The sequence below is a fragment of the Mesoplodon bidens genome, assembly GCF_964165515.1.
Source record: "Mesoplodon bidens genome assembly, chromosome: 1".
Lineage (NCBI taxonomy): Eukaryota > Metazoa > Chordata > Mammalia > Artiodactyla > Ziphiidae > Mesoplodon > Mesoplodon bidens.
The window spans coordinates 183,593,311-183,713,015 of NC_138176.1; the positions used below are offsets into that span (position 1 = coordinate 183,593,311).

The 119,705-nt window shown below is 39.7% G+C and overlaps 2 protein-coding genes across 2 annotated transcripts; one reads left to right on the top strand and one right to left on the bottom strand.

Annotated features, from left to right (window-relative positions):
• The first annotated feature begins 9,854 nt into the window (after positions 1-9,854).
• Positions 9,855-14,596, top strand: STBD1 (starch binding domain 1). The gene is made up of 2 exons (XM_081245145.1): positions 9,855-10,065; positions 12,486-14,596. The coding sequence occupies exons 1-2, from the start codon at positions 9,858-9,860 to the stop codon at positions 13,343-13,345; spliced, it is 1,068 nt and encodes a 355-aa protein (XP_081101271.1). The 5' UTR covers positions 9,855-9,857; the 3' UTR covers positions 13,346-14,596.
• A 1,332-nt stretch (positions 14,597-15,928) lies between these two features.
• Positions 15,929-89,797, bottom strand: CCDC158 (coiled-coil domain containing 158; the record flags this gene model as incomplete). The annotated part of the gene is given in 14 exon segments (XM_081257954.1): positions 15,929-16,094; positions 18,568-18,608; positions 18,611-18,629; positions 25,843-25,902; positions 28,078-28,235; positions 49,369-49,494; positions 50,285-50,377; positions 67,832-67,944; positions 70,247-70,399; positions 72,201-72,387; positions 78,541-79,023; positions 79,696-79,913; positions 81,656-81,773; positions 89,786-89,797. Coding segments are annotated over 14 exon segments (1,947 nt in total).
• Positions 89,798-119,705: the final 29,908 nt, after the last annotated feature.

The window sequence follows — 119,705 nt, forward strand, 5'->3', positions numbered from 1 at the left end:
GTTCTTCAGGGCCACCCTTGAGTTGGGCTACAGTGTTGTGGCAGTCCACTTGTGGCTGCTGCCATCATATAGTGGAGGTTGTCTGTTTCATCACCTGGACGTAGAGAACGTCCCCAGGTCAGTTGTGTAGGCTGAGGAAGATGGCAGTGCGGTAGGAGCGGGCACACCATGCAATTTGTTCTGTCTTCAATTCCTGGTCAAGCCCAGTCCTAAATAGAAAACTTTCACTTGATTACGAGAAGCAAAATAATTTGGTAGTTACGTGTGTGGACCTTGGAGCAGGAGGGCCTGGATTCGAACCAAGCTCTGCTACTTATTTGCTATATGACTATGGGGCAAGTTGCTTATCCTCTCTCTGCTTCAGTTTTCTCATCTAAAGTAATAAGGATCGTAGCAATAATAGCAGTACTATCTATCTCCCAGAATTGTGGTGGGGCTTAAAGGGAATGTTACCAGTAAAGTGATTAGAACATAGCCTGGCACTGTGCACACACACTAAATGTTAGCCGACTTTATGGCTTAGTGGATCAGATGACCTTGGTTGACGATGGGCACCAGTCGCTTGGTTACCTAAGGTCTCAGGATCAGGCTGCCGTATTAACTGGTGCCAAGCAACAAACGGAGATGGGTTTCTCTAAAGTAGAACAGTTACACGCCACAGAGCTCCTGGCTCAGCTGCAAAGCCCTGGGGGCCTGTGCTCCGATTCACCTTTCTGGACACGCCAAAGCTCCATTCAGCAGCTCTCTGTGCCACAGGTGCTTCGAGCACACTGGATTCACTGGATCAGAGGGCAGAGATTTCTGGACCAGCTGAAAGCCTTCTCTTGCTTCAGGCTGCCCTCAAAGCCGGCAACCTCTCAGATTACTAAAGAAATGAGCTGAAACAGCACCTCTAAATCTGGCTCCAAAATCCAAAGAGAAGTGCAAGTAGCACATCATTATATTTTATTTCCAGATATAATAGATGTAAATAACCTCAAGGGCACAGATACGAACAAGAAGGTGTTAAAAGCCAGGAAGAGATGAGGTCTTGAGTTTTGTTCCCTTTGGTTTTAATACAATTTATTTTAATTGTAAGTCTATTTAAGTTTTCATAATGACTGTGTTTACCAACCAACTTGCTAAATTCCTGAAAATTTAACAGTTGGCTTTTGTGAGCTAGGATAAACTGCCTCTAGCACACGGGTAGCATTCAAGGCAGTGAGAGGTGTTAGGGGTGAAGAATAAAGAGAGTTGGCTACCCCAGCCTCCTGCCAGCCTATTTCCACAGAGGTCATTACAGAGTCTTCGCGCAAAGTGGGAAAATCCTCACCACAGAGGGAGTTAGGGAGAATTTCTCTGACAAGGAAGGCTGCAGCAGTTTGGGTCTCCCAGGGAGCAAATGGCAAAAGGGCCTTAGATATTTGAGAGTTTTACTGGGAGCAGCCCAGTAAAAGCAGCCCAGTGGGAGCAGCCGAACATAGGGAGAGCTTTTAGATTCTGATGTGTGTGTGATCCCTGCGGAAGGACAGAGGGAGGAAAAGAAGATTTGGTCTTGAACTGCAGCACAGTTCAAATGAAGGTTTGGCCAGGCCAATGGGGAGACCTCAAGTCAAGGTCACCAAGAGGAGGAGTCGCACGTTTTGCTAAAATGGGCCTGTCTTGGCACTTCGGCATGCTCTGTCGTTGGCTGGGAGCAGCCCAGGGGAGTATGGCCTCAGCGAGAGGCCAAAGATCCAGAGGGGGAGCAGCTGGGTCCATCAGTCATTTGTGGGCCTTGCAACAGGAGATCTGAGCAGCATATTTTCATAGGGTTGGGAGTTTAGGGAACTTGAAGCCAGCTGAACATTCCCCTATGTTCACAGTTCAGCATTCAGGGTCTCGCTCTTTCCCAATCTATACTCTGCCTTCACCTACGAGATCTTACAAAGCTGTGAATTCAAATGATATTTTAATTCAGCAAATTAAAGGATCGTTTTTTTTTTTCTTTTTCTTTCTCAGTTCAATAGCTGCAAGACATGAGATTACTTTAGACAATCCCAAGGACTTCCTACTTTGGGAGGTTTGTGTTTGTTTAAAAAAAGGTCCACAAATTATTTGATACACCTGTCTTCAAAATGCAGTGTCTAACCCCTTTTCCCTTGGATGTGGGCTGTACCTAGACTTGAGTTTAAGGAACAGAATGTGGAAGAAGTGATGAGGTGTCATTCTGAAACTAAATCATGAAAGACATTGTGGCCTCCTCCTTGTTCTCACTTGAATCACTTGGGAGAGACTAGCTGCTGTGTTGTGAGGACACTCAAGCTGTCTATGGAAAGGCTCACATGGCAAGGAACTGAAGCCTTCTGCAAATAGCCATGTGAAAAGCCATCTTGGAAGTGAATCCTTCAGCCCCCATTAAGCCTTCGGATGAGATTGCAACCACTGCTGACATCCTGACTGCAACCATATGACAGATCCTGAGCCAGAACCACTCAGAGAAGATGCTTCTGAATTCCTAACCCATAAAAATGACTCTAATGTTTGTTGTTTTAAACCATTAAATTTACTGATTATTTGTTATGCAGCAATAGATAACTAATTGATTTTTGTGCCTGGAAGTGGGATGCTATAACAAGAATGTAAAACGTGAAAGGGAGCAGGATTAAGAAGTGGGTTGAAACTGGAAGAACTTTGAAGAAACTGTTGGCAGAAGTCTCATAGACTGTGAAGAGGCTGTGGGTGAAGACTTGCAGGAAAATGAGGTAAATGCAATCGGAAATTGCGAGAAGTGGTCTCTTTGTTATGTAATAGCAGGAAGTTTATCCATACTGTCACCTGAAGTAACATGGAAAGTAGAAAAACCACCTAATGAACTGGTGATGTAACTAAGGAGATTTTTATACAGAGTGTTGAAGGTACCACCTGGTTTCTTGCTGCTTATAGTAAAATGCAAGAGGAGATCGATAAGCCAAAGGGACAGTTTAACCAAAAGCAACCAGGACTTGATGGTTTTGTAAACTCCTAGCCTCTCAGATGACAAATGATGTTTAAATTAGGAAATGATTTGTAACAAAGATCAAATCCAAAAGGACATATAAAAGGACATGCCAGGAAAACATGGTCTAAAGATGAATCCAAGGATGTAATTGTTAAATCCCTTGTTAAGGCCTCAGAAAGTTCAAAGATGATGCTTCAGAGTACATTCAGGCGGACAAAAATTCTACTGAAATTTTTAAAAGTGTGCCTCACAGTTTTAGTCAAACAATAGAGCGTCTAAGAAAGGGGAGGATGTTGTTCTTCAGCATATTCTCAAGGTAGAGAAGGGCTTATCTTCAAAATATTTGTGGGAAATTCCCTGGCGGTCCAGTGGTTACGACTCTGTGCTTCCACTGCCCGGGGCCCAGGTTCGATCCCTGGCTGGGGAGCTAAGATCCCGTAAGCTGCGGCCCCAAATAAAAGAGATTTGTGGTTTTGGCTCTTGAATAATGATGTGGACTGTCTAAGATTCACAGGAGACCTGCAAAGTTTTATGAAGAACTATAGTTCAATAAACACTGCCAGCTTGGACTAAAATGGGGGTTGTCTAGAAAGGGGCTAAGTGTATTTTGCATATGAGAGCAAACTGTTACTGAAGTGAATGTAGGTCAGAATTCTTTCTCAACCTCCCCCTCCAAAGTCATGCCTGCACCACTCCTGCACCAACAGGCCAGCAGAGCTGCTGCAGATTATTCTCAGTTCTGGCACCTCACTGATAGCCGTTATACTGCACATCATTCATCATGTTATCTTCTTTGATTACTCATTAATGGTGTGTTTCCCTCCCTAGAGTATAAGCTCATGAGGGCAGGGAATGTATAGGTTTTGCCTAGTGTCCTGCAGAGTGCCTAGAGTCCTACATAGTTGGGGCTCAAACTATGCATTTATTGAATGAATGGATGAATATCAGGAATGGTGAAGCACCAAAACATAAGAGGCAAATTTCCGGAAAAAAAATTTTTTTAAGAATTGACAGTTATCTTCTTGGGAGAGAGTGAGGTAGACTAGAAAAGGACATACCTAAGCAAAACTATGATGAGGGCAAAGTTTGAGGTGACCATTATCCCCTGTTTCTTGTCTTCTTCCTCTTTTCAGTATTATTCTTTAACTGCTTCCCGATCCCACCCACCTACCCAACCATGGCACTGTAAGTATTGGTAACTGTTAAAATGTGTCAAAAAGAAAGTTGATGTGTCGCCAATACCTTAGAGTGGATTTGCTTGATATTTTAAAATCTAGAGGGAGAACGAACCAAAGGAATGAATTTCTAAAGGACAAATTTCCTACAGTGGCTTCTGCCTCAGAGGGGTGGCGAGGGAAGCAGGGCTTCTCCAGTCCTCCACACCAGAATGTACAGTGCCACCTGCTCTGCTCGCATAGAAAGTAGGTTCTATGTTTTTGCTCAGGCTGCAGGAAAAAAAATGGGCTAAGTCATGAAAGAATACAACAGACCAAAGTAATTTCTTACATGGTCAGTCACCAATAAAAAAAAATTAAAACAAGGTATCAATTTTTGTCTATCAAACTGGCAAAGATTTTTTTTAAGACAAAACTAATATTGGCAAAAATGCTAAGAAAAAGGTGCATATATTCAACTTGTGAAAGTGGGAAAAGATACAGACTTTTTTTTTTTTTTTTTTTTTGCGGTACGCGGGCCTCTCACTGTTGTGGCCTCTCCCGTTGCGGAGCACAGGCTCCGGACGCGCAGGCTCAGCGGCCATGGCTCACGGGCCCAGCCGCTCCGCGGCATGTGGGATCTTCCCGGACCAGGGCACGAACCCGTGTCCCCTGCATCGGCAGGCGGAATCTCAACCACTGCGCCACCAGGGAAGCTCAGATACAGATTTTTTGAAGGGCAATTTGGCTATCCAAAGCCTCATAAAAAAAAAAAAAAAAACAGAATAAATAAGCAACTTTGTGTGTGTGTGTGTGCGTGTGTGTACATATGTACATATGTATATAGCCTTTGACACAACAATTCAATTTCTGGGAATTTTGAGTGAGTAGAGGGCCAGGGATGCTGCTAAACATCCCATAATGCACAGGCACCCCTTCACAATAAAGAATAATCCTGTCTAAAACATCAATAGTGCTGAGGTTGAAAAAGTCGGCCCTATAGCATGTGATCCAAGAGAAGGCAAGGAGGAAGCACAATGCCTTTTATAACCTAGTCTTGGAAATCACACATCACCACTTCTGCCATATTCTATTCATTAGAAGTAAGTGGCTAAGTACAGCCCACCTTCAAGAAGAGAACTGAACTCCTCCAAATTTCCTTCGAAGGGAAGAATTTCAAATAATTTGTGGCCATAGTATAAGACCAGCGCAGTCTGTCTTTTAGCCACAAATTATTTATGTTGCTCTCATATGCCAAATACACTTATCCCCTTTCTAGACAACCCCCATTTTAGTCCAAGCTGGCAGTGTTTATTGCACTATAGTTCTTCAAAAAACTTTGCAGGTCTCCTGTGAATCTTAGACGGTCCACATCATTATTCAAGAGCCAAACCCACAAATCTCTCTCTGTTTTTTTTTTTTTTTTGGCCACACTGTACAACTTGCGAGATATTAGTTTCTTACCTTTTAGTCGCCAATATGTATTTAAGATTTAATTACATTGCTGTGTGTAGATCAAATTCATCACCGTAACAATTTCATAGCATTTCATCGGCATCCACCATATTTTACTTATTATTTGCCTACAGTGTGCAGCCAGGTGGCCTTGAACTTACGGTTATCCCAAATAACACTATGTGCCCCCTTACAGTCTTGTGCAATCTCTTGGCCATACATGTTCAGGAGGGGGATTGCTGGGTCATGGGGTATACGCATACTTAATTTCACAAAATTCTTCCAGATTGTTCTCCAGATTGTTTGTACCGGTTTACTCTCCCATCAGCAGCATTGCACCTCTCTAATATTTGCCTTTCCGGTGGATGTAAAATGGTGTAACATCCTTGTTTTAATTTGCATTTATCTAACTACCAGTGAATCTGAGCATTTTTGCATCTTTTGCTAGTCATTCATTTATTCAACCAAAAATTACCCTGAGTGCCTATTATGTTCCAGGCACTGGGGAGAAGCATCCCTTGTTCATTTTATACTGGATCTCGTGTCAGGTTTTGTGGGGTTTTTTGGATCAGTTTGTATGAGTTCATCCTATCTCTACATATTAGTGCCTTGTTAGTTTTAACAACACGAAAATCTGCTCCCCATCTGGATCTACCTGCTAACTTTGTCTATAGCAGCCTCACTGACGAGATAGCCTTATTTTGATGAAGTCAAGACATTTTTTGGCCTCTTACATTATGCAATATCACAATGAGAGTCTCTTGGATTTTGTTCTATTAGCAGTAGTTTGACCATTTACATTCAGGACTTTATTCTATCCGGCGTCCACCATTTTACGTGGTACAAAGTAGTCATCTAACTTTATTCTTCTCTACGTGGTGAACTGGTTCTCCTGACACAGATTTTCCTTTGCTCTAAAGGTTTCATCATTCAGTGTAAGAGATCTCAGCCTGGAGTCTATTCTGGAACTAAGATGAGTCAGAGGTTTGCACTTAGAAAATGTCCCTATGAAACATGAAACTGGGCAGCTCCAATGTGACTGCTTTGCAGAAGGTTTGACTTGTGGTTAACATTACGTGGAGTAGCAGAAGCCAGCGGCTTGACAGCAACAGACAGGTGCTGGTGGTGAGTACATTTCCCTAATGAGGTGAGGGCTTGCAGAGAGAGGAATTACAAACCCAGAGCAAGGCTGACATTCACCGTAAATGTTAGAATACTACCAGAGGGATACGCTGGTATCACACATCCAGATTTGCACACTCACTTCTAAAATGTATGCTTTGAAATTTGGACATGGTTTAAAAGCATTAGGATTCAATGTAGCTAGAGTTTCCAGCAGGAGTCCTGGGAGGTCAGAACACTGGGTTGAAATCCCAGCTTGGTCACTCACCAGCTGTATGACCTTGGGCAGATTACTCCTCTCAGGAATTTAACATGAGATAATCCTCATAAAGCACTTAGCTTAGGGCCAGTATATATTAGGTATTCAATGGACAAAGACAATAAAAAGGCCTATTACATAACAAACTTTGTATTCTGGGGAATACAAAGAATAAACAAACTCTGGCCCTCAAGGGATTTATGATCTAATATGGGGATGAGATAAACGACAAAAATAATTATACCATAAGAGAAAACCTTGTATTTTGCTCTAATAGAGTTACAGTACGTAATCAGAGTTCAAAGAAAAGAATGGCATATCAATTTGAGGGCTGGGGGCTAAGAGTGGGATTGGGGGCTAGGGAAAAGTTCATGGAAGGAAGTGGGTTTTGGGAAACGTCTAAGCCAATGAGAGGAGGCTCCCGCGGGAGAGTCCCTATTTGGCTGGAGTTCAGGTGAACGATAAGAGAAAGGCCTGGAGAGGTTGTTGGGGTGTGTCAGGGAGACCTTGAAGGCTAAATGGGGTTGGATTTAGTCTGGTAGACAGAGGAGACGCCCTACCCGGGCTGTGCTTTAGGAGGATTAAATCAGGAGTGGTTGCAGACTGGATCACAGCCAGAGGGGAGGGAGGTGCGGGAGGATGGTAAGGTCTGGACAGGTGAGGGGGGTGTGAACGGAGGCGCGGGCACTGGGAAAGGCAGGAAGGGGATGCAACCGGCCTGTGATGGAAGGACCCACAGGGCTTCCCAAGGCAACTTCTTCCCCCAGCGGCCATTTCCTTCCTACCTGCTCTGCTTTCCTTAAAAACTCACCTGGGCTTCCCTGGTGGTGCAGTGGTTGAGAGTCCGCCTGCCGATGCAGGGGACACGGGTTCGTGCCCCGGTCCGAGAAGACCCCACATGCCGCGGAGCGGCTGGGCCCGTGAGCCATGGCCGCTGAGCCTGCGCGTCTGGCGCCTGCGCGTCCGGAGCCTGTGCTCCACAACGGGAGAGGCCACAACAGTGAGAGGCCCGGGTACCGCAAAAAAAAAAAAAAAAGCTCACCTGGATTTCCTTTCTCTCACTCAGCTGATAGCTAACCTCACTCACGGGCCCCTGTGTATCTCAAAATGTTTCTTTTGTACCTTCTTTTCCTTTTCCACGCCTGTTTCCTCCTCTCCGTTCCTCCGAGGCCACCCCTTCCGCTGGTGTTCTTGACTTCCTCCTTCACGCAGAATCCCCGTCCAGGATTTCGCGTCCTCCTCACATCTTCCTCTAGGTCTCGGCTGGCTCTCTCCTGCGACGAACTGAACAAACGTGCCCACGTGTCTCTGGGTCTGAAAGAGCTTCCCTTAGGCCTTGTTCCCTTCTCAAGCGACACTTCGATTCCTCTCCTCCCCTTGGCCTCCAAGTTTCTCTGGAGTGGGCTCCCTCCACGTCGGCCTTCGTCACAGCCTTCACCACGTTCACCCCTCGGCCTTCCGAAGCGAGCTCCCATCCCACAAACACTGCAGAGTCACCAAGGACTCCCACTGTTTTCTGTACCTGACTTTGCAAACAAGGCTCGAGCCCGGGGCACGTTGGAACAATTTGTTTTACCAGAGGAGCCATTTTAGTAATCATTCCAGCTGTGGTCTTAGCAGTTGGATGTGGGAGCGTGTAGGTCAAGGAAAAGGCTCACCCTGCAGATACAAACATGGGAACCGTTAGCTTGAAGTTGGTGTGTAAAGCCATCAGATCAGCAGAGGAGTGAATTTAGAAAGAAATGTGTATAATTCTTAGTTCCCAGGTTGTTGTTGCTGTTTTGTGAGGATCAAATTAAATGCATACATTAAACACCTGGCACACCGACAGCACTTAACAAAGACGGTTGCAATTTTTTTTCTTTTCTTTCTTTTTTTTTTTTTTTTGCGGTACGCGGGCTTCTCACTGCTGTGGCCCCTCCCGTTGCGGAGCACAGGCTCCGGACGCACAGGCTCAGCGGCCATGGCTCACGGGCCCAGCCGCTCCGCGGCATGTGGGATCTTCCCGGACCGGGTTACGAACCCGCGTCCCCTGCATAGGCAGGCGGACTCTCAACCACTGCGCCACCAGGGAAGCCCGCAATTTTTTTTTATTAATAACCCATCCGGAGGAGCTTGCGTCTGCACAACATCCAGTCCAGAGGAGGGCGCGCACTTTTCGACAACCACGCACCCTCAGCAATGACTGGAGGCGGTTAAGGTGATTGGCATTTACAGATGGATGGATCTCAGTCCAGTCCTTTCCTTTTACAGGCGGGGAGGCGGAGGCTTGGGGACGTTAAGCACAGCTAACTGGCGGAGGAAAGGAGCTTCCAACGCGCCCGCTGTATGGGTCTACCCACCCGGCCCAGCTGCCTCTCCCGCCCCGCCTCCGCTCTCGCCGCAACCTCGCGTGTCGCGGATGCACATCGGCCTCTTCTGCGTCTAAGTGCCAGAAGCTCGGGCCGCACTGCTACTGAGTGTCTGTGGGGAGGAGGCGCCGAGGTGGCCGGCGCTGTCCCAGGCGGGGCTGGACCTGAGCTGCAGCCGGAGCAGGAAAAGAAGGCGGCGGGTTTGCGCACGAGAGCCGTGCGCCCTTGGACTCTTCACGCGCGCGGGACGCACTTGGAACCCTGCGCCGGGTGCTCCCCGCCGCCGGCGACTGGCGGGGTCGAGAAGGGAAAATGTTGGAGAAGGAGGGCGCTCGCGTGTCCGCCTTGCCGGAACCTGGGGCTGCAGCCCCGGGGCGGGGAGTGGGGCGGGGCTGGGAAAGTTGAGTTTTGGTCGCGGAGGGCTGGGCCCCGCGCGGGAGAGCCCGCCACCGGGGACCGTAAAAGGCTGCAGCGGGCTGGGTAGGTGTGGTTCTGCCTGCGTGACCCGAGCCCCCGTCTCGGTCGCCGTCGTCTCCCGCAGCTGCAGCCTCTCAGTCATGGGCGCCGTCTGGTCCGCCCTGCTGGTCGGAGGGGGTCTGGCCGGAGCGCTTTTCGTTTGGCTGCTGCGGGACACGGGAAAGGAGGAGGATGCGGAGCAGGGGAAGGACGCCTCTCCAGGGGAGGCTGCGGCTCCGGGAGACGATCAGGGTGGTGGCGGCGAACTGAGCCCTGGACCTTCTGGGCGGGAGCTGGTCACCAAACCAGGTATTCTTCCTCCCTGTGTCTCGAGGGCATATCTGCCGGTGGGCTCGGAAGTTACCCGCGGGAGGGGGCAGGGGGCGGAAATCCACCTGGAGGTTTCCCGAGGGCTAGCTTCTCCTAACCCGGGCAGGACCCTCCCCGCGGCTCGCGTTTTCCCCGGCTGGTGCGCAAGCGCCGGGTGGGGTTCTCGCCCTACACCGAGGCCCTGGGGATGCCCAGGCGGTTTGTCCCAGGTCCGCGCCCCGCTGAGTCGCTGCCCTCGGCGACCGCCCCTGAGGACCTGCCCCTGCTCCTCCAGCGGGGATGGGCTCCTCCGCTTGGCGGAGCTTGGTGCAGTGCGGGCGGCTGCAGCGGCGGCGCCCCTTCCGGGCCTTCGGAAAGGGGTGTTTAGGGTCCGGAGATCCCACGACCCTCTCCAATTTCTGTCCGAGCAGGGACACTGTCTCGGTCCCAATCCCATAGCCTCATGTCCTCCCATCCCTCACCCCATGGAAGAGCCGTGTCTGGGAACACCGGCGCAGCGAGCAGCCCCCCATATCTGGACGCTTCTGTCGGGGAGGCAAAGTTCAGCTTGGACTCTGGCCCTGAAGGCTTCGGCTGAAGCCCTGAGGCTGCTCGATGGCCGCCCATTTCGGAGCTGTCGGCCCTCCCCCACACTCACCCGAACAGTGCACGTTTGTCTGAAACCCCAGGGAAGAGACACTTAATTCTACCCCGACGAGTACAATTGACATCTAGGTTTCCATCTCTATATTTTAGACCCTGTGTACCAGGCAAAGTTAAGAGCACTGGCAGAGAACCTTACCTTCCAACGCCCTCCCTTGGCAAGCTGCCCATACCTGGACTCCAGCCTAGTGGTGAAAATAACATCTGTAAACTTTAGTGGAGTGGCGTTCATGTGTAGCCACTTGAAAATCTGCCCCTGTGCCTCTCCTGCAGAGAGCTCATTTATCTTCTTTTCCTGAAAGCCTAACTCATGTTTCAGGTCGAAAGACTGGGGATTCAGAGTAATATTTGTTTACGTCTCACTTCCAACACCACCATTAAAAAGAGACAAAATTAAACAAGACCACCTTCTTCCCACCGCCCCCCCCGCCCCCCCCCGCCAATCCCCATATGCTGATTGTTTGGTTTTGGGGAATAACATCTTGTAGGGCAGTGGTCCCCGACCTTTTTGACACCAGGGACAGGTTTCGTGGAAGACAATTTTTCCACGGAAGGGGGCGGAGTGGGAGGGTGGTGCAGGCGGTAATGCGAGCGATGGGGAGCGGCAGAGGCAGCTTCGCTTGCTCCCCGCCTCTCACCTACTGCTGTGCCGCGGGTTCCTAACAGGCAGAGGACTGACCGCTACCTACCGGTCTGGCCCGGGGGTTGGGGACCCCAGTTGTAGGGAGCTATTTGGACTATCAATGAGGTAGCCAAGAAGGAAACTGAGTCTTTAGGGAGCTTGGATTGTGTAGTCTTAAGAAAAAAATATTTTTATTTATTTATTTGTAATTTATTTATTTATTTTTGGCTGTGTTGGGTCTTCGTTGCTTCGCGCGGGCTTTCTCTAGTTGTGGCGAGTGGGGGCTACTCTTCACTGCTGTGCGCGGGCTTCTCATTGCGGTGGCTTCTCTTGTTGCAGAGCACCGGCTCAGTAGTTGTGGCGCACGGGTTTAGTTGCTCCGCGGCATGTGGGATCTTCCCGGACCAGGGATCGAATCCGTGTCCCCTGCGTTGGCAGGCAGGTTCTTAACCACTGTGCCACCAGGGAAGTCCCAAGAAACTATGTTTTTAAAGTATGCAGTGGGAGGGGATATGTGTTTTGTCGAAGAGGTTCCTAATGCACATGGGGTGTGCAAGGCGAATCCAGCCCCCCTCCTCACCCTCACCCCCAACTCTTGCCCAGCCATGCACTGCTGTCCTTTGTATTCTCCCACAGTGACAGCTGCTGCTGACCTGCCCGCATCTGTGAGAGCCAATCCCTGACCTGCACGCAGTTCCTGGGAGTACAAGTGTACTCATCTGGTTTGCAGGGTAACAGTGCAGCTCTTCGTCACACAGGCTGGACAGTTTTTGATGATGGCAGCCAAACAACTTGACTTGGTTGCATGCCAGTACGGCCTGGACTGTAGAGATCCAGGATCATGTCAGGGTTACACTTCTGCCTCTACAGCTTGCCACCTCATTTACACTCTTGTGCTGGTATACTGACACTCCTGGATGTGCCTTTTATTACTGGGTATGCCTGTATATTCTTAGAGCACAGTTGGGAACACACCAGGTAATTAAGTACTTGATTTTAATAGAGACAAATTTTGTGAACTGCAGATAGATTAGTAGCAAAGTCTTTAAAAACTAAGACTATTTTCTCAGCCTAACTGAACTTTTTTCTCACATGAACTGCACAACACTATTACACTTTTCCTTTTGTTTTTCAGAGCATCTTCAAGAAAGCAATGGATGTTTGGTTTCTACGACTAAAGGCCCTGGTGACCTGCAGGAAGCAGCATGGAGACTGCAGAGTCCTTCTGGAGAAGGCAGTAACCATGACAATTCAAGAGCACATGTTCCTTCTGGACAATTTCCAGACACACAATCTCTAGCTACCTCTGAAACTGGTAACTCTAGAAGTTACTCTGACGTTTCAAGAAACGAAAGCCTTGGATCTCCTATAGGAGAATGGGGATTCCAAAAAGGCCAAGAGAAAACTGCTAAAGCAGCTCCATGTCTGGCAGAGAAGTTGCCTTCTAGCAACCTGCTCCTGGACAGAGCGCAAGAAGTGAGCCTTGCACAGTTGGACAGTCGGGCCCCGGCTGACCACGTGGACTGGGAGATGGTGTCCCGGCACTCATCTTGGGGCGACGTTGGTTTGGGTGGCAGTCTTGAGTCTCCAGTGCTAAGCTCTAAGCAGGGAAAGGACTATGACAGAAGCACTCTTGTGGAAGCAAGAGGTCAGGAAGTGGATGTGAAACCAAAAAGGGTAGGAGCAGTGTCTTCAGAGGCTCATCAGGTTAGTGTCAGCTTCCAGGTCCATTATATCACACGCGCTGGTGTGCAATGCCTTGCAGTAACTGGAGACCATGAGAGTCTTGGGAGATGGAACACTTACATCCCACTCCAGTGTAGCAAGGATGGGCTCTGGTCTCGTTCTGTGCCCCTGCCAGCAGACACAGTGGTGGAATGGAAGTTCGTGGTAGTAGAGAATGGGAAAGTTACCCGTTGGGAAGAATGCAGCAATAGATTCTTAGAGACTGGCCATGAGGATAAAGTGGTTCACAAGTGGTGGGGGATTCACTGACTCAGTTTGCAAAGTATCGAAGAGGCTATTGCAGAACATGGAAGAGGATAAGGTTGTGGATAATTTAAATAATTTAAAATAAAGGAAGTGAAACTTCCAGTCTAGCCATCAGAGTTGTTTCAGATTTGCTAGTGGCTTTTGTCTAATGTGTAGATAATGCTTCCATTGAGCATGGACTTTTTTTCCTGTGGCACTGATGGATGGATTTATGCTGATCCATCATTACTTTAGGGCTTGGTGGTCTTGAGGAGGGCTTGGCTAAACTTCAGATGTGCACTGCTCACGGAGCACAGAAACTAACCAGCTGCAGAGGGTTCAGGCTTGAGCCTTTGGGTGATTCTTGAAGCAGGGGAGTAAAACACCCCTTATTCAAAAGGAGATTTTGCACTGGTACAGCTGGAAAAATGCTCTCTTTAATCATACACACTTTATATTTAAAAATCGTTAACATCGGGCTTCCCTGGTGGCGCAGTGGTTGAGAGTCTGCCTGCCGATGCAGGGGACACGGGTTCGTGCCCCGGTCCGGGAAGATCCCACATGCCGCAGAGGGGCTGGGCCCGTGAGCCATGGCCGCTGAGCCTGCGCGTCCGGAGCCTGTGCTCCACAATGGGAGAGGCCACAACAGTGAGAGGCCCGCGTACCACAAAAAACACACACACACACACACACACACACAAAACAAAACAAACAAACAAAAATCGTTAACATCATATGGAACTGTGATTAGAAAATATCTGGTCACTAGATGTGATTAGCCAGGATATAAGGTAATGCATTAAGCCTTCCCAATGTTTTTTGCTTGATTTTACTTGCCATGTATGGTTTGAAGGGAGCAAGTCTGTTTTTGTCTTAATGATCAACAGCTGGTGTACAAACAAGGGGCCTAATCAGAGCCTGTTAGCAGGAGCAGCCCAAGAGGAAAGAACAGGAATGGGGATAGGAGGGTATAGGCTGAGCAAGGTGGCCTGAATGACACCTCTTAGAGAGCTGGGAGCTACAGCCCCCGCCGGACTGCAGGGTTGGACACGCCTGTCATTTCCTCGTGGCCCCTCGTCTCACAGCAGCTCTGGGCTGACAGATGGACTGCCCCATAGCAATCATTTCACCCTCTTCCCTCTCCCTTCATGCCAGTAGCTAACAAAATTATAACAGGAGAGTGATACGGAAGTACATCTTTGCTCTGGGAAGAAATAAACATTTAAACTTTGCCATTATAACTGAAAAAAATAATAAAACCTGAGTTTTAACATCTTTATTAAATGTCTGAATTATTTGTATAAATCTTAGTACCATAATAGCTTAGATGTAAAATAAAATACTAGTATTTTCTCCACTAATGACACAGAAAAAAAAGCAAACATCAAGAGGCACAGAGTCTGTTCTCCCTTTAGAGAAAAAGTTTTAGAATATTTCTTTTAAAACTTTACCTTTGTTTGGAGGGATATTATACATGCCTGTACTTGAAAATTAATTCTATATTAAAACAACTTTTAATAAGTGTAACATCTATTGGCAAAACAACGTTTAATCCTGGTTATAGATGGTCTTTGCTGAAAAGAGCCTAAACCCAACTGAAAATACTGTTAGAGAGTGCTATAAGAACTGTTTTTGGCTCATAGCACTTTTGTGTTAAATTCACATATATTTTCTACAGACTTCACAATGAATTTTATATTGTACCAGTGAGGTCTTCAGAAGGCATTCACCATTACTGTACAGAATGCCCAAGCATTTCTATTAGGTCAAACTAAAGGTAAAACGATTTACAGTCAAAATCTGTTTAGAGTTCTATCATTAGCCATTTTATCATTACCTGATGAAATAAAAATCTTTCAGTAAAGCCAACTGACTTAAGAGATAACATGTAATACTAAACTTTATATTTTTAAAACATTTAAAACTGGATGTGCTTAGAGGGCGAAGCATAAGGGCTGTGGTGGTAACTTAGGCCCTACTTAGCGTGTCATCTGCACTGGTTACCCTGAGCGCCACCCGCTGTCACAGACCCCAGCATGTAAGAAGGCTGCAACGACAGCAGCTTACTTCTCCCTCACTAAACAGCAGCGGGTGCTCCTGGCGGGAGGGCGGCTTTCCTTGCAGTTCATCACCCAGGCTCCTGTCCTGTGGCTCCTCCATCCCCTAGGAACTCACTGTCCTCTGTAAGCAGCCTGTGGAAGGGGAAATAAAGTAAGGAAAGACCCCACTAAAACTTTGGGCCAGAAAGCACCACAAACTGCTGTGTCCACGTGCCATTAGTGAGAACTGGGCAGGTGTTCCCAGGTAGGGAGAGGGGAAGTGGGGCTGGGAAACAGAGTCTCTAGTTGGGCAGCAGTTTCTCAGTGACAGCTGTACTATGGAATGGGAGTACAGGCTTTCTTGGACAGGTTGGCTTCGGTGGACACTGTTTCTGTTGTCTTTGGCGCAATGTAAACATTTTTGTATCTGTTCTTCTGCTCTCCTTTTATTTGGTTCACATCCTGTAGTATCATACATATATTTGGTCTTTGTTCCTGGCACAGAGCTCCTCAAACCCTGGGAATTTCCTGAGAGATAGGAGTATCTTGTTATTCATAATGAGGCCCTTTAGATCACGCCTGAGCTTCTGCTAGTGAGGTGACTTCTATAGATGGGGCCCCTAGATAGCCTCAGGCTGGGGCTGGTCACCGGAAAGACCAAGTGATCGGAGGCTTGCAACTTCCAGTGCCACACTCTGATCTCCAGGATGGGGAGCGGGGCTGGAGAAGAAGCTCTATAACGTCTCAAATGGTGAGATTTAATGCGCTTCTGGGTTAGCGAACACAAGGTGCTGGGAGCCCTGAGAGGGCATGGAAGCTCCACACCTCCACCCCATACCTTGCTCTGTGCATCTCTTCCATTTGGCTGTTCCTGAGTTATAGCCTTTATAATAAACTGTAATAGTAAGTAAAGCACTTTCCTGAATTCCATGATCAGTTCTAGAAAATTATTGAAACTTTAGAGGGGGATGTGGGAACCCCCAATTTATAGCCAGTCAAAAAGTATAGGTGGCCCGGGACTTGTGACTGGTGCCTGAAGTAGGGGCAGTCTTGTGGGACTGAGCCCTTAAATCTATAGAATCTGACACTAACCCCAGGTAGTGTCAGAATGGAACTGACTCATAGACACCCAGTTGGTATCCACAGAGAATTGGTTATTGGCGCTGGAAAACACTCCACATACAAACCCCACTAATTTGTTAAACTCTAATTAAGGCAGACTGAATCCATTCAATCTGCAGAAGTTACCCACTGGCTGAAGAATAACAAACTTTTTCTTTCTTGCTTCCTAGTTATTAATATGTAAAAAGAAACTTTTCTAAAAGTTTTGATTACGGGCCACAATGTTTAGTTATGTGATTACATTCACTGATATTGACAGAACAAACAGGGAGTTCAGGGTCACAGAAGGAATCCTGGTCAGTACCTTGGAGTTTGTCCTCCCATTCTGGGCATCACACCCCATCTTTCAATTTCATGTGAAAGAAGCATTTTAAGCTGAAAAAAAAAAGACTATTGCCTTAGCACCACTAAAGATAACAAAAAAACATGTGATTATTCCAACACACTGGTATTAGCACAAAATAACACCTATTAGGTACTTTTGCATCTAGCTAGTACTGCTTTTAAGTTTTACTGAGAGAGCACTCAAGACTAGTTTATTTCAAAATAGAGTTTACAGGACAGAGTATCTTTTATTAAATTTTCACATAAAAAGAAAAAAGTACACAGGGCACTAATTATAAGTAACACCACAATTAATTGGGCATCATCTCTGTAAAGAATGGCAAAGAACAGAACCTCTTAAAAGAAAGGCAAGTGATGTATCCTTTTAGTAACTTTTTTTCCTGATCTTTCACTCTGTGTATCCTCTTTTCTTGATTTCTGATCATTGAAGACATTGCTGAAAATGTTGATAAAGCAAAGTTAGAAAAGCAACATTACTCAGGCTTTAAATTCTATTATGCACTTCTTAAAAGGTCAGCTTGCTACCACAGAATAGATACATCCTGAGCTCAGTAAGTTCTCAAAAATTGCAAAGTAGCATATTTTTTAAAAGACTGAAATTATGCAACAGAGCTAAGGGTAAATCTTGGCTCTTTCAGGTGCTTTAAATGAACATGATAGAGAATTCCCTGGTGGTCCAGTGGTTAGGACTCTGCTCTTTCACTGCTGAGGGTATGGGTTCAATCCCTCGTCAGGGAACTAAGATCTCACAAGCTGTGCAGCACAGCCAATAAATAAACGAACATGATAATTATTGTTATAGAAGTAATACATACTAATTGTAAATAATTTGAACACCTCAGAAGGGTACAAAGAGGGGTAAAGGTCATTGTTTGTTTTTGTTCCCTCAATCTGTTGAACCTCCCCATCCCAGGTCATCACTATAAACCTGTCAGTGACTATCTTCACATGTACACACACACGCACACGCGCACACGCACACACACACACACACACACAGAGTTTTCTTCTTTACACAAATGGAAATATGTGGTATAAATTGTTCTGTAGCTTGCTTTTATTCACTTAACAAAATATCAACATCTTTCCAGTTCAGCTCATGATTTGTTATGACTGCACAGTATTCCATTGTGTGGATGCACCATGTTAGTAAATAAATTTTTAAAAGTTGTTTCTTATTTTTGTTTATGAACATGCTATAGAAAATACTTCAGACTTTTGTATGTACAATTTTTCCTTGTAGAATAAATTGCTAGAAGTAGAGTTTCTGGGTAAAAGAATACATGCACTTTAAATTTTGATAAATGTTCCCAAAATTCTCTCCAAAATATCTATTGCAGAATTTCCAAGACATACTCCATCCAGACAATGCATCCAATAAAAAGCATTTGTCTAAAAAAACTTTTTACAAGTTTTTTTAAACAAATACAACATGTTTTCCAGTTGGATTATTACATGGTAGGATTACTCAGATAAAGTCCGAAATATAAGTCAAAGTGTGAATAAAAATGGGGCCAATAAGATAATGCATCTTCCTTAAAAAAGTCAGTCAATAAATAGACCCTATGACTAAAAGCAACTTGAGGACAGAGCCCATATCTGTCTTCTTCACTGTTACATCCTAAGGGCCTAGCACAGAGTGTGGCACATCATGGGAAGTTAATGATCTTCTGAATTAATGAATGAACAGTAGTAAAGGGGACATTTTGAAAGTCAGGGGCTGGAGAGATAGATTCTTACCTGCTAAGAGTTTCATCTGATTTGCTGCCTTCAGTGGATTCCCCCTTAATGAGTTGTTGCTTCTGTTGGCAGAGGGTGGAAGAAGTTAAAGACTACGTGATGTTATTTTAACTTAGTGATCAAACAAAATTGTTCCTCTAGATACTGCTTTTAGACAAATGCAGAGTCAAAAGAGGACATTGGGGCACTGGCTCTTCCCAGTGGAGAGAACAGTATGGAGAAAAGCTTGAAGACAGAAGGAAATGAACCCCTTTTGGGAATCAGGGGTAGTCTGTTTTGGTTAGAGCACAATACAGGAGGAAAGCAGGGTGGTGACGAGTTAGGGAGATTCTTCGGTGTCAGCCTGAGAACCATGTACTGAATGCAGCAGGCAGTGAGGATCTACTGAAGATCTACAGGCAATGGCTTCTGTGTCTGACATGAGTAACAAATTAATATGAGCTTTTTTTCCTTTTTGGCTAAAGTCAGTTCTCAGAAGTTGTCTTTGTTTAGGGGTTATGGACTTCATTTCTTTATGCTCTTTTTATGATTTCATTTGAACATTCAGCTATTCAATTATTAATAAAAATAGAACTGTTTTCAGTAAGGTTCTTATAATCCTATATTGAGGTTGTTGTAAATTCTTTTCAGACTACCTTTCTCTCAAAAGTTATGTAAGCTATTGTAAATACATGTAAATATAGAAAAAGTATTCCGATTTTGGAATGGCATACCATATAAATATCTTCAACTGGATAAACAGCAGTAAAATGTAAAATAAGCAAAAAAAATAAAAATGGTGGGGCTTCCCTGGTGGCACAGCGGTTAAGAATCCGCCTGCCAATGCAGGGGACATGGGTTTGAGCCCTGGTCTGGGAAGATCCCACATGCCGCGGAGCAACTAAGCCTGTGCGCCACAACTACTGAGCCTGGGCTCTAGAGCCTGCAAGCCACAACTACTGAGCCCACGTGCCACAACTACTGAAGCCCGGGCACCTAGAGCCCGTGCTCCGAAACAAAGAGAAGCCACTGTAGTGAGAAGCCCACGCACCGCAATGAAGAGTAGCCCCCGCTCACCGCAACTAGAGAAAGCCTGTGTGCAGCAACAAAGACCCAACATAGCCAAAAATAAAATAAATAAGTAAATTTTTTAAATGCCTATTGTCTCTTTGGCGGGGCTAATGACAGACTCTGGAGGGCTCACACCAAGGAGTACTTCCCAGAACTTCTGCTGCCAGTGTCCTTGTACCCACCGTGAGCCACAGCCACCCCCTGCCTCTGCAGGAGACCCTCCAACTCTAGCAGCTGAACACACACGTCGACTGAAGGAAACTCACAACCTAAAAGTTGCGAGTTAAGCTGTACTCCGGGCTCTTACTGAGGACTCTAGCACAGGCGGCAGCAGCTCAGATATCCCTGAGGAGCTTCTCTGAAGAGGATGTGCAAGAGCAGCTGTGGGTTATAACTGGGAGGAGTCATCTTTGCATTTTTCATTGTTGCTTTCCGTGTGGAGGAGAGGCTCTTGGTGCTCCAGCCAGGTGTCAGGGCTGTGCCACTGAGGTGGGAGAGCCAAGTTCAGGACACTGGTCCACAAGAGACCTCCCAGCTACACGTAATATCAAATGGTGAAAATCTCCCAGAGATCTCCATCTCAACACCAGCACCCAGCTCCACTCAACGACCAGCAAATTACAGTGCAGGACACCCTATGCCAAACAACTAGCAAGACAGGAACACAGCCCCATCCATTAGCACAGAGGCTGCCTAAAATTATAATAAGGCCACAGACACCCCAAAACACACCACCAGACGTGGACCTGCCCACCAGAAAGACAAGAGTCAGCTTCATCCATCAGAACACAGGCACCAGTCCCCTCCAACAGGAAGCCTACAGAACCCACTGAACCAACCTTAGCCACTGGGGACAGACACCAAAAACAACGGAAACTAAGAACCTGCAGTCTGTGAAAAGGAGACCCCAAACACAGTAAGCTAAGCAAAATGAGAAGACAGAGAACCACACAGCAGATGAAGGAGCAAGGCAAAAACCCACAAGACCTAACAAATGAAGAGGAAATAGGCAATCTACCTGAAAAAGAATTCAGAATAATGATAGTAAAGATGATCCAAGATCTTGGAAATAGAATGGAGAAAATACAAGAAACGTTTAACAAGGACCTAGAAGAACTAAAGAGCAAAGAAACAGTGATGAACAACACAATAAATGAAGTTAAGAATTCTCTAGAAGGGATCAATAGCAGAATAACTGAGGCAGAAGAACGGATAAGTAACCTGGAAGATAAAATAGTGGAAATAACTACTGCAGAGCAGAATAGAGAAAAAAGAATGAAAAGAATTGAGCACAGTCTCAGAGACCTCTGGGACAATATTAAATGCACCAACATTCGAATTGTAGGGGTTCCAGAAGAAGAAGAGAAAAAGAAAGGGACTGAGAAAATATTTGAAGAGATTAGAGTTGAAAACTTCCCTAATATGGGAAAGGAAATAGTAAATCAAGTCCAGGAAGCACAGAGAGTCCATTACAGGATAAATCCAAGGAGAAACACGCCAAGACACATATTAATCAAACTATCAAAAATTAAATACAAAGAACAAATATTAAAGGCAGCAAGGGAAAAACAACAAATAACACATAAGGGAATCCCCATAAGGTTAACAGCTGATCTTTGAGCAGAAACTCTGCAAGCCAGAAGGGAGTGGCAGGACATATTTAAAGTAATTAAGGAGAAAAACCTACAACCAAGATAACTCTACCCTGCAAGGATCTCATTCAGATTTGATGGAGAAATTAAAAGCTTTACAGACAAGCAAAAGCTAAGAGAATTCAACACCACCAAACCAGCTTTACAACAAATGCTAAAGGAACTTCTCTAGGCAGGAAACACAAGAGATGGAAAAGACCTACAATAATAAATCCAAACCAATTAAGAAAATGGTAATAGGAACATACATATCGATAATTACCTTAAATGTAAATGGATTAAATGCTCCCACCAAAAGACACAGGCTTGCTGAATGGATACAAAAACAAGACCCGTTTATATGCTGTCTACAAGAGACCCACTTCAGACCTAGAGACACATACAGACTGAAACTAAGGGCATGGAAAAAGATATTCCATGCAAATGGAAACCAAAAGAAAGCTGGAGTAGCAATTCTCATATCAGACAAAATAGACTTTAAAACAAAGACTATTACAAGAGACAAAGAAGGACACTACATAATGATCAAGGGATCAATCCAAGAAGAAGATATAACAATTGTAAATATTTATGCACCCAACATAGGAGCACCTCAATACATAAGGAAAATACTAATAGCCAAAAAAGGGGAAATTGACAGTAACACAATCATAGCAGGGGACTTTAACACCCCACTTTCACCAATGCACAGATCATCCAAAATGAAAATAAATAAATAAGGAAACACAAGCTTTCAATGATACATTAAACAAGATGGACTTAACTGATACTTATAGGACATTCCATCCAAAAACAGAAGAATACACATTCTTCTCAAGTGCTCATGGAACATACTCCAGGATAGATCATATCTTGGGTCACAAATCAAGCCTTGGTAAATTTAAGGAAATTGAAATCGCATCAAGTATCTTTTCCAACCACAATGCTATGAGACTAGATATCAATTACAGGAAAAAATATGTAAGAAATACAAACACATGGAGGCTAAACAACACAGTACTTAATAACCAAGAGATCACTGAGGAAATAAAAAAATACCTAGAAACAAATGACAATGAAAACACAATGACCCAAAACCTATGGGATGCAGCAAAAGCAGTTCTAAGAGGGAGGTTTATAGCAATACAATCCTACCTTAAGAAACAAGAAACATCTCAAATAAACAACCTAACCTTACACCTAAAGCAATAGAGAAAGAAGAACAAAAACCCCACAAAGTTAGCAGAAGTATAAAGATCAGATCAGAAATAAATGAAAAAGAAATGAAGGAAACAATAGCAAAGATCAATAAAACTAAAAGCTGGTTTTTTGAGAAGATAAACAAAATTGATAAACCATTAGCCAGACTTCTCAAGAAAAAAAGGGAGAAGACTCAAATCAATAGAATTAGAAATGAAAAAAGAGAAGTAACAGCTGACACTGCAGAGATACAAAGGATAATGAGAGATTACTACAAGCAACTATATGTCAATAAAATGGACAACCTAGAAGAAATGGACAAATTCTTAGAAATGCACAACCTTCCGAGGCTGAACCGGGAAGACTTAAAAAATATGAACAGACCAATCACAAGCACTGAAAATGAAACTGTGATTAAAAATCTTCCAACAAACAAAAGCCCAGGACCAGATGGCTTCACAGGCGAATTCTATCAAACATTTAGAGAAGAGCTAACATCTATCCTTCTCAAACTCTTCCAAAATATAGCAGAGGGAGGAACACTCCCAAACTCATTCTATGAGGCCACCATCACTCTGATACCAAAACCAGACAAAGATGTCACAAAGAAAGAAAACTACAGGCCAATATCACTGATGAACATAGATGCAAAAATCCTCAACAAAATACTAGCAAACAGAATCCAACAACACATTAAAAGGATCATACACTATGGTCAAGTGGGGTTTATTCCAGGAATGCAAGGATTCTTCAATATATGCAAATCAATTAACGTGATACACCATATTAAGAAATTGAAGGAGAAAAACCATATGATCATCTCAATAGATGCAGAGAAAGCTTTTGACAAAATTCGACACCCATTTATGATAAAAAACCCTCTAGAAAGTAGGCATAGAGGGAACTTTCCTCAACATAATAAAGGCCATATATGACAAACCCACAGCCAACATTGTCCTCAAAGGTGAAAAACTGAAACCATTTCTACTAAGATCAGGAACAAGACAAGGTTGCCCACTCTCACCACTCTTATTCAACATAGTTTTGGAAGTTTTACCCACAGCAATCAAAGAAGAAAAAGAAATAAAAGGAATCCAAATTGGAAAAGAAGAAGTAAAACTGTCACTGTTTGCAGATGACATGATACTATACATAGAGAATCCTAAAGATGCTACCAGAAAACTACTAGAGCTAATCAATGAATTTGGTATAGTAGCAGGATACAAAATTAATGCACAGAAACCTCTTGCATTCCTAAACACTAATGATGAAAAATCTGAAAGTAAAATTAAGAAAACACTCCAATTTACCATTGTATCAAAAAGGATAAAATATCTAGGAATAAACCTACCTAAGGAAACAAAAGACCTGTATGCAGAAAATTATAAGACACTGATGAAAGAAATTAAAGATGATACAAATAGATGGAGAGATATACCATGTTCTTGGATTGGAAGAATCAACATTGTGAAAATGACTATACTACCCAAAGCAATCTACAGATTCAACGCAATCCCTAACAAACTACCACTGGCATTTTTCACAGAACTAGAACAAAATATTTCAAAATTTGTATGGAAACACAGAAGACCCCGAATAGCCAAAGCAATCTTGAGAAAGAAAAACGAAGCTGGAGGAATCAGGCTCCCTGACTTCAGACTCTACTACAAAGCTACAGTAATCAAGACACTATGGTACTGGCACAAAAACAGAAATAGAGATCAATGGAACAGGATAGAAAGCCCAGAGACAAACCCACGCACATATGGTCACCTTATCTTTGATAAAGGAGGCAAGAATATACAGTGGAGAAAAGACAGCCTCTTCAATAAGTGGTGCTGGGAAAACTGGACAGCTACATGTAAAAGAATGAAATTAGAACATTCCCTAACACCATACACAAAAATAAACTGAAAATGGATTAAAGAGCTAAATGTAAGGTCAGACACCATCAAACTCTTAGAGGAAAACATAGGCAGAACACTCTATGACATAAATCACAGCAAGGTCCTTTTTGACCCACCTCCCAGAGAAATGGAAATAAAAACATAAATAAACAAATGGGACCTAATGAAACTTCAAAGCTTTTGCACAGCCAAGGAAACCATAAACTAGATGAAAAGACAACCTTCAGAATGGGAGAAAATATTTTCAAATGAAGCAACTGACAAAGGATTAATCTCCAAAACATACAAGCAACTCATGCAGCTCAATATCAAAAAAACAAACAACCGGATCCAAAAATGGGCAGAAGACCTAAATAGACATTTCTCCACAGAAGATATACAGATTGCCAACAAACACATGAAAGAATGCTCAACATCATTAATCATTAGACAAATGCAAATCAAAACTACAATGAGATATCATCTCACACCAGTCAGAATGGCCATCGTCAAAAAATCTACAAACAATAAATGCTGGAGAGCATGTGGAGAAAAGGGAACCCTCTTGCACTGTTAGTGGGAATATAAATTGATACAGCCACTATGGGGAACAGTATGGAGGTTCCTTAAAAAACTAAAAGTAGAACTACCATACGACCCAGCAATCCCACTACTGTGCACATACCCTGAGAAAACCATAATTCAAAAAGAGTCATGTACCAAATGTTCATTGCAGCTCTATTTACAATAGTCACGACATGGAAGCAACCTAGGTGTTGCACATATATACAATGGAATATTACTCAGCCATAAAAAGGAACAAAACTGAGTTATTTGTAGTGAGGTGGATGGACCTAGAGATGTCATACAGTGAAGCCAGTCAGAAAGAGAAAAACAAATACCATATGCTAACACATATATATGGAATCTAAAAAAAAAAAAAGAAAAAAATTGGCCAGAATAACCTAGGGGCAAGATGGGAATAAAGATGCAGACCTACTAGAGAATGGACTTGAGCATACGGGGAGGGGGTAGGGTAAGCTGGGACAACGTGAGGGAGTGGCATGGACATATATACACTACCAAACATAAAATAGATAGCTAGTGGGAAGCAGCCACATAGCAGAGGGAGATCAGCTCGGTGCTTTGTGACCACCTAGAGGGGTGGGATATGGAGGGTGGGAGGGAGGGAGGGAGATGCAAGAGGGAAGAGATATGGGGACATATGTATATGTATAACTGATTCACTTTGTTATAAAGCAGAAACTAACACACCATTGTAAAGCAATTATCCTCTAATAAAGATGTTTTAAAAAATGCCTATTAAGTTGATTCCTAGAAAGTAAATTACTTTAGTACATTGCACCGAAATCCTTTTTGGTTTCAGTTAAACACTATCACAACTTTCCATCAGTTCTCATGTAAACTGTCCAGACTTCCCAAATTACCTGGTCATATGTAAAATTCCTGGACAATTGATTAGATTCAGAATCTCAGATTCCTCTCACCTATGGCATATCTCTAATCTCAGGCTTGATTCAGTAATGCAATCTCTTATTCTATCATCTCTGTATAGATAAATGTAACTCTCAGTTAATTATACAAAGAATAATTTCTAGATTCCACGTGTTTTTAGAATAATCCATTGCTTCTACGTATTTAACTCTTCTTTAAGGCACAACAGTAGAATTTAGGCCTCCAAGCAAATTTTGCTAAGTGCTACCCCTGGAATTTGTCAACTTAGAAATGTTTTTGTTCCTGAACCCTTAAAAGCTTGAGGCTGAGTTCCGGCTTTGGTGACAAAGCCTCAAATGACAAGGTCATTTGTAGGATTACAGCAAATTAACATAAACTCTCTAACAGCAGGGGCTAAATATATTCATGTTGAATACATTTCAATGCAGTCAAGCCCATCATTAGTGGTTGAAGTGATGGAAGTTTGATCAGGGAAGTCATGGTAATCTTGTGGAATGATTAGTGCTGGAAGCCAGGGGCTCTAATGTTTACTTCTGACTTTGTCTCTTTGCCTCATAGGAGGAGGCAACTTAATCTGTCTAAATGTAATCTTCTGTCAAATGAGCTTAATAATGCTGCCCTGGCTAAGAAGGCATATTACAGAGTTATGACAAAAATGAAAGTACTCTGCTCTTCACAACAGCCAAGACACGGAAATAACCTAAATGTCCCTCGACAGATGAATGGATAAAGAAGATGTGGTGTACACATACAATGGAATACTACTCAGCCATAAAAAAGAACAAAATAATGCCATTTGTAGCAACATGGATGCAACTAGAGATTATCAGACTAAGTGAAGCTAGTCAGAAAGAGAAAGACAAATACCATATGATATCACCTATATGTGGAATCTAACATATGACACAAATGAACCTATCTATGAAACAGACAGAATCACGGACATAGAGAACAGACTGGTGGTTGCCAAGGGGGGAGGGAGTGTGGGGGAGGGATGGAGGGGGAGGTTGGGGTTAGCAGATGTAAGCTTTTATATACAGAATGGATAAACAACAAGGTCCTACTGTATAGCACAGAGAACTATATTCAATACCCCATGATAAACCATAGTGGAAAGGAATATTAAAAAAAAGAATGTATATATGTGTATAACTGAATCACTTTGCTATACAGCAGAAATTAACAACATTGTAAATCAACTACACTTCGATAAAAAAAACTGAGAAAAAATAAAATGCTTGAGAACATTTTAAAAAAATGAAAGTGTCCTGCACATAGAAGTATTCTTGGATGGAGTGACAATAGAATGTTTCTAACATGTGATTCAGAGAATGCAATGTTATGCTAGGTAACTGGACTGTTATTAATATTTGACTACTACTATGAATAATATTATTAATAAAAAATAGACAAATCCAAATAATATTTTGCTACCTCAGGTTAATAAACACTAACTGAACATCTTAAGAAAATGGAGATTGTTTATATATAAGTATTATTTTGAGATATTTGCCATATAACCAGAAAACAAAATTACAATGGGTTATTATAATACTAACAACATATAATTAGTATTATAATGCTAAGAATATAGTATATACCATATTAAAATGCTCTAAGTTAATTTAATAATAGCACACATTAAACATTTAAAACACTATTTGAAAAGAGTATGAAGATCTCATTGATTTCTGCAGGTACATGCAGGGAGTGGCTGGTGGACTGGTTGAATCCTTTTTTGGATCCGACTTTTATTAATTTAAGTCATTGGCATGAATGCCTAGAGAACCAAGGCTTTCCAATTAGCTTATACCTGGAGAGTTATGCAGTTCTCAGGGTTTGAGTTTTAGCTTCACCATGTGTGGTTGTAGGTAAGTCAACCTTTTGGAACTTGTGTTTTTCTCATTTTTAAAATGGGAGAAATAAATCCTGCTCTGTCTTGTCTCAAGCAGACAGTTGTTATGACAATCAAATAAGATTATGGATGTGAAATCTGTTGGGAACTATAAATTACTGTATGAATGTAACTTTGGGTAACACGTTGCCTTGACTAATTTCTGAGTAGAAAATCTATTGCTATTATTTTCTCTTGATGTCAAGGTGTTTTACTTTTGCTGACTCATCCACTTTTGTTTTCCCTGGTAATGTCCAGACACCCCTCAAAGTTACTGAAACTTCAACCCCCCAGAAGTTGTCCCACATAGACAACGTGATCGCCACCCACTGATGAGAGAAGCCTCCCCACTCTCAAGTACACTCAGTCCTACACAGCCACATAGGAGACCGCCAGAGATGGTGCTCTCCCGTCTTCCTCGCTCTTGCCCAGGGGCACGGGTGGCTCCCCGTTGATCATGCTTCTCAACTCCTGGATAAGCTGTTTCAAGTCCCTCGTTGTATATTCCTTTGTGTTAGGTTTCGTACAGTGTTGAATTAAAACAACTTACAAGACAAGGACACTTTGTTTTTTTCAGATTCGAATGCCATTTCCCACTATAAAATTAATTCAACTGGTAAACAGAAATTATGGAGGAGAAAGAAGAGGAAATAAAAAACCTGTAATCTTACTACTCAGGGATAATCAATACTATTCAATCAATAATCCACACAGTGCTATATCTAATCTATAAATGTGTGTATACCTATTTATACATATATGTAGACACAGGATCAAACTATACACATCTATTTTTAAATCTTTTTTATTTTTTAACTTTAACAATGTGGTATGTACATCTTACCATGCCATTAAATAGTTACAACTACATCCAGGCAAAAGAATTCCAATACTTTTGTTAAGGGCTGAACTAATTTTATAAAGCTACAGAACTTTACAAGCAAGGAACTCTCTAGCGATGAGTCAATCTACCCCCAACACTTTACTGATGAGGAAAGAGACATCCAGTATTTTCAAACTGTGTTAGTTGGAGAATAATATAAAAAAGATTTTCAAATAGATAGTATTCCTCAATGAATATTTATAATATAAGAAAAAGTACAGAGGTTCCCAATTGGCCCAAAAAGAGAGGAAACCTAACGATAGTCAGAAGTTGCCCTGGTGAGCAGGTGGACTTAGTTGGAGGATGTTCATGGCTAGAGAGGCATCAAGCATCATCAAACTATTGTAGCCAGAAGTGTCTGCCCCAAGGCAGAGTTACACCTGCCACACGGATTGGTTGCTGAAGGATGAACACTGCAAAATTTTTGTTCTTTGGGCATTACTTTTCTAGGGTCCATGTCAACCAAGTGTTGATGTTACTGGTATAACCCTCACATTCCCTTCCCCTTCCTACCAGCACTGATAAACCACATAAAATATCCAGATGAAGATGTCAAGAGTTCTAACTGAATTTGTGGTAATTATGATCTTTCCAGTTTACTGATGGTCACCTTACCTAGAAATTACCATGATGGGTTCAGAATTTCATAAATTAGACTCCATCAAATTATGAAATTTGATTTCATTAACTTAAAATATATGAAGATGTGAACCATTTTTAATAGACTTTATTTTTTAGAGCAGTTTTAGGTTCACAGCAAAAATGAGTATTAGGTACAGAGATTTCCCATATACCTGCTGATCGCACACATGCTGAACAAGTTTCCTAATCATAAATAAAAGCATTTGTCTCTAAGCAGATCCAATTTCACCAAACACTGGCTTTGTTCCTGTCCTAGCCCTGGTGGACATCATATCTAATGTAGAATAAAACTTCAAAAACCTTATCCTACTGCAATATTCAGTCACTTTAGTTCTAACCTTGAAATCTCAATATAACACCTGGACCTTCATATCTTCTGCCCACTGGAAAGTTTACTTAATAAGCTTTGTCAGGCTTCCCTGGTGGCGCAGTGGTTGAGAATCTGCCTGCTAATGCAGGGGACACGGGTTCGAGCCCTGGTCTGGGAGGATCCCACATGCCGCGGAGCAACTAGGCCTGTGAGCCACAACTACTGAGCCTGCGCGTCTGGAGCCTGTGCTCCACAACAAGAGAGACCGCGATAGTGAGAGGCCCGCGCACCGCGATGAAGAGTGGCCCCCGCTTGCCACAACTAGAGAAAGCTCTCGCACAGAAACGAAGACCCAACACAGCAAAAATAATTTAATTAATTAATAAACTCCTACCCCCAACATCTTAAAAAAAAAAGCTTTGTCATTAAAAATTTTAAGCCCTTGACATTTATTATAACTTATCAGTATAATAACGTACAAACATGTAAATATGCTTCCTTCCCCACCCCCAGGATCATGACACTCATGTTCTTTGAGAGTAACTGGTGCTTTACAAAACATACAAGGTTGAAAAGTATTCAATTAATATTAACATTTACTTAACAATTAATCAATCAGCCCTATGATATTCTCTTATTGTGATTTCATCCTAATACTCTTTAAGACTTTTAAAATTTGTGTTGTTCCTCCAATTAAAATATAAGTTTCATAGAGGCAAGGACTGGTTCAACCATCTCCATCTTTATATACTGCATTTCAAATAACCCATACTTTGCTTGTATATAAAATCACAAAAATATAAAGTTGGAAGGGTCTTTAAGATCATTTAATTCTAGTCCAATCTCCAGTCAGAAGTGATGATGAATTTTCTCTACGGCATTCCAGCAATATACTTATCTGGCATTTACTTGATCACCAAAAACCAAGGAAGGCAGTTTAATTTTCATATAGATTTAATCCTTTGCAAGAAAGGCTTAAATTGAATCTCCTCCATACAACTTCCATCCCTGGTCATAGTTTTATCTCCTAGTGTTATGAGGGAACAATCTAACACGATAACCTTTTAGAAATGGATACTTATTTTATCATGCCAACCTCCCCTCCCCCACCTATACTTTCTAACACACTCCCCAGGCTAGATCTTCTCAATTCATCTACTCTTTTAAGTAGTAGCATGGGCTCATGATTTCTCACCACCTTGGTTGTGCTTCTTCTTGACAGACTCTGGTTAATCAATGATTCTCTTAAATGTTCATGCCCAGAAATGAAATAGAGAAATCAAGGAGAATCTGACCAGAGCAGAAGGGAGGAGAAATGTCTCCTTCCTTGATCTAGGCACTATCCTTAAAACCTTTTTTGGCCGCAACATAATACTGCTGACTCAGACTGAGCAGGCAGTCAGCTGAGGCTCCCCAAGTCTTTTCCACACGTTACTGATAATACACATCTTCCATGTCGTGTACTTTGCATTTCTGTGTATTTAGTACCAAGTTCAAGACTATATCTATCCCAGTCAAACCTTCTCTCATTGATGTGGCTCATCATTTCAACTGTCAAGATAAATTAATAGAGGTACCATTTATCAAATGGTTACCATGTACCAAGTACTCAATATATTATCTCATTTAAACTTTAATCTTCAAACCACCCAATAAGGTAGAAATCATCACTTCCATTTTAGAAATGGGAAAACTGAGGCACAGAGAGGTTAAACAACTTGCTCAAAATCACACAAGGGGTAAATGGCACAACTGGGATAAAAAACATCATCTGTTTGTCTTCAAAGTCCATGATCTGCCCAATGTGATACACTGACTAATTCTCACTGGATATATTCATTAGGAAATGTTATCAATATGTAATGAGCTGTCCAAATTTAGGATCATAAAATCACAAAATTGTAGAATATGGGCAAGTATTAAATCATATAGTTGAACACCTGAGCTCACCATACTTACAGTCTGGTTATTACTAAAAGTAATTCACAAATCACATGAAGGCAACTACTCTACAAACTCAGAGGCATTAAACAAGAATTGATTTATCAGTCAAATGTACCCTGGGAATCTTTAAAACTACTAAAGAGATAGTAACACAAATGCCAGTACCACTTCCTAACCCATTCTGGAGGTGATAGGGAATAGAGAGGCAGTGTGGTACCAGTGGAAGACAGCACAGGCTTTTAAATCATGGCCACTACCATTCTCTGGCTATGTGATGTAGAACAAGTTACTTTTCACACTCCAACAGACTTTGCAGGATATCTGTTATGTGCCAGACACTCTGTTAGGAACTAATGTAAAATGACAAATATAACTGGTCCTTGCTTGCAGAGACCATGGGAGGCAAATGCATAAACAGATCATTTCATTATAAAAAGGGAAATGTTTCTTTTAATCTCCATCTCCTAATCTGTAAAAATGAGGAAAATAACTCTTACTTTATAAGGATGGCATAAGGAATGAGAAGCACTTAATGTATACATAGGAAGTATTCAGTAAAGGCTGGTTTCCACTTCCTTCTCCCCTTAGCATAAAAACACATGAAGTATTTTAGATGCTTCATATTTACTGATCTAGAATGACCAGGAAGGTAATAAGACTTAAAGTATTATAATGTGTTAGTACTAGGATAGAGCCACTAAGAAGATGTCATCAGGGTTCACTGTGCATTCCAATTACTTATGCTCTCCTTGATATAAGTAGAGACATTAGCTTTCTTTTCTTTTTTCTTCGCTCCCTTCCTTTATAAACCAATATCCTGTTGTTAGACAGTTATATTATTTCCATTTTTTGCTATTACAAATAATGCTTCAGTGAATATCTTTTTTTTTTTTTTTTTTTTTTTTTTGTGGTATGCGGGCCTCTCACTGTTGTGGCCTCTCCCGTTGCGGAGCACAGGCTCTGGAAGCGCAGGCTCAGCGGCCATGGCTCACGTTCAGTGAATATCTTAATGCATTTACCTTTGTGCCTATCTCTGATTATTTTATCAAGATCAATTTCTAGAGATGATATTACTGAATCAAAGGGCATTTTAGGACTTCTGATAACTATTATCTAGAAAAGTCATAACAGTCCAATCCAATATGTAAGGAGCTTAGAAGTCAACACTTCTTTCCTCACAACAAGAAAAAAACTTAACAAACTGATAATCATCAACTCTCCTTACATCCATCAGAGAACTGAGGACACAGGCCAAACTGCTGCTCTCAAAACTGGAGGCAAATATACAGAATTATAACTTACTGGAGCAGAAGTCCAGGAGCAGAGATCCTCCACTGAAGCCAGTAAAGGGTAGAAAAACTTAAATTGATGAATTGCTAGAGGCTCAGTGTGAACAAGCTTATGAATTAAAAACTCCAAGTTAGGGCCACCACATTTTTGTAAGCTTTACCTCCAAGAGCCCCATCAGTTCTCAGAATGAAGACTGGAGAAAAATCCCCTCGTGTTTCCCAACAGGAGTAAGGGAAAAGTAACTATCTTGAAATATGCTCAGAGCCTTCTGTTTTTCTTAACAAATGCAGCCCTCAAGGGACACTTGATATCAAACCAGAGGTGAAACACCTTGGGTTTTACTAGAGCCTGACCAACCTGGGGGAAGGGAAATACCCAACTCAACTCCCCCTAGCCTTCCTGTCTTACCTAAAGATGATAGTGGTGGTGGGGTAACAAAACTGAGAACTTGGAAGGGTCCCACCCAAGGGGCATAGGCTCACTAAAAGACAGACCTAATAATAGGACTATACAGTGTTCCCCACACACACACCTTACCACGACATCAATAAGCCTTCTGTATAATAATGAGACTACAACATAAATAACTGCATGTCAAAGGCCTTAAGAGAAAGTCTCTAGGGAAACCCAGACAAGAGGGGAAACAAAAACAAGGACACCTGAGAAAATTTTAGCCTCTGACACCTATAGCTACAGCAAGCAGCAAACACAGCCCAACTTCTAGCGAAAAAACACAAAACCACACACTAAAGGTCTGTTTATCTCAGTTCTTTTTATCCAGTACATCATGTCCAGCTTTCAACAAAAAAGTGCAAGGCATACTAAAAGACAAAAAAACACAGTTTGAACAGACAGAGCAAGCATCAGAACCAGACTCAAATATGGCAGATATTTCAGAATTATCAGACTAGGAATTTAAAATAACTATGATTAATATACTAAAGGTTCTAATGGAAAAAGTGGATGACTTGTAAGAACAGATGGGTAATGTAAGCAGAAAGATTAAAATTCTGAGATAGAATCAGAAGGAAATGCTAGAAAGAGAAAACATTGTAAAGAAATGAAAAAGGCCTTTGTTGGACTTATCAGTAGGCTGGACATGCCCAATAAAAGAAACAATGAGCTTCAAGATATGCCAATGGAAACTTCTAAAGCTGAAATACAAAGAGAAAAAAGCATGAAAAACATAGAACAGAAAACAGGACTCTGGGACAACTATAAATGTGTAACATCCATAATGGGGATACCAGAAGGAGAAGAAAGAGAGAAAGAAACAGAAGAAATATTTGAAGTGATAATAGTTGAGAATTTTCCAAGATTACTGACAGATATCAAGCCACAGACCCAGGAAGCTAAGAGAACACGCCAAGCAGTATAAACACCAAAAAAAAAAAAAAAAAAAATCTATGCATAAGTATATTTGAACTGCAGAAAAAAAAAAAAACATTTTAAAGAAGCCAGAAGAAATAAACACCTTACCTATAGAGTAGCAAGGATAAAAATTACATCAGACTTCTCTTCAAACCATGTATGCATGCGAAAAGAGAGTTGAGTGAAATATTGAAAGTATTGAGAGAAAACACCTACCAACCTAGAATTATGAACCCTGCAAAATTATCCTTCAAAAGTGAAGGAGAAATAACAACTTTCTCAAACAAAAATTGAGGGAATTTGTTGCCAGTAGACTTGCTTTGCAAGAAATGTTAAAAGTTCTTTAGAGAGAAGGAAAATTATAAGGTCAGAAGCCCAGAACTACATAAAGAAAGGAAGAGTATTAAAGGAGGAATAAGTGAAAGTAAAGTATAAAACTTTTTTTTAATTGCTCTAAGAGAAGTTTGTTCAAACAATAATAGCAATAATGTATTCAATTAGGGATGTACATCATATATATTAATAAAATATATAACATAATATACATTACGATATGTATTACTAATATATGCTTATGTATATGTATATGTATGCTTATGTATATGTATGCTTATGTATAAGTGAAATGAATGACAACAATGATACAAAGGGCAGGAGAGAGGAATTAGTACTATTTTGTTGTTAGCAGGTACTTGCGCTACCCATGACACAGTATAGTGTTATATGAAAGTGAACCTGGATTATCTGTAAATGTATATTGCAAACTCTAGGACAACCACTAAAAAAAGCAGAAAAAAACCCATAATTGATGTGCAAAAGGAGAGAAAAATAAAATCTTACAAAATGCTCAATTTAAAAAAAAAAGCAGGAAAAGAGTGAAAGACAAAAATAGGAAAGAAAACAAAGGCAATGACAAAAAACAGTAACAAATATGATACATATTAATCCAGCTATATAAATAATCACTTTAAATGTTAATGGTCTAAATATACCAATTAAAAAACAGAGATTGTCAGCGTGCATCAAAAAAAAATAAGACCTTTATTGTCTACAATAAACCCACTTCAAATATAAAAGCACATATAGATTAAGAGTAAAGAGATGATGGACTTCCCTGGTGGTGCACTGGTTAAGAATCCGCCTGCCAATGCAGGGGACACAGGTTTGAGCCCTGGTCTGGGAAGATCCCACATGCCGCGGAGAAACTAAGCCAGTGCACCACAACTACTGAGCCTGTGCTCTAGAGCCCTCGAGACATAAATACTGAGCCCGCATGCCACAACTACTGAAGCCCATGTGCCAAGAGCCCATGCTCTGCAACAAGAGAAGCCACCTCAATGAGAAGCCCATGAGCCGCAAAAAAGAGTAGCCACCACTTGCCGCAACTAGAGAAAGCCCGCATACAGCAATGAAGACCCAAAGCAGCCAAAAATAAAAAATAAATAACAAAAAAAAGTAAAGAGATGAAGAAAGTTACACCATGCTAACACTAACTTTAAAAAATCAGGGGACTTCTCTGGCAGTCCAGTAATTGGGACTTCACCTTCCAGTGCAGGGGGTGTGGGTTTGATCCCTGGTCAGGGAGCTAAGATCTCACATGCCTTGTGGTCAAAAAACCAAAAAAACATAAAAAACAAGCAATATTGTAACAAATTTTTAAAAGACTTTAAAAATGGTCCTCATTAAAAAAAAAAAAGTTGGAGTAGCATTAATTTCAGACAGAGCAGACTTTAGAGCAAGGAAAATGATCAGGGATAAAGAAGGGCATTACATAATGATAAACAGGTCAATTTTCTTAGAAGGTATAACAATCCTTAATCTGTATGCACCTAACAGTGGAACATCAAAATATGTGAGGCAAAACCTGACAGAACTGCATGGAGAAATAGATGAATTCACAATTAGTTGGAGACTTTAATAACCTTCTTTCAAAAATGGAAACATTCAGCAGGCAGAAATTCAGTAAGGATAGAGTTGAACTTAACAACACCATCAATCAACTGGATATAATTGATACCTAAAGACAAATTCATCTAAAAACAGCAGAATACATATTCTTCCCAAATTTACATGGAACATTCACCAAGATATGAATTTGGGGCCATAAAACACGCCTTAACAATTATTAAAGAATAAAAATCATACAGTGTCTACTCTAGGAACACAACAGAACTGAACTTGAAATCAGTAACAGAAGGACAGCTGGAAAATCCCCAAATAATTGAAGATTAAACAGCACAGTCCTAAATAACACATGTGTCAAAGAAGGTATATCAAGAAAAATTTTAAAATAGTTTGAATGAAATGAAAATGAAAATAAAACTTACCAAAATGTGTGTGATATAGCAAAAGTGGGGCTTAGAGGGAAATTTATAGCACTGAATGCACATATTAGAAAAAAAGGAAGATCTAAAAACCAATAATCTAAGCTTCTTTGGGAATTTAGGGAAAAAAGAGCAAATTAGATCCAAAGCAAGCAAAGAAAATACAAATAAAATTTAAAGCCGAAATCAATGGAACTAAAAACAGGAAACCAATAGATATAATCAATGACCCAAAAGCAGGTTCTTAAACCTGCTTTTTATTTATTTATTTATTTTTATTTATTTATTTATTTATTTGCGGTATGCGGGCCTCTCACTGTTGTGGCCTCTCGCATTGCGGAGCACAGGCTCCGGACGCATAGGCTCAGCGGCCATGGCTCACAGGCCTAGCCACTCCGCGGCATGTGGGATCTTCCCAGACCGGGGCATGAACCCGTGTCCCCTGCAACGGCAGGCGGACTCTCAACCACTGCGCCACCAGGGAAGCCCAAACCTGCTTTTTATTAACGATCAATAAAATTAGTAAGTCTCTAGCCAGGCTAACTAAGAAAAAAAGAGAGGATACAAAAATTTCTATCAGAAAGAGGTGACATCACCACAGATCCCATGGACATTAAAAGCATAATAAAGGAATATTATGAACAACTCTGTACCCACAAATTTGATAACCTAGATGAAATGGACCAATTCCCTGAAAGACATAATCTGTCAGAACTTACATAAGAAGAAATAGATAATCTGAATAGGCTTATATCTATTAAAGAAATTAAATCAATAATTAATAACCTTTCAAAACAGAAAGCACCAGGCCTAAATGGGTTTACTGCTGAACTCTAACAAACATTTAAGGAAAAGATTATACCAACTCTCTACAATCTCTTCCAGAAAATAGATGTAGACAGAATATTTCCTAAGTCATTCTATGAGACCAGCATTACCCTGATACCAAAACCAAAAACACTAGACGAAAAGAAAACTATAGACTAATATCTCTCATGAACATAGATATAAAAATATTCAACAAAATATTACTAAGTATAATACAACGATCTATTTTAAGAACTACAACCCACAATCAAGTGGGAATTATCCCAGTTATATAAAGCTAGTTCAACATTCAAAAGTCAATGAATATAATCTATCACCATCAACAGGCTAAAGAGGAAAAATCGCATGATTAAATTAATAGATGCAGAAAGTGTATCTGACAAAATCCAACATCCACCCATGATAAAAACTCTCAGCAAAAGGCTATTTACAACCAACCCATAGCCAACATAATATTCAACAGTGAAAAGCTGAATGCCTTCCCACTAAATTCAGTAACAAGACAAGGATGTCCGCTCTTGCTGCTTCCATTTAACACAGTAGTGGAAGTCCTAGCCACAGCTATCAGACAAGAAAAAGAAATAAAAGGTGTCCAAATTGGAAGGGAAGAGGTAAAACATTTGCAGACAACGTGATACTCTATATAGAGAACTCTAAAGTCTCTACCCAAAAACCATTAGAATAAATGAATTCAGCAAGGTTGCAGGATACAAGATTAACATACAGAAATCTGTTCCATTCCTGTACACTAATAATGAAATATCAGAAAGAGAAAGTAAAACAAAATCCCACTTAAAATTGTATCCAAAAATATAAAATACCTAGGAATAAACTTAACCAAGGATGTGAAGGACCTGTACTCTGAAAACTATTAAACACTGATAAAGGAAACTAAAGATGATTCAAAGAAATGGAAAGATATCTCATGCTCTTGGATTGTAAGAAATAATCTTATTAAAATGGCCATACTATCCAAAGCAATCTACAGATTTAACGCAATCCCTATCAAAATACCCCATCACATTTTTCACAGAACTAGAACAAATAATCCTAAAATTTATATGGGACCACAAAATTGCCAAAGCAATCCTGAGAAAAAAGAACAAAGCTGGAGGTATAACCCTCCCAGACTTCAGACTATCCTATAAAGCTACAGTAATCAAAATAGTGTAGTACTGGCACAAAAACAAACACATAGATCAATGGAACAGAATGGAGAGCCCAGAAATAAACCCAGGCACCTTCAGTCAATTAATCTATGACAAAGGAGGCAAGGATATACAGTGGAGAAAAGACAGTTTCTTCAATAAGTGATGCTGGGAAAACTGGATAGCCACATGTAAAACAATGAGATTAGAACATTTCCTTACACCATATACAAAACTAAACTCAAAATGGTTTGAAGATCTAAACGTAAAACCTGAAACAATAAAACTCCCATAAGAGAACACAGGTGGAACATTCTTTGACATATTTTCTTGGATCAGTCTCCTAAGGCAAAAGAAATAAAAGCAAAAATAAACAAATGGGACCTAATTAAATTTAAAAGTTTTTGAACAGCAAAGGAAACTTTCCATCAACAAAATGAAAAGACTACTTACAGAGTAGGAGAATATATTTGCAAATTATGTGACTGACAAGGGGTTAATATCCAAAATACACAGAGCATATAACTCAATATCAAACAAACAAACAATCCAATCAAAAAAATGAGCAGAAGTCTTGAATAGATATTTTTCCAAAGAAGACATACAGATGGCTAACAGGCAAATGGAAAGATGTTCAACATCACTAGTTATTAGAGAAATACAAATCAAAACCACAAAGAGGTATCACCTCATACCTGTCAGAATGGCTATCACCAAAAAGTCTACAAATAGAGAATTCCCTGGTGGTCCACGGTTAGCACTTGCTGCTTTCACTGCTGTGGGCCCAGGTTCAATCCCTGGTTGGGGAACTAAGATCCTACAAGCCATGCAGTGCAGCCAAAAAAAAAAAGTCTACAAAAACAAATGTTGGCAAGGATGTGGACAAAAGGGAACTCTCATACACTGTTGGTGGGAATGTAAATTGGTGCAGCCACTATGGATAACAGTATGAAGGTTCTTTAAAAAAACAAAAATTGAACTACTATATGATCCAGTAATTCCACTCCTGGGTAAGTATCCAGAAAAAACAAAAACACTAATTTGAAAAGATAGAGGCACCCCAATGTTCACAGCAAGTAATATTTACAATAGCCAAGACATGGAAGCAACCCAAGTGCCTATGAACAGACAACTGGATTAAGAAGATGTGACACATACACACACACACACATAATGGATACTACTCAGCCATAAAAAAGAATGTAATACTGCCAGTTGCAGCAATGTGGATGGACATAGAGAACATTATGTTTAGTGAAATAAGTCAGAAAGTGTTTAGATTCCACATATCACTTATATGTGAAATCTAAATATGCAAAACAGAAACAGACTCACAGATATAGAAAACAAACTTGTGGTTACCAAAGAGGAGAGGGATGGGGAAGGGACAAATCAGGGGTATGAGATTAACTACTATATATAAAATAGATAAGCAACAAGGATATACTGTATAGCAGAGGGAATTATACCCATTATCTTATAATAACCTATAATGGAATATAATCTGCAAAAATACTGAATCACTATGCTGTACATCTGAAAGTAACACAATATTGTAAATCAACTATATTTCAATTAAAAAATAATTATTTATAGTCTTGAAAGGGAAAAAACCTCTCAGTAAACTAGGAATAGCGGGGAACTTCCTCAATTTGATAAAGAACACCTACAAAAACCCTACAGCTAACATCACACTTAATGGGGAGAAGCTAGATGCTATCTTGCTAACATCAAAAACTAGGCAAGACTGTCCCTTCTCATCACTTCTGTTCAACATCATATTGGAAGTTATAGTTAATGAAATAAAAAGAAAAAAAGGAAACAAAAGGTGTACAGATTTGCAAAGGAAGAAATGACTGTCTTTCTTCACAAATGACATGATTCACTACATAGAAAATCCCAAAGAATCAACAACAGTAACAAGAAAACTCCCAGAACAAATAAGAGATTATCGCAAGGTGTCAGGAAACAAGGTTAATATACAAAAGTCAATTGCTGTATAAGAGCAATGAACAATTGGATTTTAAAGTTAAAAACACAATACCATTCACATTAGTACCAAAGATATAGAATTCTTAGGTATAAGTCTAACAAAATCTGTACAAGATCTACATGAGTAACACTACAAAATTCTGATGTAGGAAATCAAAGAAGAGCTAAATAAATGGAGAGATATTCCATGTTCATGGATAAGAAGACCCAATATTGTTAAGATATCAGTTTTTTCCAACATGATTTACGAATTAAATACAATCTTAATCAAAGCCCCAATAATTCTTTAAATTTTGTTGATATTGACAAACTGATTCTAATGTTTATATGGGAAGGCAAAAACCCCAGAAGAGCTAAGACAATAGTGAAGGTGAACAAAGTTGGAGAACTGACACTATCCAAGTTCAAGATTTACTATAATAAGACAGTGTGGTACTGGTAAAAGAACAGACAAATAGACTGATGGGACAGAATAAAATAAAGATTCCAGAAATAGTCCCACACAAATATAGCCAACTGATCTTCAACAAAAGAGCAAAGGTAATTCAATAGAGAAAGGGCACTATTTTCAACTAGTGGTGCTGGAAAAACCAGACATCCACATGCAGAAAAAAATGAATCTAGATGCAGACCTTATATCCTCCACAAAAATTAACTCAAAGTGAATCACAGACCTGATTGTAAAATTCCAGACTATAAAACTCCCAGAGGATAATATAGGAGAAAATTTAGATGACCTCAGGTTTAGTGATGACTTTTTAGATACAACATCAAAAGCATGATCCATGAAAGAAAAATATCAGTAAAGTGTACTTTATTAACCTTAAAAACTTTTCTTTGTGAAAGATAATGTTTAAAAATGGAAATATAAACCATAGACTGGCAGAAAATCTTTTCAAAACACATAACTGATAAAAGACTGGTAACTAAAATACACCCCAAAAAAGAACCTCTTAAAATTCAACAATAAGAAAAGTTTTTAAATGCCCATTTTAAAAATGGGTAAAAGTTTGGAACAGACATCTCACCATAGAAAATATGTATGTGGTAAATAAACATATGAAAATAGGCTCAACATTGTATTTCATTAAGGAATTTCAAAGTCAAACAACAAGATATCATACTACACCACACTCCTATTAGAATGGCTAAAATCCAAACACTGACAACACCAAATGTTGTCAAGGATGGGGAGCAACAGGAACTCTTATTCACTGCTGGTGAGATTACAAAATGGTACAGCCTCTTTGGAAGACAGTTTCATTGTTTCTTACAAAACTAAACATGCTCTTACTATACAATGCAGCAATCATGCTCTGTAGTATTCACCTAACAGGGTTGAAAACTTACGTCTGTGTAAAACCTGCACATAGATGTTTATCTGCATATAGATTTATTCATAATCTGCCAAAACTTGGAAGCAATCAAGACATCCTTCAATAGGTGAATAGATAAACAAACTGTGGTACATCCATACTATGGAATATTATTCAGTGAAAAAGAAATTAGCTACTAAGGGATGAAAAGATATGAAGGAATCTTGCAAGCATATTGCTAAGTGAAAGAAGCCAATGTGAAAAGACTATATACTATATGATTCCAATTATATGATATTCTGGAAAAGACAAAACTACAAAGAGAGTAAAAAGATCACTGGTTGCCAGGGGTTCAGGGGAAGGGCGGGGAACAGATGAACAGGTGAAGCATAGGGCATTTTTAGAGCAGTGAAACTATTTTGCATAATACTATAATGGTCAATATATACCATCATACATATGTCAAAACCCACAGAATGTATAATACAAGGAGTGAACCCCAATGTAAATTATAGACTTTAGTTAATAATAATGTATCAATATTGGCTTATCAATTGTAACAAACGTACCACACTAATGCAAGACATTGGTAATAGGAGAAACTGGGGGGAGGGAGGGATAGGGCAAAGGGAGTCTGTGGGAGCTCTCTAAACTTTCTGCTCCATTCTCTGTAAAGCTAAAACTACCCTAAAAAATTAGTCTATTAATTTAAAAAGAAAAAAAAAAGAAACAGTGAACTTTGGAAGCAAAAATGACAACATAAAATCATATCAATTTATATCTTTATCAGTAAGGTATGATACAAGAGTGGCCATTATGCTGCACCCTTCCCATTACCATTTGACCATTTTATATGAAAAATTGTTCGTTTGTTTTTGCTTTAATGTGCAGTAATTATTATTTGTTTACAAATGAGTTTGAACATTTTTCATGTTTATTGACTATATGCATTTCTTATGTGAATTTTGTATCCATATCTTTAGTATACTTTTCTTTTAGAGTATATGCTATCTTCATCTGGGTATGTAAAAACTCTCTATATTATATACATTAACCCTTTATTTATTAGAAATATTTTTCTAGTTTGTGATTTCATTTTGATTTTGTTTATGGTGGTTTTGTGATTTAAGCTTTATTTACTCAAAATAATCAATCATTCCTTTTTTAAATTAATTAGTTAATTTATTATTTATTTTTGGCCGTGTTGGGTCTTTGCTGCTGTGTGCGGGCTTTCTTTAGTTGCGGCGAGCGGGGGCTACTCTTCATTGTGGTGCGTGGGCTTCTCATTACGGTGGCTTCTCTTGTCGCGGAGCACGGGATCTAGGCGAGCGGGCTCAGTAGTTGTGGCTTGCGGGCTCTAGAGTGCAGGCTCAGTAGTTGTGGTGCACAGGCTTAGTTGCTCTGTGGCACGTGGGATCTTCCCAGACCAGGGCTCAAACCCGTGTCCCTTGCCTTGGCAGGTGGATTCTTAACCTCTGCACCACCAGGGAAGTCCCAATCGTTCCTTTTAATGTTTATAAATCTTGTAATACTTTCACTGATTCTTTTTTTTTTTTTTTGCGGTATGCAGGCCTCTCACTGTTGTGGCCTCTCCCGTTGCAGAGCACAGGCTCTGGATGCGCAGGCTCAGCGGCCATGGCTCATGGGCCCAGCCGCTCCGCAGCATGTGGGATCTTCCCGGACCGGGGCACGAACCCGTGTCCCCTGCATCGGCAGGCGGACTCTCAACCACTGCACCACCAGGGAAGCCCCCTCACTGATTAATTATTAATATTTTTGCTGTTTGATTCATATGGAACATATTTTGATTTATAACATGAGCAAAATACACTTTTAAAAATTAGAAAATAGCTAGGAATTGAAGAATTTAAAAACATTCTTCACATATGACTCCTGTCTGGCTGGTAAAGAAATAGCTACATATAAGCTCTTCCTGAAGTTACTGGAGCCCGTCAAAGAATCTTGCTCTCTCCCACTCCAACCTCTGACCCTTAGGATACACATTAAGGCTATTGCTAGGGGACATACATTTTCAGGTTAAAACTTCTACAAGCTTTTTTGGTTTCAAGGGAAGAATATAAGCTTATACTGTTGTTGTTAAACTTAAGGTTTATTTTGTGATTTGATTAGCTTCCTATTACATTTTGACTCTGAAATTATTTTATGTTAAATTTGTTTCCAAAATACCTTGCAAATTATATCTCTAATGTACCTTCATCTTCCCCAAATACTGTTCTCTCTAATGGCCTTGAGTCCATTACAGGCAAACTTATGAGTTATAATGTAAGATAAGTAATGTCTAGGGAGAATGTGTGCTTCTCAACTCCTCCTAGCTCCATTCTCCAAAGATAGAAGATGACTGTAAAAGCTAAAAATAAAAGCTTGATCTCATTCAGTTTGAATTAGACTATTCTATTTTGAGAATGTCTGACCAAATCCTTCTCCTTTAATACTTATGTTCCTGTCAGAAGGCGGTAATAAAAATGGAATATAAATATACTGTTTAGAATATATATATATATATATATATATATATATATATTATTTATATTGTATACTAAAAATGGGTGAGTAGGAAATAAGACAAAAGTTACAAAGTCTTGCTGAAAATCTTGCTCACATCATGGGTACTTCAAAGACAAAGATCAAGCACAGCTAGCACAAATTACAGTGCATGTGTACAGAATCTGATATATAAACAAAATAAATTATATGATCCTGGCAATATTTCATTTTTATATGGTACAATAGCTTTTATCTGAAACTTTCATCTAAAATCTTCTATGTCAAGCTACCAATTATTTGTGTGTATGTGTCTGTCTGTGTAGGTATGTATTTAGATACACATACATATATACATGTTCTTGGTGTTTGAGCTTGGATCAAATCACATAATTTTTCTGGTTCTACCATTTTCTCACCTGTTAAAACTAGGGCAGGGCTTCCCTGGTGGCGCAGTGGTTGAGAGTCCGCCTGCCGATGCAAGGGACACGGGTTCGTGCCCCTATCCCGGAAGATCCCACATGCCGCGGAGCGGCTGGGCCCGCAAGCCATGGCCGCGGAGCCTGTGTGTCCGGAGCCTGTGCTCCGCAACGGGAGAGGCCACAGCAGTGAGAGGCCCGCGTACAGCAAAAAAAAAAAAAAAAAAAAAAAAAAAAAAAAACTAGGGCAATCAATTGGATAATTTTTAATGCCTTTGTACCTCCAAAATGGTATAATACTCATTCACAAAGACCTAATGAAATACACTATTTGTTCAGGTAGAGTATCTATTTACGTCATCATCCATTTATTTTGTTTATAAACAGCATTCAACAGTGTGGTGTAGAGAATCAGTACAGTATAACTGGCTAAGGAGACAGGTTCTAGGCTCAGGCTATCTTGGTTAAGTGTTGGCACAACTGGGTTTTTGGAGTGTGAACTCTGTAAATCACTTAGCTTCTCCAAGTCTCAGTTTCCTCCTCTGTAAAATAAGTACAATAATAGCACTTATCTCGTGTGGGTGGTTGTGAGGAATAAATTACATAATCCATAGAAAGTATGCTGCACAGTGCCTGGTGTTCAGTAAGTGATGACTATTATTAGAATCATGGAACAAGAAGACTAAAATGAAATGAGATAAATGAAGGGGCAATGGAGAACAATGCACATAGAAATATTCTACTTTTAAACATAAGACTTGGCATTTATTTTTGCTCTATCTGAAGCCCCACTAAAATGACACTAAAGGAATTAACAAGGATAAAGAGGAAAGGAGAGATAACATTAGATGAGTAATGATGATAAAATTGGGGGAGATGGAAAGCAAATAGGTAAATTAATAATTAATTTAGTAGAACAAAGAAAGCTAAAACATCAAGTGCCGGCACAGAAGTAGCCAGGAAGCAGCAAGCTGCTCTGCATCAGAGTATTCCGAAAGACTCAGGAAATGGAGGCCTTGTGTATTTTTAAAGGCCAGGGTAAGGGACAGGGCAGCAAAATGGGAGGACTGGCTAAAAGTTTATGGCACAAGCTGTGAGAATACCAGATGTACTCCCCAAGGAGTCAGGTAATAATTCGTTCTTTTCCCCTAAATACATTTAGAGGTTTAATCTCTGGGTGAGGCTGAACCAAAGGACTTTAGGCTCCAAAAGGATATCTGGCATGGCAGGAGGAAGGTTGCAAACTGAAAATATAAGCATAAAGTAAGATTTATAGATATATAGATACCCCAGATTCCCTGCCTGACTCACTTCTCAGAATACCGGCAGATAGATTTATATCTACAAGTCTGTAGTAAGACAATGGCTCTTTAAGGGAATTAACAGGACCAAGAAAAAAACTAAGATAATTTTTGGATCCCTCAGTTAAAAAGTAATACCTAACCATCTACTAGCTAACAAATCTGTGAACCTTACAAAGTGCTTTTCATTGGTTTTTTAGGGCCTCAGTCTTAAATATGAATGGACAGCCAATGATTGCCAAACAGTGAAGGAAAATCTCCAACATGAAAGACAGACATCAAAACAAACAGAGAAAAAAATGAATTCAAACAAACAGCAATAATTCAGGTAACAGAAGAAATTACTGAAAAACTGATACTAATATCCTTAAACGGAAATGAGGAAGTACCGCATCCACAAAAGAACATAAAACTATATAAAGAGAAGATTTAAAAAACAAGAAATGGCTCCTGGAAATTTTTAAAAATACATGATATCAGAAAAAAAATTCAATAGATGTTTGGAAGATAGAGTTGAGGAGTTTTCCCAGAAGGTGGGAATAAAATATCAGGAGATGGAAATTGGAAGTCAAAATTAAAGGAGATTAGAGAATAAATCCAGAAGGCTTAATAGGTGACTTAACAGGAATTCTAGAAAGAGAGAACTGAAAAAGTGAAGGAAGAAAATGATCAAATAAATGACACAAGAGAATTTCAGAGAAGAAAGAACATAAGAGCCTACACAATGAAGGGAAAAAGACCCCCAGCAGAGATCACCCTGAAATGAATACCAGAGGTAAAGAAAAGACTCTAAAAGCTTTGAGAAACAAAGAGGTCACATACAAAAGCCTGGAATCAAAATGGCACAATAGCAACAACATTTTGCACATCAATCAAATGTAAGTGAAGAATAAAGGTATTCTCAGACATGCAAGGTTTTAAAACACTTAATGAATGAAATGCACCCATTCTCAGGAAACCACTGGATTATATAATCTCTGCCAAATGCTGGCAAGGCTGTGGAACAAGAGGAACTCTCATTCACAGCTAGTGGGAGTGTAAAATGGTACAGCCACCTTGGAAGACAGTTTGGTAGTTTCTTACAAAACTAAACAGATTCTTACCATATGACCCAGCAATCATGCTCTTGATATTTGCCCAAAGGAGTTGAAAACATGTCCACACAAAAACCTGCACCTGGATGTTTATAGCAGCTTTATTCACAATCACCAAACTTTGGAAGCAACAAAGGTGCCATTTAGTAGATGAACAGATAAACTGTGGTACATCCAGACAATGAATATTCAGTGCTAAAAAGAAATGAACTATCAAGCCATGAAAAGACGTGGAGGAATCTTAAATATATATTACTAAGTGAAAGAAGCCAATCTGAAAAGGCTACATACTGTATGATTCCAACTCAATGACATTCTGGAAAAGGTAAAACTGGGAGACAATAAAAAGATCAATGGTTGCCAGGGGTGGAATGGGGGGAAGGCAGAACTTTTAGGAAAGTGAAAATACTTTGTATGATATGATAATGATGGATATATGTCAATTATGACATATGTATAAACATTTGTCCAAATCCATAGAATGTACCATGCCAAGAGCAAACCCCAAGGTAAACTATGGACTTTGGGTGATTATGATGTGTCGATGTAGGTTCATCCTTGATAACACATCATTCTGGTGAATGATGTTGATAATGGGGAGGCTGGGCATGTGTGAGGGCAGGGAGTATATGGGAAATCTCTGTATCTTCTTTTCAATTTTGGTGTGAATCTAAAACTGCTCTAAAAAATAGTCTTGAAAAAAAGGCAGCAAAAAGAGCAGACAAAAATATGACGAGAAACCAAGAGAAACAATGGTCACAAGTTCATAGGGGATTCAGATAATGGAGTTATCACATACCAATTTAAAAAATAAAGTTACTCAATAGTACAAGTCTCAGAAGGAAACAAGAGGATGAGGCAGAAAAAATAATCAAGAATAGAAAAGATATTTTCCAAAACCAATGAAAGATATCAATCCACACATCCAGGAAGATCAGTGAGCCCCAAGAAAGATAAATACAAAGAAGACTACACATAGGCACATCACAGTCAAACTGCTTAAACCAAAACAGAGAGGAAATCTTTAAAGTGGTTAGAGAAAAAAAGTACCTCCCAAAAAGTGACAATAAGACTTAAACTGACTTGTCAGTAGAAACAATGAAAACCTGAACACAATATTTTACAATGAATTCATTCACCCATTAGACAAATATGTACTGAATACCTACCACATGCTAGATACTGTTCCAGGTGCTTGGAACACATCAGTGAATAAAACAAAGAATGTATGTTACATTTAATGTGTAAAATTATATAATAAACATTTTTAAGGGAAGAAATTGTATAAAACATGTTTAACAGTCTATTTAGATAATACACTTCATTACTGCTGTTAGAATTACAATTAAAGTTTTAAATTTAATAGACTTATGACTAGTACTTTTTCAGGGATGGATGAGATTCTTTATAATCAAGTACAGTCTATGTATTAAAGAGCCTAACTACTAGGCTGGCTTTTGGGTAATGAAAAGTCATGGAATTTCAGAGCTGATCTTCTAGAAAACCCTAGAGATGATCTATGGTCCAGACGCCTCATTAGAGATGAAAAGGAACAATATATTTAACTCAGTTTCCAAGGTCACACAAAGTAGTTAGAGACACATATTAAGTCCCAATGACTCCTGGTCAAATGTTCTTTGCTGTGTTTGTTGTTTGCTTCACGGGGAGAGGGGTTTAATTTAATTTTTATCAATGTAACATGCATATAGTTTTAAAAGTAGGGCTTCCCTGGTGGCGCAGTGGTTGAGAGCCCTCCTGCCAATACAGGGGACACGGGTTCATGCCCCGGTCCGGGAAGATCCCACATGCTGCGGAGCAGCTAAGCCCGTGACCCATGGCCACTGAGCCTGCGCATCCGGAGCCTGTGTTCCACAATGGGGGAGGCCACAAAAGTGAGAGGTCCACGTACAGCAAAAAAAAAAAAAAAAAAAAAGTAAAATGATTTTATAACACTTAAAACAAAAAGCAGCAGTCTCCTTCCCTTCCTCTGCCCACCTCCAAGTTCCAGTCTCCAGAGGGAACCATGTTAACTTCTAATATTAATAATATTCTTTTGTTTGATAGAATGTTACTTGCTGTGTGATAGCTAGTTTATCAGTGCACATAACTCATGTGTGTGAAAATAGTCTATTTCAACTTTTTCATTTTGTAGTACATGCTTTTCATTTAAATGCATAAGCAGGATAACTGGTAGGTTAGTAGCAACCCTGTTGCTATACGTACAATAGGACAATTAACTAATGAAATTGATTTTCGTGTGTGATTTTATGTGTGATTAGACTATAAGACTAGTTACTTACATGAGATAGGAATCTGGCTGCAGACTGGGAAGATAGTACATAAGAATGAGAATGGGCAGCAAATGACGGCTGTAGAAGGCATGGTTTCACCGAAGAATTGGAGGTGTATCCAGGGCCCTTAAGTTCCTGGAAGACAATATACATGTGGGCAAAATAACTGTCAACCTGCAGTGAGAATTGTGAAATCAAAACGTATTTTTGCAAATATAATTTCAGTCTTACATGTTGAACTTCTACAAAGTTTTAAGCCAAAGTATTAAGCAAGATGATTCTGGTGTATGTTACTCTTTGGGGACTAATCATGGGCTTAGGAAGATGCCTTCACACTTCTGATGGATAAAATCATTCCAGATGTGAAAACATATCTCGGATGGGATGTTACTACGTTGGTTTCTAACTTTGCCAAACACTCCACACTATTTCTGACATACTACTGAGAAAGATCCTCTCCGACTATGGAGTGCTCCTGCCTGTGAAAATATCCAGTATTGAGACTTTAAAGTATGTCTGCAACTTTAAAATATACTCGAAAAACAGACATATACGCCAGTGGAAAAATCTACTATTTTTAAAGAAAACATGTTTTGTCATGCAAATTACATCATTTTTCTATTTTCCAAACAAGCCAAACATACTTGACCTCTTGTATACAGACCTTTGGCTCCCCAAGGTAGGTACTTCTATGTTTCTCTCATTCAGTATAGACTTACCATAAAGCATGGTGCTTCAATTTGTTACGATATATGAAAAGGATAGGTATAATCTGTACAATGCACAGATTTTATAATTGCTAATATTAGATAATGTTAGAAGTACAGTTCAATGTATCTAAAGTACATGGGGAAAATATGAAAGTATATCAAACCAAGGCATAATTTTTGCTTAAACTACTATTTTTGATGAAAAAAGATCTTACTTTTACATCCAAAGTGTGTTGAAGGTTTAGGCGCACAGGTTCTTGTTCCCAACGCTGTACTATATCTTGACGTTTTGCAAACTGCAAAGATGCCTACAATAAAGCAACCACATGTGGTTTACCCTCCATTCTTTATGCAATTTTATTTTATTAATGTATAAATGCAGAGTCGCCATCTCTTCAAGGAAACTTCCCCTGTTCTTGGCACACTGTATTACATTTATCTGTTTATTTATGTTTTATTCAGAAAACTTGAGAGTAACTGGAGGCCATGTCTTTATCCTCTGTAGCCCCAGCATCTACATGGCATTTAGTATGTGGAGGGCACTCAAAAGAATGAATGAACTAAGGATGACATGAGCAAACAGCTTTAGCAATGTAAAAACATTTCTATAAAAATAACCACAACTGAGAATAGACAAAATGCAAGAAACAGTTAACAAGGACCTAGAAGAACTAAAGAAGAATCAAGCAACGATTAAAAACACAATAAATGAAATGAAAAATACTCTAGATGGGATCAATAGCAGAATAACTGAGGCAGAAGAACGGATAAGTGACGTGGAAGATAAAATAGTGGAAATAACTACTGCAGAGCAGAAGGAAGAAACAAGAATGAAAAGAACTGAGGACAGTCTCAGAGACCTCTGGGACATTAAATGCACCAACATTCAAATTATAGGGCTTCCAGAAGAAGAAGAGAAAAAGAAAGGGACTGAGAAAATATTTGAAGAGATTAGAGTTGAAAACTTCCCTAATATGGGAAAGGAAATAGTCAGTCAAGTCCAGGAGGCACAGAGGGTCCCATAGAGGATAAATCCAAGAAGAAATACGCCAAGACACATATTAATCAAACTGTCAAAAATTAAATACAAAGAAAACATATTAAAAGCAGCAAGGGAAAAACAACAAATAACACACAAGGGAATCCCCATAAGGTTAACAGCTGATCTTTCAGCAGAAACTCTGTAAGCCAGAAGGGACTGGCAGGACATATTTCAAGTGATGAAGTAGAAAAACCTGCAACCAAGATTACTCTACCCAGCAAGGATCTCATTCAGAGTTGATGGAGAAATTAAAACCTTTACAGACAAGCAAAAGCTGAGAGAGTTCAGCACCACCAAACCAGCTTTACAGCAAATGCTAAAAGAACTTCTCTAGGCAAGAAACACAACACAAGGAAAAGACCTACAATAACGAACCCAAAACAATTAAGAAAATGGGAATAGGAACATACATATTGATAATTACCTTAAATGTAAATGGACTAAATGCTCCCACCAAAAGACACAGATTGGCTGAATGGATACAAAAACAAGACCCATATATATGCTGTCTCCAAGAGACCCACTTCAGACCTAGAGACACATACAGACTGAAACTAAGGGCATGGAAAAAGATATTCCATGCAAATGGAAACCAAAAGAAAGCTGGAGTAGCAATTCTCATATCAGACAAAATAGACTTTAAAATAAAGACTACTAGAAGAGACAAAGAAGGACACTACATAGTGATCAAGGGATCGATCCAAGAAGAAGATATAACAATTGTAAATATTTATGCACCCAACATAGGAGCACCTCAATATATAAGGCAAATACTAACAGCCATAAAAGGGGAAATCGACAGTAACACATTCACAGTAGGGAACTTTAACACCCCACTTTCACCAATGGACAGATCATCCAAAATGAAAATAAATAAGGAAACACAAGCTTTAAATGATACATTAAACAAGATGGACTTAATTGATATTTCTAGGACATTCCATCCAAAAACAACAGAATACACATTTTTCTCAAGTGCTCATGGAACATTCTCCAGGATAGATCATATCTTGGGTCACAAATCAAGCCTTGGTAAATTTAAGAAAATTGAAATTGTATCAAGTATCTTTTCTGGCCACAATGCTATGAGACTAGATATCAATTACAGGAAAAGAGCTGTAAAAAATACAGACACATGGAGGCTAAACAATACACTACTTAATAACGAAGTGATCACTGAAGAAATCAAAGAGGAAATTTAAAAATACCTAGAAACAAATGACAATGGAGACACGACGACCCAAAACCTATGGCATGCAGCAAAAGCAGTTCTAAGAGGGAAGCTTACAGCAATACAATCCCACCTTAAGAAACAGGAAACATCTCAAATAAGCAACCTAACCTTACACCTAAAGCAATTAGAGAAAGAAGAACAAAAACACCCCAAAGTTAGCAGAAGGAAAGAAATCATAAAAATCAGATCAGAAATAAATGAAAAAGAAATGAAGGAAACGATAGCAAAGATCAATAAAACTAAAAGCTGGTTCTTTGAGAAGATAAACAAAATTGATAAACCATTAGCCAGACTCATCAAGAAAAAAAGGGAGAAGACTCAAATCAATAGAATTAGAAATGAAAAAGGAGAAGTAACAAGTGACACTGCAGAAATACAAAAGATCATGAGAGATTACTACAAGCAACTCTATGCCAATAAAATGGACAACCTGGAAGAAATGGACAAATTCTTAGAAATGCACAACCTGCCAAGACTGAATCAGGAAGAAATAGAAAATATGAACAGACCAATCACAAGCACTGAAATTGAAACTGTGATAAAAAAATCTTCCAACAAACAAAAGCCCAGGACCAGATGGCTTCACAGGCGAATTCTATCAAACATTTAGAGAAGAGCTAACACCTATCCTTCCCAAACTCTTCCAAAATATAGCAGAGGGAGGAACACTCCCAAACCCATTCTACGAGGCCACCATCACCTTGATACCAAAACCAGACAAGGATGTCACAAAGAAAGAAAACTACAGGCCAATATCACTGATGAACATAGATGCAAAAATCCTCAACAAAATACTAGCAAACAGAATCCAACAGCACATTAAAAGGATCATACACCATGATCAAGTGGGGTTTATTCCAGGAATGCAAGGATTCTTCAATATACACAAATCAATCAACGTGATACACCATATTAACAAATTGAAGGAGAAAAACCATGATCATCTCAATAGATGCAGAGAAAGCTTTCGACAAAATTCAACACCGATTTATGATAAAAAACCTCCAGCAAGTAGGCATAGAGGGAACTTTCCTCAACATAATAAAGGCCATATATGACAAACCCACAGCCAACGTCGTCCTCAATGGTGAAAAACTGAAAGCATTTCCACTAAGATCAGGAACAAGACAAGGTTGCCCACTCTCACCACTCTTATTCAACATAGTTTTGGAAGTTTTAGCCACAGCAATCAGAGAAGAAAAGGAAATAAAAGGAATCCAAATCAGAAAAGAAGAAGTAAGGCTGTCACTGTTTGCAGATGACATGATACTATACATAGAGAATCCTAAAGATGCTACCAGAAAACTACTAGAGCTAATCAATGAATTTGGTAAAGTAGCAGGATACAAAATTAATGCACAGAAATCTCTGTCATTCCTATATACTAATGGTGAAAAATCTGAAAGTGAAATCAAGAAAACACTCCCATTTACCATTGCAACAAAAAGAATAAAATATCTAGGAATAAACCTACCTAAGGAGACAAAAGACCTGTATGCACAAAATTATAAGACACTGATGAAAGAAATTAAAGATGATACAAATAGATGGAGAGATATACCATGTTCTTGGATTGGAAGAATCAACATTGTGAAAATGACTCTACTACCCAAAGCAATCTACAGATTCAATGCAATCCCTATCAAACTACCACTGGCATTTTTCACAGAACTAGAACAAAAAATTTCACAATTTGTATGGAAACACAAAAGGCCCCGAATAGCCAAAGCAATCTTGAGAACGAAAAATGGAGCTGGAGGAATCAGGCTCCCTGACTTCAGACTATACTACAAAGCTACAGTAATCAAGACACTATGGTACTGGCACAAAAACAGAAAGATAGATCAGTGGAACAGGATAGAAAGCCCAGAGATAAACCCACGCACATATGGTCACCTTATCTTTGATAAAGGAGGCAGGAATGTACAGTGGAGAAAGGACAGTCTCTTCAATAAGTGGTGCTGGGAAAACTGGACAGGGACATGTAAAAGTATGAGATTAGATCACTCCCTAACACCATACCCAAAAATAAGCTCAAAATGGATTAAAGACCTAAATGTAAGGCCAGACATTATCAAACTCTTAGAGGAAAACATAGGCAGAACACTCTATGACATAACTCACAGCAAGATCCTTTTTGACCCACCTCCTAGAGAAATGGAAATAAAGACAAAAATCAACACATGGGACCTAATGAAACTTCAAAGCTTTTGCACAGCAAAGGAAACCATAAACAAGACCAAAAGACAACCCTTAGAATGGGAGAAAATATTTGCAAATGAAGCAACTGACAAAGGATTAATCTCCAAAATTTATAAGCAGCTCATGCAGCTCAATAACAAAAAAACAAACAACCCAATCCAAAAATGGGCAGAAGACCTAAATAGACATTTCTCCACAGAAGATATACACACTGCCAACAAACACATGAAAGGATGCTCAACATCTTTAATCATTAGAGAAATGCAAATCAAAACTACAATGAGATATCATCTCACACCAGTCAGAATGGCCATCATCAAGGAATCTAGAAACAATAAATGCTGGAGAGGGTGTGGAAGAAAGGGAACACTCTTGCACTGCTGGTGGGAATGTGAATTGGTACAGCCACTATGGAGAATGGTATGGAGGTTCCTTAAAAAACTGCAAATAGAACTACCATATTACCCAGCAATCCCACTACTGGGCATATACCCTGAGAAAACCATAATTCAGAAAGAGTCATGTAGCAAAATGTTCATAGCATCCCTATTTACAATAGCCCGGAGATGGAAAAAACCTAAGTGTCCATCATCGGATGAATGGATAAAGAAGATGTGGCACATATATACAATGGAATATTGCTCAGCCATAAAAAGAAACGAAATTGAGCTATTTGTAATGAGGTGGATGGACCTAGAGTCTGTCATGCAGAGTGAAGTAAGACAGAAAGAGAAAGACAAATACTGCATGCTGACACATATATATGGCATTTAAGAAAAAAAATGTCATGTAGAACATAGGGGTAAGACAGGAATAAAGACACAGACCTACTAGAGAATGGACTTGAGGATATGGGGAGGAGGAAGGGTAAGCTGTGACAAAGCGAAAGAGAGGCATGGACATATATACAGTAGCAAACCTAAGGTAGATAGCTAGTGGGAAGCAGCCGCATACAACAGGGAGATCAGCTCGGAGCTTTGTGACCGCCTGGAGGGGTGGGAGGGAGGGAGACGCAAGAGGGAAGGGATGTGGGAACAGATGTATATGTATGACTGATTGACTTTGTTATAAAGCAGAAACTAATAAAAAAAAAAGAAGACACACGTATTTGAAATCTTTATGCGTTTTCTATTTTGTTTCAAGGTTGAATATTAATTTCACAAATGGTTAAATATTAATTTCACAAATGCCTACTATAGACCCTCTGGCATAAAAAGAAATAGGACACACAGTTCCTGTCCTCAAAGTCACTGTGACCCAGTGATGAGAATAAGCTTACTGATAAACTTGTGGAGAATCTTTGGTATCTAACAAAATTTCATTAAAATTAGCTCATTCCTTTAAAATACATCGTGAAATGGGTAGAAAAGAACAAATGCATAGTCATCAAGTTAAAATATAAACCTGAACTTACTGAGTCTATATTTCTTTCTATATGTATTTTTTTTCATAGAGAAAATGTTTAATGTAAACAAGGCAGTAGGTATCACCACTGTAATACACATTTTGGATACAAATAATTTTTCCTTTTCTGATGAGTTATGCAGAAAGAAAGAAGGATTAATTTTTCAAGCTGCCTCCTTCCTGTTTGAGGGGAATGGCATTGAGCCTTGATGAACACCTTCCTTTACTAGGTGTAGGTGTTTCTGGTGACAGCAGGCAGTAACTCTTACTGCCCTAAGTACCCTTGGGGAGGACGAGGATAAGCCCTGCTTTAGGTTCCAAATAGGCAAATAATGGAAGAAGAAAAAGAAAAGAACAAATTTAGGATAAGAAATGGAGGGGAGGCGCTAAACGGGAGAAGCACTGGTTTGAGAAAAGCATGGGTCGCAAGTACACATTGGGACTCTGCCATTAATGGAGGGGAAAAGCGGGGAGACGCCAGCAGATTCCATCCTGTAAGCTGGTAGGAAGCCTGAAGGCTTGATGGGATTCCAGTGTGATAGGAGGCAAGGACATGTTTCAGGACCCCGGAGGAAGATGGCGGAAGAGTAAGACGCGGAGATCACCTTCCTCCCCACAGATACATCAGAAATTCATCTACACGTGGAACAACTCCTACAGAACACCTACTGAACGCTGACAGGAGACCTCAGACCCCCCAAAAGGCAAGAAGCTCCCCACATACCTGGGTAGGGCAAAAGAAAAAAAGAATAAACAGAGACAATAGGATAGGGACGGGACCTGCACCAGTGGGAGGGAGCCGTGAAGGGGGGAAGGTTTCTACACACTACAAGCCCCTTCGCGGGCGGAGACTGCAGGTGGCGGAGGGGGAAAGCTTCGGAGTAGCGGAGGAGAGCACAGCAACAGGGGTGCGGAGGGCAAAGCGGAGAGATTCTGGCACAGAGGACCGGTGCCCTCAGGCACACACCAGCCCGAGAGGCTTGTCTGCTCGGCCGCCGTGGCGGGCGGGGCTGGGAGCTGAGGCTCCGGTATCGGCTTTCAGTCGGAGCGCAGGGAGAGGACTGGGGCTGGCGGCAGGAAGAGAGCCTGAAGGGGTTAGTGCACCACGGCTAGCCCGGAGGGAGTCCGGGGAAAGGGTCTGGAGCTGCTGAAGAGGCAAGAGACTTTTTTCCCTTTTGTTTCCTGGTGCGCGAGGAGAGGGCATTAAGAGGGCTGCTTGGGGAAGCGCCGGTGACAGGCACGAGCCGCGGGTAAGGCACGGACCTCGGAGACGGGCGTGGGCCGCCGCCGCCGCCGCCGCCGCCGCCCGCCCGCCGCGGCCCGCCGCCGCCGCCGCCGCCGCTGCCGCCGCCGCCGCGGGGCCTGTGTGCGAGCGCGGGTCACTGTCCGCCCCGCCTTCCGGGGGGCCTGTGCACCCCGCCACTGCTGGGGTCCCCGAGACCCGGGGACGGCTTTCCCGGGAAAGCGCACGGAGCACCACGGGCTGCTGCAACGTCACGCCGGCCTCTGCCGCCGCAGGCCCGCCCCACACTGCGCGCCCCTCCCTCCCCTCTGCCTGAGTGAGCCAGAGCCCCCGAATCAGCGGCTCCTTTAAACCCGTCCTGTCTGAGCGAAGAACGGACGCCCTCCGGCGACCTACGCGCAGAGGCGGGGCCAGGTCCAAGGCTGAGACCCGGGAGCTGTGAGAGCAGAGGCAGGGAAATCTCTCTGTGCAGCCTCGGAGGCAGCGGATTAAAGCTCCACGGTCCATTTGATGTGCCCTGCGTCTGTGGAGTGCATGAATGGACAGCGAATCATCCCAAATTGAGGAAGTGGACTTTGAGGACAAGATTCAAGACTTTCCCCCCTTTTCCTCTTTTTACAACGAATTATTCCAAATTAAGGAGGTGGACTTAGAGAGCAAGATTTCAGACTTCTCGCCCTTTTCCTCTTTTTACAACGAATTATCCCAAATTGAGGAGGTGGACTTGGAGAGCAAGATTTTTGATTTTTCCCCCTGCTCTCTTTTTGTGAATGTGTATGTGTAATCTTCTGTGTAAGATTCTCTCTGTATAGCTTTGCTTCCACCATATGTCTCAGGGTTCTATCGGTCCGTTTTTTTTTTTTTTTCAATAATTACTTTCTAATTTTAATAACGCTACTATATTTCATACTTTATTCTATTTTACTTTACCTGCTCTTTCTTTTTTTCCTACGCTCCCTTCCTCCCTCCCTCCCTCCGCTCCTCCTTTCCTTCTTTCTTTTTCTTTCCTCCCTCCCACCCTTCTTCTTTCCACTTTCTTTTTCTTTCCTTCCTCCCTCCCTCCTGTCTTTCTTCCTTTCCTTTCTCCCTCCCTCCCTCCTTTCTTTCCTTCTTTCTTTCCATCCTTCCTCCCTCCCTCCCTCCCTCCTTTCTTCCTTCCTTCCTTCCTTCCTTTCTTCCCTTCTTCCTTTCTTTCCCTCTCTCTTTCTTTCTTCTACTAATTCTTTCTTTCTACTTTTTCTCCCTGTTACTCTGAGCCGGGTGGATGAAAGGCTCTTGGTGCTGCAGCCAGGAGCCAGTGCTGTGCCTCTGAAGTGGGAGAGCCAACTTCAGGACACGGGTCCACAACAGACCTCCCAGCTCCACATAATATCAAGCAGCGAAAATCTCCCAGAGATCTCCATCCCAACACCAGCACCCAGCTTCAGTCAACGACCAGCAAGCTACAGTGCGGGTCACCCTATGCCAAGCAACTAGCAAGGCAGGAACACAACCCCACCCATTAGCAGAGAGGCTACCTAAAAACATAATAAGGCCATAGGCACCCCAAAACACACCACCAGACGTGGACCTGTCCACCAGAAAGACAAGATCGAGCCTCAACCACCAGAGCACAGGAATTAGTCCCCCCCACCAGGAAGCCTACACAACCTACTGAAACAACCTTAGCCACTGGGGTCAGACACCAAAAACAACGGGAACTACGAATCTGCAGCCGGCAAAAAGGAGACCCCAAACACAGTAACATAAGCAAAATGAGAAGGCAGAAAAACACACAGCAGGTGAAGGAGCAAGATAAACACCTACCAGACCTAACAAATGAAGAGGTAATAGGCAGTCTACCTGAAAAAGAATTCAGAATAATGATAGTAAAGCTGATCCAAGATTCTATTTCCATGATCCATAATCTTGGAAATAGAATAGACAACATGCAAGAAACAGTTAACAAGGACCTAGAAGAACTAAAGATGAATCAAGCATCGATTAAAAACACAATAAATGAAATGAAAAATACTCTAGATGGGATCAATAGCAGAATAACTGAGGCAGAAGAACGGATAAGTGAGGTGGAAGATAAAATAGTGGAAATAACTGATGCAGAGCAAAATAAAGAAAAAAGAATGAAAAGAACAGAGGAGAGTCTCAGAGATCTCTGGGACAACATTAAACGCACCAACATTCGAATTATAGGGGTTCCAGAAGAAGAAGAGAAAAAGAAAGGGACTGAGAAAGTATTTGAAGAGATTATAGTTGAAAACTTCCCTAATTTGGGAAAGGAAATAGTTAATCAAGTCCAGGAGGCACAGAGAGTCCCATACAGAATAAATCCAAGGAGAAATACACCAAGACACATATTAATCAAACTGTCAAAAATTAAACACAAAGAAATCATATTAAAAGCAGCAAGGCAAAAACAACAAATAACACACAAGGGAATCCCCATAAGGTTAACAGCTGATCTCTCAGCAGAAACCCTACAAGCCAGAAGGGAGTGGCAGGACATAATTAAAGTGATGAAGGAGAGAAACCTGCAACCTAGATTACTCTACCCAGCAAGGATCTCATTCAGATTTGATGGAGAAATTAAAACCTTTACAGACAAGCAAAAGCTGAGAGAGTTCAGCACCACCAAACCAGCTTTACAACAAATGCTAAAGGAACTTCTCTAGGCAAGAAACACAACAGAAGGAATATACCTACAATAACGAACCCAAAGCAATTAAGGAAATGGGAATAGGAACATACATATCAATAATTACCTTAAATGTAAATGGACTAAATGCTCCCACCAAAAGACACAGAGTGGCTGAATGGATACAAAAACAAGACCCATATATATGCTGTCTACAAGAGACCCACTTCAGACCTAGAGACACATACAGATTGAAAGTAAAGGGATGGAAAAAGATATTCCATGCAAATGGAAATCAAAAGAAAGCTGGAGTAGCAATTCTTATATCAGACAAAATAGACTTTAAAATAAAGACTATTAGAAGAGACAAGGAAGGACACTACATAACGATAAAGGGATCGATCCAAGAAGAAGATATAACAATTGTAAATATTTATGCACCCAACATAGGAGCACCTCAATACATAAGGCAAATACTAACAGCCATAAAAGGGGAAATCGACAGTAACACACTCATAGTAGGGGACTTTAACACCCCACTTTCACCAATGGACAGATCATCCAAAATGAAAATAAATAAGGAAACACAAGCTTTAAATGATACATTAAACGAGATGGACTTAGTTGATATTTATAGGACATTCCATCCAAAAACAACAGAATACACATTTTTCTCAAGTGCTCATGGAACATTCTCCAGGATAGATCATATCTTGGGTCACAAATCAAGCCTCGGTAATTTTAAGAAAATTGAAATTGTATCAAGTATCTTCTCCGACCACAATGCTATGAGACTAGACATCAATTACAGGAAAAGATGTGTAAAAAATACAAACACATGGAGGCTAAACAATACACTACTCAATAACGAAGTGATCACTGAAGAAATCAAAGAGGAAATTAAAAAATACCTAGAAACAAATGACAATGGAGACACGACGACCCAAAACCTATGGGACGCAGCAAAAGCAGTTCTAAGGGGGAAGTTTATAGCAATACAATCCCACCTTAAGAAACAGGAAGCATTTCGAGTAAACAACCTGACCCTGCACCTAAAGCAATTAGAGAAAGAAGAACAAAAATACCCCAAAGCTAGCAGAAGGAAAGAAATCATAAAGATCAGATCAGAAATAAATGAAAAAGAAATGAAGGAAACGATAGCAAAGATCAACCAAACTAAAAGCTGGTTCTTTGAGAAGATAAACAAAATTGACAAACCATTAGCCAGACTCATCAAGAAAAAAAGGGAGAAGACTCAAATCAATAGAATTAGAAATGAAAAAGGAGAAGTAACAACTGACACTGCAGAAATACAAAAGATTATGAGAGATTACTATAAGCAACTCTATTCCAATAAAATGGACAACCTGGAAGAAATGGACACATTCTTAGAAATGCACAACCTGCCAAGACTGACTCAGGAAGAAATAGAAAATATGAATAGACCAATCACAAGCACTGAAATTGAAACTGTGATTAAAAATCTTCCATCAAACAAAAGCCGAGGACCAGATGGCTTCACAGGTGAATTCTATCAAACATTTAGAGAAGAGCTAACACCTATCCTTCTCAAACTCTTCCAAAATATAGCAGAGGGAGGAACACTCCCAAACTCATTCTACGAGGCCGACATCACCTTGATACCAAAACCAGGCAAGGATGTCACAAAGAAAGAAAACTACAGGCCAATATCACTGATGAACATAGATGCAAAAATCCTCAACAAAATACTAGCAAACAGAATCCAACAGCACATTAAAAGGATCATACACCATGATCAAGTGGGGTTTATCCCAGGAATGCAAGGATTCTTCAATATACGCAAATCAATCAGTGTAATACACCATATTAACAAGTTGAAGGAGAAAAACCATATGATCATCTCAATAGATGCAGAGAAAGCTTTCGACAAAATTCAACACCCATTTATGATAAAAACCCTGCAGAAAGTAGGTATAGAGGGATCTTTCCTCAACATAATAAAGGCCATATATGACAAACCCACAGCCAACATTGTCCTCAATGGTGAAAAACTGAAACCATTTCCACTAAGATCAGGAACAAGACAAGGCTGCCCACTCTCACCACTCTTATTCAACATAGTTTTGGAAGTTTTAGCCACAGCAATCAGAGAAGAAAAGGAAATAAAAGGAATCCAAATTGGAAAAGAAGAAGTAAAGCTGTCACTGTTTGCAGATGACATGATACTATACATAGAGAATCCTAAAGATGCTACCGAAAAACTACTAGAGCTAATCAATGAATTTGGTAAAGTAGCAGGATATAAAATTAATGTACAGAAATCTCTGGCATTCCTATACACTAATGATGAAAAATCTGAAAATGAAATCAAGAAAACACTCCCATTTACCATCGCAACAAAAAGAATAAAATATCTAGGAATAAACCTACCTAAGGAGACAAAAGACCTGTATGCAGAAAACTATAAGACACTGATGAAAGAAATTAAAGATGATACAAATAGATGGAGAGATATACCATGCTCCTGGATTGGAAGAATCAATATTGTGAAAATGACTCTACTACCGAAAGCAATCTACAGATTCAATGCAATCCCTATCAAACTACCAATGGCATTTTTCACAGAACTAGAACAAAAAATTTCAAAATTTGTTTGGAAAAACAAAAGGCCCCGAATAGCTAAAGCAATCTTGAGAACGAAAAACGGAGCTGGAGGAATCAGGCTCCCTGACTTCAGACTATACTACAAAGCTACAGTAATTAAGACAGTCTGGTACTGGCATAAAAACAGAAAGATAGATCAGTGGATCAGGATAGAAAGCCCAGAGATAAACCCACGCACATATGGCCAACTTATCTTTGATAAAGGAGGCAGGAATGTACAGTGGAGAAAGGACAGCCTCTTCAATAAGTGGTGCTGGGAAAACTGGACAGGGACATGTAAAAGTTTGAGATTAGATCACTCCCTAGCACCATACACAAAAATAAGCTCAAAATGGATTAAAGACTTAAATGTAAGGCCAGAAACTATCCAACTCTTAGAGGAAAACATAGGTAGAACACTCTATGACATAAATCACAGCAAGATCCTTTTGGACCCACCTCCTAGAGAAATGGAAATAAAAACAAAGATAAACAAATGGGACCTAATGAAACTTCAAAGCTTTTGCACAGCAAAGGAAACCATAAAGAAGACCAAAAGACAACCCTCAGAATGGGAGAAAATATTTGCAAATGAAGCAACTGACAAAGGATTAATCTCCAAAATTTATAAACAGCTCATGCAGCTCAATAGCAAAAAAACAGACAACCCAATCCAAAAATGGGCAGAAGACTTAAATAGGCATTTCTCCAAAGAAGATATACAGACTGCCAACAAACACATGAAAGAATGCTCAACATCATTAATCATTAGAGAAATGCAAATCAAAACTACAATGAGATATCATCTCACACCAGTCAGAATGGCCATCATCAAGGAATCTAGAAACAATAAATGCTGGAGAGGGTGTGGAGAAAAGGGAACACTCTTGCACTGCTGGTGGGAATGTGAATTGGTACAGCCACTATGGAGAACGGTATGGAGGTTCCTTAAAAAACTACAAATAGAACTACCATATGACCCAGCAATCCCACTACTGGGCATATACCCTGAGAAAACCATAATTCCAAAAGAGACATGTACCAAAATGTTCATTGCAGCTCTATTCACAATAGCCCGGAGCTGGAAACAACCTAAGTGTCCATCATCGGATGAATGGATAAAGAAGATGTGGCACATATATACAATGGAATATTACTCAGCCATAAAAAGAAACGAAACTGAGCTATTTGTAATGAGGTGGATGGACCTAGAGTCTGTCATACAGAGTGAAGTTAGTCAGAAAGAGAAAGACAAATACCGTATGCTAACACATATATACGGAATTTAAAAAAAAAATGTCATGAAGAACCTAGGGGCAAAACGAGAATAAAGACACAGACCTACTTGAGAATGGACTTGAGGATATGGGGAGGGGGAAGGGTAAGCTCTGACAAAGCGAAAGAGAGGCATGGACATATATACACTACCAAACGTAAGGTAGATAGATAGTGGGAAGCAGCCGCAGAGCACAGGGAGATCAGCTCGGTGCTTTGTGACTGCCTGGAGGGGTGGGATGGGGAGGGTGGGAGGGAGGGAGATGCATGAGGGAAGGGATGTGGGAACAGATGTATATGTATGACTGATTCACTTTGTTATAAAGCAGAAACTAATTTAAAAAAAAAAAAAAAGAGAAATCTAGAAACAATAAATGCTGGAGAGGGTGTGGAGAAAAGGGAACACTCTTGCACTGCTGGTGGGAATGTGAATTGGTACAGCCACTATGGAGAACGGTATGGAGGTTCCTTAAAAAACTACAAATAGAACTACCATATGACCCAGCAATCCCACTACTGGGCATATACCCTGAGAAAACCATAATTCAAAAAGAGACATATACCAAAATGTTCATTGCAGCTCTATTCACAATAGCCCGGAGCTGGAAACAACCTAAGTGTCCATCATCGGATGAATGGATAAAGAAGATGTGGCACATATATACAATGGAATATTACTCAGCCATAAAAAGAAACGAAACTGAGCTATTTGTAATGAGGTGGATAGACCTAGAGTCTGTCATACCGAGTGAAGTTAGTCAGAAAGAGAAAGACAAATACCGTATGCTAACACATATATACGGAATTTAAAAAAAAATGTCATGAAGAACCTAGGGGCAAAACGGGAATGAAGACGCAGACCTACTTGAGAATGGACTTGAGGATATGGGGAGGGGGAAGGGTGGGCTGTGACAAGGCGAAAGAGAGGCATGGACGTGTATACACTACCAAACGTAAGGTAGATAGATAGTGGGAAGCAGCCGCAGAGCACAGGGAGATCAGCTCGGTGCTTTGTGACCGCCTGGAGGGGTGGGATGGGGAGGGTGGGAGGGAGGGAGATGCATGAGGGAAGGGATGTGGGAACAGATGTATATGTATGACTGATTCACTTTGTTATAAAGCAGAAACTAATTAAAAAAATAAATAAATAAACTTAAAAAAAAATGGATAACCAGTGGACCTACTATATAGCACAGGGGACTCTGCTCAATGTTATGTGGCAGCCTGGATGGGAGGGGAGTTTGGGGGAGAATGGGTACATGCATATGTATAGCCGAGTCCCTTTGCTGTGCATCTGAAACTATCACAACATTGTTAATCGGCTATACTCCAATATAAAATAAAAAGTAAAAAAAAAAAAAAAAAAAAAAAAAAGAAATGGAGGGGAGAAAAAAGTGGGAAAGAACAAAAGCACAGGAAATAAATAAGTCCATATGATGAGGGATACGCTCAAATGTATGTACATATTTGTTAATATTTAGCCTCATTCTAAAAAAAATATTTCAGCATTTTCGGTACGGGGAAAGCAATTATTTTAGTTGCCCTTATTTTCTGCTTATGCTGTTTACCTTCTCATCTCCATTACAGTCAGTTCTGTTATAACTCTTCTTCTACAAGTGTAAATTTGTTCCAAAGTGATTGATGTTATCAGGGAACATTTGAGTATAACACAAATTTCACATTTACTTATGCACAGTTTCATTTGTGAGAAATACGGGGTCAATGCAGAAAACAGCACCCAGCTAAACAGAGCTGCACAGAAATACACAAAAAGCAATACATACACACCCTTCCAACAACTATCGGCTCCCTCAGTTTACCCTGGGTTTTGAGCTATGTCCATGCACATCCTGTGTTACAGGAAACCCACCTTCTACCCCTTCTTAACAACTCCCATGCTGCAATTCCTCAATGCACAAGCAAACTTCAGGTCTGTTTTTAAGATAAAGGCCCATCCTAATTGTAGTATTTATGTATCTCTTAACCATTTAACATGTGGAAAACTGTGCTACCACTTTCATTAGGTTCCTGTTTTTCTTTTGTCACTGATGAACTTCGTTAGTGTGGTGCTCCTAATCCCACTGTTCTGATAAGCCCCATGGTGGTTTTTATTGCACAGTTTTGCATAGCGTGGTGATTTCCGTAACACATATGTTGCATTAGAGCAGAACTGAATATGCTTTGTTTGTAACCATTCCGTCTCTCTACCATGAATATCCTTTTGCCTACTTCTTGCAGTTAAAATATTAGCTCTTGGACAGCTACATGTAAAAAAAAATGAAATTAGAACATTCTTTAACACTATACACAAAAATAAACTCAAAATGGATTAAAGACCTAAATGTAAGACCGGACACTATAAAACTCTTAGAGGAAAACATAGGAAGAACACTCTGACATAAATTGCAGCAATATCTTTTTCGATCCATCTCCCAGAGTAATGGAAATAAAAACAAAAATAAACAAATGCGACCTAACTAGACTCAAAAACTTTTGCACAGCAAAGGAAACCACAAACAAAACAACAAAACAACCCACAGAATGGGAGAAAATATTGCAAATGATGTGACTGACAGAGGATTAGTCTCCAAAATTTACAAACAGCTCATGTGGCTTAATATCATAAAAACAAACAACCCAATCAAAAAATGGACAGAAGACCTAAATAGACATTTCTCCAGAGAGGACATACAGATGGCCAAGAGGCACATGAAAAGATGTTCAACATCAGTAATTATTAGAGAAATAAAAATCAAAACTACAGTGAGATATCATCCCACACCAGTCAGAATGGCCACCATCAAAAAATCTACAAACAATAAAATGCTGCAGAGGGTGTGGAGAAAACAGAACCCTCCTATACTCTTGGTGGGAATGTAAATTGGTGCAGCCACTATGGAGAACAGTATGGAGGTTCCTTAAAAAACTGAAAATAGAGCTACCATATGATCCAGCAATCCCGCTCCTGGGCATATATCCGAAGAAAATCATTGTTCAAAAGGATACATGCGCCCCAATGTTCACTGCAGCACTGTTACTAATAGCCAGGACATGGAAGCAATCTAAACGTCTATCGACAGATGAATGGATAAAGAAGAGGTGGTACATCTATACGATGGAATATTACTCAGCCATAAAAAAGAATGAAATAATGTCATTTGCAGCAACATGGATGGACCTGGAGATTATCATACTAAGTGAAGCAAGTCAGACAGAGAAAGACAAATATCGTATGATATTGCTTATATGCAAAATCTAAAGAAAATGATACAAATGAACTTATTTACAAAACAGAAACAGACTCACAGACTTAGAGAACGAACTTAGGGTTAACTGGGGAGAAGGGTCGTGGGGAGGGATAGATTGGGAGTTTGGGATTGACATATACACACTGCTGTATTTAAAGTACAATAAATAACCAACAAGGACCTATTGTATAGCACAGGGAACTCTGTTCAATATTCTGTAACAAACAAAATAGGAAAAGAATTTGAAAAAGAACAGATACATGGGGACTTCCCTGGTGGCACAGTGGTTAAGAATCCGCCTGCCAATGAAGGGGACATGTGTTTGAGCCCTGGTCTGGGAAGATCCCACATGCCGCGGAGCAACTAAGTCCGTTGCAACTACTGAAGCCAACAAGCCTGGAGCCCACAACAGGAAGCTAAGCCTGTGCTCCACAACGGGAAAAGCCACCTCAGTGAGAAGCCCGTGTACCACAACAAAGAGTAGCCCCTGCTCGCCACAGCTAGAGAAAGCCCGTGCGCAGCAATGAAGAACCAACGCAGCCAAAAATAAATAAATAAATAAATTTATTTATTTAAAAAAAATAGATACATGCAAAAATAATAATAAAAGAGGACGAAGGAAAAGAATAATAAAATAAAATAAAATTCATTCCAGAGTAGTTACAAAAAAAAATACTAGCTCTTTCAAGGTCCTGCTCAAATGTTCCTTCAGGAACTTTCTCCTCATTCTCTCTGTCAGAAATAAACTCTTGTCTTTCTTCCATTGTATTTTGTATCTCTGCTACATCTTCTTCTGTGTTGTAGTTTACTAATGAGTGAACATATTGGCTTCCCCCATTCCAAGGACAGAGACTTACCTTCTTTCTATTTACCATGGCCTCTTCTAAAACTTGTGTCTTGCTCTGAAGGGCATCTATCTGACCTCTTCTAGCCGTAATTTGTTTTTGCATCCCCATTGCCACTTTCATACCTGGAAAAAAAAGAACTAAACTGTATCTTAGTTTCTAAAGTTTCTAAATTTTGAGAGGTGACTATAATTTGATGGTCAAACATTATGAGAAGGTGACAGGTAAGATTCCTCTAAGGCACCTGGACAGTTTCAAGGAAGTGTTCACAGAAAATGTCTTCAGGTTTCACATTATTAGGATATAACAATTTTCAGCAATTACTCAGAGGTTTTGAGCTCAGAAATGTATATAAATGATGATGTTTTGTGATTCCTTGCTAGAATTAATTTCATTGGCCATCATAATTTGCTGTATCTCCAACAGTAATAAATAATGCTGACCAAGTTCATACTTATACATATAGGAAATATATACACACAAAATATATACAGTCATAAAATGAAAAATGTATATAGTATTTTTACTAAAACAATTTTTCTAGAAACTGATATATAAAATACCATGCAAGACATCTACTATTAGTGATCTTTTAAAAGATCCCAGTGATATCACAAATGATTCAATTTCCAATCTCATGGTTATCATCATGTGCTTGGAACTCACTGCTGTTTCAGAAGTCAAACTGGCAATACAAGCATATATGTGATTATTTTACTAAAACTGATGACAGGATGAGAATGTTCTAGACAGGTAGTAGGCATTGAATACTTAAGATATGGCAGGCCACTGAAAAGATAAATAAAGCTCATCCTTGTTTGGAAATTCAAAGTCAGAGACCTTATGTTGTTTCTTGGAGTCAGCTGAGAAAAGAGGTTTGAAAATGCCACTGCTTTGAGTTAGGTCCAGCTAGAGCTTAGAGGTTAACGAGAAAAGGAAAATGTGCCATTCTTTAAAAACAAACTATTGGAGGATGAAAGGTGTGACTTCTTCCTAACAAGATATAGTTCTTATAGCTAAACTGTCAAAGACAGGGTTAATACAGGCACAGTACACTGATTTGTTGGCATCATTTGCTCACCACTTTGAAGAATTTTGATCTGATTAAATGGATCATGGTTGGCCTTCAAAGGTAATTTTCTTAATAAATTTTTTGTTTTAATGTGATCTTAATCAATGAAAATAGGCATTCGAGAGCAGATACAGGATTACCTAGTTAATTTAACAATGGTAATGTGACTGGGGCAGTTGTGGCGAGGCCTGGCACACACTGAGGATGAGACTCTGTCTGGTGGAGGGGACGAGGGAACAGACCCCAGGTGGGCCTCTGGAGTGGTCTCTCCAAGCCCCACCATTTTCTTGGTGTTAACCAGCGAAGAAAGAGCTGAATCTCCAAGAACCGCACAAAATATGGATGCATCAAGAATTTGCGTGCCATCTTTGTGCAGGGGCCATGGGAATCTCCTTCAGTATCTTTCCAATTTTGGTGTATGTGCTGTTGAAGTAAGCACAAACATAAATCTTTTGACATGAAAAAATACTGAGAACTAGAAAAAATGTAGCCTTTAGTTAAATATTTATTCTTACAGTCAGCTAATATAGCCATACAAACAATGGTATGAATAATATGAAACAGCAACTAACCTTCTCTCTCTGAATTAATATGGGCAGCAAGGTGAAAAGGGAACAGGTAAGTGGTTGAAGGGACCCCCCATCCTAGCAGTTCAATTCCCAGGGCTCTCTCCCATCTTCATCTCAGAGAAGGAATTGGGAACTGACAATTAGCCACAGATACACAGTTTATGTAGATAATAAACGTGTGAAAAATAAGGTGTTGAATGAAAATTATTGGTAGCCTGTATTTATATCAACACTTCCTTAAAAACAATTAACTGGCATTTATGGACATTGAGGTCTGTTAGAAATTATTGAAATAGCTACAGAAAAAGAAAGATTCAGATACTTAAAGATTAAATTAAGTAAATGGCAATTTCCCTCAAAAAAAAAAAAAAAAGCCTGAGAACTACTGCTATATAACACCCATCAGTGATACCTATTTACCTATTGTTGTATGTCTCTCACATCATGCTGCCCTGTGAAGAGGTGAAAGGCAATGTATCTAGGTTTGTGTTTTAATAAATCTAGGGCTTCCCTGGTGGCGCAGTGGTTGAGAGTCCGCCTGCCGATGCAGGGGACACGGGTTCGTGCCCCGGTCTGGGAAGATCCCACATGCCGCAGAGCGGCTAGGCCCGTGAGCCATGGCTGCTGAGCCTGCGCATCCGGAGCCTGTGCTCTGCAAGGGGAGAGGCCACAACAGTGAGAGGCCCGCCTACCGCAAAAAAAAATAAATAAATAAATAAATAAATAAATAAATAAATCTAGACCAAGGGAACTAAAAACAAAAGGAAAAAATCTACTAAAGCATACCATGACCATCAGATCCTTCCATTGGCTTTACTGTATTTCTTATTTGTTCTAGCTCAGAGTGTGAAGATTTTACTTGCATTTTCAGCTTATTTGTAGTAGTTTCCATTTCTTCACATTTGTTTTGAAAATTCCTTTTTAAGACTTCATAGTCCTCTGTACAATGTGATAATCAATAATAGTTGATTAATTTTTTCTACTCCATTGTTATAAAGTATATTTTATTTGTAAATAATGATCACAGAATTTTAGAGTTGAAAGAGATTCCATTTAGTTACATCATTTGTTACAGAAATTAGATGTACATACACATTTCCAGGCATCTGACTCTTTTTAATCTGCTTGGGTGGATCTTCCTCCTTTACCCACTTATTATTTACTGCTTTTTCCAAGCCAGTATAATTGGCTCACATCTATTTCATCTTAAACCTTCTTGGATAATCATATCTACCACAACAGATTTAACCACCAGCTGTAGGTAGATGAAATGTCCACCACATGGTAAGTAACCTGAGGCCGCCATGTGTCTTATCTGATTTTTTATCTCCAGTAACTATCAAAATACCCGGCATTCATTGCTCATACATAAGAATACACACACACACACACACACACTCAACTATTTATTTATATTTATCTATTTATATATGATAGATATATTTACATATAAAGGGAACAAACAGAGCCAAGACCTCTCTGCTGAGATCTAACTCTGTCTAACCAGACACTTCCATGTGGATGTCCTGGTGCCCCCAGACCAAGGGTATCACACTGACTGCGTCTCACCCTCCTGCCCGCAAGCCAACCCCTCCTGGTTTCCTTCTCTCAGCTGTTGGTATCATTGTTCTCCCAATACTGCAAATATAAAACCTGAAACACATACACAGTCCCTCCAATCTCCAAAAATATTCTTAATTCTTCCCTCTCCTCTCCTTCTCACTGCCACTGCCTCAGTTCAAGTTCTCATCACCTTTCCCTGGGACTACAGCAAAACCCTCCTTAACTGGTTGGCCTCTGTTCCTTTAGGCTTGCCTTTCTCTCTTTACCTGCTGACAATGTCCTTCTAACATGTAAATTTCATGACCACAATCTCTTACTTAGTATCTTTTGCTGGCTCCACATTGTCTGCCTCATTTCTTAGTCCTCATTCCTTTGTATTTTTACTTCCATAAATACTTCTGAGGTCCCATTATGTTATTTTATGCCTTCATGCTTCTGCCCATAATGTTCTCTCTGCCTGGATTGCCCTTCTACCTCTTTTTCACCTGCCAAATTCCTTTTCCTCCATCAATCCCAGTACAGATGTCACCTCCTACAGGAGGCTGATTCTCTACCCTTTCCCACATGTGCAGCCGGCACACGTCCACTGTGCCTCACCCACTGTACTGTAACCTGTTCTATACGGGTCTGGTTCTCAACTAGCCAGGAGCCTCACTGTTGTTTCTAGGGCCTGTCTCAGCATCTGGCATAGTAAATGTTCAGGAATCACAGGTGTATGCGTGTGCATGTGTGTGTGCGTGTGCGTGTGTGTGTATGAGAAGTAGATAATACCTATACCATACTATTGGTGAACTAGGAGTGTTTCATTTTAAAATTTAAGGCCTTGGATTTTTCTGTTTCAAGAAATTTGCATATGTCTGTTTACATGGGTTGCTTCCTTATTAAACATCTAATCAGGCTATCTGACTCAAAGGACTCAAGGTTTCCACTTCCCTCACCCTTTTCTTGGAAACTCAGTAAAGAATTTCATGGACACTGAAGATTGACTAAAGTTAATGGTTAATAAGTGCAAGCTGTGGGAGAAGTATCAGGATTTCAGGTGTCCACTGGGACAGCATAATTATCCATGCTTGTAACTGGGATGAGGAACCATTCTTTCACATAGTCCTGGGATCTTCATTGAACTTCACTGATAGCACTCCTATTTTTTAGCAGAATTTGAATTGGAGTAACATACCTGTAAGATTGTTTAACTCACTACTAGCTTTCACCTCACTTAATAAATGAACTCTTTCTTGTTTGAGGTCCTTCACTGCACAGAGCCACTCAGAGCCTGCATTCACCAGCTTCATCTTTTCCAGCTCCAGGTCACACACTCTGGCTTCAAGCTCCCGTATCTCTGCAACTTTTTTATAATTCAAAATCTAAATACAGGGATAAACACAAAGGACAGAGTAAGAAATTAAAAAAATAAAATACAAAGCAGCAATAGTAAGCTGGAAAACAAAAGGAATATTTTACTTCCTTTTAACCTTAGATGTTAATTCTCAGTATCACTGACCGCAACCCTTCATTATTCCTATTCTTTGTATTCATTCATTCAAAACAAGATATTGAGCACCAGCACCTACTTTGTGCCAGGCCCCACTTTATCTGTTGGGGATAGCATAGCAGGGGAGGTAGGGGAGGCCCTAGGTGAGCACCTCCTTGTTTTACTCCCAAAACACCTCACCTGCGAGGCTTCCCCTGCCCTGGCCATGTATAGCAGTAATCAAAGTGTCCTCGCCCTCGTGGGGCTTTACATTCCAGTGAGAGGAGACAGGTGAAACAAATATTTAAGAGCCAGATAATAATAAGGACAAAAAAGAATTAAAAAGGTGAGAGGGTAGAGAACGAACACAGGGAGGGGGCTGCTACGTGAGCTAAGTTGGTATGTGGAAGAGAGCCTGACTGCTACCCTGATGAAAGCCTGCTAGGCAGGTTGGCTGTTGGCTGTTCTGGAGACTTGGAGTTTGAGAGGGTTCCCACCAGTCTAACTGATCAAAGTGGCCCACTCTGCCTAAACTGTTCTGCAAACAAAACGATTTATGCTGAACACCTGTTTTCCTTTCGAAAGACTGTATTCACCTGTCCAGTAAGGAGTACCTAAATGACCAGCCCCCAGTATAAAACCCCCTGCATACTGAGTCTCTAATGACCTTCTCTGGTTGGCAACATGTGACACATGTTGTCACAACTTGTTGCTGGGGGAATTAAGCATATCCTGCGTGACTGCCGGAGAGGACTTTTGGAAGCTTGGGCCTGGTTTCCTCTGTGTGCTTTTTCCCTTTGCTGATTTTGTTTTCGATCCTTTCACTGTAATAGATCCTATCCATGAGCACGACTATCTGCTGAGTACTGTGAGTCCTCCTAGTAAATGATCACACTGTGAGTGGTCTTGGGGACTCTGCCACAGTTGGTCAGGAAAGACTTCTCTGATGAGCAGAAACCTCAAAGAGGTAAAAAAGCAAGCATGTGGCAGGCTGGGGACAGCTCCAGGCACGGGTGATGTGTTCAAGGAACAGCAAGGCTGTCAGAATGGCTGGTGGAGGAGACCAGAATAGGCCACCCCCAAATCTGCCTCGTTGGCATAGGATTATTTTGAGAAACAACAAACGCAGAAGAAGCTCTGAAAACAGTAGAGGTTAACCTTTAAGGGAAATTTACATTTATAAAGGAAATCTCCATTTGTAAGGGTGTCTCGCTCTCTGAACTGGAGGAAGACTAAATCATGAGAGAATCTTAGCAACTGGGGAGGCACCAACTTAAATCTACGTAACAGACCTCATCCTTGTGTACCGTAGTTTTCGTGGTCTACTTCCCATGACATACCTCCCGTACACTGTTCTTTGTTTTAGCTGAAGATGGTACTTAAGCCTGAATTCTAAGCCACCTCTCTGAATTACTCATTTCCCTGGGTCTCTCCCATGCATATATGAAACATACATGTTAATAAACTTGTGTTGGTCTTTCTCTTGTTAATCGGTCAGGGCCCCAGAGAATTTAGAAGGACAGAAGGAAAAGGATTTTGTGTCCTCTACACTGGAGTGAGCGTGGGTGGAAGTGGTGGGAGGTGAGTCAGAGGGAGCCCTGGGCAAGATGGGCCTTAGAGGCAATGTAAGGACGTGACTGAGAGCTCCTTCTGAGAAAGGAGCCACTGGACAGTTTGGAACATGGGAGTGATACAGCATAATGTTTTAAAAATAAAACTCTGGCTCCTGTGTGAAGCATAAACAGTGCTGGGGACAAAGGGAGGAGTGGAAGTGGGAGACCTATGAGAAGGCACCTGCTAGAACAAGCCAGTGAGGTGGGCTGGATCTGGTCCTTGAAGTGATCAGGGAATATGAATTTGGAAACTCTCATTTTGCATTTCCAACCAACTGCCAGGAATTCCCAGCTTGGCATCCTGCTGCAGACTCTGACCAAACCACTCCTTCCTCACAGGGCTTTTCCTCTCGAGTTTCTTCCCAATTCTTCTGTTAGGGGTGCTACCATATTCTAAGTCCCTCAGACATCTAAGTGCCTTTGAAACCTCAAAGTCTCCTATGTCTTTCCCTTTCCCCGGACCCCTTATAATCAACTAAATCTTCCCCAACCTCCACTGTGGATTCTCATCCCTCTCATGTGGATTCCTACAACTGGCTCAAAACTGGTCTCTATTTACGTTGGTAAGCCTTCCCAGGATGAACCCCTCTCTTCCCAGACCTAGGTGTGCACTGTCTAGTACAATAGCCACTAGCTACATGGGACTGTTGAGCACTTGAAGTGTGGTTAATCTAAGTGGAGATTTCAAACACCAGAGTTCAGACTCTATATTAAAATAAATTAAAATATCTCAATTTGTGATATTGATTACAACATAAAAATATCACCCTATTTTGGATGAGTAAAATAAAATGTTATTCATTTCACCAGTTTCTTTATACGTGTCTACTAAAAAATTTTAAATTATATATGTGGCTCACATTGCATTTCTAGTGGACAGAGCCGGCCTAGATTCCTCTGAGCAAACACCATTTGAAAAGAAACTTACTTATTTGTCATCAGATTGTCCCCTCAAATTAAGGCCTGCTGGCCTTAAATATAATACTAGCTAATGCAGTTTAAATGTATAGACCAATGCTATATTTGAAATGTAACACATGACAAGCTTTTAGCTGTTGCAGAAAGGATCAGTGGAGAGCTACGAGCTTGTCTCCCTCCCACCTGTGACAGGCTTGGGCAGTAAAGGCCCTAAACAAGGCCATCTGATCCCAGATTGCCTAGCCACTCACGGTAACTGTCACCCTAGATCCAGCTGGACTCATGGGGTGACGGAGGGGGAGGGTTTTGCTGGGACAGCCTGCGGCATCACAACATGTACTGGGCATATGCTACTTCTGTCCCAACTGGTGGGGTCAGCTGATGGACGTTTGGTCCTTTTTCAGCCTTGGAAGAAAGGATCTAGCTGTGAGGACCTGCAGTTGCTAGAAGAGAGCTTACCCTGCTCCTTTGCTGTCAGTGTGCGCAGGACCCAGCCTAAAGAGGTGAGAGAAACCATACCTTCCAGGGCTAGGATTCCCCTCCTTTCGTCCTCGCTGGATTGTGGAGGGAAGTGGATGTAGCATAAAAGCTCAAGTTTTTAACTTACATCCTATGCATCTGTGTGAAGCTCTTTTCAACTAGGAAATCTTTCCCTGAAGCCGCTCCAGTTCCGTATTTGGGAATTAAAAATTAGTTTCTACCCTGTCTAATCTATCTTTAAATTCTTTATCCAAACTTTGTCAGATTAACCTACCCCCAACATTGCCTTTTTCATGTCACCTTCTCTTCTCTACCCAAAACTTTTAACAGCTCCCACACCACCTGTAGGATAAGTTATAGACTGAGCTACTTCCCCTTGCTAGGAATGTCTCCTTTCCTCCTCTTTGCCTAGTTTTTACCATTTCAAGTCCCCACTTCTCTAGGAAGGCTTCATTGGCCACTTTAGTCACAGTAATCCACACTGCTCTGGGATACTCTAATATCAGAACTTGACCTGTGCTCTCTAGACCAGCATCAGATGGAAATTTGTTTAGAAACACTAAATTTCAGGCCCCGTCCCAGACCTACTGAATCAGAAACCCTGGGGCTGGCGCCCAGCAGTCTGTGTTTTAACAAGTCCTCCAGGTGATTCTGGTTTTCAGTCCAGGTGACTGAGAACTTCTAGTTCTCAGGTGGTTGAGAACGACTGCACTGTAGTATTTACTAGTATACTGCCAAGGACCAAATCCCGAGGTAGTGTTGTTCTCAGGCAAGCTATTTAATGTCTCCATTTCTCAGTTTTCTCATCTGCAAAATGGGACAACAATGTACATACCTCATAATGTTTTTGTGAACGTAAAATTGATTTAATTTACAGAGTATGAAACACAACAGATTCTTCCATTTCTTTGTACTCTTAACAATACTAGAAATCCATCTCTTTTCTTTCACAAGAAGGTGGAATAATCATCTTTTCTCCTCTAACATGTCCTGCAAACCTATTCTAAAGTTTTCACTGTAAGGGTTGGCCACTGAGAAGCCTTTAAAAGTCTCTTTCATGGTAAGTTTGTCTGTTAAAAAAATGTATGATATAATCAAGTAAAACTTAAGCACTAGAAAATTCTAGGTCTTTATGCAATGAACTTGTATATCTCCATAGGATAGGTAATAATCCATCGGCCCAATTTTTAGAATGAGGAAACTAGGGCATCTAAAGTTTAATCAAGATTTGTGATTATCAGGACTTCCCTGGTGGCACAGTGGTTAAGAATTCACCTGCCAATACAGGGGACACGGGTTCGAGCCCTGGTCCAGGAGGATCCCACATGCCACGGAGTAACTGAGCCCGTGGACCACAACTGCTGAGCCTGTGTTCTAGCGCCTGTGAGCCACAACTACTGAAGCCCACGTGCCTAGAGCCTGTGCTCCGCAACAAGAGAAGCCACTGCAATGAGAAGCCCACGCGCTGCAAGGAAGAGCAGCCCCCACTCACCGCAACTAGAGAAAGTCCGTGCGCAGCAACAAGACCCAATGCAGCCAAAAATGTAAACAAATAAAGAAATTATTTTTTAAAAAGAAAATAAATATTAAGAAAAAGATTTGTGATTAGCAGAGGCAGGGAAAGGATGGGGAGGGGAAATTGGATCAGGTGGCCAAAAGGTACAACGTTCCAGATATAACAGAAATAACTACACTAGTGATGTAATGTACAGCGTAATGACTATAATTAATACTGCTGTATGGTATATTTGAAAGTTGCTAAGAGAGTAGATCCTAAAAGTTCTCATCATAAGGAAAGAAACATTGTTTTATTTAATTTTTTTTGTATCTATATGAGATGATGGAGGTTAACCTACTGTGGTAATCATTGCACAATATATGTAAATCAAGCCATTATGCTGTATACCTTAAACTTATACAGTATTGTATCAATTATATCTCAGTAAAACTAAAAGAAAAAAATTAATTGTACATGACTTGTCTCCTACTACTTACCGTGGCAGATACAGGTAACATAAAGCTTAGGAAATCAAATTTTAAAAAATGTGTTCAGCAGGGGACATGGGTTCATGCCCCGGTCCAGGAAGATCCCACATGCCACGGAGTGGCTAGGCCCATGAGCCATAGCCACTGAGCCTGCACGTCCGGAGCCTGTGCTCCGCAACGGGAGAGGCCACAACAGTGAGAGGCCCGCATACCGCAAAAAAAAAAAATATATATATATATATATATATATATATATTTGTTTGGTAATTTTAAATTGTGATAAATATTTACTGAGCACCTGCTGGGTGCAAGGCACAAAGTCCTGGGGCAGGGGTACAAAGATTAATAAGATGTGTACCCTGCTTGAAGAAGTCTGCAGTCTTATAGGGAAGAGGAGACACTGCTATTTATACACACACACACACACACACACACACAGTGCAATACAGAACGTGATCCAGGCTATAACAAGTACCAATGCAGTATGAAAGGTTCAGAAGGAGAACGGAATTGGGGAAGAGAACTAATATTTTCTAAACATCTTCCACAGGCCAGGAACCAAGCTAAATAAATCCTTGATACATATTTTCTCATGTAAGCCTCAAATAACCCAATAGGTTTTGGGGGTTTTGTTTTGTTTGTTTGCTTTGTGGTTTACAGACATAGAAGCCAACATTCAGCAAACAGTCCAGTGTTTTACAGTTATTGAGTGGTGAGAGATGGGGTTCAAATTTAGGTCTGTTTGAAGAGGGACAGAATACTTCTTCAAACTGTGGGATCAGGAAAGGCTTCACGAAGAAGCTGGATTTTCTGACTTTTCTCTTTCGTGTCAGCAGTTCTGAACCATTTTGGGGCCATTCCTTGTGGAATCTGATAAAAGTATAGAAACTTTCTCACAAAAACATATATGCACACTGACACAAATACGCTCAAACAATTTCAGAGTGTCCAGAATCATCTTACAGAACCGCTTTCCAGTCAGTTAGGTCATACTTACTCATGGGAAAAAAGATATTTCAGAAGCTAAACCACCAAAACGCTCTACAGACCTTAACTTCCTGTAGCTCCAGTCTCATATCATTGAGCTTTTTCTTCAGATGGGCTTTCTCTACATGCACAGCATCCGCCATCGGTCCATCCTGGTCCATCGGCTGCATCATGTCTTCAATCTGTTGCTGCAGGGTCTTGTTCACTTCGTCCTTCTCTGCCATCTGCAGCTTGAGGTACTCGTTTTCTACCTGCACGTTTCTGAGGTGAACTACTTCATTCTTCAGAAGCTGCAGCTCCTGCAGCTTCAAGTCCATCCAGGAGCCCAGCTCCACGATCTCTGAGTTGGTGGCCTCGATGGCTCTCTCTTTCTCCTGGAGTGAAGTTGTCAGGTCCGACACAGTCCTCTCGGAGCTCTCCAGGGTCAACTTCTTGGCTGTCAACTCTTCTACTACTTTGTGGAGCACGTCTTTGGTGGGTTCAAGCTGAGCAGTCAAGGAGGACACTTCTTCTAGACTTTCATTCTTTCCCTGAATTGCTGCCATCTGATTGTTAAAGAAGAATTTCATGAATTTAGGCAGGCAGACAGGTCTCAAGAGATATGACAAGTTAGCTCAACAACATGAAATCATGAATCTGACAGTGTCTCAAATTGTTCTGCTGTCAGAACCTCATAGAGACCATAGACTGACATGTGTTAATTAGACCAAGGTGGAGAGGCCTTAATTTAATAATAATGCTCCTCTAGAATGGTTTTCTAGCGTTGGGAGGAGCTTGGCAAGTTTCCTCTGAGGATGTTTTCCACACCAATTTAAGTTAGGATAACACTGGCAATAGTGGAACGTGTGGTAGGATTGAAGACAAACTGCCCTTTCTATTTCCCTCCAACCTGCCCCTTAATTCCGGGGGAAAAACAAAAACAAAAAAACATCTGTTGGAAACCTTCACCCCTGCTGTTCCTCAGATCTCCCTATGGTTTGATGCTTTTCTGAAATAAGCAATTATTAGGTTACCAATTTCTAGGTGGAAATGAAAAGGCAAACTGGATGGGAGTTTCATTACTCAACAATGGACAAAAACGAGATAAAGCTTAACATTTTAAATTTAACAAGTCGTCAAAAATATAGACATAAACAACAGGTTCTTATAAGTTGCTCACAGAATCCACAACTCTACTTTGGGGGAGACCAAGGAGGAGCCGCCCAGCCCTGCCTGACCTGCCACTCCTTCTGGCCCTGACACTCGCTTTTCATGGCCTTGAGGAGGGCCTCCAGGCGCTGCACCTCCATGTTCCTGTCGCCCAGCTCCTGCAACAGGTGGTCGATGATGATGCTGTTGCCTGTGGGACAGTCCCACAGACACTTATTCTGCTCGTTCTTGAGACTCAGCTCCTTCTCTCGTTTATGCAGATCAGCATACAAGAAACGGAGACAAGCTTTTTCCCTATATTAAATAATGAAAGTAAAATTCTTATTTTCCTTCCTTACATCATTTTTGGAGTTGCTATGTGATTTGAGAAGCCTTTGATTTTGGAATCTGATTCCCTTTTAATGGCTTGATAAAGCACAATATTTCCTAGAAAAATAACATTTGGTTTACTTGTAATTTCTAGCATTACACCTCAGTGGACTAGATCCCAAATAGTATATAATGAAGAGGAAACTACAAATCATCCTGTTAAGTTTTGAATTTTCTAACAAAGCCATTATGCTTCACATCAAGTGTACTCCCGTAATAAAGAAAAGCTTGAAGGAACAGCAGTAGTAATTTGGTTGACTGCTTCAGAAATAGCAGAATAGTGTCTGGTATTGGGATTGGAGTGGCAATTGGGTTGTGAATAGAATACCTCCCTCTGCAGTTACTCAAGAAACACAGAGTGGGTGTTTACTGTTGGCAAAAACTCCATAGTCGGAGAAAGAGAAAAAAAAGACACACAGATATTCAGAGAACTTTTCACCCAGAGAGAGATACATGGACAAATAACTGGAAGTGGCTTTTCACTGAAGAGACAGAGCTAAGGAACAGCAGAGAGAAATGATCCAAAAGGAGATCGAATGCTTCAAGAAGGCATCTAAGCTGGACCTTGAGAACAGCTTGGAGATGCAGAGATTAGGAAGAGGGGACTAGAAAGACACACATGGGGTTTGCTTGGAGCACTGGGTGTATGTGGAGAGAAAAGACTGGAAAGGTGAGCTGGGGCCAGATAATGAACAGTCTTGAAAGGCAGGGAGTCTGGCTTTATGGGGAGAGTCATTTCTGAGTGGAAGAGAGACACAATCAGAGCTATAGTTTAGAAAGATGAATACAGGCTGGATGGAAGAGGGAAGAAACTAGATTTAGGAACCGAGTAAGGAGATGCTGCCATGCTGCAGGTATAATGAGGGGCTTGGATGAATGGGTAGTGGCAGCAAGAATGAAAAGGAGGGGATGGTTATGAGGACGGTTCAGACATTTAACCTCCAATATTTTCAAATTAGATATGAGGACACTGGGATACACGCAATAGGAGGGAGAGAAGTGAGGAGCATCCCAAGGTTTAGAGCTTCTCTCCCAGTTGCCAGCTCTCCCTTTACCGCACGCTCTTCAAGCCCCCTGTCGGCCTGCGAAGGACGCTCTACCAGCAGAGGGAGCTGTAGCCTGAAATAAAGTTGGGTGGGGAGAAAGAACCTTATTCTATAGGACCTCTAATAAATATCACACGAAGGGGTACTAACATCTCCTTTCCTAAACTTCTCAGCCTGTAGTACCCCCTAAACAGAGGGCAGAATCTGGTTCACTACTCTCAGAATCCTCTTTTCTTTCCTTCTAAAAAAAATTTTTTTAACTGAACTTGCATTTAAATTTTCTTTATACATAATTTGTATGTGTTTTGGATGTTGTTTGGCTTTGAAATGAAAACTCAACATTATTTCAATTTAGCAGAACACAGTACCTAATTGAAAGACTATGGCTGTTTGAAGATCGGCTTCACCTAACTTTTAAGCCCTAACAGTTCTGCTTGAAGTATAGAATACTATATTTTATATGTAAAACTTGAATAGTGTCCAGGATATTGTGTTGTGTATCAATGTACAACTATGTTGTAAAAGTTATAATTTTACAAATGAAACTAGTTTTGTGAACTATTGTGGTAAAAAATTCCCAGAATTAATCTCATTCATATTTCAGAGCATCAACTTGCCAAGAGCTTTTGAAGTTGATCGTCCGGATTTCCAGATTCCTGACTGAACTGATCACGTTCCGTCCGTGCTTCCATTAGTTCTGAGTTCGCAAGAACTAACTGCTTCTCTTCTATCTGAAAGGAAAACACAAATCAGTCTGACTACGTCAATGAGAAATATAAAATAAATATAGTCTTTGGAAAACAAATGGTATTATGTTGGGGCAATGGTATTATTTGGGGGGCAAAAATAAAGCTTATTGTGATGTATTTTGCAAAGTTTTCTAAACTTAAGATCTATGTAGAATTTAGCCAGACAAACTGACCAAAATGAAATACTTGGTACTGTTGGGTTAAGCCATGGTCTGTAATGCATCGCTCTCATTTTTACACTATTCTAGATTTATCTTCTGTGAATATGTGTTCTATAATTTGGTATTTAAGGAAGCTTGATGTAGCATAAATAACATTCTGCAGAGCCCACATAAATTAACTATATTATACTTAGAAGAGCTATTTTGTTTCAGAATATCAGTGTCAATAATAAAAGGCATTGAATATAAAAGAATAAATGGTAACAACAAGTTTAGAGTTACTGTCATTATTATATAATCACCCTATTTTGAAAGAACAAGTGAATTTATATTACAATCCTCAATTCCTATGACTATAAAATGGGATAAGAATACCAATTTTAAAGGATTGTTATAGGTGTATTTTTCTCTTACAGACAGGCAGCTGTTTCATCTGTGTGACTGTGCATTTCTATGACATATGCCAGAAGGGCCATAGCTGTTAACAGCATCCCTACAGCTCTTAACCTGGAGGTGCAGTGCAGGCTAAAAGTTTAAGGTCTCAGACAATGTAGATTCTGGGTTTAGATTCTGGCACAGCTGTACAAACTCATAACTTAGACACAGATATTAAAATAATGAAAGACTATTGATACTTTGTGATATGTAGTAATACCTGATCTTTAATGTGATACCTACAAAAATATTTCATCATCCACTTTTCAGTAATAACAAATCTTTCATGTCTGCATAAATGTTACATATCCCTTCTTACTGCTAAGGCATCTACTGAACAGGCTTCCAAACCTACTGTCAAGAATAAAACTTATTGATTGGTTTGGATGCAACTGTGATTAAACATTCTTAAAGAACATATGAGCAAGACTAACTTTTTCTTAATGACTATTTTAAACTGGACTAAGCTCATTTAAGATCTTCATTTATTAATTCAGCACACACTTATTAAGCACATTATATATAAACACATATATGTAACTATCTCTTTGATAAATGGTAAGTATGAATACTTAGAAGTTATCTGTGTGTGTATATACATATACATATATATATATATATATGTATCTTTATCTACATACATACACACATGACTTAAGAAAGTACTAATACAGGACTATCAAACAGTCTCAAATTTACCAACAGAGTAGTATTACAGCCTACAGGGACTGGAATATAAATTTTAATATATACATTGGATATATTTTAAAACTGACTCTCTATTTGACTGCATGCTATATATAAAAAAGTATTTCACAGGAATTAGATAAAATAAAACATTAGGTGACCGACTGAAATGTGCTCATAGATTCTAATAATCCTATAAAGAAGTACTTTCACTCTTGTGCTCCTTTGGGGGCATACACAGAAAAAAGCCCTATAACAATTCACCCTCTGTGGCACAAGTAGCTTCCTAAGATAAATGAATGAATAATATCAGTTGATATAAACTCTTCAGCTCTTTTATTATTGGGAAAGACTAACTCAGCACACTTAGTAAAGACAGGAGGAATAGTTAGGAAAAAAACCATAAACTTTCACTTTGGGTAGACAAATGTGATCAGACAGGAAATGTGATCTTACTAAGAGTCAAACACCTTGGATTCTGAACCAGCTTCTCTCAAATAAGCTCTCTGAGTCTATAATTTGAGTCTAAACTATACATTTTTCACCAATAGTTTGAAAAGAGTATTCTAGATGATCTTTTAAATTCCTTTCAATTCTGCTACTAATACTTTTTAACACAAGAAGAACAGTATTAATGAAGCTGAAATTCTATCTTTTCCACCTGTCTTTGGAAACAAAATATGGTCAAAGGAACCATATTTTGAGCTATAAATTTAACAAGAACACCTTCAACTTGAAAAGTTACTCATATGACTAAAACAAACATCTTCTACTCCTAGTCTGGTGTAAAACCGTTTCTGTCTTTGAGCAAAGTATTTGTATATGCGCTTAAAAAGCTTCAATTAAGACTTGCTATTTTATGTCTGTTTTCACTTTTTAAGAAATCCTGGGTAACCATTTGATGTTAAAATCTATGAGGCCAAAATTTTAAAAAGAAAAGAAAAAGAGTCAACTCATAACTGTCTAAAGTATCAGAAGTTCCTCCAGACCCCTGCAGGAACATTTGTTTTGTAGTTGTCAGTACTGACTCAACTGCTATAGCTCTGCTTTTACCTTTCACTTTTTAGAGTAAAAATATTTATATTAATTAATCATTCAAAAAGATACATGGAGAGTGAAAGGGAAAACCATTGAAGTAGCAGCTGAGCTAATACAAACAGCTGTTAAAAACACTATAAAGAAAAGCCTTTTAAAATGTCCAGAATAAATACTGACATCTGAGATATAGTAAAGGTTTTTTCTTTTTCTTTTTCTTTTTAAATAGCAGCACTGGTTTTCCCTTTCACCATCTATGAATCTACTTTTTGTTTTGGATCACTGGACAAATAGGTACTGGGATCTCATTCTAATCTTACAGTGATTTTAGGTATCACCAATCATGCCAAATAGTATCTTTTGTTTTCTGTGCTCAAAAAGACACAGTTATGGGGTAATAAGGGATGCTGCAGGTGAGCATGGAGGTGCTTTGGCAGAACTATGCAAAGAGGTTTGCACAGAATCTTCCTGCACAGTATACAGCTCTAGCCAGTGCTACTAAATCTTCACTTTTTGAGTATGAAATTCAGCCCCAAATGCTTTCAAAGTAGGAAAAATAAACTTAGAATCAAGATCATGAGATATTTTTGTTGTCAAAAAGCGAAAGTTAAGAGTAAAGCCAAATCTACAGAGCCAATAGTGACAGCTTCTACTGGTCCAAATTTGTAAAGGGGAATTCTGGAGGTTCTCCTAAAATGGAAGGAGAAGAATAGAAAAAACAATACAGTAAAACACTTTCGTATGTCTGAAAGCTATGTCTAAAATCTTCTTTGAAGCACAATTTCTATTTTCATCAATATGATCTGAAGAGAAACACTGCCCTCCTAAACAAGTTTTCTCTAAACTTATGCATTTTAGTTGGGAAAGTTTTGTTCAGACCTGTCATGTCATCAGTTTTTTTAAATAATAAATATTTTTTTCTGAAGGAATCTGACCTCAGGAGAAAATACTAATACTGCCTGCCTCTCATAAAATATGTTGATGTATAATATCAACATACCCTTATAAGTCTCTTTTCTCACAAATCTCACTTTTAATCATAGCTTTTAAGTATTTTTTCCTTATTGTTATTTGGACAGTATATACTAAAATGTGCACTGAAGCAGTGGAAAATAAAATATATTTTAAAGTTTGAATAGGCTTTAGCAATGTAAAGTCAAGGTACATGAAAAATAAAAGAAATTAACAAAAGAATCTCTCTTTTAAAATTCTATATTCGATTTATTACAACAAAAACATTTCATAACAATAGAATTTTTCATGAACCCCAAATGAAATACATTTGTTAACTTGCTTGATCTTCTTTGCTCAGTTACGCCATGTATTATTAATGCCTTTCAGGTTGGAATATATTCAAATCTAGATTTACATGGCAGGGTAATCATCTCTCAGCATTTCTTCACTAAAGGGAGTTACTGTTAAGAGATCCTTTTTAACCATCAACTAGGTGCCAACTCAGGTTCAATATGCTTTATTATAAGTCTCAATGATCTGGATTAAAATTAATTAAACTAATATGCCCCCCTTATTTCCAATAATGTTGACTGTTTAAGACTGTCGAAATTCTTGGTGATCCATTGTTTACATTACAGCAAAGTAAGACAATGATTTTAGTATTATGTTTGTATCTGTATGACCTCAAAACACTCATATAAAAGGTTTGCCGTCATTCATCTGGATGCTTATGCTTCTAGAATGCTGAAGAGATAGACGTTTATAAAAACAAAAACTATTTTTGTATTGTTTAGATGTCAGTATTTGTTAAAATTTCCTACCATGCCCAAATTTAGAGTTGATCAGCATGATGCTATATATCAGACCATATGCAGATTAGCAATGGGTGATAGCTTATGAAGGGGTAATTTTTCCAAGCAACATTACAAATGGAAAGCTATATCAATTTCAAATTATGTAAGACAAACAGGTGAGTTGAGTTTTATTTATTTATTTTATTTAGTACTTCGTGGCTTTTCAAAGGGTTTAATCTGTCAGTAAACGATGAATAGTCTTTTCAAAACGGTTTGAGTATGATGAATATCAGTCATTGTACTGTACTATAATACAGCAGCTCTCCTATTTCCTTTCTCACTGTTGGATTGTCAGTGCTCAGCTCGGCCAAGGTGCCTACCTCCACTCAACCTGAGTAGTAAAATAAAGCATCTTTCTACCCCACGCTGTATTGAAATCATTACCATCCTATAGGGTGAGATCAAGGCCTTTTGTGTAGGCTTGATCTGCCCAGAATGGGTTCGATTGATATTCCTGCTATCAGTCTTCAGGGGAAAAGTTCACCCTGAGAAAAGAAACTAGAACACAAAAAGCAGGCCTCAGAGAAGCAGTAAAGAACAAATATTCCTCTCTGGGCTTTTGTTTCTTGGGTGATCAGAGGAGAAGAGAGAGTTCTTGGAAATTAAAAATATGGTTGCAAACTAAAAAGTTGCAATAGAAATGTTGGAAGTCAAGAAATGCACCCCAAAAGTAAAAAAGCAGACAAAAATTTTGAAAGAAAAGGTAAGAGATTTAGAGGTTCAACCTAGGAGATAATATCTGACTAACAGGAGCTTCAGAAAGAGAGAATTGAGAAAACAGAAAAAAACTATCAAAGAAAAAAGAAACAAAAAAACCCTGAATTCCTCAAAGCTGAAGGGCACAAATCTGCAGGCCAAAAGGGTCCACTGAGTCCCTTTTGGTACTAGCACAGGGAAGGAAAAAACAAAAATCCACACCTAAGAACATCATAGTGGAATTTCAGAGATAAAGACCCTAAAATTTCCAAAGATGAACCCCAATTAAGTAAAAACATATCATCTACAAAGGAACAAGAATCAGATAGACATCTTCTCAGTCTGTGCAAGGGCACACAATATTTTCAAAGGACTGAGAGAAAATAACTTTCAACTTTATCCAGCTTAAGTCATTATTAGAATGAAAAAATTCATATAATGTATGTCCCACATACTTCTTCTTAAAAGTTTCTAAAGATGTGTTTTGACTAAATGAAGAAATAAATCAAGAAAGAGGAAAAGAGAAAACAGTGAATCCTGGAAATCATGAATACAACCAGGAAAGCCGTGATAGGAATCCCAAGAAAATATCTATACAGCAGACCTAAGAAGAAACTCATCGAGACTAGACAGAAGAACTCCTAAAGGGTCCTGGGTTAAAGGAGGTTTGATAGAAAACCTATATAATAATTTTTTAATGAGGATATGATAAAGGTAAATATCAACAATATAAGGAAAAAGCAAGGCAATTAGGAACCACAGGAAAAACAAACATTACACAAGAAAGGAAATATAATAGGTTACTACCTAATTCTGCAGTTGACAATGTTTATATTGTCAATATAAGGTAAGACCCTTTACCTTCTTTTCTAATAGTCCAGGTGAATGGCTAGAGTAGTCTGAACTTTGGATGGTAACAGTGGAAATGAAAACATTTCCATATTTGAGAAATATATATGTGGTACACTGGATGGACTTGTAAAGTGGATGTCAGGAAAATGAAGAGGTATCAAGAATGAATCAGGTTTTTGCCCTGTGCAACTATATAAATGTGGCACCATATACAGCTAGAAGAAAGGTTTGGGGGAAAGATCAGGTATGCAATTGGAAATGTTGAGCTTATGGAGCCTGAGAAACATTTCAAGTAGAAATGTCCAGTAGGAACACAGGTATACTAACTGGTGTGGAAACCAGTTAAGAGGTCTGGCCAGAAATGTAAACTGAACATTCACTTACATATAAATGGCAACAGAAGCTATGGGAATCACTATTACTGTCTATGGAGGGTTTTGCTGGAATAAGAAACTGAAAAAGAATGAGCTGGAGGAAAATCAGGAGAGTGTGTTTCCATGAGACCTAAGAGAAAAGAGCACTTCAAGAGGAAGAGAATTGTCATGTGTGTCAAATGTTGTTGAAAAGTCAAGTAAGATAAGGAATGTAAAGCATTGATTAGATTTACCATCACTGCTTACCCCTACTGTAGCATACATGTCCTGTTACTATCATTTTCTATTTTAAATATCTCAGCTATAAGACTGTAAATGTGTACATAAAAAGGACCACATCTTTTCCATTTTTATATATCCAGTACCTAGTATAATATCTGTTACATAGGAGGTTTGTGATAAATATTATAAGTACCCAAATAGCCCTGTTATTTATTTACTGATTTAACTCATTTATTGGGAGCCAGTCAAGTGTCACATGCTCTGTCAGAGGATAGATTTGGAAAATTAACTGACATTGCTTCTTTTCCTCATTGGTACCTCTGTGCTTCATCTATCTATCTATCTATCTATCTATCTATCATCAATCCATCTCTTTAGTGCATTTGTCATAAAGTATTGTCATTATTTGTTTATATGCCAGGCCCCCTTCAAGACTATGAACTCCTTATGAGTCCTATCTTATTCATCTTTGCATCCCCTCTACATAATACAATGGTATCTCATTTTCAGCACTTAATAAATTTGTAGTTTTTTTAAGTGCTCACACATTCTGATGAAGTAGAACAATCCGTTAATGAATATAATAAAACGTACTAAATACTACAATAGATGTGTGTATGAAGAGCAACAAGTGTACAGAGGAGAACACACCTACTTGTGTCTAGAGGAAAGGCTTCAGAGAAGGAAATGCTTGAGCTGAGTCTTGATGGATAATAATAATTTAACAGGTAGACAGGCAGAGAAGAGGAAATTACTTGGGCAAAGGCATGAAGCTCTAGAATAGAATGGCACATCCAGGGAAGAGCGATATTGCTAGAATGGAGGGTACATATAGGGAACAGGTAGCAGAAGAGGCTAAAATATACAGGGAAAAAATTCGATCACAAAGGTCTTCGTGTAAGTTTGACTTCTAGGCTATAGACTATTAGGATCCAACATGCAGCTGTAAAGTTGACTAAAGCCAGCTTGATTCTACACAAGGTCCACTTGAAATTTTTATCGAATAACTTCTATACACTACTTAGCTATCATGTATACACACACATCTAAAAACCGACCCCCTACCAACTGCTTTGTAAAGAAAAACCAGGTATCATGAAAGCAGGACAGCAGGCCTGAACCAATTACTAATTATAATTATAGATGAATGTCATTAATTATAATTTTGAGCTATTCAAGTTTCACTAAAATTACACCAAGAGCACAGCAAAAGAAACCATTAACAAAATGAAACGACAACCTATGGATTGGGAAAAAATGGTATTTGCACATCCTATATCTGATAAGGGGTTAACATCCAAAATACATAAAGAACTCATACAACTCAATAGCAAAAATCCAAATAATCTAATTAAAAATGGACAAAGGATCCGAATAGACATTTTTTCCAAAGAAGATATACGAATGACCAACAGGTACATGAAAAGATGCTCAATATCACTAATCACTAGGAAAATGCAAATCAAAACTACAATGAGATATCACCTCACACCTGTTAGAATGGCTAACATCAAAAAGGCAAGAGATAACAAATGTTGGCGAGAATGTGGAGAGAAGGGAACCTTTGTGTATTACTGATGGGATTATAAAAAACTGGTGCAGCCACTATGGAAAACAGTATGGAGGATCCTCAAAAAATCAAAAAGAGAACTAACATATGACCCAGCAATTCCACTTCTGGGAATATATCCAAAGGAAATGAAAACACTATGTCGAAGTGATACCTGCACCCCCATGTTCATAGCAGCATGCTTTATAATAGCCAAGACATGGAAACAACCTAAGTGTCTACTGACAGACGAATGGATAAAGAAGTTGAGGTATGTATGTATGTGTGTGTATATATACACACATACATAATGGAGTATTATTCAGCCACAAAAAGGAGGAAATCCTGCCATTTACGACAACATGGATGGACACTGAGGGCATTATGCTAAGTGAAATAAGTCAGAGAGAGAAACACAAGTATCATATGATCTCACTTACATGTGGAATCTAAAAAACAAAAAAACAAAAAAACTTATACAGAAAGAGATCAGATTTGTGGTTACCAAACAGGGATGTGGGGAGAGGGGGAATTGGATGAAGGTGACCAAAAGGTACAACATAACAACTGGGGATGTAATGTACAGCATGATGACTATAATTAACACTGTTGTATGGTATACATGAAAGTTGTTAAGAGAGTAATCCTAAGAGTTCTTATGACTAGGAAAAAAATTTTTTTTCTTTTTCTTTTTTTTATCTATATGAGATGATAAATGTTAAGTAAATTTATTGTGGTCATCATTTCATGATATATATAAGTCAATTCATTATGTTGTACACCTTAAACTTATGCAGTGCTGTAAGTTGATTATAGCTCAATAAAACTGTAAAAAATTACACCATTAAGACAAGGCATTATGACTTATTATTAACAAAAGACATATACAAAAATAAACTCAAAATGGCTTAAAGACTTAAATATAAGACATGACATCATAAAACTGCTAGAAGAGAACATACGCAAAACATTCTCTGACAAAAATCGTACCAATGTTTCCTTAGGTCAGTCTCCCAAAGCAATAGAAATAAAAGTAAAAATAAACAAATGGGACCTAATCAAACTTATAAGCTTTTGCACAGCAAATGAAACCACAAATAAAACAAAAAGACAACCTATGGACTGGAAGAAAATATTTGCAAATGATGCGACCGACAAGGGATTAATTTTCAAAATACATATATAAACAGCTCAGACAATTCAATAACAAAAAGCCAACAACCCAATTGAAAAATGGGCAGAAGACCTAAATAGACATTTCTCCACAGAAGACATAGAGATGGCCAATATGCACATGAAATGATGCTCATCATCACTAATTATTAGAGATACACAAATCAAAACTACAATGAGGTACCACCTCACACCAGTCAGAATGGCCATCAATAAAAAGTCTACAAATAATAAATGTTGGAGAGGGTGTGGAGAAAAGGGAACCCTCTTATGCTGTTGGTGGGGATGTAAATTGGTGCAGCCATTATGCAAAACAGTATAGAAGTTCCTCAAAGAACTAAAAATAGAGTAGCCATATGATCCAGCAATCCTACTCCTGGGCATGTACCCAGACAAAACTCTAATTCAAAAAGATACTTGCACCCCTATGTTCATAGCAGCACTATTTCCAATAGCTGAAACATGGAAACAACCTAAATGTCCATTGACAGATGAATGGATAAAGAAGACGTGGTATACAATGCTATACAATGTACAATGGAATATTACTCAGCCATAAAAAAGAATGAAATAATGCCATTTGTAGCAACATGGATGGACTCAGAGATTATCATAATAAGCTTATCATAATAAGCAAATAAGCAAAGTAAGTCAGTAAGAGAAAGACAAATACCATATGTCTTATATGTGGAATCTAAAATACGACACAAATGAACATATCTAGGAAACAGAAACAGACTCACAGAAATAGAGAACAGACTTGTGGTTGCCAAGGGGGAGGGAGGTGGGGGACGGAAGGACTGAGAGTTTGGGATTAGCAGATGCAAACTATTATATACAGAATGGATAAACAACAAGGTCCTACTGTATAGCACAGGGAACTATACACAGTATCCTGTGATAAGCCATAATGGAAAAGAATATGAAAAAGAATATATATATGTGTGTATAACTGAGTCACTTTGCTGTACAGCAGAAATTAACACAACACTGTAAACCAAATATACTTCAATAAATTTTTTTTTAAAAAGCATGGGTTAAAATCCTGATACCAGACCAAGTAGTCCTCAAGCCAAAGAGTATTAAATAAGACAAAGGGCACTTAAAGTTAAAAGCTGCATTCCACAATAAAGATATAATACATCTGACTCCATGTACCATGGAATACAGCAACCACTAAGATAAAACATAAATTACAGGAAATGCAATAAGAACTACAAACACAGTAATAATGAGAGACTTTAACAGGCCACTCAGTATGAGATAGGTCAAGCGGCCAAATAATAAGTAAGGATATAAAAGATTTAGATGAAATAATCACTAAGGTAGACTTTTTGGATATATATTGAACACTACCTTTTGATAATAGAGAACAACTAGTTTGAGATGCGTTATCCTTTCTTTATTCTTTATAGTTTTTATAAATTTCATGGTAAAGGTAGATTACAACAACTAAATGTGAAGAAATTGTTGATTTCCGTAGAATGTAGTATGATGTGAAAATTTATAAGGAAGGGTAGTTTCATTTTAATTTTATTGGAGTGTAGTTGATTTACAGTGTTGTCTTAGTTTCAGGTATACAGCAAAGTGATTCAGTTATACACATGCATGCATGCATTCTTTTTTAGATTCTTTTCTCATATAGCTTATCACAGAATATTGAGTTCCCTGTGCTATACAGTAGGTCCTTGTTGGTTATCTTATATATAGTGTGTATGTGTTCATCCCAAGCTTCTGATTTATCTGCGCCCCCCCCCCTCCCGCCGTTTCCCCTTTGGTAACCTGTAAGTCTGTTTCTGTTTTGTAAATAAGTTCATTTGTTTCTTTTTTAAAAAAATTAGATTCCACGAGTGCTATCATAAAAAAATAAATAAATAAATAAATAAATAAATTACAGTTAGATCAAAAGCATGAAGGAATGAGCAGGACAGGCCGAATCAAAGCCCAGCACTGTGAGATCATACACTAATCCACTCTGCTTGATACCAGAGTTCTGGGTATCAAGAAGGAAACAGAACCTACAAGCAAGATAAGCAGAACGGGTACTAGAAGTTGGAGAAAAGAGAAGAAAGGAACAGGTTTGACTTCAAATTATTCTGATATGGAAACCATGTTCTACTTTGGCATAAGATGATGATAATAAACTCATTAATTCAGTATCCACTGATTGTTGGTAGGATATTAGGAGCCACAGTCCTTCAGAGGGAAATTTTTTTTCTTAGAAAATTAATAAAGAAGACAGCACAGGTTTATCTACTTAAACAAGAATTTTAAAACCATTTATTTGTAAAGATGCTTAGCACTTCTACTTGTCAATGCTGCTAGCTATTTTATGTAGAGTAATGAAATCTGTCTTTAAAAAAGTATTTGTAATCTAGATTTTCACTATTTTAGACTGACCAAATCATTAAACTGGTCAAATCATTCAGTGTTTCTCTACTTGCATTGAATTGTAAGAACTGAAAGATAATTCCTATTTTCAGGCATAAAACTTATTAAATTACTAAGGATTCCTGGGAAAAGAAAGGTTTTTTTGCCTCAGTAAGTCATAAAATTGTGAAAACGCTGCACTTTGTTGATTTGGGGATCAAAACATTAACTTACGTATGTCTGATTTAAATCTCTGAGTAAAGTACACACATAAGATCTTGGCCTCTTCTAGTACGCTCAAGATTTATTAAGAACAATTCTACCTGGTTTAAAATTATGAACAGGTTCACATTGAAAGGAGCCTTAAATTTCTGACGAGTAATAGCTAGGTAAAGACTCTACTCTTGTTATTTAATTGGAATGTTGCAGAAAAGCCCTTAGAAACCACACACCACAAAAAGAGGACTTTTGGAGGAAAATAGTTTATACGCTTTAGCTTTTGCTACATAGTTGAGCTAAAACACTTAAAACGATCTCCTGGGTTGAGGCTCGGGCTTCGGTCAGAGCGCAGGGAGAGGACTGGGGCTGGCGGTGAGAACTCAGCCTGAAGGGGGCTAATGTGCCACAGCTAGCCGGGAGGGAGTCCGGGAAAACTCTGGAGCTGCCGAAGAGGCAAGAGACTTTTTCTTCCCTCTTGGTTTCCTGGTGCGCGAGGAGAGGGGATTAACAGCGCTGCTTAAAGGGGCTCCACAGACGGGCGCGAGTCGCGGCTGAAAGCGCGGAGCCCAGTGACGGGCGTGGGACGCTGGGGCTGCTGCTGCCGCCGCCAAGAAGCCTGTGTGCGAGCGCAGGTCACTGTCCACACCGCCCTTCCGGGAGCCTGTGCAGCCCGCCACTGCCGGGGTCCCGGGATCCAGGGGCGGCTTCCCTGGGAGAACGCACGGCGCGCCTCGGGCTGGTGCAACGTCACGCCGACCTCTGCCGCTGCAGGCTCGCCCCGCACTCCGTGCCCCTCCCTCCCGCCCGGCCTGAGTGAGCCAGAGTCCCCGAAGAGGCTGCTCCTTTAACCCTGTCCTGTCTGAGCGAAGAACAGACGCCCTCCGGTGACCTACACGCAGAGGCGGGGCCAAATCCAAAGCTGAGACCCGGGAGCTGTGAGAACAAAGAAGAGAAAGGGAAACCTCTCCCAGCAGCCTCAGAAGCAGCGGATTAAAGCTCCACAATCAACTTGATGTACCCTGCATCTGTGGAATACATGAATAGACAACAAATCATCCCAAATTGAGGAGCCAGGAGTCAGTGCTGTGCCTCTGAGGTGGGAGAGCCAACTTCAGGACACTGGTCCACAAGAGACCTCCCAGCTCCACATAATATCAAATGGCAAAAATCTTCCAGAGATCTCCATCTCAACACCAGCACCCAGCTTCACTCAACGACCAGCAAGCTACAGTGCTGGACACCCTATGCCAAACAACTAGCAAGACAGGAACACAACGCCACCCATTAGCAGAGAGGTGGCCTAAAATCATAAAAAGTCCGCAGACACCCCAAAACACACCACCAGACGAGGACCTGCCCACCAGAAAGACAAGATCCAGCCTCATCCACCAGAACACAGGCACTAGTCCCCTCCACCAGGAAGCCTACACAACCCACTAAACCAACCTTAGCCACTGGGGACAGACACCAAAAACAACGGGAACTACGAACCTGCAGCCTGCAAAAAGGAGACCCCAAACACAGTAACATAAGCAAAATGAGAAGACAGAAAAACACACAGCAGGAGAAGGAGCAAGATAAAAACCCACCAGACCTAACAAATGAAGAGGTAATAGGCAGTCTACCTGAAAAAGAATTCAGAATAATGATGGTAAAGATGATCCAAGATTCTATTTCCAAGATCCAAAATCTTGGAAATAGAATAGACAAAATGCAAGAAACAGTTAACAAGGACCTAGAAGAACTAAAGATGAATCAAGCATCGATTAAAACCACAATAAATGAAATAAAAAATACTCTAGAAGGGATCAATAGCAGAATAACTGAGGCAGAAGAATGGATAAGTGAGGTGGAAGATAAAATAGTGGAAATAACTGATGCAGAGCAAAATAAAGAAAAAAGAATGAAAAGAACAGAGGACAGTCTCAGAGACCTCTGGGACAACATTAAACGCACCAACATTCGAATTATAGGGGTTCCAGAAGAAGAAGAGAAACAGAAAGGGACTGAGAAAATATTTGAAGAGATTATAGTTGAAAACTTCCCTAATTTGGGAAAGGAAATAGTTAATCAAGTCCAGGAGGCACAGAGAGTCCCATACAGAATAAATCCAAGGAGGAATATGCCAAGACACATATTAATCAAACTGTCAAAAATTAAATACAAAGAAAACATATTAAAAGCAGCAAGGCAAAAACAACATATAACACACAAGGGAATCCCCATCAGGATAACAGCTGATCTCTCAGCAGAAACTCTACAAGCCAGAAGGGAGTGGCAGGACATAATTAAAGTGATGAAGGAGAAAAACCTGCAACCAAGATTACTCTACCCAGCAAGGATCTCATTCAGATTTGATGGAGAAATTAAAACGTTTACAGACAAGCAAAAGCTGAGAGAGTTCAGCACCACCAAACCAGCTTTACAACAAATGCTAAAGGAACTTCTCTAGGCAAGAAACACAACAGAAGGAAAAGACCTACAATAACGAACCCAAAACAATTAAGAAAATGGGAATAGGAACATACATATCAATAATTACCTTAAATGTAAATGGACTAAATGCTCCCACCAAAAGATACAGATTGGCTGAATGGATACAAAAACAAGACCCATATATATGCTGTCTCCAAGAGACCCACTTCAGACCTAGAGACACATACAGACTGAAACTAAGGGCATGGAAAAAGATATTCCATGCAAATGGAAACCAAAAGAAAGCTGGAGTAGCAATTCTCATATCAGACAAAATAGACTTTAAAATAAAGACTACTAGAAGAGACAAAGAAGGACACTACATAATGATCAAGGGATCAATCCAAGAAGAAGATATAACAATTGTAAATATTTATGCACCCAACATAGGAGCACCTCAATACATAAGGCAAATACTAAGAGCCATAAAAGGAGAAATCGACAGTAACACACTCATAGTAGGGGACTTTAACACCCCACTTTCACCAATGGACAGATCATCCAAAATGAAAATAAATAAGGAAACACAAGCTTTAAATGATACATTAAACAAGATGGACTTAATTGATATTTCTAGGACATTCCATCCAAAAACAACAGAATACACATTTTTCTCAAGTGCTCATGGAACATTCTCCAGGATAGATCATATCTTGGGTCACAAATCAAGCCTTGGTAAATTTAAGAAAATTGAAATTGTATCAAGTATCTTTTCTGACCACAATGCTATGAGACTAGATATCAATTACAGGAAAAGAGCTGTAAAAAATACAGACACATGGAGGCTAAACAATACACTACTTAATAACGAAGTGATCACTGAAGAAATCAAAGAGGAAATTTAAAAATACCTAGAAACAAATGACAATGGAGACACGACGACCCAAAACCTATGGCATGCAGCAAAAGCAGTTCTAAGAGGGAAGTTTATAGCAATACAATCCCACCTTAAGAAACAGGAAACATCCCGAATAAACAACCTAACCTTGCACCTAAAGCAATTAGAGAAAGAAGAACAAAAACACCCCAAAGTTAGCAGAAGGAAAGAAATCATAAAAATCAGATCAGAAATAAATGAAAAAGAAATGAAGGAAACGATAGCAAAGATCAATAAAACTAAAAGCTGGTTCTTTGAGAAGATAAACAAAATTGATAAACCATTAGCCAGACTCATCAAGAAAAAAAGGGAGAAGACTCAAATCAATAGAATTAGAAGTGAAAAAGGAGAAGTAACAACTGACACTGCAGAAATACAAAAGATCATGAGAGATTACTATAAGCCACTCTATGCCAATAAAATGGACAACCTGGAAGAAATGGACAAATTCTTAGAAATGCACAAACTGCCAAGACTGAATCAGGAAGAAATAGAAAATATGAACAGACCAATCACAAGCACTGAAATTGAAACTGTGATAAAAAATCTTCCAACAAACAAAAGCCCAGGACCAGATGGCTTCACAGGCGAATTCTATCAAGCATTTAGAGAAGAGCTAACACCTATCCTTCTCAAACTCTTCCAAAATATAGCAGAGGGAGGAACACTCCCAAACTCATTCTACGAGGCCACCATCACCTTGATACCAAAACCAGGCAAGGATGTCACAAAGAAAGAAAACTACAGGCCAATATCACTGATGAACATAGATGCAAAAATCCTCAACAAAATACTAGCAAACAGAATCCAACAGCACATTAAAAGGATCATACACCATGATCAAGTGGGGTTTATTCCAGGAATGCAAGGATTCTTCAATATACGCAAATCAATCAACGTGATACACCATATTAACAAATTGAAGGAGAAAAACCATATGATCATCTCAATAGATGCAGAGAAAGCTTTCAACAAAATTCAACACCCATTTATGATAAAAACCCTGCAGAAAGTAGGCATAGAGGGAACTTTCCTCAACATAATAAAGGCCATATATGACAAACCCACAGCCAGCATCATCCTCAATGGTGAAAAACTGAAACCATTTCCACTAAGATCAGGAACAAGACAAGGTTGCCCACTCTCACCACTCTTATTCAACCTAGTTTTGGAAGTTTTAGCCACAGCAATCAGAGAAGAAAAGGAAATAAAAGGAATCCAAATCGGAAAAGAAGAAGTAAAGCTGTCACTGTTTGCAGATGACATGATACTATACATAGAGAATCCTAAAGATGCTACCAGAAAACTACTAGAGCTAATCAATGAATTTGGTCAAGTTGCAGGATACAAAATTAATGCACAGAAATCTCTGGCATTCCTATATACTAATGGTGAAAAATCTGAAAGTGAAATCAAGTAAACACTCCCATTTACCATTGCAACAGAAAGAATAAAATATCTAGGAATAAACCTACCTAAGGAGACAAAAGACCTGTATGCAGAAAATTATAAGACACTGATGAAAGAAATTAAAGATGATACAAATAGATGGAGAGATGTACCATGTTCTTGGATTGGAAGAATCAACATTGTGAAAATGACTCTACTACCCAAAGCAATCTACAGATTCAATGCAATCCCTATCAAACTACCACTGGCATTTTTCACAGAACTAGAACAAAACATTTCACAATTTGTATGGAAACACAAAAGACCCCAAATAGCCAAAGCAATCTTGAGAACGAAAAATGGAGCTGGAGGAATCAGGCTCCCTGACTTCAGACTCTACTACAAAGCTACAGTAATCAAGACAGTATGGTACTGGCACAAAAACAGAAAGATAGATCAATGGAACAGGATAGAAAGCCCAGAGATAAACCCACACACATATGGTCACCTTATCTTTGATAAAGGAGGCAGGAATGTACAGTGGAGAAAGGACAGTCTCTTCAATAAGTGGTGCTGGGAAAACTGGATAGGGACATGTAAAAGTATGAGATTAGATCACTCCCTAACACCATACACAAAAATAAGCTCAAAATGGATTAAAGACCCAAATGTAAGGCCAGACACTATCAAACTCTTAGAGGAAAACATAGGCAGAACACTCTATGACATAAATCACAGCAAGATCCTTTTTGACCCACCTCCTAGAGAAATGGAAATAAAGACAAAAATCAACACATGGGACCTAATGAAACTTCAAAGCTTTTGCACAGCAAAGGAAACCATAAACAAGACCAAAAGACAACCCTTAGAATGGGAGAAAATATTTGCAAATGAAGCAACTGACAAAGGATTAATCTCCAAAATTTATAAGCAGCTCAATAACAAAAAAACAAACAACCCAATCCAAAAATGGGCAGAAGACCTAAATAGACATTTCTCCACAGAAGATATACACACTGCCAACAAACACATGAAAGGATGCTCAACATCTTTACTCATTAGAGAAATGCAAATCAAAACTACAAAGAGATATCATCTCACACCAGTGAGAATGGCCATCATCAAAAAATCTAGAAACAATACATGCTGGAGAGGGTGTGGAAAAAAGGGAACACTCTTACACTGCTGGTGGGAATGTGAATTGGTACAGCCGCTATGGAGAACGGTATGGAGGTTCCTTAAAAAACTACAAATAGAACTACCATATGACCCAGCAATCCCACTACTGGGCATATACCCTGAGAAAACCATAATTCAAAAAGAGACATGTACCAAAATGTTCATAGCAGCCCTATTTACAATAGCCCGGAGATGGAAACAACCTACGTGTCAATCATCGGATGAATGGGTAAAGAAGATGTGGCACATATATACAATGGAATATTACTCAGCCATAAAAAGAAATGAAATTGAGCTATTTGTAATGAGGTGGATAGACCTAGAGTCTGTCATACAGAGTGAAGTAAGTCAGAAAGAGAAAGACAAATACTGTATGCTGACACATATATATGGAATTTAAGAAAAAAAATGTCATGAAGAACATAGGGGTAAGACAGGAATAAAGACACAGACCTACTAGAGAATGGACTTGAGGATATAGGGAGGGGGAAGGGTAAGCTGTGACAAAGTGAAAGAGCGGCATGGACATATATACCCTACCAAACGTAAGGTAGATAGCTAGTGGGAAGCAGCCGCAGAGCACAGGGAGATCAGCTCGGTGCTTTGTGACCGCCTGGAGGGGTGGGATAGGGAGGGTGGGAGGGAGATGCAAAAGGGAGGGGATATGGGAACATATGTATATGTATAACTGATTAAATTTGTTATAAAGCAAAAAATAAAAAAATAAAAAAAATAAAAAGAATCCCTCATTGGATAAAAAAAAAGTGAGAGCCTAGCTAAAATGACAAGTGATAAATGTGAAATATGGACAGGAAGAATAGCCATAAGACAAACATAAGCATTTGCCTATTCGGTAACTGCAAAAAAATTAATTGCCCACAAAGATTAAAAAAAAAAAAAAAAAAAGATCTCCTGGGATCTTACCCCTTCTCCTTGGCTTCCAAAAGGCCGTGGTGACTGTACACCTACTTTCCCTAATGTGACCAGTCCTCACCTTGATTTCTTTCCTTATGGCTACGTAAGGTGGACCTCTCATGTGACTGTGATAAAATGTGACTGTCTCCACAGTAAGCTGATTTAGAATCCATGCTCTATTTTGATTGGGAAAGATTATGTATAATGTGTGTTATATTTAGATTACTGGATTTGTCAACTAATGACTCAAGCCCCTAGAGTGCTACCTTTCACAGAAGCCTGAGACTGGTGATTTTATAAAACTGGTCCATACTCTTGTAGAACCAGTCTGTAGGTACGTTTCCCCTAGAAAATTCTAAGGTACCCCAAGATTGATCCAAATACCACATATCTGGGCTGGTACAGTCTCAGAAACGCAACGAGGAGAGAAATTATTTACTGAATAACCTTTTCTTTTTTTTTTTTTTTTACGGTATGCGGGCCTCTCACTGTTGTGGCCTCTCCCGTTGCGGAGCACAGGCTCCGGACGCGCAGGCCCAGCGGCCATGGCTCACGAGCCCAGCCGCTCCGCGGCACATGGGATCCTCCCAGACCGGGGCACGAACCCGTATCCCCTGCATCCGCAGGCGGACTCTCAACCACTGCGCCACCAGGGAGGCCCTGAATAACCTTTTATTGCCTGAGTTGTTGTTACCAATAACTTCACATCACTCTTACTGTCTGCTTTCTCAATCACATTCTTTCTCTCTAGATGTTGTCATTGACTGTTAGGGTTCAAATCCTAGCTCTGTGATCTACCACCTATGTGACCTTGAGAACTATATTTAACCTCTGTAAGACTATAAGATGGAGATAGAGTATATACCTCAAAAGAATAAGAGGTAGCTGAGATAACTCATGTCAGCCTTACTATACAGTACTTGCCTCAATCTATAGGTACACAATGCCACAGTAAGCCATGAATAACAACATTGTTTTTAAAATTTAGGCAGTGTATACCCCCTCACTTGCCCATAATAAATGGCTATATCTTTCTATATATCTAGAAAGAAGATATAAGTTTCATAAAGGTCCACTAACAGAAAAGAGAGTGAGTTTAAAATGCATTGAGTAAACACAGGGACCATTATAATGTAATGTAGAATTAAGCTGTTTAGACCCTACTTCACCAGTACATAATACCATCTGGTAGGGAGGCAGCACGTAAGAAGCACAGAACTTAGGATCAGGACACGTAATTCTATCATTGGTTACCTGTGAAAGCATGGGCAAATCTTTTCACATCTCTGAGCCTCAATTTCCACCATTACTAAGTGAGGTTACGGTTGTGTTTTCCAAATGTTCCTTAAGGAGTGGAAGCCGTTTTTGAATCTTCAGACCCCCGACTACACACCCTCCTCTCTGCCTCCCAAACACATTTCTGGAATTCAGAAGGCTCCACAGAGCAGAGTTTGAAAACCACAGAGATAAAGCCCTTATAACTTTATTATCTTAGATACTCCAGCCTAGGCATTCATCAAGTTTAAGACTTCAGGCTCTAAAATTAGATACAGATATAATAAATTAGTGTATCAGTTGTATTTAGTCACAATTCCTAAATATAACTCAAAGTAAAACAAGAAATACCTTAAAATCTGGATATTCTTATTTTCATTTATACTATTAACACCTGAAAAAAAATTTTTTTAATCTGCTTATTAATATATAGAATACTTCATTATCTGAAATTTATTATTTTCAAAAAGTTCAATTTGCAAGTTAATTTTCATCACTTAAGATCTTGACAACACCTAAAACACACACATACAATAACAACAGTAGCAACAAAACTAAATTCTTTTTCCTTTGGGCTTATCTTGTATATGAAAGTATGCTTTAAAATTATAGCCTATGGCACTTATCTAGGCTATGTTTATACAACAGAACATGTTCAATTATATGCTCCCTACTTATTGGCCCAATGCTAATCTTGTTGGTATAGGTCTCATTGACATCATCAAGATAGCACAGCAAGTAAACCTATAGGCCCGTGTCTACATTCCCAGACCTGACCTTTCTCCAGGTACTGTCCACACTGACTTAAATAGACCCCCTGAATGTCTTCTGGCCATTTAAACTGCTTTTCACTGCTGGAGATGCTTTGACCAGGTAACAGCTCTTATGCTTGGTTAGAAAAGTTACTGAGCAGAGGAACTTCTGTCTATAAATCAGAAATAGGTCAGAAATGGGTCTATAAATCTTAAGCAATGGAGCTGAGATGAACAACTAGGATTTTTGGAGTATCTCAGTGGAATCTAAGTAAGCAGTTGCCTCATTGGAAAAATGAATGACAATACAAGTATCAAATCATTGTGAAATACACCTGAAACTAATATAATGTTATATATCAATTATACCTCATTTGAAAAAAAAGAATGACAATATTCTATGTTCAGAATGAGGACTAATGAACAGAAGTAAAGGGAGGTAGGTTCTAGCTCAGGGTGGAAATGAACATTCTAAAAACTAGAGCACCTTGGATATTTACGTGGTGGACTTCCTTGTGAGGTGTTCACACTGAGGGTGGATGAGCATTTGTTGGGATGACAATTTGCCACGGGCTGTCCTCTCTTGGGCAGAGTATTGGACTAGAAGAAGTGTAAAATCTTCTCCAATCTGGACATTCTATGATTTTGTATGGAGAACATTCATCAGAAAGATGACCAAAAATACAGTGACTTCTCACAGATGACTTCAGTCAACAGCAAAGCCAGATAGGGACAATTCCACTGCTTCCAGCAAGTTTCATGCTCTTTTGTTTAAAAATTTTGGCTCTAGATAAATTTTAATGAAATCTGTTCCTTTAACACCTCTGCATATATATATGTTTACAGTCACCTTAAATTCATCTTATCCCAAATCTGGTCTCTTTTCCTTCCCACCTAACCTGTTTTCTAGGGCATTCTCAGATAGTGATACCATAAACCCAACTTCCCAAGTCAGACATTTCAGTGTCTTCATTCTTCATCTATTCAAACTCCACATTCTGTTGAGTCTATCTCTGTAATACCTTTTAACTCAGTGAAGGAGACTTAAGTGTGGTCAAAAGTTATAAGGAAGGAATCCTGGAATATGCAGTCTAGTTAACTTTAGTCCTATTGTATTCTTTCATGCTTTAATCAACTCTTACTAGACCTGCTACAAAATACCTCATAATGATCCTTCTAGTTTCAGTTTCTTACAATCTTCCTTTAAAATCAGAGCCATCTTGCCATACCTTGCCCAAAAACAAAGCTTTGAACTCAATGCCCTTTACCATCTGGCCTAACCAACCTCCCAGCCTCATCTTCACTCCCTTGACACACACTGTGCACCATTCAACGTTTACTAGCTGTGTCCTGAGCATGTCCTGCTCTTTCAGAACCCTGCTTGTATTTATACTCCTCTTTTTCTTCCTCCTTTCTTCCCAGCAAAATCCTCTCCAGTTTAGCTTTTAGGGATGTGGAGAAAGAAGTTCAAAACTATGTAGCTGGTAGCAATGTACACTGATCCAGTCTTTAAAATCAGTGTTCTAATAAAAAGGGAAAGAAAACTGCCCAACGCCTCTGAAAAATATAATTTAATGTAGAGGACTATATTTGGAGGACATGCTCCCCTTACTCTTCTCACATCAAAAGTAGTAAGCTTTAATTAAATCACTCATGCATATAAAACACTTAGCACAGGGCCTGGTACAAAGTAGACCTCTGGTAATTATTAATTACTGTTGTTAGCATTTTGATGGTTTACAGTGTATTGCTGCTATGAATAGTGCTTCTATAAATACTAGAGATAGAACTTTCTAAGATCATGACCAATCAAGTTTCTGCCCTCGTGGATCTTATATTCTAACAGAGAAAGACACTAACAAAACAAATCAAAAATATAATTTTGGAGATTGGTCAAGTGCAATGATGAGAATAACACAGGGTAGTAATAATATACAGAGAGAAGGAGTTGAGACTACTTAGTTAGGGTAGGTCAGGGAAAGACTCCCTGAAGTGACATGTGAGCTGAATGACAAAAATTCAGCCCTGCAGAGGACTGGGGAAGATCTTAAGAGGAAGTGCCACATGCAAAGGTCCTGAGATGAGAAGGGCTAAGGGTTCACTGACTGCCAGGAAGGAGGCTACTGAAGCTGCATGTAGTCCATGGAGAATGGGAGGTCTGCTTATAGACAGCCAACTGTGTACTGTGCCCAAAGAAATGCTGTGCTTATTAGCAGTTCCTTTCCTAAATTATCCGGAGAAGTTGCTGGTGAGGTTGGCTGGTGGCAGAGCTCACGGGACCTTGAAAAAGTCATACTAATGACTTGGGGGGTTATTCTTTAATTGCAGTGGAAAGCCACTGGAGGATTTTAACCAGGGGAATGTAATCCTCTAGCGGCTGGGTGGGAAATATACTGAGTAGAAGGCGCCAGTTATGAGGCCCCCGGAGTAGTACAGCCGAGGAACTAAAACCTTAACTCTAAAGGAGGCCAGTGATCTAGAGTGGATTGGTGCTGGGATTGGCATTGGGGATTGACTACAAATGGGTACCAGGGATCATTTTGGGGTGATGGAAATGTTCTAAAACTGATTTGTGGGGATGATTGCACAACTCTAAATTTACTAAATATCATTGGATTTTACACTTAACATTGGTGAATTTTAGGGTATGAAAATTGTACCTCAAAAAAGCAGTTCAAAAAGAAAGCAGATTGGCTACTCTTTGTACGTGTCTGTGTTGTTTTGTGGGGTAAGAATAGGGGTGCTAATTAGCTGCCTGGGACCCAGAAGTCAGTCAGTTAAACCTGAACATTGGCTTTTTCCTGCATCCTGAATACTTCAAAGGGTCTTTATTTCAAGAAGACTAGAGGTTGTTTTTAACTCCCCGCCACATGGAAGCACTTTGGCATTACCTCTTTTCCCCTGGATTGAGCCTGGAACTCAATCCCCAAGTATCTGCAACTCTTATTTGATATACACATGACAGCTATCTAACAATGTCTTAGCTAAGCACCAAGCCTAATTCACTTTGTACCTTTATTCTCTTAACCAGAACAAATGCAGTGTTATATTAATAGGAATACAACGAAAGTTTCAAAAATTGCTTTGAAGTGCTAGACCACCTCTTTCTTATGCACTTTTAAATTTCTTTTCTCACCAAATTCTTTGTTCAGTCTTTTCCTTAGTCTTTTCCTTAGGGGTTCAGGAAATATTTAGTGGTCTCCACTACTACACCTGCCACTGCCCCAGCTGGAGAGCTTTAAAATACAGTAAGTCCCCTGCATATGAACGAGTTCCATTCTGTGCGTGTTTGTAAGTCCAATTTGTTCGTAAGTCCAACAAAGTTAGCCTAGGTACCCAACTAACACAAGTGGCTATATAGTACTGTACTGTAATAGGTTTGTAATACTTTTCACACAAATAATACATAACAAACAAACACAAAAAATAAAACATTTTTAATCTTACAGTACAGTACCTTGAAAAGTACAACAGCTGGCATACAGGGGCACGTTCACATATTTGAAAGCCTGCAACTTGAAGGTTCGTATGTAGAAGACTTACTGTATTCATCAATACAGGATTGATTCTATGTGATTTATAAGTATAACTATGTGTATTAGTTTCCTGTAATTGCCATAACAAGTTACCACAAGTTTGGTGGCTTAAAACCATAGCCATTTATTCTTTCACAGTTCTGGGGCCAGAAGTTCAACATCAGCCTCACGGGGCTGAAATCCAAGTATTGGCGGGTCTGTGCTCCCTTCAGAGGCTCTAAGAAAGAATCCATTCCTTGCCTCTTCCAGCTTCTGGTAGCTGCTGGCATTACTTGACTTGTGGCTGCATCACTCCAATTTATGTCCTCTGACTCCTTCTTATAAGGATACTTGTGTTTGCATTTAGAACCCACCCAGATAACCTCCCATATCAAGATCTTTGACTTTACCCTCTTTCCTTATCCCATTCACAGGTTCCAGGGATTAGGACCTGATATTTCTGGGTGGCCCTTATTCAGCCTACTATACCATATAATTTGGGGCCATCTAGTTTGGGAACAGGTGGTTCACAGAGGCCCTATTTAATGAATTGTGGATTATTACAGTGAGTGGCCCTAACATACTAGATAGACAACACTGAGTCCTCTTTGCAGAACACAATAGTAAAGGCTCTGCACATACCAAATAACTTGTCAATTTCTGCCCTCAATTCAGGAGTATAATAATATCGCTACGGTCTAAAAAACCACTTTACCCACAACACAAATAAAGATAACTGTGTAAGTTTTAAAACAATAAATGTGGTACAGAGGTGGGAGGATCAGACTGTCTCCCACCACTCCCTCACCTCCATCCCACGACCTTACACACATGGAAACAGTCCTGCCCGGCTGGTCTCTGGGACAGTGGAAAGTGCTAGCCCTGTCCTTCCCGAATAGGCTGCTGAGAAAGCAAGAAGTGGTTTTGCCAGTCTAAAAACCCTGAGAAATAGCCGACTTCACTTTTCTTCTACTTTTCCTTGCCCTTAAAGTACACCAAGATAAATGAACACAACCTGGAACAGCCTCAGTGGGGACTTGGAGCACAGTTTTGTGGAAAAGGATGGTCTCATCTGAGAACTTCTTGCTTCTGACTGATGCAGAACCAGACTCCTCACTTAACAGGGAGGGCTCCAGCTGAAAGGGCCCCTGCACAGCATTTAATACAATCTCATTCTGAATGAGACTGTCCAAGGCTACACATTCCTCTTCATACCTCTGTCTTCCCCACCCCTCCCCCCGTCCGCCAGAACCGGGGTAGGAACAGGAGTTAGCAGTAATGTTGGGACAGGATCCTGTTATTTCTACCAAAAGGAATACTATGGTCCCAGAGTTCAGCCACCGTCCCCGGAGGTCTTGCGATCCCCGAAAACAACGGCAGTCCGTTCTGACACAGAAACAATTTATTGGCCATGTACCACGGGCAAAACAAACACAAAGGTCTGGAAGGGTCCATAAATGAAGACGCGCTGCTTCGGGTTCTCAGGAAAACGACCCACCCCCTCACCCGGTCCCAGGGTCGCGCCCACCCCTGTACCTGCGACCAACGTCTCATCCTAAGCGTCCGGCCCCATCCCCGCGGGGACGCCCGAGAGCGCGGCGGCCGCACCTGCGTAGACTGGGCGGGGCGACGGGGGCGCGGACGCTGCCCCGCCCACCCCTGCGCCCTCTCCTCGTGCGCTCCTGCGCTTGTTCGCTCGTGCTTCGGCCGCCGCCTGCTCCAAGCGAGCCACGCGGGCAACGGTTAGGCACCTCAGCCGGGCGTGGGGAGGGGGAAGGGGTGCTGGACTATCCCCGCGGGGATCGGCTCCAGCCCCGGACTCCGTCCCCAGACGCCGTCGCCCGGGCAACCGAGCTTCATTTCCCCCCCTCTCCCGCCCTCCTCCCGGACCCCAGGAGCCTTAAGGAGGCTGCTTGCACCCCGCAAGCATCAAATGCTGCCAGCCCTACCCCAGAAACGACCCTGATTCGGGCCTCCACTTACACTCTCTGCTTCTCAAGGCCTCCCTTTTTCTACGGCCTCTTAGCCGGTTTCCAAGTCCTACTCTTCCCACCCCCGCCCCCCACCGCCGCCTCCCAGCACCCGAACGGCCCAGGCTATTCTCGAAATTGTTCCACAGATGAACTTCCCCAATTCTTACCGACCCTCAAAATCCTATCTCTACCCACAGTCTAAGCGTCAAGCCCAATCTTGGCGTTGCCAGTCAGGTCTCCCCGCCCGGCTTCTGACAGTGCCTCCGTACCCCCCTCCGCCAACCCACCCCTCAATTCCCCTTTGACTATCTCATTTAACGATTCACATTCTGCAGCTCTGCCTTCGCTTATTCGGATCCTCTGTAGGGAATGATTTTCAAGGTTCACAAGTGTTCTCGGGGTAGGTGACCCTCTTGCCTCCGCAGAGTTGTTTCTTCCGCTGTGCTTCACTTGCTCTCTGTCGTTATCTCTAATATAGAACTTAATCACGTAATGTGATTTACACACTTAGACCCCTCGGTGCTGCCTAAATTAGTGCTCAGATGGAAGGAATCCAGAAAGGCCTGCGTGTCATAGATACAACCTGTCGCGTTAATGCTATTGGCTGCCGCGTTATACGGACACCTACAGTGAATAACTTTTTATGTGCAAGTTGATTCGAAGTATTAATAAATCCTACATTGTATAATGTAGTTATAAATTTTAATAAAATTAGTATTAAATACCACTAAAGATTGCTTTTTATTGTACCTATGATATAAATTATTCCATTTATTGACTGGGTGAGAGCTAAGATTGCCTATAGAATCAAGTATTTTAATAGGGAATGAAATCGTATTAAATGGAGGGACGAATGGTTTAAGTTTTGTGGCTAGACAGAAAGCATTTTTTAATTATATTGTTTTAAATTTTATTCTATCAAAGCATGAGTGTGGCAAGAAAATATTTTAGTTCCTATTATGTGATTTCCATTGGTGTCTCATGTTTGTACCCTGGGCTCTACGAACAAAGAAAGTTCTGTTTTCTTTAAGTTTTGAAGCCTTTAATTGAAATAGTATGTTAATTAGAACACTATAAAACTATTTAAACCCGCATATATGTATGAAAATTATTTTATTATAACTTTTTTAATTTTTAATTTTATTTATTTTTTTATACAGCAGGTTCTTATTAGTTATGCATTTTATACACATCAGTGTATACATGTCAATCCCAATTTCCCAATTCATACCACCCCGCCGCCCCCCACCTCCCTCGGCTTTCCTCCCTTGGTGTCCATACGTTTGTTCTCTACATCTGTGTCTCAATTTCTGCCCTGCAAACTGGTTCGTCTGTACCATTTTTCTAGGTTCCACATGTATGCATTAATATACGATATTTGTTTTGCTCTTTCTTACGTACTTCACTCTGTATGACAGTCTCTAGATCCATCCATGTCTCTACAAATGACCCAATTTCATTCCTTTTTATGGCTGATTAATATTCCATTGTATATATGTACCACAACTTCTTGATCCATTCATCTGTCGATGGGCATTTAGGTTGCTTCCATGTCCTGGCTGTTGTAAAGAGTGCTGTAATGAACATTGGGGTGCATGTGTCTTTTGGAATTACGGTTTTCTCTGGGTATATGCCCAGTATTGGGATTGCTGGGTCATATGGTAGTTCTATTTTTAGATTTTTAAGGAAGCTCCCTACTGTTCTCCATAGTGGCAGTATCAATTTTCATTCCCACCAACAGTGCGAGAGGGTTCCCTTTTCTCCACACCCTCTCCAGCATTTGTTGTTTGTAGATTTTCTGATGATGCCCATTCTAACTGGTGTGAGGTCATACCTCACTGTAGTTTTGATTTGCATTTCTCTAATAATTAGTGATGTTGAGCAGCTTTTCATGTTCTTCTTGGCCACCTGTATGTCTTCTTTGGAGAAATGTCTATTTAGGTCTTCTGCCTATTTTTGGATTGGGTTGTTTGTTTTCTTAATATTGAGCTGCATGAGCTGTTTATATATTTTGGAGATTAACCCTTTGTCCGTTGATTCATTTGCAAATATTTTCTCCCATTCTGAGGGTTGTCTTTTCGTCTTGTTTGTAGTTTCCTTTGCTGTGCAAAACCTTTAAGTTTCATTACATCTCATTTGTTTATTTGTGTTTTTATTTCCATTACTCTAGGAGGTGGATCAAAAAAGACTGTGCTGTGATTTATGTCAAAGAGTGTTCTTCCTATGTTTTCTTGTAAGAGTTTTATAGTGCCCAGTCTTACACTTAGGTCTCTAATCCATTTTGAGTTTATTTTTGTGTATGGTGTTAGGGAGTGTTCTAATTTCATTCTTTTACATGTAGCTGTCCAGTTCTCCCAGCACCACTTATTGAAGAGACTGTCTTTTCTCCATTGTATATCCTTGCCACCTTTGTCATAGATTAGTTGACCATAGCTGCATGGGTTTATCTCTGGGAGTTCTATCCTGTTCCATTGATCTATATTTCTATTTTTGTGCCAGTACCATATTGTCTTGATTACTGTAGCTTTGTAGTATAGTCTGAAGTCAGGGAGTCTGATTCCTCTACCTCCGCTTTTTTCCCTCAAGACTACTTTGGCTATTCGGGGTCTTTTGTGTATCCATACAAATTTTAAGATGATTTGTTCTAGTTCCGTAAATAATGCCAGTGGTAATTTGATAGGGATTGCATTGAATCTGTAGATTGCTTTGGGTAGTGTAGTCATTTTCACAATATTGATTCTTCCAATCCAAGAACATGGTATATCTCTCCATCTGTTGGTATCATCTTTAATTTCCTTCATCAGTGTCTTATAGTTTTCTGCATACAGGTCTTTTGTTTCCCTAGGTAGGTTTATTCCTAGGTATTTTATTCTTTTTGTTGCAATGGTAAATGGGAGTGTTTCCATAATATCTCTTTCAGATTTTTCATCATTAGTGTATAGGAATGCAAGAGATTTCTGTGCATTAATATTGTATCCTGCAACTTTACCAAATCCATTGATTAGCTCTAGTAGTTTTCTGGTGGCATCTTTAGGATTCTCTATGTATAGTATCGTGTCATCTGCAAACAGTGACAGTTTTACTTCTTCTTTTCCAATTTGTATTCCTTTTATTTCTTTTCTTCTCTGATTGCCGTGGCTAGGACTTCCAAAACTATGTTGAATGATAGTGGTGAGAGTGGACATCCTTGTCTCATTTCTGATCTTAGAGGAAATGCTTTCAGTTTTTCACCATTGAGAATGATGTTTGCTGTGGGCTTGTTGCATATGGCCTTTATTATGTTGAGGTAGGTTGCCTCTTTGCCCACTTTCTGGAGAGTTTTTATCATCAATGGATGTTGAATTTTGTCAAAAGATTTTTCTGCATCTATTGAGATGATCATATGGTTTTTCTTCTTCAATTTGTTAATATGGTGTATCACATTGATTGATTTGCGTATATTGAAGAATCCTTGCATCCCTGGGATAAATCCCACTTGATCATGGTGTATGATCCTTTTAATGTGCTGTTGGATTCTGTTTGCTAGTATTTTGTTGAGGATTTTTGCATCTATATTCATGAGTGATATTGGTCTGTAATTTTCCTTTTTTGTAGTATCTTTGTCTGGTTTTGGTATCAGGGTGATGGTGGCCTCATAGAATGAGTTTGGGAGTATTCCTCCCTCTGCAATTTTTTGGAAGAGTTTGAGAAGGATGGGTGTTAGCTCTTCTCTAAATGTTTGATAGAATTCCCCTGTGAAGCCATATGGTCCTGGACTTCTATTTGTTGGAAGATTTTTAATCACAGTTTCAATCTCATTACTTGTGATTGGGCTGTTCATATTTTCTATTTATTCCTGGTTCAGTCTTGGAAGGTTATACCTTTCTAAGAATTTGTCCATTTCTTCCAGGTTGTCCATTTTATTGGCATAGAGTTGCTTGTAGTAGTCTCTTAGGATGCTTTGTATTTCTGCGGTGTCCATTGTAACTTCTCCTTTTTCATTTCTAATTTTATTGATTTGAGTCCTCTCCCTCTTTTTCTTGATGAGTCTGGCTAATGGTTTATCAATTTTGTTTATCTTCTCAAAGAACCAGCTTTTAGTTTCATTGATCTTTGCTATTGTTTTCTTTGTTTCTATTTCATTTATTTCTGCTCTGATCTTTATGATTTCTTTCCTTCTACTAACTTTGGGTTTTGTTTCTTCTTCTTTCTCTAGTTCTTTTAGGTGTAAGGTTAGATTGTTTATTTGAGATGTTTGTTGTTTGTTGAGGTAGTATCGTATTGCTATAAACTTCCCTCTTAGAACTGCTTTTGCTGCATCCCGTAAGTTTTGGATTGTCTTGTTTTCATTGTCATTTGTCTCTAGGTACTTTTTGATATCCTCTGATTTCTTCAGTGATCTCTTGGTTATTTAGTAACGTATTGTTTAGCCTCCATGTGTTTTTTTTTTGCGATACTCAGTCCTCTCGCTGTTGTGGCCTCTCCCATTGCGGAGTACAGGCTCTGGATGCGCAGGCTCATCAGCCATGGCTCACGGGCCCAACCGCTCCACGGCATGTGGGATCTCCCCGGATCGGGGCATGAACCCATGTCCCCTGCATTGGCAGGCGGACTCTCAACCACTGCGCCACCAGGGAAGCCCCATGTGTGTTTGTTTTTTTATGTTTTTTCCCCTGTAATTGATTTCTAATCTCATAACGTTGTGGTCAGAAAAGATGCTTGATATGATTTCAATTTTCTTAAATTTACTGAGGCTTGATTTGTGTCCCAAGATGTGATCTATCCTGGAGAATGTTCCATGTGCACTTGAGAAGAAAGTGTAATCTGCTGTTTTTGGATGGAATGTCCTATAAATATCAATTAAATCTCTAGCCTATTGTGTCATTTAAACCTTGTGTTTCCTTAATAATTTTCTGTTTGGATGATCTGTCCATTGGTGCAAGTGAGGTGTTAAAGTCCCCCACTATTATTGTGTTACTGTCGATTTCCTCTTTTATAGCTGTTAGCAGTTGCCTTATGTATTGTGGTGCTCTGATGTTCGGTGCATATATATTTATAATTGTTATGTCTTCTTCTTGGATTGATCCCTTGATCATTATGTCGTGTCTCTTCTTGTCTCTTGTAACATTCCTTATTTTAAAGTCATTTTATCTTGTATGAGTACTGCTACTCCACCTTTCTTTTCCATTTGCATGGAATATCTTTTTCCATCCCTTTACTTTCAGTCTGTATGTGTCCCTAGGTCTCAAGTGGGTCTCTTGTAGACAGCATATAGATGGGTCTTGTTTTAGTATCCATTCAGCAAGCCTGTGTCTTTTGGTTGGAGCATTTAATCCATTCACCTTTAAATTAATTATCAATTTATGTGTTCCTATGACCATTTTCTTAATTGTTTTGGGTTTGTTTTTGTAGGTCCTTTTCTCCTCTTGTGTTTCCCACTTAGAGAGGTTCCTTTAGCATTTGTTGTAGAGCTGGTTTGGTGGTGCTGAATTCTCTTAGCTCTTGCTTGTCTGTAAAGCTTTTGATTTCTCCATCGAATCTGAATGAGATCCTTGCTGGGTAGAGTAATCTTGGTTTCAGGTTCTTCCCTTTCATCACTTTAAATATGTCATGCCACATGGCTTGGAGAGTTTCTGGCTTGGAGAGTTTCTGCTGAGAAATCAGCTGTTAACCTTATGGAAGTTCCTTGTATGTTATTTGTCATTTTTCCCTTGCTGCTTTCAATAATTTTTCTTTGTCTTTAATTTTTGCCAATTTAATTATTATGTATCTCAACGTGTTTCTCCTTGGGTTTATCCTGTATGGGACTCTCTGTGCTTCCTGAACTTGGGTGGCTATTTCCTTTGCCATGTTAGGGAATTTTTCGACTATATTCTCTTCAAATATTTTCTCGTGTCCCTTCTCTCTCTCTTCTCCTTCTGGGACCCCTATCATGTGAATGTTGTTGCATTTAATGTTGTCCCAGATGTCTCTTAGGCTATCTTCATTTCTTTTCATTCTTTTTTCTTTATTCTGTTCTGCAGCAGTGAATTCCACCATTCTGTCTTCCAGGTCACTTATCCATTCTTCTGCCTCAGTTATTGTGCTATTGATTCCTTCTAGTGTAGTTTTCATTTCAGTTATTGTATTGTTCATCTCTGTTTGTTTGTTCTTTAATTCTTCTAGGTCTTTGTTAAACATTTCTTGCATCTTCTCGATCTTTGCCTCCAATGTTTTTCCGAGGTCCTGGGTCATTTTCACCATCATTATTCTGAATTCTTTTTCTGGAAGATTGCCTATCTCCACTTCATTTAGTTATTTTTCTGGGGTTTTATCTTGTTCCTTCATCTGGTACATAGCCCTCTGCCTTTTCATCTTGTCTATCTTTCTGTGAATGTGTTTTTTGTCCCACAGGCTGCAGGATTGTAGTTCTTCTGGCTTCTACTCTCTGCCCTCTCTTATTATTTTATTATAACTTCATTGTAACATTCTTTGCATTTTTAAGTATCTTGCAGTTTTACTTCATGATATTTTTCTGATATTGAATATAGAAGAGCTTCTTAGCTTTTAAAATAACTTAGAGATAAAGGAAGAGGTCCAGAGTTAATTTACCATTCATCTAGTCATTTCACATATATTCACAGAGCACCTGATGGAAAGGTGTTGAAAATATAGCCGTGAATGAAAAAAACGTCCCGACCCTCTTGGAGTTTACATTCTTGTAGAAGAAGATGAGTAATGTGCAGAGAGGCAAGTTCAAATACGTCAGATGGGGATAAGTGTTAATGAGACATGTAAGGAGATTAATTTCGTAGTGTGGTCTGAGAAGAGCTTATTGATAAAGTGACATTGAACAGAGGCCTCCTCCTCGAGGGAGGAGCCATATTGTAGAACACAGCTACCCAAGCGTGTGCTTGGTGTATTTAAGAGTCAGCCAAAAAGCCAGCTTGGCCTGAGCAGAGTGGACCAGCCAGAGTAGGTTGGGGGTTCTTGTCATATAGGGCGCAAGTCATCAAGAGCTCGTTAGTAAGAGCCCATGCCTCAATCCAGGGTTGTTATTTGTCTCCCTTCTTTGGGCTTCTACTCTGGACCAGACCCTATGCTGGGCACTAGGGGAAGATACAAAGAAGCTTCAGTTTCCGCCCTCAAATAACCAGTGTCCTTCTTATTGTTGAATGGCTGCTGGCCTTTATGAGGTGCAGTTAAGGACTGTTGGTTGATTAGAAGATGGTTCAGGAATAAGGAACCCAGAGCTCATCTGAGCTTTGTCACTAACTATACAGCCTTGGGCAAGCCATTCAACCTGTTGGAGCATTAGTATTTTCATCTGCAAAATGCTGGATGTAGAAATTATCACCAGAGATATTTCTAACTCAAAAAAACCCCCAAAACCCCACTATGATTGTATAAAACCAAAAAATAGAACTTTATCTTAGTACAGTAGCACTGATTAAAAGTGTACTAGGAAAGCACTTCAGACATCACATACATGTTGTATATGTAGGGTCACTTAAAATTTAATTCATGATTTGCTTAGTTAAAAAAAATCTTGTTTCACCCAACACAATCAGATTTGTAAATGAGTAGTAGTTTAAAAAATATAGTGTAGATTATATAGAAATTTTTAACCACGTGTTTTCTTTATAACTTCAACCTTAAAGATTTTTTGCCAAAGGTCTTCAAAACTAAATGCAGTGCTAAACCAGAGTTACAGAGTAGTCTGGATTTTGGTATAGATATTTTCTCTTTCTGATTATGGTTTAAAATTTTCTATTTCATGTGCTATTTGACAGCCATATTTCCCCAGTGCCTGGTAGAATGCAGACACATAGAAGTGACTCAATATATATTGTGGAGGAAATAAATGGCAAATCACCTCCAATAATTTTTTCAAGTAGACATAGTATAAAACTTTAGAGATTGTATAGTTAATGTTCTAACATTTTCTTTCCACTAAGACTACAAGAAAAGAAATGTATTTAGTAAGAAAGTTTGAAACAACAAGATCCTACTGTATAGCACAGGGAAGTATATTCAGTGTCCTGTAATAAACCTGTGGAAAAGAATATGAAAAAGAATGCATATATATATATATGTATAACTGAATCACTTTGCTGTACAGTAGAAATTAACACATTGTAAATCAACTATACTTCCATAAAATATATTTTAAAAAAGAAAGTTTGATCTCATTCAACAAATATTTATTAAACACCAACTATATGCCAAAAACATCAGTGAACAAAAGAGACAAACCCTGCCCTCATAGAACTTATTCTAGTTGGGAGAAACAGATCATAAATAAACACTTGTCCTAATTAACATATTAGAACATGGTGAGGCTATGGAGACAGGGAAGAGGGAGCATGCAACGTATGGACGTTCAAATAGAGCAGAGAAGGACCCACCTGCTTCCCAGGTGCGGTTGTGATTAGATTTCTAGAAATATTGCCTGACGGGGTGGACTGGAAGATGAGCAATTTCTAACTTGTGGTTACTTTCTAAATGAGTTTTAAAAGAAGACTTTCATATACCATCCTAAGTGCAGGAATGTATTTACTCTTTAGAGCTGATTGAGGTTTTTAAAATCAACTGTATTGATATATACTTCACTTACAATAAAATTCATTCATTTTAAGTGTACAGATTGATGTGTTTTGAGAAATATACATACATAGTAAACAGCACTCCAGTCAAGATGTAGAACATTTCCATTGACCCAGAAAGTTCCTTTTCATCCCTTTGCAGTCAGCCTCTCCCCCCAACACTGATATGAGTTAAGTTTTTTAAAAATGCAAGTCCTTGAGTTTTGAGGATAAAGACTTTGTTTTATAGAAGAATTAAAAGGGATAGAAGTAGGAGATTGAAGCCAAATAACTAATAAAATGAAGGCAGATTGCCTTTTCTCCTCTAGGCTGTTTCTGCTGTTGTGGTCAATCACCGTTGTCACTAGGGGTTTTTTGTTTGTTTGTTTGTTTTTGCGGTACGCGGGCCTCTCACTGTTGTGGCCTCTCCCGTTGCGGAGCACAGGCTCCGGACGCGCAGGCTCAGTGGCCATGGCTCACGGGCCCAGCCGCTCTGCGGCATGTGGGATCCTCCCGGACCAGGGCACGAACCCGTGTCCCCTGCATTGGCAGGCGGACTCTCAACCACTGCGCCACCAGGGAAGTCCAGAACAGTTATACTTTTTGCCAGGTATCTAACATGTAGTATATGCTATCAGGTTTTATTATTCTTTGGTTCTTTATGCATTTGGCAGTTTTGGGGACATCCACCTATAACCATGCTCAGCATGGTGAAGTGATGAACTGATTAATTATAGTGTCATATTTTATAATCTTTCTTCACCTTTTACAAGTACCTTTGAAAAAACCTTTTCACTGCAGTAAAATGTACGTAACATAAAATTTACCATTTTAACCATTTTAAGTGTTTAGTTCAGTATATGCACATTGCTTGACAACCATCACCACCGTCCATCTCTAGAACTTTTCTCCCAACTGAACTCTGTACCCATTAAACTCTAACTCTCCATTCACCCTCCCCCCAGCCCCTGGCAACCACCATTCTACTTTGTCTCTGCGAAACTGCCTACTCTAGGTACCTCATATAAGTGGAATAATACAATATTTGTCCTTCTGTGACTGGCTTATTTCACTTAGCATAATGTCCTCAAGTTTCATCGATGTTGTAGTATGTGTCAGCATTGCCTTCCTTTTAAAGGCTGAATAATATTCCACTATTGTGTGAGATATATATACATATATATATATATATACACACACACATATATCACATTTTGTTTATCCATTCATCCATCGATGGAGTTCTTGAGTTTTTTTTAAACTAATTTTATCGAGGTATAATTTCTGTTTATTAAACTGCATTTATTTAAAGTGTACCGTTTGATGAGTTTTCATAGATACACATTCGACCCTCGAACAACAAGTGTTTGACCTGCGCGGGTCTACCTATACATGGATTTTTTTCCAATGGTAAATTCTACAGTACTACACGATCTGCGATCTTCGGTTGGTTGAATCCTCGGCGCAAAATCGAGGAAACAGAGGGCTGACTAGACAGTTAAACACAGCTTTTCGATTGCGTGGGTGGGGGAATCCGTGCCCCTAACCTTCATGTTATTCAGCTGTGTACACCTGTGAAACTACCACCTCAATCAAGACATAACATTTTCATCATTCCCAGAAGATCTGAATTGATCGTGCTCTGATAATTTTATGACAGCCCTCAGGATGGTTAGTGAAGCAGATGCTGTAAACTGCATAACCAACATGCATTTCCCCTTCCTCTTTTCTCGGAGAATCCTACTTTGCATATTCAACACAGCATTCTACAGAGCCATGACATTGCTTCAGGGGAAGGTCTAGCAGGTGTATCCTGATGATTTTTAAACTAATCTTTGGGCTTTCAGTCCTCTTTCAAGTGACTGTTTTCAGGTGAGGCTTCTTGGCATTTAGTGATGAGGGAAGGTCGGCTTGGAAGTTTTCCTCACTCTTAAGAAGGAGACACATGAAGAGATAATTCTTTTTGCCTCTGAAAGGTTGCCTAGAGAGGCTGTGAAAAGTTTAAAATAAGATTGATTTTTGTCTATTTGGGATGGTTCTGAGACGTTCCTTTTAAGAAAAACTGAATAAATTTCCAAACCTACAATTTAACAACTTATTGTCTACAGTTAATTTGATGATGATTTAGTAAGCCAGAAGAGCCACTAGATGTCACTCTGACTTTATTATTTTTTATTTTCAGAGACAACCTAGTGACATTTTCAATCTTTGAAATATTAAATTTAAAGGCATTCCAAAAAATCCAAGAAGTTAAATCACATTTAAAATGCTAAAAAAGATAAAGACACATGGGTGGCTATGAAAAATTAAAATCAAGAAGTGAGAATTTTGAAAAGAACAAATTAATTTTTCTTTAGGTGATATTAACAGAGTGATGAGTGATTTCTAAGACGTCAAAACAGTGATTAAGCAAATGACATTTAAAACAGTGTTTGGTATAGGTGTGCCAGAAGAATAAGAGAGGCGATATGATTGAACTATTTTTCTGCTTTGGGACCATATTCACAGTAACAGAGCAACATGAACTCAATTACAACACTGGGAATTTTTCATATAGAGACAGAAAGCAAAGTTGTGAGGTACATTGGATCTATTTATCATGAAGGGAAGAACTTGATATGAAGGTAGGAATAATCCTAAATTAGAGGCAGAAGGAAGGAGGGAAGTAGAGAGAAAACAAGATTCGAAGCTACCTATTTGAGACTGCACTAAGCTTCCCTAAACTTTTTCCTAAACCAGGAAGAACAATGAAGGGTTTCATTGTGTTTACTCAGAACTCTTTCGGTTGCAAGTAACAGAAACCCAACTCCAGCTATTTAAGGAAAAAGTACACATGTGTACTCACCAAACTGGTAAGAATGGGGTAGCTTCAGATATGGCTGTATCTGGTTAAGGAAAGCAATTCTCAAAGTGTGGTCTGGGGATCTTGGAGAGTTCCCTGAGACCCTTTTGGGTCTGCAAGGTCAAAGCCATTTTCATAATAATACCAAGACTTAGTCTTAGTGCCTTCCACTGTCAGCACCTTGAGACAATAGGGTTGTTTTTCTCTCTCTAGTGATGAGAGAGGGTCCAATTTCATACTCTAATTAGAGTCCAAATCACATACTCTAACAGAAGTTATTCTTATGAATTTGCAATGCTGGCAGAGACATAAATTATGCAAGAGACCTACCTTAAACTGAGATTCCATTCCTGAGTGTCTGACAATTTTAATTTTATGCTCACTTATGCTGCTTGCAGGATGACTCTGGTCAGATTATTTAGGCTTTTCATGGCCTCTATGTCCTTACCTCTAAAAACGGATACATTCATTGATTGTGAGCAATGGAAGATGGGGAAAAAGTTATTCTAACTCTGATCTATCAGTTGCTACAATGAATGTCCACCAAATGAAGTTCTATATGGTTATTTTTCAGATTGTATATAAATTTTCATTAAAT

Excerpts from the sequence above, each read along its gene's own strand:
- STBD1 (XM_081245145.1), top strand. The coding sequence starts at position 9,858 with ATGGGCGCCGTCTGGTCCGCCCTGCTGGTCGGAGGGGGTCTGGCCGGA. Across the intron at positions 10,066-12,485 it reads GGAGCTGGTCACCAAACCAG|AGCATCTTCAAGAAAGCAAT; the intron begins GTATTCTTCCTC and ends TTTGTTTTTCAG.